The following is a 144,179-nucleotide window of genomic DNA, read 5'->3' as shown; positions in this document are numbered from 1 at the left end:
GGAACTGATAACATTTGAGATTATGCAGGATTTGCAAGCAAGCTAATCTCCTAGTCTAATTTCTCATTGTTAAGTAGTCTGGTTAAATCAATCACCCTGGATGACTGCTTTTTTACTTATTCTTACTGCCTTTTCTATTGCCACATCGATTGAATCTAATATTTTCAAACTTTAATTCTTCTTTTCTAGAATTTGAAAAAAGAAATATTTTCTTTATCTTTCTTCGTTGAAATTAACCCATATCTAGCCATTCATCATCAAACTTCTTTGCATTTTTCTCATCTCTTTATTTTAACAAACTATGAATATTTTATTACTTTTTTATACAAAGATATATTTACACTACTACGTTTGGATGAAAGCAGTGAACTTAGAATTTAGATACAAGTCATAATTTATAATTTAGCATGCATCATTCCCTTGTCTAGATTCATAAACATAGAAATTTACCATTTCCGCATGAAAAATCTTTGTATGCTTTAAACATGCGTGTAACTAATTGTGAGGAAGGAATAGAGAGAAATTGGCTATCATTGTACACTAATACATTCTTTTCTCTTCTTTTTTGGTACTTTCACGAACCACTAATAGTATTGCACTACTTCTGTTTCAATTTATGAGATGTGTTGTAAGTAGATGAAGCCATGCTCAGGGGACATGGATTCATCCAAGTTAAACATGAGGGTGATACTGTTGTTGCAAGGAAAGCAATTGGTGGTTAGAGTAGTGGTAGTAGTGGTGAGAATAAAGGTGTTAGTGGTGGTGGGATATACGTGGTGGCAATACTGGGGTAGTGAGCAATTGGGGTGCAACTTAGGTTGGGTTAACTTGAATCTACACATGCCCAACCAAATTTCAAACCCAATCGTGCAGGTTAGAATGAAGAAGAAAACCCGCACAAACCCCACTCAGCCTCAACTCGATCATGTATTATGGTGGGTTGATGCCTTACCCGCCTATGGCAACCCAAACTCAACCTGATGTTGAGCTCGAATTTGCTCATGCACATATTACCCTCCTCACTTCATTTTACATAAGTATAAGTTTTGGGATGACTATACTTAAAGTTTATTGTCGGTTTTCATATGGATAATGAATGATAGTGTTACTTTTACATTTCTTTTGGTTAAGGCTTTGGTATGCATCTTGTAATTTAATTTCAACTTTGCATGGTTGATACATTAGAAATAGTCTTGAAGTTGTGTGCTTTAACTTTTGTTTGCATGGTCATGTGTAAATGAAATAAAAAGAAGCAGAAATGAATGAAAAATATAAGTTCCTCTTATAAACCAATCCAGAATTCTTTACAAGGCCAAATTAATAAATTAATAAATGAATAAAAACTTCTAGCCTCACATCTAATTCGATCTTATCCTATTCACCCTCTTGATTGAGTCTAATTCGTACACCTACATAAACAATGGAGCTTCAACAGCTTAATAGGGACATAACCTTACCACAGTAAATTAATCAAACTAAATTAAGAGTCATATAGTCATAGATTTCAGTCATGAGAAATTAGGAGCAATGGTTCCATAATGATGCATGAATATTCTCTCATTCCCACCTCTATTCTCGTTAATCCGCACTCCAAAACACACAACCTCACACGTCCCATACCATGCTTTGACCTCAAGTGTCTTGTTATATGAATTACCACTCTTGACATATCCATTCACTTTCCATTGTTCCTTCAAACCACAATATCCATCTCTCGGTCATCAAGTCGTCTCTCACATAAAGATCGTCTTTACTGCCGATCAGTTATGCTTACCGGAAATCCTGGTCCTTGACATAGTCGATCCAATCTTTCCAATACATTAAACCATTCCAATTCATCACGAGACAAACCCACGTAACTCACCCAACTCATACGTTTCATTATTGCAAAGCATGATACGAATTCCATCTCGTATATACAAGTCATGATCAAACCAATAAAAATCCAACCAAAGCAATAATCCAATTAACATCCAACCATACTTACCAACCAATAAGATCAACAATTATAAAGTACTTCATGAAATTTAATAAAATCAATCTAAAGGTCTACCCTATTTCTCCTATATGGATTCCAAAGCATTGCAAAGACTTTCTATTACAAGATTCCATCACCTCCACCACCTCGATCAACTCCATAACTTGAATGCTACAGGTGAGTGAAATGAAGAATTGTTGTGGAGGAATACTTAAAGTTTTTTGACACGCATTTAAGTGCTTGGACTGGTCACCACTCGAGTACCAATTGACAAGAATCATCATATTTGAATAAAACTGATGTTGACGAAGTGTGCATGATGCTGATGAGGTTTGGGTTTCTTCTCTAGAGAATTTTGTTTTATTAAGATGCAGGTTTCTTTGTTCTCAAGAAATTGGGGTTACTTATTCAATTATGCTTGTATCTTGTTCTCTATAAATACCTCCATTCGAGTTGTGTGGAATTTTGAAATACTAACTATATGATACGCACCCGTAAACTCTGAACAACGAGCAAAAGTTTGATCTAAACAGCAGATCGATTGGTATGCATTCCATTGTTGCCATTGACACTCCAAAACAATATAGAGATTAAACAAAGAATGAGCTTATCAAAATCACACTACTACTCCAAAGAATGAAAGAATAGTTGGGATAAAATCATGAAATAAGTGGCCTTCTATATTAGGTTTTGGTTTCCCTGGTTTGGCATTGTACTAGGAGGGATGCTGAATGGATCTCCAAACGGGTTTGCAGAGCCTGCGGATTGCATTGGTTGGGAATATTGAGAATAATACGGGTGAGGTACCATCATCATGTTTTGCTGTTGTTGGTGTTGCTGTTGTTGTTGCTGCATGATTTGCTGGTGTTGTTGTTGTGCCATTAACGCCATCTGCACGTTTGTAGGGGGTGCTATGCTGTTGGACATTGCAAATGGGTCTTGTACGGGTTGCTGTGCTGCTTGTTCAAATGGATTTTGCAAGCTCGTCGTGCCATAACCATACCCTGCATTCTGGAGTTGTAACTGTCTCCTGGCACCTTCATCTTCATACAAACTATTAAGTAACAGATTATCAAAGCCACCAGCCTGATAAAACCCAAACGATGTCCATGAATATAAACTGAAAGAATACGAGTAGTAATCTATACATGTAAATCTAGTGAATCGGCAGTGGCTTGTAGCTCCAGTTGTATTGCCCCTTGGCCTCCTTTTTACGAAAGAAAAGTCCGGTGATTGAGGGCCGAAACTGAGATTTAGCTACGCAAACAACTGCAATCTAAATGCAAACTTAACTACTCTACTCTAGACCAAGTTAGATTTCAGATTCTTCAATTCCTTGATTCAGAAAAAAAGTGTGAAAGTGAGTATGTATGTGTACTGAATCTCGTAGTCAACTAACTTAACATTGAAAGAAATTCAATCCCAAACTGTCTAGGAAGGACCAGGTGGTTCAAGACCAGACCGATTCAGTGAGTGAGGACTAACCAGAGCCGATCCCAACAGTATCTGTTGGCGTGTGAGTCCCTATTTGATTAGGAAAGTAATTATTGGTTTATTGTATTTCCTAGCTAGTTAGGATTCATTCCTTTAATTGTACCGCAAGAGATGCGGTGTGTACTATAAATATACATCCTCCGACAAAGAGAAGAATAACAATCCACAAAGAATTAAACCCTAAATACAAATTTCATCTTGGTATCAGAGCAGGTTTCGGCCTATCTCTGCCTCAACCCTAATCCCAGCTACTGCCAGCGTGAAAATATAATTTTTTTTCTTGCTGGCTGTCCAGCCGACTGGAGAATGCCTCGAGCTCTTCGACTTGCTGCCAAAATCACAGACCAAAAAACAATCACCGACTGCCTTTGAAAGTCTCGAGACAAGAGACTTTCATAAGAACTTTGAATCAGAAGCACACAAAAGCCACCACCTATGGCTGACGACAAAGGAATAGCAACCAAGTCTGCCAACTCAAATCATACTGCCAGTGACTTGGGCCGAATCTGCCAACCTGCGAGAAAAAAACAGGAGGCCGACCCAGATGAACTGGGCCCACAGCTCTCTTTCTTGAGTATGATTACTTTAAACGAGGAATCTGAAGATCCAGGTAACACAAGCATTGCCCTAATTGCGGCTATTGATCATGATACAGGTTAGATTATTAACTCCGGAGCTACGGATCATATGACGTACGATCATACTCTCTTTAATTCCACAACATTGCCTCCACGAAATAGTACAGTTACTGCCAATGGAGGAGTTGCTCCAGTTACAGGAGCCGGATCAATTGCACTTACTCCAACTCTCTCCCTGCATAATTGTTTACTTGTTCCCACATTGTCTAGTCATCTATTATATGTGGGACAGGTTACTGAACAATTAGACTCTGTTGTGCTAATGTTTCCTTCATTCCGTTTACTTCAAGATATCCGAACTCAGGCGATCATTGCGCGTGGTATTAAGAGAAGGGGGTTGTACTATGTTGACAATGTTACACAAGGCTGTGCTCATCAAGTTCGAAGTCAAGATAGTAAAAGTTAAAGATTGTTCAATTGTGGCACCGTCATCTTGGTCATGCCTCATCAGATATTTGCGGAAATTACGTCCATCATTATTTAGTAACATTTCAGATTCATGCCTCAAGTGTAATGTCTGCACATTAGCTAAAAGTCATCGTGCTTCGTATTCTCCAAGTTTTATTAAAAGAACGGTTGCTTTTGAGTTAGTTCATTCTGATGTGTGGGGACCGTCTCCAGTTACTTCTCGGAATGGAATTCGTTGGTTTGTCACATTTGTTGACAATTGCACTAGAATGACTTGGTTGTATCTCATGAAAAATAAGAGTGATGTGGGTGAAATCTTCAAAACATTTTATCACATGGTCTACACACAATATTCACTTCCTGTTAAAGTTCTCCAATCTGACAATGGTGGTGAATATCTCAATCTGGACATGTCCTAGTTCTTCAAAGACAAAGGTATTCTTCATGAGACTACATGTCCTCAGACCCCTCAACAAAATGGAGTAGCTGAACGGAAAAGTAGACATTTGCTTGAGGTTACCCGTGCACTTCTAATTGGTGCGTGTGCACCCAAAACATATTGGGCTGATGCAGTGCCTTATGCCATTTATCTCATGAATCGAATGCCATCGCGGGTTCTCTCTTTCCGAACACCTTTGGCTGTGCTCGCTGATCATGACTCTCTCCCTTCCACTCTTCATCTGGAATCGCGAGTTTTTGGGATTGTAGCTTACATTCATCTTCACAAAAATCAACGGAGTAAGCTTGATCCATATGCGGTGCGATGTGTTTTCATTGGCTTTAGCCCTCAACAAAAGGGGTATAGATGTTATCATCCCCCTACTCAACATGTTTACGTCACCATGGACGTGACCTTCTCAGAAGATGAACTTTATTTTTCCCCCAGCCATACTCTTCAGGGGGGAGACGACTGGAGATGAAGATTATGGATGGGTGGATGTGGATGTCGGCCTAGCTGGCAACTCGGACCGTGAGAATGAAGCTGCAAGTAGCCCAAAAGGTGAAGCTGCTAGTAACCCAAATGGGCGTGACGACTATCAAGTTGCAGTTAGCCCAAATGGGCATGATGACATGGGAAGAGAAAGCCCAAATGGGCGTGTGGCAGCAGCTAACTGTGACAGCACCGATTGCAACAACACTGAGTGGAATGAAAGCCCAAGTGGGCTAGATGACCAGGCAAACGGCAGTAAGTGGACCAGCTGCTGTCAGGGTACAAAATAAATTTTTGTTTGGTGTGTGCCCACGTGGGCATGCTGCAAGGGATGAAGTTGGACCAAGTGTGACGTACAATGACAACAATAGCCCTTCTCAACTTCCTCTGGTACACGTCAATCCTATAGATATAATTACTGAGGTAAGTACTCACTCAAAACCTACCGAATCAGTTTATGTGTTGCCTCCTAGACATAATCGGGGAAAACCACCAGAAAGGTACTCACCAGAAGGGAAGGTGCGATATTCAATTGCTAACTATGTCTCCACTCATCGACTCTCGCCGAAATACTGTGCACTTGTTCAACAAATGAAAAATATTAAAATTCCTACCAGGGTAGAAGAAGCCTTGAGAGATCCAAAGTGGACAGAGTCAATGCAAATTCAGATGGAAGCATTATAGAAAAATAAGACTTGGAGAGTGGTTACACTTCCTAAGGGCAAGAAATTAGTAGGGTGCAAATGGGTGTTTACCATCAAACATAAGGCGGATGGAACGATCGACTGATACAAGGCAAGATTAGTAACCAAAGGATATACACAGATCTTTGGTGTTGACTATCAGGAAACTTTTGCTCCAGTTGCGAAAATGAATACCATTAGAGTTCTATTATCTCTTGCTGCTAATCTTGATTGGCCTCTAAGACAGTTTGATGTAAAAATGTTTTTTTGCATGGAGATTTAGACGAAGAGGTATACATGGATTTTCCACCAGGCTACGACATTGAATACTCCAATGGGAAAGTATGCAGACTTCAGAAGGCATTGTATGGTTTGAAACAATCACCTAGAGTATGGTTTGGACGATTTTCTTAGGCCATGAAAAATTATGGATACCGACAAGGAAATTCAAATCATACCTTATTCATGAAGCGTAAGGATGGTAAGGTGACTTTGCTCATTATACATGTGGATGATATGATTGTTACAGGTGATGACACAAAGGAGATTGAACAGTTATAGGGATACTTGTACTCTGAGTTCGAGATGAAAGATCTCGGAGGACTCAAATACTTCCTGGGAATCGAAGTTGCTAGGTCTCAAGAAGGCATATACTTTTCGCAACGAAAGTATGTGTTAGACTTGTTATCAGAAACTGGTATGCTGGCATGTAAACCCGTGGATACCCCGATCGTGCAAAATCATCACCTTGCAATTTATCAAGACCAAGTCCCGACAAATAAAAAAGGTATCAAAGGTTAGTTGGAAGATTGATTTACTTATCACTTACGAGACCCGATATTGCTTATGCCGTAAGTGTGGTAAGTCGATTTATGCATGCACCAAGTGAGGATCGCATGGCAGCAGTAATGTGGATTCTTAGTTACTTAAAAGGGGCTCATGGGAAAGGATTAATGAACAAAAAGCATGGACACATGAAGGTGAAGAGATATACTGATGCAGATTGGGCTGGGAATATTACTGACAGGCGGTCTACATCAGGTTATTTCATGTTTGTGGCTGGTAATCTTGTGACTTGGAGAAGTAAGAAGCAGAATGTCGTGGCAAGATCGTCAGTAGAGGCGAAATACAGGGGAATGGCACATGGTATTTGTGAGCTCTTATGGCTTTAGATCCTACTTACTGAAATAGGATTCACACCAAAGGGATCTATGGTGTTATACTGTGATAATCAAGTAGCGCGGGAGATAGCTAATAATCCAGTACAACATGATAGAACCAAACACATTGAGGTAAACAGGCACTTCATAAAAGAGAAGCTGGATGTTAAGCTCATTGACCTTCCGTTGGTCAGGACAGAAGAACAATTGGCTGACATCTTAACTCATGTAGTTTCTGCCGGAAGATTTCAGGACTCACTTGACAAGTTGGGGCTAGGAGATATCTACGCATCAACTTGAGGGGGAGTGTTGGCGTGTGAGTCCCTATTTGATTAGGAAAGTAATTATTGGTTTATTGTATTTCCTAGTTAGTTAGGATTCATTCCTTTAATTGTACCACAAGAGATGCTGTGTGTATAAATATATATCCTCCGACAAAGAGAAGAATAACAATCAACAAAGAATTAAACCCTAAATACAAATTTCATCTGTATCCATATGTAGCTTTCATACCATTGCACTGAAAACGAAAGGGCTGAAAAATAAAATCTTTTTGAAAAGCAAAGAAGACTAACCAACTTTCTGTCTTGGGGCGCTTGGCTGGTATGGTTGCTTGGTGTGGTCACCAGCGCTAGCTCCCAACCGGAAGTCCCAGCAAAATCATTGAAACTTGCTCCAGATTTTTGTTCATTCCCTGAAAATGTATAAATATGATTTTATAAAACAGAATTCATAAAGTATATCAGCGAACAAATCTTTAAATTCGACAATGCAGACATGTGTAAATTTTCCTCAATAATATACCATGCAACGAAACTTACCCTGTGGAACTATCGCAAGAGCCAGGGCATTGCATTCTTCTATTTCTGCAGCTTTTGGATTTATTTCCCTTAGACCCTAGACAATGAAAAGGAAAGACACAACATAAATGGAAAAAATCCACAGACTGACATCAGAGAAAACATGAATTACAACGCATATATAAAATATCGTACCAGCAGATCAATGTCCTCAGTTGATATCAAAGGAGGAGGTTCGACTTCTTCTTCCTTGGGTTGGGGTTCTTCCTCTGTTTTAGCCAGTGGCTCCTCAACTTTTTCTTCTTGTTTTTCAGGCTCTGGAGGGGGAGGAGGTTCTTCAGGTCTCTGAGGCTGCTCATCTGTCTCCTGGTATTCCTATGGCCGGAACAAAATTATCAGAAATTTGAATATTAGAACTAATAGTTCAAATATACAAATAAGCATGACCGTTGAATATACAGCATGTCAACAGAAATTGTGTGCGACAAATATTTCAAAGGGTCTTAATGTTAATGCACATACATATCCAGTACTCAAATGTTCATACTCATATGGATTCTATCTCACCAGTCTTCTGTTAACGGAACCTGACTCTGGCGCTTCCTTTATATACTCTTCCATTGTTGCAAGAAATGATGGTGGTGGCTGTTCAGTGTAGAGAAGAAGATTTGTGAGAGACCATGCAATGGAGTCAACTTAAATATTCCAGTAGAAGGCAAAGTGGAACCTGTCTCAATGTTGGAAACTGAAAAGTTCTAGCAAGATCCAAACCCTTGCAGCACTCGTAAAAATCAGCAAGCGCTTCAGCCTGTAGGTCAATAGAGAAAAAACTGCTTTTGAGGGTATCCTAATTAATTTAACTATGGGAAAAGATCTATTCCAGCAATACATGTTGCCCTACAACATATTGTTATAAAAAAGATTCAAAAATAACGTATCATTGTGTACCTGTTGACCAGCTCTTTTGTAAATATCGAGGGCTTTAACTGCGTCGTGTCTTGACATATCAAAGAACTGCAGGAAGACATAACTCGATTTGTTATAATTTTAAAATAAAAAATGGAGGTATCATATGATAACTGATTCAGCTCAGAGAAATATGAGTCTAGAAGAGCCTTACCATGTCAACGAGATTTATAATTCCGTCATTGATGGCACAATATATTTTAAAGCTCTCTTTTAATATCTACATGGAGAAGAACATTGTTGAAGCTCAGAAGGAACTAATAAAAAGGCATATATTGGTTTTCTCAAGGAATTTAGGTTTCATGCATACCAGAGCCAAGGCATATTGTATGAGGTAATTGTTATAAGCTGTTCCCTCGGGCTGCAAAATAAGAGCAAATTAGAAATTAACAATATAACCAACAAAATGGTTCTTTCATGACTGTTTCAGTAAGAGAGGATGTAGTGGACCGATTAAATAATTTGGCTCAAAGAACGAAGCCAGATCAGATTTTCTGTATCCATATTAACTTATTACCTGGCAACCCATGAGGCAGAAAAGAAGTTGCTGCAGTGCAGGTAGCTGCTCCAAGAGCGCATCAGCACTCAGCGTTCGTGTTCTACTATGGACCTGGTGGATTCAATGGTATCTTTGTTATACTAAAGTTGAACATGACATTCAATGAGAGACACAAAAAAGTAAAATTTTAAATCATGAAAATGACAAATATAAACCAAACCTTGGTTGATCCTGGCAATGTTTTGGTCAAACGCTCTGCCTCAATGTCATATTTCAAAACTTTGAAACACTCCAGCCGTTCTTCTAAAAAGAGCGCATATGTCCTAACCCAAGCGGAGCAATCCCAAGCTGCAAGGTAAAAGTTGGTGTAAGAAGGGACTGTTACAAACATCGGCCACATGTTACATAATATACCGTCATCAAAGGCGGAAGCGTTTTACCAAGGGGACTTGAGTCATCTTTAAAATAGGAAATTTGGAGAATGTGTCCTCTCTGTGAATAGTTCAGAAGCTCCTCTCTGAAGGTAGGATCACCATCTCTCAATGTTCTATGAATAACTATCAATGTCTTTATGGCAACCTGTAGATTGTAAACTTGTCACTTGTTAAGTGACCTGGTAGATTTTAACAACCATTTTGCTACTGCTACTGGACATACTTTTCCTATATGCATGTTATACCAGCTATGAATGACAACAAAAACAACGATAACAAGAAGCGAATAAAGGGCATTACAATCCAACTCCGTGTCTTGGACAATCTCTTGGCCAACGCGTGAATGCAGTATGCCACATCTGCGCGTGGACGATTCACTGATGTCGCAGAGAAAATCTCTAGGCAGCAGAACAAGAAATAAAAAACACACACAAATATTAATCAGGAACGAGAACATGACTGAATTGGGAAAGCTCATCAATGCAAGGAATTTTGACCATGGAATTCAAAACAGAATTGGAAAATAGAATTACAAACATTATGTTAGCAAATGCAAGGAAATTGAACGTAATTGCAAATCTGATGGCCACACTAAGTTTATAATGCAGATTCATATCCTCATCATTCAATCAGATAACACATCCATATCATACAATTCACAAATGTAGGAAATCAAACACAACTCACTTCGAATATGACGTTCCTTCGGAGGGCACTCAACGTGACTGGTTGCCTTCACAGTGGCGATATCCAAATCCTTCCAAAAAAACACAACCCATATTTCAGCAAAAATTGCATTTCATCAAAGAACCAAAATGCAAATGCATTCACAGAGCTCATCAAAACAAAACCCACAAGCCAGAATCGGTTCTTTTTCGCACCTTGAATTCGCTGTTGACCTTGATGAGGCCAACCTTGGTAGAGTCCTTCAGAGCTCCATAGGCCTTCCGAAAGCTCTGAAAAGTACCCATAAAAATAAAAGTTGGTTTTTATCTATTCATTGGGTTTTTCAAAGAATAACAACACTTATAATGTGTTGGGATTAGAGAGATCAAACCATTGATACGATGTCAGAGGAGGAGATGGTGGTGGAGACGAAGGTGGTGGTGGTGAAAGATGATGTTCTTGTTCTTCTTCCGAAACCGTGTCGTTCCAACAACGAAAACAATCAACGACTCTCTCCTCCCCTCCAAAAATGTCCCAACTGGTAGGACTATTATTATATGGGTATTTTCGTAGTTTTATCCCCTATTTATTATTCTCCCTCTTTTCAAAATAAGAAGAGAAAGAATTTAAGCTTTTTCGTGTTGATTGTTTGATTGGGAATCATTTTCATAGAACAAATATAATTTAGGTAATTTAGCCAAAAGTTAATAAAAACTTTACTATTAGGCCATATATCAATGCTATATTTTTGTTTTGGACTTAATCAATGATATATTTTTATTAATTAGGCATAAGTCAATGATGAATGCCATATAGGTTTTAGGTCATTATAAATAGTTAGAATTTGACTATTCTATCATTCTCTCTTTCGATCCAAAAAGAAAAAATACTTCTATCTTTTTCTCTCCTTATAAATGTTATATGGGTTTAAGCTATTATAAATACAGATTTAGATCTTCTCTGGATTAATTTTGTGGAGATCCTACAGACCAATGGATCTCATCCATTGATACAAATCCAACAACCAAGGCACGAGCCCATGATCATCTTGGCCTCGCTAAGGGCGTTAAGGGAGGAAAGCTTGAAGAGGTACTTCGAGTCATTGCCTTCTGATGCCAACTCAAACAGCAATTCGTATCCCGTAGCCATGCAAGTCATGACTACTGGTGCGACTTCCATCAAGGAGCAGCTGGCACAAATGAGCGAAGCAATCGCAAGGCTGATAAGGACCGTGGAGGAAAAGGATTTACAGATTGCTACACTCGTCAACCCAAAGGTTTACCTACAAAAGAAGGAAACTGACGAATATGAGGAGCCTCTAATAGAAGAAGTCGAGGAGAAGTTGGACCAAGCAATGACGCTCATAGGATCTCTCTCTATCTAGCAGCAGTAGGTAGACCTGTAAACGGGTCGGGTTTATTGGGTTTGGGTCGTGTTCAATCCGACCCATTAAGCTAATGGGTCACCTGAACCCGACTCGTTTCACCCGTTAACTTTTTTTTTATTGCATTTCAATACAATTACAAAACTGCAAGGATGTATAAAAGGGTGCTGATAGTGAAAAAGGTACTGACTTGGATATAAAGTTCTATGAGAGCTTAAGAATAAGAGAAGGGGCAAAAGAGAGAGAGAGAGAGAGAGAGAGAGAGAGAGAGAGAAAGAGAGAGATAGAGGGTGAGAGAGAGAAAGAGAGAAAGAGAGTGAGATAGAGGGTGAGAGAGATAAAGAGTAGAGGGGGAGGAAGAAAGAAGAAACATCAATGCAAGGAAGATAAAGAAGGCTCTCGGCCTGCTATAAACATCATGAATTTTTTTTAAAGGTACTGACTGCGGATGATGTCTTCGAAGATGATGGAGATGAGGGTTGACTTACAGATCACGGAGAGAAAGGTGCGGCACAGGAGGAACTGGAACGGCTCAAGAGAGAAGATTTCTTGGGAGAAATTGTGGAATGAGCGAATGAGGGTCTGGTCGGAAAGCTTGGGTGATATGAAGGCCCCTGCCGATAAGGTGTGGTTATAATTTATAACGGGTCCTAACGGGTCTAACAGATGACCTGTTATTTAACAGATTGTTAACGGGTTCACCCGTTAGCGACCCGACTCGTTAAGCATCCACCCAAATTCATGCAATTCGATGGAAAGGGCAATCTCAAACAACATATTGCCCATTTCATCGAAACTTGCAACAACGCTGAGACAGAGGGATACTACCTCGTTAAACAATTTGTGCGATCGCTGAAAGGTAACGCATTTGATTGGTACAACGACCTTGAGCCCGAGTCCATCAACAGTTGGGATCAGCTTGAAGAGGAATTCGTCAACCGCTTCTACAACATTCGCCGCACCATAAGCATGCTGGAGCTGACGAGTACAAAACAGTGAAAGCATGAACCTATCGTCGACTACATCAATAGGTGGCGTTCATTAAATTTGGATTGTAAAGATCAACTTTTTGAAACCTCTACCATTGAGATGTGTGTTCAAGGCATGCATTGAGGGCTACATTACATCCTCCAAGGCATAAAGCTGAGAACATTTGAGGAGCTAACAACTCGATCCCACGACATGGAGCTGAGTATCACCAATTATAGGAAGAAAGCTAATCATCGACTTCAAGAAAGATAAGGTGTTCGCCCTAAAGGTAGACAAGACTAGGAAGAAGCCCGCTAAGGAAGCTTTTGTCGTCCATACTACCCCCATCAAGACCTCATATGCGCCTGTCAAGATCTTATCCAAGAACAAAACGAAAGAGGTAAAGAGAGGTGAACCTTCTCACACCCAAGACAGATACAAAAACACTTTGAGGGAACTAAAGCAGAAGATGTACCATTTTCCTGACTCCGACATGGCTGCAATGTTAGATGACTTGCTGGAAAAGAAGGTGATCGAGCTACCCGAATGCAAGCGCCCTAAAGAGACGAATCACGTTAACGATCCTAGGTACTGCAAGTACCATCGTATTGTGAGCCATCTTGTTGGCAAATGCTTCATCCTCAAAGAGCTCATCATGAAGCTTGCACAACAAAGGCAAATTGAACTTAACCTTGAAGACATGGTTGCAACACATACTACTATGATTGCGTTTAGATCCTTCGATCCTGTGTCTCTCCAAGTAACGCCTGACCACTCCCGTCCATGCTCAAACAATACAACACCTTTTGCACAACCATCATTAAGGATAAGCGACTAAAATGTACCTACTGACGATGAAGAAGGGTGGACACTGGTAACCTACAAAAAGACAAGGAAGCCAAGACCATAAGCCACAAAGCCAAAGGCAAAACAAGGGAAAAAACACTGTTGTCGCAACAATAGGAAGCCCAGAAGAAGCGTAAGAGCTACCAAGCCAACATACGCTGGGGAACCTATGGAGCAAGAGCCACGCATTCCCGTCTCATTGCACGAGTACTTCCTGAAAGACTTCTTCCAACAATGCATTACCGTTGCCTGTCACTTGGTACTTGATAACATACTTTAGCATCGAATAAGCGCTACAGTTACCAAGGAGATGCGAAAATCACTAATAGCAGTATTAGAAGTGCAAGAAAGTAAGGACGAAGGCTTGAAGCTTCGGCCACATGAATATGCCACATGTTGTGCCGCCCATAACGCAATCAACTTCACTAACGAAGACTTACTGTTAGGGTTAAAGCCTCACAACCGTCATCTTTTCATCTTTGGGTACGTAAGGCAGCACAAAGTCAACCGTATACTTGTGGATGATGAATCAGCCATAAACATCATTTTAACAATGACCATAATCAATGTCAAGGTGGATGAACTATCCCAAAGTCGCCTTCTAATCCAAGGTTTTAACCAAGGAGGACAAAGGGCGATAGGCATGATTCGAGTGGAGATGACTATTGGTGAACTTAAATCAAGCACGCTATTCCACATGATTGATGCAAAACCTTTCTACAGCTTGCTCTTAGAAAGGCCTTGGATCCACGAGAATGGAGTAGTGTCGTCCACCCTTCATCAATACTTAAAATTCTACCGAGAATGAGTAAAGATGATACAAGGCAACACCAAGCCATTCACTGAAGCCCAATCACACTTCGCGGATGCCAAGTTTTACATGGATGAAGACATGGTGCCCGAAGCTCTTCCAAAAGAAATCAAATCCACAAACAAAACCATACTTAAGAAACAAGAGTGGCAAGCCGTGTCTAAGAAGCAAGAAGCGGAAGTCATGCCATTTTCAAGCAAAGACGATGATGAGCCTGCCAAACCCACAACAACCAAAGGGACGGTGACGCCCTCAAAAGGATCAAACATACTCGTCTTCCGATACATTCCATGTCGAGAAGAAAGAATAGGCAATCCACATTTGAAACTGGAACAAGCAAAGCCGACACACAGCTGCACAAAGACAATGTAAAGCTGCTAAAGACAAATGCAGTTTTACCTCTAACACAGCTAGGCAACGCTAAAGTTTCAAAACCACCATAAGGTTTCGTAAAAACCTGCCAAAGGGGGCAGAACCAAGCTCTCTTCCAACCAAGAAGATCGAAGAAAGTTTCGACCCAAACACCGAAACTCATGTCAAAGGTTGGGTATGATTTCGCCTCCTCTTCAAATCTTGGAAAGAAGAATGCAAACACCATCAACGAAAAAAAACATGACCTCACCAAGACTTAAAAGATGTTGAAGGAGCATGGTTACAGAGTTGACAACAACAAAGTTGGGCTTGGCTTCACACTAAATACATCCATGAAGATTTCAAGCAAAGCGAAAAATGCTAGAGCTCAACACATCAGCATGAGCATTGAACAAGATCAAGAGGAGCCTAAACCTGCCCCTTGAACGTCAGTCCTCGATAAGCTGAATTGTTCAAAACCCAGAATTTAAGTATTTGATCGCATTGATGGTCAAGTCCGAACTTCTGTCTTCAAATAGCTTAACATGCTAACACCTCAAAGCTCTGTGTTAGAAAGGTTGTCAAAACCCAAGAAACAAAGCAACATGGCTAGCTCTCATCCATGACGATCGACCTTAAAAAGTCTTGAAGAAACCAATAAGCTTTCAAGAAAGAAGAAGACAACGCCATAGGAAGAAAAACTTGACAGTCTAGCAGAAAAGGACGATGTTCGAAGCTCGATTCCTTCAAGAATGAAACGCCAAGCAACCTTGGAGGTTAACACAAAAGGACCACTGAAGGTAAGGAGGCCCATCCTCATCCACACTGGCCAATCTTCACGTCAACAAGCCCAAGAGGACAGCACTGAAGATGAGGTCCAAGACGTCTTCCACATCATGATCCAAGAAGATAAAGAGGACGAAATCTCCGAGGAGGACGTCACTGCTGCGCCAGCTCAACTTAGGCATAAGCAATGAACCGAAGCTTATCTTTGTAAGTGCACTACTAAGTGTGGACGAGATCAAGGAGTACTACCAACTACTTTTGGAGTACACAGACATCTTTTCTTGGACCTTCAAAGAAATGCCCGACATTGACCCTACCATCGCTATACATCGTCTTGCAGTCAAGCCTGGAATGCAGCCAATAAATCAAACTCAAAGACGATATCTATCCGAGCTTATCCCGTAAATTGAGACCTAGATTGACAAGCTAATCAAAGTAGGTTTCATTCGAGAGGTGCAATACCCTAAATGGATCTCCAACATCGTCATTGTCCTTAAGAAATCTGGACAAATACGTGTTTGCGTAGATTTCCAAGACCTCAACGATGCTTGCCTGAATGATGGCTTTCCCTTGCCAATCATCAAAATCATGGTGGACGCAACCATTGGCCATGAGGCATTGTCATTCATGGATGGCTATTCTAGATATAATCAAATTCGCATGGCTTCCGAAGACGAGGAATTAACAGCCTTTCATACTCCAAAAGGTATCTACTGTTACAAGGTAATGCCTTTTGACTTGAAGAACGCTAGGGCTACATATCAAGGTGTAATGTAGAAGATCTTCAATGACATGCTACACATAAACGTAGAATGTTACGTAGACGACGCAGTTGTCAAAACCAAGAAGAGATCTGATCACTTGAAGGATTTACGAATGGTGTTTGATAAACTATGACACTACAACTTCAAAATGAACCCATTGAAATGTGCATTTGGCGTCACTTCTAGGAAGTTCCTTAGCTTCATTGTCAAGCACAGTGGCATTGAAGTGGACTAGTCAAAGATCAAGGTCATTCAAAGCATGCCTGAGCCAATGAATCTACATGAGCTGAAAAGTCTACAAGGGCGGCTTGCCTTTATCTGACACTTCATCTCCAACCTCGCTGGACGTTATCAACCTTTCAGTCAACTTATGAAGAAGGATGCTTCATTTATATGGGATGACGCATGCCACAATTCCTTTAAGAGCATAAAACGGTACCTTGCAAACCCACCTGTCTTAGGAGCACTTGTGCCTGGAAAACCGCTTATCCTATACATTGTTCCACAAGAAGGTTCCATTGGGGCATTCTTGGCATAAGAAAATGAAGACCAAAAGGAAATAGCACTCTACTACCTCAGTAGAACCCTTACTGGTGCCGAGCTCAACTACTCACCAATTGAAAAGATGTGCCTTGCTTTAGTCTTTGTCGTCCAAAAGCTAAGACACTACATGCATGCTTACACCATCCACTTGTTTGCTAAAGTTAACCCGATCAAATACGTCATGTCCAAACCATTTTTTGACAGGGCGACTAGCTAAATGGGCATTGATTCTTAATCATTATGAGATCATTTATGTCCCAGCTAAAGTCGTCTAGGGACAAGCACTAGCAAACTTCCTTGCCGATAACCCAATCCTAGCCGATTGGAAAATCTCAGACAACTTGCCTAACAATAAGGTGTTCTACATCGACATCTTCTCGACATAGACAATGTTCTTTGACGGATCCGTATGAACAGACGGAGCAGGGGCAAGATTAGTATTCATGTCGCCACAAAGACAAGTATTACCTTATTCCTTCTAACTAAGCGAACTATGCTCCAACAATATCGCTGACTACCAAGCACTAATCATTAGACTCCAAATGGCGATCGACATGGAAATCACAACACTAGAAGTGTATGGCAACTCCAAGCTCATAATCAATCAACTCTTGACTGAATATGAAGTGAGGAAAGATGATCTCGTCCCATACTTCTGGCTAGCAACTCAACTGCACCAAAAGTTCGAGGCCATAATGTTAGGACATGTGCCAAGAAAAGAAAATCAAATTGCGGACGCTCTCGCTAACTTAGCCTCAAGTATGGCGTTAGGAGAAGACGAAGTTACAGACATGCCAGTTTGCCAAAGATGGGTGATCCCACTTGTCACTAAAATGCTACTAGATGACACAAATGTCATCTCAGTACTTCTAGTTGACACTGAAGAGTGAAGACTACTTGTCACTAATGTCATCTCAGTACTTCTAGTGGGTGATCCCACTTGTCACTAAAATACTACTTGGAGCATGGAAAACTTCTAGACGGTCATAAACACCGCTTTGAAATACGTTGACGAGCACCTCGCTTCCTCTACTACAAATAAACACTCTACCGATGCTGTTTTGAATGAGTACTTCTAAGATGCCTAGGTGAGGAAGAGGCTAATCAAGCCATGGAAGAAGCACACTCCGTCATATACGGAGCACATCAGTCTAGACTAAAGCTACATTTCCAGCTCAAAATAATAGGTTACTATTAGCCAAGCATGGTGAAGGATTGCCTGGAATATGCCAAAAGGTGCCAAGCCTGCCAATTCCACACCAACTTCATACATCAACCACCTAAGCCTTTACACCCTACAGTTGCCTCATGGCCGTTTAATGCATGGGGATCGGACATCGTATGACCAATCACACCAAAATCATCTGCCGGAAAAGCCTACATCCTAGCCGCAACAGACTATTTCTCCAAGTCGGCTGAAGCTGTACCCCTAAAGGAAGTTAAGAAGGAAACTATCGTCTATTTCATCAAAGAGCATATCATCTATCGATATGGTGTGCCTCGCTACATCACTGACAACGAAAAATAGTTCTCCAATTGACTCATGGACGAGCTCTAGGAGAGGAGAAATACAAGTTCAAGCAGCACAAGTCTTCCATGTATCATGCTCCGGCCAACGATCTTACGGAAGTATTCAACAAAATGTTGTGCAACCTCCTGAAGAAGGTGATCGGCTGAACAAAGAGAGATTGGGACGAAAGAATAAGCAAAACACTTTAGGTATATAAGACTACATATAGGACTCCTACCCAAGCTACGCCTTATTCTCTCGTATATGGCATGGAAGTTGTTCTGCCACTCGAAAGTCAAATCCTTTCACTAAGGATGGCTATACAAGAAGGTTTGACTGAAGAGGAAAATGCAAAGCTACGACTTAATAGTTGGAATCACTTGACGAAAGAAGGCTCGAAGCTCAACAACACTTGGAATGCTACCAAGCACGGCTATATAAGGCTTTTAACAAGAAGGTCCACCCAAGGTCTTTCCAAACTCGAGATCTTGTCTTGGCATTACGAAGGCCCATCATCACAACTAACAAAACAAAAGGCAAGTTCACATCAAAGTGGGATGGACCTTATGTAATACAAAAGGTCTACACCAATGGAGCCTACTTAATCATGATGGAAGATGGCTTGGAGATCGGCCCCATCAACGACAGATTCTTAAAGCGCTACTACCCCTAAAACAAACAAGCAATGCTCCTCACCTGCATGAGCCTAAACTGGACACGCCAACAATGTTCCTTGTCCAGACGAGCTTAAAAGGCAGCACATAATGCTCATTGTTCACACGAGCTTAAAATGCGACACCCAATGCTCCTCATTTGCATGAGCCTAAACTGCAGAAGGCACAAAGCTCCTCGCCTACACGAGCCTAAACTACACACGGCAACAATGCTCCTTGTCCACACGAGCTTAAAATGCAACACCCAATGCTCCTTGTTCGCACGAGCTTAAAATATGACACCTAACGCTTCTGGCCTGCAAGAGCATAAACTGTGTACGGCAAAATCAAAAATCAAAATCACCAAAATTGTTAAAACCATCAAAGAAATCCATCACTTCTATGAACTACGTCATGACTTGATACCTCCTCAACTAAGGGTACGTAGGCAACTTGAAACTTTAAAACTTCAGGTACAGTCACATCATCAACAAAAACATAAACACTTTGAAGAATAAAGAGAAAATTCAAGAATATGAATACTTTATTTCTTTAAAGGAAGAAAGCCTTGTTACAAAATGAGCAAAAAAAAAAAAAAAAAAAAACAAAACAAAAGAAGGCTTTAAGCACAACCAATGGAAGACATTACTTGAGAGCTATGGCCCTAAAACTTCGGCAACGATCTTAAAGGAAGCCTTCCAAAGTCTTCAAAGTCTGTACATCGGTGGAAGACAAGGTGAACATTTCCATGGCTGCGCCTTTCTCTTACTCTAGGCATGAAACCTCCTCCTAATGCTGAGAATGTGTAACTTCCTCCTCCGAGAGAACACCTTGAAGTCGTGATGCTTCAATTTCCAACTGCTCTCGCTCACGCGCCAACACTTCTAGACATGCTTGGACGGAAGCCAAAGAAGTTCCTATATCTTGATAACCCTCCAAAGCAGCTTACTGAGAAGATCGAACTTGGGCAATTGATAAGTTTATTGCCGCAAGCTATTGAGCTCTAACCTCTGGACTCAACTTTTTCGAGGAAATAGCATGCAAGGAAGAATACTCAGTCAAGGTGGCCATAAGTTTGGCAATCTTGACTCTCAAGAGTGAAGAATCAACGTTAAGGTTGTCAATTGTAGAAACAAGCCTCAACAAGTCATCCTTGAGCAACGCAAGGTCCTTCAACAGGCATTTTGCAATCCTCTTCTCAATGTAGCTCTTGATGCCCATAGTTGCGCGAAGGCTAATGCGATAGATAAGCTACTCAATGCCACTAAGGTTCGGCTCTCTAAGAGAAATCTCAAAGCCAGCTGGTAAAGGTGTTGGACGCATGGCGGGTTCTTGCATACCTTTACCCACACACAACAAACTTGGGCATCTTGGCAGATTTGGAACAAGCTCTGCACCGGGCAGGTCCCTAATCTCCTCGTCTGTAGGTAGATTACCTCCAAATAGTATCTCCGTAAAGGAATGAACACCTATGTTCTCCAAGTCAAAAGAACAACCCAAAGAAGACAAAGAAAGGTGTTAGAAACAAAAAGCTAAACTAATAAAAAATAGAAGAAATCACAAGAAATGAGGAAATACATATATCTTTCTCAAGTGACACACGGTCATCAAACTGAGGAGGCCTAAACACTTTCTTCTTCTTATGAAGGAAATTAATGTCACTATCATCCATATCACCTTTATGCGGTTGCTTGTTCAAAACTTGTTGATGCTGCCGCAAAACAAGGTTATCTCCGTGTGAATCAACTTCGTCAACCGCCTCTTCAGAAGCACCTGAATGTTAAGAAGGCAAGCATGGGCATTGAGGAGCTAAAGCTGTAAATCCATCTTGTAAAGGAGTTGCACTCGTGCAATCAAAAGGTTCCAACTGCATAGGAACCGCAGAACAACCCTCTCTCGACTTATCATTGCATGAATGAGAATAATTGGTGTCACTTGCCGTTCCCAAGTCTTTATGATGTACCTTTGACCACCAGCCTACATAGGCACAGGTCACTGAATTACTCTTGAACTCATCATTGGCTGGCAGGGTGATGGAAACTGTCATATCCGAACTTGAGCTTCACCTCATATCGGGTTCAACTCTGCCATAGCACGATATTATCCGCTTTGGGCTCCACCATATCACGATTTTGTTTATGGGAACTCACACGAGAACTTTCCAGTGGGTCATCCATCTTGGGATTGGTCTCGAACGAACTCGCTTAACTTCAAAGTTCCGATGGAACCCGAAGCCAGTGAGCTCCCAAAAAGGCCTCGTGCTATATAGAGGTGAGCATGTACATATAAGGCATAGAGGATCCACTCCCCTGGGCGATATGGGATCTCACAATCCAATTGTCACATCTCGACCCGGGCTCAACTTCGCCGTAACAAGATATTGTCCACTTTGGGCCCCGACCACGCCCTCACCGTTTTGTTTCTGGGAACTCACACGAGAACTTTCCAATGGGTCACCTATCCTGGGATTGCTCTCGTGCGAACTTGCTTAACTTCGGAGTTCTGATGAAACCCGAAACCAGTGAGCTCCCAAAAGGCCTCGTGCTATATGAAGGTGAGCATGTACATATAAGGCATAGAAGATCCACTTTCCTGGGCGATGTGGGATCTAACAGAAACATTTGTGCATGAATGGGTACAATACTCTCAATGCATATAAACGACTTGCAAGGATTCTGACTGTGTGTTTTCCTTCAGCTTACTTAGCATATGTTGGACAAAACCAAACTGCCTGCTGAAACGGTAAGGATTATATGGCTGAACAATACATCGATCTGATTGCCACAAAGAAACATACCCCGAATGATGACTTGTAAGATAAGACAAGTCTGAGAAATAAAGATGTGAATCATCTATAAGGCTTTGCCGTACCAAGCCAACCTTTGATAAATGGTCCATTCTCAAACCTTCATAGCTTTTAAACAAAGCTCGCGCCTGCAAATCATCAAAGCTCTTCGCAGAAAGCATGCAAAAGTACTTTGTCATCAAAGGCCCCAACTTGATTGAAGTTGGTGAAGAAGACCCCGACTTGTCTAAAGTTGATGAAGAAAAATGAATGCCAAAGTACTCACCCAACCAACCATACACATAATGGTATGGAAGTACAGCAACATGATTTTCACTGCTCGTTGAGTTCAAAACAATACTCAAGCCGTTGTAAATATTGGCTAAAACTGGAATAGCAAGATTGAAAGATTCACCTGCAGCCATCTTGCTAGCCACTTTGAAAACTCCGGGACCGATAAAGTCGACATCGTCGTTAGGGAAAACAAACTTACAAAGCCAACAAGCTAAGAAAACGGCTAGGTAAGATTCTTCCACATGCTCTGACGTTACACCAAGTTCGTCAAACGCTTTCAACTCGGTAGGGGCGTGGTGCCTAACTGAACCAATGACACCTGACGGTTTTGAGCCTTCTTTTGGCTTAGTGGTCTTGTTGCAGCCACTTTTCTTCGAAGGCTTCTTGTACTTTATGGCATCCCAATACCAAAATTGGATCCATAAAGAAATCTTCACGCCTGACTTACCCTGAGCTTCCTAGGAAAGCTTATGATATGCCCAAAACAAATAGCGGCAACTCACAGGCAATCATCAGCTATTACAATGAGAAAATTCCTCCACGCTAAGAATAACCTCGTCGTAAAACTTACCTTGGATTAGTAAGCCTCATCTCTTATGGAGATCCTAAAGTGAAATCGACATATCCCTTTGAGCTGTGTGAAGTGTGTTGGTCGCTGAACACCAATGCTCAAAGAACGCACGAATGATGGAATGATGACAATCATAACTAAACAAAGATGCGTACACATCATGATAAAATGCCACGTTGGTAAATACATCTTTGGATCATTTCAAGACATCTTCAAGCCATTCCTAATAAAACTCAACATAGACGGCTTCTCCAGTAGTCCACAAAGTACTATTCCAATTTGCATCCTCGTTATGGACACAATCGCCAAGAAGCTCAAACAAAGCTGGTGAATTGTCACAAGCATGGTGCGAAGGATTCAAGATGAGAATCCTCGATGTACATGCCTTTTTCTTTGTATTTGGTTGACCGAAATCTGTCACCTCCCAAGATACGTCAGAAGGCTACGACTTGATATGCATCGTGTTGTCTTTTGCAGGAAGAATAAGTGACTTAGAGCCAGTCAACGGTGCACAAAGCTTGAACGTCGTTCCCCTATCTTATGAATTGCCTTCATTCACAATAATGGTGATGTTATTACTTTTAAAGTATTTGAAAAACACCATGGTTGCAACAAAATAAACAAAGCAACATAAGCATAAGAGTGGGGCGGCAAAGAAACAAAATTACTTCACTAAAGCGAAAGACATGCGAGACAAACCTCATGAGCATTGGAGGATGATGATGATAAAATTGCAACGACGAGAAGAAATCAGTCACAAAGATTGAAGAGCACGGCAAAGAGGGCAGCTACAAAACAGTCCTTCAACGCACACTACAGTAGCAAAGAAAACCAAAATGCTACGCAATCGCACTACGCAACCCTGCAGTGATTATGCAAGCAGTTTCTTGCACTACACAGCAATGTCACCACCGAAGGAAAACTGTGACCAAAAAGGCACTACACAGCGCAAATCCACAGTAGTCTTTTGCATAGCACCACACGATAGAAAGTGACGCACTGTAACAAGCTCCAAGCAGTAAAACCCACAGCAAGCAAGCAGCAAAACCCATGGCAAGGCACAGCAGTAAGTACACTGCAAGGATGTGAATTGTGATAAAACACACACCCAATTGTCCTATAAATAAGGGTCAATTGCTTCCTAATTGTGAAATCTCGTTCCTGGATTTCACTGTTATAATCTACGTATTCATATTATTGAGATTTTATATTATTTTTCAAGAATTTATTTTAATTTGTTTGAATTTAGATTTTTTATTAAACTAGTTACAAAAAGTGAAGTTTGGAAATTATTTATTTAAAACTCGTAGGCATTTTGAGGTCACAATTTATATGTTTAGATAGATCTCGATCTCACGAACGCGTAGACACAAACCATTCGTGAAACAGAGCTATAACAAAGAAATTAGAGACGTTTTGGTATTAAAAAAAAAAAAACTGGATATTGCTAGGTGGTAGTGGGAGAGAGAAGAAGATGAGGTTGTGGGAGAGAAAATGAGGGGAGGAGTGACCAATGGGAGAGGGAGAAAGGAGGGGAGAGGAGAGACCCGAAATGGGTCATTTGTGACCCGCGAACCCCCATTTTTGACCGGTCATATCTCCTTCATCCGACTTCCGTTTTGGGTGATCTTGGTGTCTATAGAAAGCTCTTGACGAGTCCTACATCTATGTTGTTTTATATTTCCATTTTTCAAGGTCAAAGCCATAAAGTGCCGAGGGTTTTCCGGTGCGTTTTCTCATTTTACGGTGATTCCGACAATGATTACCGTCTATCACCACCACCAATATACTCCCCTCAACCCCTAGAGCAATGCCCAAGCATTGGATGTGGCATCAAAGTTCGTTTTGGCGATGAATTGAGGAACACCCATTTCTAAGGTTTCCAGTGGGTTTGGATGAAATTGGGACACTTCCCAGCCGAATTGGACTTGGCCACAGGTATGAAAATTGCTCCCTTCACTGAGATATACTTGCCTGTAAAATTTAGTAATTTTTGAAAATTGTTGAATTTTCCAGCTAGTCGGTGCGGCCGATCGCCACCAACGGCAACGCTTTGGCCAGTGGGCCAACAATGCCTTTCTAAGTTCAATTAGATGTCTTGAATTTGTATTTGATATTCGTATGATGTGGTTTGATTGTTTGAAACTAATTTCTTTATGATACAATACTTGATCAAAATATGAATCGATGATTCGACCGTCGGATCGCGATGAAATTTTAGTGTGTTGTTCTAGAGGCATAATGTGTATTTTAGAAGATTACAGATCCAAAATCCGATGTGCGGATCTTCTGGATCAAATTATGTAGGGATGTGGACCCCACCGTTGATTGGAAATTGACTTTTGGTCAATAGGTATTGAACCATTTAAATTACTAAAATTTGTATTACTAAAGACTCAGTGAGGCTTTGCGGAGTTATCTTGGTGAGTGACTTTAATATATGTGATATGGTTATTACTAGACCTGGCAGTTTTTGACACGACACGAAAATAACAGGTTTCGGGTCAACACGATAACTTTTCGGGTCACTATCGGGTGACCCGTTAATAACGGGTTCTTAACAGGTATACACGCAGGTAACACGTGGGTAACCCGTTTCGACCCGTTAAGAAAAAAATTATTTTAATAATTTTAAAGTTTAATTACTAAAAGATTTATTATAAAATACAATAGTCATATTAATATATACAATATATTCTATATTAAATATATAGTTTTGTATTATTGTTCTATATAAATTATAAAAAAAAATAAAAAAAAAGTTTTAGTCATTATTTATTTTTATTATGAGAGTTCCCTATTATCATTACTAGGATAAATTTTACATAACATATTCTTGTCCAAAATTAAAATATACTATTATAGTATTTGTATATGCAAGAACTAAGAAGACATACATACAAGTATGAAAAATGTGAAAGAATATATAAACACTCGTGATTTATCATTATTCCTCCACGAATAGATAATTCTTACACTTATATTATCGTTTAGATTTTTAAAATCAACCCTCATTAATAATGTTTTTTATTTGAGGGAAAAATTAATAAAATTAATAATAATTATTGTAGAAGTGTAAAAAATGTAAAAATATATATATATACAATCAGTCATATATAAAAAAATGTAAATGCTTTAAATTAAAGATCAAATTTATTCATTACATTCTTATAGGGTCGAGGAGTGTATATGTACAAAATCATCAAAATCGAAGCTAAAATAACCATTAAATTATGATTTTTTGTTTATAACCGTCGAAAACTTTTGTTCCGTTACGTAATCTCTGAATGTTTGTTTTTTATGATTTTTTACTTTTGCAATCTCGGACTGTGTACAAATAAGTTTGACGGTTGGATCGTTGAAAAAAGTTTCGTAGAATGCATATTACGTCAAAACGGTATATTAAACAAACACTTAGAGTTAATATTATACTTCTATTAAGTATAAAATAAGTTTTTGTGGTATCCACTGGTGTAAATACTTTAAATTAAAGATCAAATTTATTCATTACATTCTTATAGGGTCGAGGAGTGTATCTGTAAAAAATCATCAAAATCGGAGCTAAAATAACTGTTAAATTGTGATTTTTTGTTTATAATCGTCGAAAACTTTTGTTCCATTATGTAATCTTTGAATGTTTGTTTTTTACGGTTTTTACGTATGCGATCTTGAAATGTGTACAAATAAGTTTGACGGTTGGATCGTTGAAAAAAGTTTTGTAGAATGCATATTGCGTCAAAACGATAGATTAAACAAACACTTGGAGTTAATATTATAATTTTATTAAGTATAAAATAAGTTTTTGTGGTATCCACTAGTGTAAATACTTTAAATTAAAGATCAAATTTATTCATTACATTCTTATACGGTCGAGGAGTGTATCTGTAAAAAATTCATCAAAATCGGAGTTAAAATAACCGTTAAATTGTGACTTTTCGTTTATAACCGTCGAAAACTTTTGTTCCGTTACGTAATATCTGAATATTTATTTTTTACGATTTTTTACGTATGCAATCTCGAAATGTGTACAAATAAGTTTGATGGTTGGATCGTTAAAAAAAGTTTCGTAGAATGCATATTGCGTCAAAATAGTAGATTAAACAAACACTTAAAGTTAATATTATACCTCAATTAAGTATAAAAAAAGTTTTTGTGGTATCCACTGGTGTAAATACTTTAAATTAAAGATCAAATTTATTCATTACATTCTTATAGGGTCGAGAAGTGTATCTGTAAAAAATCATCAAAACCGGAGCTCAAATAACCGTTAAATTGTGATTTTTTGTTTATAACCGTCGAAAACTTTTGTTCCGTTACGTAATCTCTGAATGTTTGTTTTTTATGATTTTTTACGTATGCGATCTCGGAATGTGTACAAATAAGTTTGACGGTTGGATCGTTGAAAAAAGTTTTGTAGAATGCATATTGCGTCAAAACAGTAGATTAAACAAACACTTAGAGTTAATATTATACTTCTATTAAGTATAAAATAAGTTTTTGTGGTATCCACTAGTGTAATACTTTAAATTAAAGATCAAATTTATTCATTACATTCTTATAGGTCGAGGAGTCTATCTGTAAAAAATCATCAAAATCGGAGATAAAATAACCGTTAAATTGTGATTTTTCGTTTATAACCGTAAAAAACTTTTGTTCCATTACGTAATCTCTGAATGTTTGTTTTTTACGATTTTTTACGTATGCGATCTCGAAATGTGTACAAATAAGTTTGATGGTTGGATCGTTGAAAAAAGTTTCGTATAATGCATATTGCGTCAAAACGGTAGATTAAACAAACACTTAGAGTTAATATTATACTTCTATTAAGTATAAAATAAGTTTTTGTGGTATCCACTAGTGTAAATACTTTAAATTAAAGATCAAACTTATTCATTACATTATTATAGGGTCGAGGAGTGTATCTGTAAAAAAATCATCAAAATCGGAGCTAAAATAACCATTAAATTGTTATTTTTCGTTTATAACCGTCGATAACTTTTGTTCCATTACGTAATCTTTGAATGTTTGTTTTTTACGATTTTTTACGTATGCAATCTTGGAATGTGTACAAATAAGTTTGACGGTTGGATCGATGAAAAAAGTTTTTGGACCGCCAGCAATAGATAATTTTGTAGTAGTGAAACCTTAAATTTATTTAACCGTCGATTGTCATTTACGTTTTATTCTTCTTATAGAATTTCATTTTTAAAATTTTATTTTTTGAAAACATGATCATCTGGCGGATGTAAGAAGATAATATCACGTTTCGATATTTACGGTTAACTGAAATATGAGTCAATGTCATATAATTTGTAGAAACTTTATAAACATCAAGCAATATTTTTACTAACCGTAAAACTCTAAATATAATATCAATGATCCAAACCGTTCATCTACTTGCACCCTCTAATAGATCATGTTTTCAAAAAAGAAAATCTAAAAAAATGAAATTTGATGAGAACAATGAAGCATAAATGTAAACAACAATCAACGGTTAAATTTTGATATATGATTTATATGATTATAATGGCAAATTTCGAAGTTAAGCTCTTCATGAAAGTTATAAAGCTTGTCATTACGAGTGTTTATATATTTTTTTCTATATTGTTTTACACTTCTACATTAATTAAAAAACTATTAAAGACTTTAGGTAAGCGAAAATATACTTAAAACAAAATTGCGTTTTTATGTTTTGGATGTGATAATATGGAATGTATATACTTATTTAGTATTATGTTTTTCATTTGATTATTTATTGGTTTAAAATATATTTTCCTTAATGGGTAACGGGTCGGGTCATATTACTTGTTAATATTATCGGGTCGATTTCGGGTCGAATCATTTTACCCGTTTATTTTAACGGGTGTTACACGACACAACCCGTTAAGATATCGGGTATGACATGAAAATGACACGAACACGAAAAACACGACACGAATGCCAGGTCTAGTTATTACCCTATTTTCTTATATTAGTATCCTTTGTGGATATGACTTGGTTTTATAAATGTGTTTTCTGTTAAAATGTGATTTTATAATTGGCCATCGATCTATTTTTATTAAATGTGATTTGATTCATGGATTGGAAATATTTTTGAAAAAGTGATTCAAAGTGCATATTGAAATGTTTATGAATTGTGTTATAAATATACATTTGAAATGTTGAGAAATGCGAGGGCTAGTAGGGGACCGTTACCCTAGTGTCACGGGGTTAGGTGACACCAAGTCAGCACCATGTAGCAGTGGTACATGGATGATCATGCTTAGTTAATCTGCGATGCGGGACCATATTATTTATGGATCGCGCTTGGCTAATCCGCGATGGGCGATCCTTATAGCCATGTATACTTAGGAGTGATCATGCTTGGTTAATCCACGATGGGTGATCACTACCTAACAGTTTTGTAGGTGTGACTCTGCTTGGTTAATCCGCAATAAGGGGTCACTACCTACTTGGTTATCTTGACCCTGCTTGGTTAATTTGCGATGGGGGGTCACTAGTGGTCCTGCTTGGTTAATCCATAAGGGGGGACCATATTATTTATGTATGGGTGACTCCTTCAGAGTTTTCAGCGACATGATTATGATTTCATAAAGCATGATTCTATATTCGATGTTTATAGATTGTGATCGGTGGCTTGTTTTTATTGGATATCACATACTTGTATTATTGTCACTCACTCGAGCTTCGCAGCTTATCCGAGTGTCTGATTTGCCCAGTGTGCCATCTCCTTGATGTAGGCATGATTGTACATATGATAGGTCTGGGGTGATTATGAGAAGCAACTTGGTATTTTAGTTATGTTGAGTGGTCCGAAATCCTTGCTCTTGCTCAATTCCATAAGGTTAGTCTAGAACCATAGATTCAAATGAATGAGAATTATCCCTAATAGACTTTGTGAATATAAATTAGAATTACCATGTTTATTACTCATAATCCAAGTAGGGAATTATATAGAGTTACTTAGTTAAATTCGTGGAATGATAAGTTATCGCATTGATTGATTAACGTAAATAAATGCTACGATCATGCATTTTTTATTCATAAATTGATTAATTGACAGGATTGCGGAATGACTTTGGATATGGATGTTATTATTATGATTATTTTAGTTGATCAATGTGGCTTGAGAAGAATATTGTGCTTTGTCATTGGTTCTTTGACATATCGCATGGTATGCATTGTGATATATTGTTGAGACATAGCAATTTATGTGATGGATGTTTAAGTGTAGTAAAATGACGAACTACGAATGGCTTGATCTCTATTGAGGATACGTAGGCAGTCTAACAGGAGGTTAGACGCAACCATAAAGTGTTAAAAAAAATTACTACACAAGTCAAGGCATGGGATGTGCTTGGTACATATCTCGGAGGCGGGTATGTTAGATATATGGTTATTTGATGATGTCACATGTTGATCCTAGACGTATGTCAGGATCGGGGCGTGACACTAATGCTATAAGGGAAATACATGCCCAAATAGCAGAAGGAAAATCAAAACAAGGAAGTACATTCCAACCAAAAGAAGGAAGCAAATTCCAAACAAAGAAAAAATACATGATGTTTTTGCACAAAATTCAGCAAAGAAAAGAAAAGGAAACAAAAAATAAGGAAATGGCATCAAATTTCCAAAAAAACAAAGGAAAGAACCCCTCCTTGCCGTGGAAAACAAAAGGGCAAAGGAAAGAATCCCTCCTTACCGTAGAAAACAAAAGGGGAAAGGAAAAACACCCTCCTTTCCGTGGGAAAAAGAAAGGGAAAGGAAAAAAAATTGCATATCGTACTTAACCAAGGACAAGCATTAAATCTTTCCAAAACCTTGAAGGAAATCATTAAAGCTCCCCAAAATCTTGAAGGAAATCATCAAGGCTTTCTAAAACCTTGAAGGAAATCACCAAAGCTTTCCAACATTTTGAAGGAAATTGAAAGAGGTTCCTACCTAAGAAAGGAAAAACTTTTTTTTTCCTACAACCACAAGGAAAAAAAAAATTCAAAATACACCAAATGTATTTTGTCAAAATTATGGAAAAATCAATACGCACAATAAGTATGTGCCGATTTATTCATTTCGATAATTTCTTTCAAGGTTAAGCCTTAACAGCCCTTGAAGAAAATTTTAATTTCTTTCAAGATCAAGCCTCTACGGCCCTTGAAGAAAATTTTCATTTCATTCAAAACCAAGCCTCAATGACCCTTGAAGAAATGTTTCATCCAAGAATACGCCTCAACAACCCTTGACGAAATTCATCATTTCAATTCAAGAAATACACCTCAACAGCCCTTGACGTAATTCATCATTTCAATTCAAGAAATACACTTCTACGACCCTTGAAAAAAGAAATTTTCATTTCATTCAAGATCAAGCCTTTACGGCTCTTAAAGAAGCAAACTAATTCAAGATCAAGTCTCGACGACCCTTGAGTTAGCACATTCACATTGCAGGACTTCAAAACACATATCTTGCATGTGACAAGCACATGTGTACAACGAGCCTTGAAGTGGGGGCATTTGTAGACATGTAAATTTCGTTGCATACAAATGATGCATCATAAAGCTCCACGTGGCATATGACTCATCACAAATGGACAAGTCATTAATGACATGTGGCACAAATTAAGCAAAGGAAGTGTAAAATACTCCCAAAATTTGGCAAAAGGGAGAAAATTCCCCTTAAAATCCATAAGGGGCCCAAAATCTCTCAAAATTGGGAAGAAAGCCAAAGCATCTTCACAAAATAAGCAATAATTGAAGATTCCTCACAATTAGGCAACAAGGCCTATAAATTTCGGCCAATATGAGGAAGGTGGTAGAAATTAAGACCCAAAATATGCCTAAATTCTTCCATGGATGAATCAAGACACAAATCAAGGCCAGACCCATCCAAAAGCATGGCTTTGGAACTCTATAAATAAAAGGACCTAAGCAATGTTCTAAAATGCAGTTTGGGCGGCCGCCTAGGCGCAGGGCGTCGAGCCGCCGCCTCGATTATTTCAAAAATGTTCAGTAAATCAGCAAGGGTGCTAGGCGGGCTAGGCGCCGAGCTAAGCGGCCTCCGCGGTGGTTTTGTTAAAATATTATACTTTCACCGAAACGAGGGTGACGACATAAAATTTGAAAAGAGCAACCAAGAGAGCGTGAGAGAGATCTGTAGAAGGAATCAGAATAACAATGCAATTGCAGAAAAAAAACGAGAACTTTGACCTAGAAGCTTCAGATTTCTTCATCGGAGAGGATTTCTTCGCTGTGCTTGAGAAATTTGACAAGACTCATGATTAGATTTTGGAAAATTATATAGAGTAAGAAGATGGGGAATCTGGCAGAGCAAATCAAAGAAGAATGGAAGGGAGAGGAAACAAGAAACCCCAAAATAAAAGCCTTGTCGATTTCCAAGGCTTCAACCACTCTCAGGGAAGATAATAATGACTCCTCTATCTCAGATGGATTTCCATCATTATTAAACAAATATATTATATATTATTATCTTCTTCTTTTTTTCAAATTATGTCTTAAAATTCTTACATTACCTATATATATATATATATTTATAGTTTATGATGGAATCATATATATTTTAAGTATAAATAGATACTTATTTACATGAAATATAATAAATTTAATTAAATCTGCCTAGTCTACCTAGGCGCCCGCCTAGACCCCGCATAGCCGCCTAGGCGCTAGGCCTTAACCCGCCGCCCGACTAGCACCTAGCACCTAGCGTCTTTTAAAACCTTGGACCCAAGACACACAAAGGGGTCGAAAATTACACATTGAGAAGAACCTCTGGACAAATCTTTGAAGACTAATATGCTACCAAAGCTCTCTTCCAAGAACACGTAACCAAAGCCGAAGCTTTCTGTCGACCAAAGCTGAAGCACTCCCTTAAAGAATCAACAAGCACTCGTTCCGATTCCTTCAAGAATTTGTTGCAAGCTTAAAACTTGTAACGACGTTCGTTTCAAGATCAAGTCGCTAAAGCCCTTGAATCAACGAAATCCTGCATCAACATCACCCTTTGCTGCAGCTTTAAGGTGAAGACCATCCAAGCATCGTTTCAAGCTCAAAACTTGAAGCAATCGTTCAATCGTTCATCCAAGATCAAGTCATCGCGACCCTTGGATCAACAACATACGCATCTACATCCAATTTGAAGATTGAATGAGGGGAAAATTGAAAACAGAGATTGTAACCCTACAAAATCTACTTCGTACACGTGTTCTTGTTTCATTCGTTATGTTTGTACCATACTTAGGGCCTCCGTATTTAGACCTCGTATAAATACTCGGGGGACTTAAATGTAATTATGTAATAAATGAAGGGGCAAATATGTAATAAGTAAGGAGCCCTTATTCTATAAAAGGACCCCTCACTCTCCTCATTAGGGGAGGCCAATTCTTAGGCCATGGGAAAAGCTCTCTCACCCTCTCATCCTCAATCCTCTTAGAGAAATATAATATCAGTGTGGACGTAACCCAAACATTGGGGTGAACCACGATACATCTTGTGTTCTTTACTTTCTTGCAGATTCACAGTTGGATTTACGTTGTTCCAAGACCTCTGGTTTTGTGCATCAACATTTGGCGCCGTCTGTAGGAATCGACACGAAAAACTATGTCGGTTTTCTTTCATTTTTTCACCTCCACCGTGAATTTGCAAAACCCGTTTCAAATCTCCAAACACCACTCAACACAACTCAAGAAAACCTTAACTCATCATTGTTTATTTTGCAATAAGCTTCCCTGCTGCTTCAATCTCTGCCGTCCATCACGACATCATCACGGTAATAAACACCAAAACCCAACTTGTGGAGCTCAAAAAACCATCATTTACCATTTTCTAGCAAATGGGTTATTTTCTGAAGCAAGGTATTGTCTTCCAATGGGTTTCTCTACTCTCCATTTTTGCTCTCGTTTCCTTGTCTCAGACTCAGTCATTCGACTACGGCGAAGCTATCTCTCTCTTTTCTCAGCATACAAACACAGAGGGATGGATGGAGATCATGATCCAAACTTCCTGCAAGCTTGACTCAGCTCGTCAATAGAGATGAACCTGCTTCCATCCTTGTCGAAAAATGAAAAGGCCGACAACAGATTCTCCTCCCTCTCTAGCTTGTTTAAGTGCACGTCGCCGCCAGAAACTAGCCGTAGTCAATCGTCTCGCTGTTGTCAATGTCAGCCGCCTCCATGAGATCCTTGATCTCTGACTCCATTAACAAGTTCGGTCCTTATCGTCTATTCCACAAAACGCAGCCGAAAGCTCGAAAGAAGGACTCGAAGAGTTGAAGCCTAGTGCTATGGTGCGGGTTGTGGGAGATGATACTGGTGTAAAAGATGCACGTGGTGATGATGTGTCAGAGGCTGTTCACGTGGAAAACGAAGCGGTTCAGGCGCCGATCCAGGAGAGTCCCCATAAGTATGACTTCGGTGTGTGGGAGAAGACTATACATGGAAAACGCCATGGCTGCTATCTTCTATGGAACTCACTTCTGCGGCATTTTCGACAGCCATGGCTGCTCTCATGTGGCCTTAGAGTGAAGCGTTGCTTGCGGCATTGTTGATTGGTCAGCAGATGAACAGAGAAACAGACCATAAGCTGAAAGCTTACTGCCTTGCATTCGATGATGAACTCGGTAAGCTTCCCCGGTAACTTTTAACAGCAACCTTCCCCAGAGCTTGGGGAGGAACTCGAAGCTCGGATGGGTAGATGTCTCATACCATCCTAGTAAGACGATAGCGAGGAGGACGAAGTGAATAACCTTTGCATCCAAGCAACACCACCGTACTATGAAGAACGGTAGGATTCGTGGCTACAGTGATGGATGTTATTATTTGCTTTTTCCCTTTGATCTTTCGGCGTACAGGGACTGCAGTTGTGGATTTCTCATGTGTTTTTAGCACCTGGACCTGGACCTAATCTTAGATCTTGCCAAGAAGAAGACTTTTACAGAGGTTACCTACCATCCACCTATGGAAACACCAGAAGGCTGTCAGGTACTTGATTGGAAAAGCATTAAAGGGAAGAAGATAAAAAGAATAAAAAAAAAGCAAAAGATACCTGGCAAAGCACCATGTAAAGGGAGAGATTTTGCATTTACGAGGCTTTGCTCTGAGATAGCACATGGGAAACAAAAACAAAAGCAACAAAGGTGCAGAGGAAAGGCAAAAGCAATCAAGTGAGCTGCGGGAAACAAAAGCAAAAGCAAGGAATAAACACCCACACTGTAAAAGCAAGGAATAAACACTCAACCATAATGATGAGATTTACTTTTCTTGTTTTTGAATGATGTGATTTATTTTTCTTATCTTTCGTAGATATCTGTATAACTCCACCAGAAAGTAATAAAAAAAAATAAAAAAAAATAAAAACGGCAAGCCCAAAATAATGGGCTGGAATGTTATGTGGAGGGCGAAGGCCCATATGCCCAAAAGAACCAGGCCCTCTATTATCACCAACCAGGTGATCAAAAGTAAATCCAGTACTCCAAAATTATACATTAGCATCACTCATGTCAATCATACATAAACATTCATGAGCATCACTCATGTCAATCATACATAAACATTCATGACCATCATTCATGAGCATCACTCATGTCAACATTCATGAGCATTACTCATGTCAAACAACTTCGAAAGCTTTATTTACAGAGCTCCAGCTTCAAAAGCTTCGTTTACAAAGCTCCAGCTTCAAAAGCTTCACTTGCAAAGCTTCACCTACAAAGCTTCAGTGCAGGGTATACAAATACTGCCTCCAAACAACCGCCACTTCGGCCCATATATGGATTCAATTTGAAGTCTCCAGCCAACATACTCTATTGACCGAAGACTGGGGGGACTACATTATGTACCATATATTGGGTCTCAACTGGGCCTCATGAAAAATACTTGGGGGACTTAGCCCATTATTTGTGTATTGAGGAACGAGCCCTTATTTTATAAAAGGGACTCCCTCACTTTCATTAGAGAGCACCCATTATTCATGTACTGAGGAGCGAGCCTTTATTTTATAAAAATGACTCCCTCACCATCATTAGAGAGCATCACCGCCAGCTAAGCAACCGCCTCGCCGTGAGCATCACTCATGTATTGAGGAGCGAGCCCTTATTCTATAAGAGGGACTCCCTCACCATCATTAGAGAGCATCGCCGCCAGCTGAGCAACTGCCTCGCCACGAGCATCAACTCTGGCCCATCACCTATGTATTGAGGAGCGAGCCTTTATTCTATAAAAGGGACTCCTTCACCTTTAACGCCACAAGCCGAGCCAACCAAGGCAACATAAGCCACAAGCCGAGCAGCCTCACAACATGTGCTACTTCTAGTTGATCATCATTTCAGATTGAGTACCACCTCATATCAAGTATCAGTTCAAGATGACATCTAGTTACTTCGGCCGACACATGGATTGAATTTCAAGTCTCCAACCAAAAAACTCTCTTAACTGAAGACTTGAGGGACTACTGTTTGTACCATACTTAGGGCCTCCGTATTTAGACCTCGTATAAATACTCAGGAGACTCAAATGTAATTATGTAATAAATGAAGGGGCAAATATGTAATAAGTGAGAAACCCTTATTCTATCAAAGGGACTCAATCACCATCATGAGAGAGCATCACCGCCAGCTGAGCAACCGCCTCGCCGCGAGCATCAACTTTAGCCCATCACTTATGTATTGAGAAGCGAGCCCTTATTCTATAAAAGGGACTCCCTCACCTTCAACGCCACAAGCCGAGCCAACCAAGGTAACATAAGCTACAAGCCGAGCAGCCTCGCAACATGTGCTACTTTTAGTTGAGCATCATTTCAGATTGAGTATCACCTCATATCGAGTATCAGTTCAAGACGACATTTAGTTACTTCGGCCGACACATGGACTGAATTTCAAGTCTCCAGCCAAAAGACTCTCTTGACTGAAGACTTAGGGGACTACTATTTGTACCATACTGGGCCTCCATATTTAGACCTCGTATAAATACTCGGGGGACTCAAATGTAATTATGTAATAAATGAAGGGGCAAATATGTAATAAGTGAGGAGCCTTTATTCTATAAAAGGACCCCTCACTCTCCTTATTAGGGGAGGCCAATTCTTAGACCATGGGAAGAGCTCTCTCACCCCCTCATCATCATTAGAGAGCATCGCCACCAGCTGAGCAACCGCCTCGCCGCGAGCATTAACTCTAGCCCATCACTTATGTATTGAGGAGCGAGCCTTTATTCTATAAAAGGGACTCCTTCGCCTTCAACACCACAAGCCGAGCCAACCAAGGCAACATAAGCCATAAGCCGAGCAGCCTCGCAACATGTGCTACTTCTAGTTGAGCATCATTTCAGATTAAGTACCACCTCATATCGAGTATCAGTTCAAGACGACATCTAGTTACTTCGGCCTACACATGGACTGAATTTCAAGTCTCCAGCCAAAAGACTCTTTTGACTGAAGACTTTGGGGACTACTGTTTGTACCATACTTAGGGCCTCTGTATTTAGACCTCATATAAATACTCGGGGGACTCAAATGTAATTATGTAATAAATGAAGGGGCAAATATGTATTGAGGAACGAGCCCTTATTCTATAAAAATGACTCACTCACCATCATTAGAGAGCATCGCCGCCAGCTGAGCAACCGCCTCGCCGTGAGCATCAACTCTAGCCCATCACTTATGTATTGAGGAGCGAGCCCTTATTCTATAAAAGGGACTTCCTCACCTTCAACGACACAAGCCGAGCCAACCAAGGCAACATAAGCCACAAGCCGAGCAACCTTGCAACATGTGCTACTCCTAGTTAAGCATCATTTCAGATTGAGTACTGCCTCATATCGAGTATCAGTTTAAGACGACATCTAGTTATTTCGGCCCACACATGGACTGAATTTCAAGTCTCCATCCAAAAGACTCTCTTAACTGAAGACTTGGGGGACTACTGTTTGTACCATACTTAGTGCCTCCATATTTAGACCTCGTATAAATACTCGAGGGACTCAAATGTAATTATGTAACAAATGAAGGGGCAAATATGTAATAAGTGAAGAGCCCTTATTCTATAAAAGAACCCCTCACTCTCCTTATTCGGGGAGGCCAATTCTTAGGCCATGGGAAAAGCTTTCTCACCCTCAGAAGCTCTCACCCTCTCATCCTCAATCCTCAAAGAAATACAATATCAGTGTAGACGTAGCCCAAACATTGGGGTGAACCACGATACATCTTGTGTTCTTCACTTTCTTGCAAATTCACGGTCGGATTTACGTTGTTCCAAGACCTCAGGTTTTGTGCATCAACATTTGGCGTCGTTTGTGGGAATCGACACGAAAAACTATGTCGGTTCTCTTTCATTTTTTCACATCCACTGTGAATCTGCAAAACCCGTTTCAAATCTCCAAACACCACTCAACACAACTCAAGAAAACCTCAACTCATCGTTGTTTATTTCGCAATGAGCTTCTCTGCTACTTCAATCTCTGCCGTCTATTTTGCAAGTTGTGCCTTATAGATCATCCTTACAAAATATTAGCCAAATCGGAAATATATAAGACTTCTAATTGAGTTCAAATAAATGAACGAATGCTTTGTTATATAAGTAATAATGAAATTTGATCTTGATAATTAAAAAGGTAAATGGTTTCGGATTGAATTGAATTTTTGTAAGGATGATCTATGAATCAAGACTAACAAAATAGACAGTTCGGACTGTTGAAATTCGATGTAGAGTGAGCCCACACTTAATCCCTATTTTTTTCAAAACATGGAGACTCCTTTGCAGAAAACACCTGTATTATGTAAATTGTCTTCCTATAAATCGAGGGACTAGTCCATAAAGTTTTATTTTAAATAAAAGTAGCGGTTCTGATAAAAAAAAAAAAAAAATAGAAGTAGCAGATGGGTTAATTGCGAGAATAGAAAATGGCGGGTATCATTCTGCTTTGGAAAGTACTGAAGCACCCATAATTGTTTAAGGCTTGGTGAGGGAAGGGTGGTGTTTCTCGTCATTTGGATTAATTTAGTACACAGTATAGAGATTTTCCTCCACTTGGAATCAGGTTCTGATAAACTGGCAAATGCCAAGTACAGGCTGGTTTAGAGTGTGGAAGGGAGGACAGGCTGGAAACATATGTTGAATCACCACCTACACCTAACCACTTCAAAATCTTATAAGAGTATCTTGTTGGATAATTATCAACAATCAATGATAAATTTATATATGTTAATAAATAATAAATGCGAATAAATAATTTAACAGAGTATAAATAAAATGAAATAATATTAGTAGACAAACTAAAGATCGATGCTTGCGTACCGCAATGCTCTTGAAACAGATATTTCATCCCTACTTAGTGCTTGTAGTTCTACGAACATTTGCTTCACCAAGATTCAACAATCTAAGTCAAAATTCCAACACCAGAAAATTTGACTTCTAGCGAATTTTCTTTGTGATTCTCTCAGTAAGGATGTTTGGGATTGTAGAAGAATTTTATTTTTTTGTGTACTAGATGACATGCAGATGGATGTATATATAATAGGCTTTTACCTGTTCGCAATAGGTATAAGAATGGGATGCGTTTGTTGGGAGACATCTTCTCAGATGGGTGCTTTGCTCTCTAGCGTTCTTTCATCACTTCAAACTTCATCTGAAAAGATGAGTATGTTGATATTAAAAATAATTAATTAAATAAATACCAAATTAATTAAAAATAATTAATTAAATAAATACGAAATTAATTAAAAATAATTAATTAAAAAATTTAATTATTAAAGCATGAGCCCAAGAGTCCAAGGCTCATCTTTTGATAATTAATTAGTACACCCCAAAGTCCAACCCTAAGGTTGAGTCCAATTTTATTTTCCATTGTCCATCACACCAATCACTTTCTATAAAGGACAATGCCTTGTAATGTGAGATAACTTATAATTGCTCAATAGTGCATGTCTAATGTGCTTTGATTATATCCGTTACATGTTTTTCTCTAGTAATTTATCAAATTTGTGCTTTATCATGTATAACTGGTCAAATAGGTTTTATATCTAATTTGTTTTAATTTTTTACTAATGTTATATTAATGTTCATGTGCAAGACTAAGAGAATGTTTCAAGACAATTAAAGGGTGAGGCACAAGACAATAAATTGGTGATTAACTCTATGTCGGTTACCAAAAAGAAATGAAGAAAGGAGAAGGCAAAGAAAAAGAAAAAGAAATGGCCAACCATTACCATTTCAATATGACATTAAGGCTTATCAATTCAGAGGGTTATGAGTATTGGCATTAACATATTAATAATGGGTTGATGAATGACCATTATTCAAGAAGAATATGAATGGAGGTTGGTTGCGGCACCAGCTTATATAATCTCCATTTGATTGTTTTCAAAATGGGCTCTTTCATAATTTTATATTTTTCTTTTTCTATTTAGTTTATGGAGAACTAATCTCCTAGCTAAGGCTAGGGGGGGAGCCTATATTACGAGTATGTAGTTTTATTATTTCTATTCTATTTCGGAGTTTTAATGTCAATTTTACATTGTGAATTTTCAATGGAATTTCTTATTTATTCTATTTTTGGATTGATGAATGTCGGTTATGATTCATAGGTTTAATCATGTTTTTCCTATAGTTTTGTTTCACATTCATGCTTTTAGTGAATTGAATAAATTAGTAGATTGGTACAATTTCAACGGAGTAATTTTTTAATATTTTGTTGCCATAGGTACGAATTATATTTGGGATTATTTCTATAAGAAATTGAATGGGCGTTTTGTTTTGAATATCTACAACAAAAATCACTTTTCAAGAAGTTTTATATGAGGAAAACTTAATTGCTATATTTTCCGGTTGAGATTACTTGTTGTTGGTATCTCAGTTGAGTTATAAAAAGGAATTGAAATAGTGAAATTGCATAGTTGTATGCGGGTGGAACCCTGATGCTTTAGTATTTTTAATTGTTGAACTTTTTCTTCTATAAGTTACATCTCATTCGATATTGTTCTTTGTTTCAGTTTTGATAATTTTGCATTCTTTTTCAACGCGCTTTGAGGAATACGACACTCGGACTTCAAGTTTATACTGCTACGCGACACCTGCACTTGGGTTTAGCAAGCAAATTTTTGGCGCCGTTGCTAAGGGTGCGATTTGGCGAGGAGCGCATAATTTTTCCCCACCCGGTACACTCTTTCCATTTATTTCTATTTTTTTGGTTGTTGTTTGCGTTTTAGTTTTATTTGTATTTTTATTTTATTCTTTCTTCTTTCTTAAATTTTCATGCGATATCTTGATCATCGAGGCAAATTTGCTAAGTGTCCAGAAACTAAAATTGAAACTTTGTTTGGAGATCTTTTTGATAATGATAGTGAGTCTATCAACATGGTTGACCGTGCAGTTATTGAAGGCGAGGGAAACCCTCCCCCCAGAACATTGAAAGACTATTTGCATCCAACTCGTGTTGCATCTCCTTCATACATTGTTTTTCCTGCTAATATGCCAAATTATGAACTTAAATATGGAATGGTTCATCTTTTTCCTATTGTTCATGGTTTAGAAAATGAAGATCCTTATGTGCATGTTAGGGAATATGAGGATGCTGTTTGTACTTTTTATAATATTGCACATGATCAATTGGATGGAGTGATATTAAATTTTTTTCTGTTCTATTTAAAAGACAAAGCAAAAAGTTGGTTGTATTTATTAAAGGTTGGGTCTATTCGTTTGTGGTCAGAAATGACTGATGAATTTTTTCAAAAAATTTTTCCGAATCATAAGACTACAGCTTTAAAGCAACAAATTTCCACTTTTTCTAAAAAAGAGAGTGAATCATTGTATCAAACATGGCAAAGATTTAAGAATATTTTGAATTTGTGCCCACATCATGGTTTTGAAGACTAGCGTCTTGCTAGTTTCATCTACGAGGGTCTCATCTCTCGAGATCGTCAATTTCTTAAGTCTATGTGTAATGGGGAATTTATGTCAAAATAACCTGATGATGCTTTAAAGTTCCTAGATCAAATTGCTAAAAAAACTCACCAATGGAAAGGTCTTAACCCACTTGAGAGCATTGATCACTCTAAACCTTCCACATCTTCTAGTAGTAAAGGAATTTATCAATTGAGGGAAGAAGATGAATTGACAGTAAATTATGATAATCTTGCCAAAGAGGTAGCTGCATTAAAATTTGGAAAATCTAATATACCTCAACAAGTTGATCAGTCTGATGTTGATCAAATTTGTGATGTTTGTTGTGAGATTGGTCACTCCACTAAAAATTATCAAATGTTGCAGGAAATGAAAGGAATTTATGAAGAACAATGTGTTGCCATTGGAAGCTATCAGAGGTTGTATACTCATTTTTCCGAGACATACAATCCGGCCACCAGAAATCATCCTAATTTACATTGGAGGAATGACTCGTACCCTCAGGTCAATGCTCCTAACCACCAATTTTCTACTCTTAATTCGTTTCAACGTAAACAATCATATGCAGATCCTATTCAAGAATTAGGTCAAAAGTTGATTCATTGTTTGGTCAACTTGTTGAGGAAAACAAAGAAATAAAGAGTCAACTTTAGAAATTAACTAACTCTATGTCGATTAATGAAAACGGAAGATTTCCTGCAAACACTCAAGCTAATCCTAAAGTGGTTAATTCAATTGATACTAAATTTGAGCATGCTAAGTCTATGATTACTCTTAGGAACGGTAAAATAATTGATACGACACCTTTACTTGAGGAGGTTGAGAAAACTAAAAGTAATGATAAACTTGACAAGCTCAAAGAATTTGAAAATTACAAGGAATATCATGTGCCTATACCTTTTCCGAAAGCTTTACAACCCTTAAAGAAAGCTATTTATTACTCTAATATTCTTGAGCTTTTTAAGCAAGTAAAGATAAATATTCCTTTGTTATATGCTATTAAGCAGGTTCCTGCTTATGCTAAATTTTTGAAAGACTTGTGTGCTTATAAAAGAAAGCATAACGTGAAGAAAACTGCGTTTTTAGCTGCCCATGTGAGTGCGGTATTGCAAAATAAAATTCCACCAAAATATAAAGATCCTGGAAGTCCTACTTTGTCTTGTGTCATTGGAAATAATTTTATTGATCGTGCTTTGCTTGACTTAGGCGCTAGTGTGAACTTACTGCCTTATTCAGTGTATTTGCAGCTAGGTCTTGGTGAATTAAAGCAAACATAGGTAAAATTGCAGTTGGCTGATCATTCTATTAAAACTCCGAGAGGGGTTATTGAGGATGTGTTAGTCCAAGTAGACAAATTTTACTATCCTGTTGATTTTATTGTTTTGGATATTGCACCTATTCTGGACTCTAAAAATCACTTTCCTGTAATTTTAGGACGTCTTTTCTTAGCTACATGTGATGCTAACATAAGTTGCAGGAGTTTGATAATGAAACTTTGTTTTGGAAATATGACAATGGAGGTTAACATTTTTAATGTTTTCAAGCAACCACATGGAGATGATGAATGTGAGGTTGTAAATTTCATTTCGACTGCAATGCATGGACAGTTTGAGAGGAGTCGAATTGAGGATGATTTAGAACTTTTTCTTTTGAATCATGATGCACAAAATGATACTAAAATAACTGAAATTGTTGATGTCTTTGATTCTTGTCAGGTACAAGAAGTGAATAGATGGAGACCTAAGTTTGAGGAGCTTCCACTGCTATCAAAAGTCAAACCATCTAGTGTGGAGGTGCCCAAATTATAGCTCAAGACGTTATCAATAGGTCTTAAGCATGCATTTTTAGGGCTAGATGACACTTTCCCTGTGGTAATATCTTCCGAACTCAACTATTTGCATGAAGGTAAGTTAATTAAGGTTTTGATTGCCCATAAATTTGCCATTGGATGGACTCTTGCTGATATAAAAGGAATTAGTCCTCTTGTATTCACACACAAAATATTTTTGGAAGATGGTACTAAACCATCTCGGGACCCATAACGTAGGTTGAATCCTAACATGAAAGAAGTTGTCAAAACAGAGGTTTTAAAATTGTGGGTTGTGGGTATCATTTACCCAATTTACGATAGTCAGTGGGTGAGTCCCACTCAAGTTGTTCCGAAAAAGTCTGGTCTAACTGTAGTTAAAAATGATAAAAATTAATTGGTTCCTACTAGAGTCATTTCTAGTTGGTGTATGTGTATTGACTATAGAAAACTTAATCTTGTGACTCGAAAGGATCATTTTCCTTTGCCTTTTATAGACCAGATTTTAGAGCGGGTGGCTGGGCATGCATTTTATTGCTTTTTGGATTATTATTCAGGTTATTATGAAATTGAAATTGCCATTGACGATCAAGATAAAACTACATTTACATGTCTTTTTGGTACTTTTGCTTTTCGTAGAATGTCGTTTGGATTGTGTAATGCTCTCACTACATTTCAAAGATGCATGCTTAGTATTTTTAGTGACATGGTGGAGCAATTTCTTGAAGTTTTTATGGATGATATATCTGTGTTTGGTGATTCTTTTGATGATTGTTTGAATAACTTGGAAATTTTTTTAACTCATTGCCAAGAAAAGAACCTTGTTTTGAATTGGGAAAAATGTCATTTTATGGTTTCACCTGGAATTGTTCTTGGCCACACTATTTCGTTTCATGGAATTGAGGTTGATAGATCTAAAATTGAATTGATTGCTAAATTGCCTATTCCAAAGACCATCAAAGATATTAGATCCTTTTTAGGTCATGTTGGCTTTTATAGGAGATTTATCAAGAATTTTAGTTCGATATCTAGACCATTATGTAATCTCTTATTAAAAGATTCTGCTTTTGAATGGACCGATGCATGTCAAATTACTTTTGATAAATTAATTGGCATGTTAACTTCTGCACCTATCATGCAACCACCTGATTGGACTTTGCCTTTTGAATCATGTGTGATGCGAGTGATTATGCAATTGGGGATGTGTTGGGGCAACGAAGGGATAAGAAACTGTATGTCATTTACTATGCAAGTAGAACTTTGAATGGTGCTCAAATGAATTATTCAACAACTGAAAAAAGAACTTCTTGTTGTAGTATTTGCTTTGGACAAATTTCGGGCTTATCTTGTTGGTTCTCCTATTATTGTTTATACTGACCATGTAGCCCTCAAATACCTTCTTACTAAGAAGGATGCAAAAGCTCATTTGATCAGATGGATTCTCTTACTCCAAGAATTTGACATCACAATCAAAGACAAAAAGGGGGTAGAGAATGTGGTGGCGGATCATTTGTCCAGATTGGCTTTTGATGATTATTCTGAACCAACACCCATTAATGATATTTTCCTGATGAGCAATTATTTTCTCTTTCGGAATTACCTTGGTTTGCTAACATAGTTAATTTTCTTGCTATAAGTGAAATTCCGATTCATTGGAATGTGCAGGATAAAAAGAAGTTTCTAATGGATGTACGTAATTTCGTTTGGGATGATCCATATCTATTTAAATATTGCCCTGATCAAATAATTAGGAGATGTGTGCCTGATCATGAAATCAATGCCATAATTTCTTTTTGTCACAATGAGGCATGTGGTGGTCATTTTTCTGTTAAAAAGACTGCTACAAAAATTTTGCAATGAGGATTTTATTGGTCTACTCTTTTCAAAGATACTAATGCTTTCTGTTGAACTTGTGATTGTTGTCAAAAGTTGGGTGCCATAACTCGTAGAAATATGATGCCTAAGAATCCAATTTTAGTCATTGAGCCGTTTGATTGTTGGGGTATTGATTTTATGGGTCCGTTTCCTGTTTCTTTCGGATATCTATATATTTTAGTAGGTGTTGACTATGTTTCAAAATGGGTCGAGGCCGTTCCATGTCGAAAAAATGATCACACAACTGTTTTGCGTTTTTTAAAAGAAATTTTTTTTTCCTGATTTGGAACATCTCGAGCTATTATTAGTGATGGGGGTAAACATTTTTGTAATAAACCATTTGAAGCTTTGATGAAAAAATATGGTATTACTCACAAAGTGGCTGCCTCTTATCACCCCCAAACAAGTGGCCAAGTTGAGCTTGCCAATCGGGAGATAAAACAAATTTTAGAAAAAACAGTTAGCCCAAATCGCAAAGATTGGTCTATCCGACTAACCGATGCATTACAGGCTTATCGTACAGCTTTTAAAACCCCGCTTGGTATGTCTCCCTATAGACTAGTTTATGGGAACCCTTGTCACTTGCATGTGGAACTGGAACACAAAGCCTATTGGGCTATTAAGATGTTCAATTTTAACTTGGATGCTGTGGTTTGAATAGAAAACTTCAATTGAATGAATTGGCAGAAATTAGGAATGAGGCTTATGAAAGTTCTAAAATTTACAAGGAACGAATGAAAGTTTTCCATGATAGAAATATTTTGAGAAAAACTTTTAAGCCCTTGCAGAAAGTACTCTTGTACAATTCAAGATCGCATTTGTTTCCTGGTAAACTTCGTTCTAGATGGATAGGTCCTTATGTGCTGAAAAAAGTTTTTCCTTTTGGAGCTGTGGAGGTCGAGGATCCAACGAATGGTAATGTATTTAAAGTTAATGGTCAACATCTTAAGCCCTTTTTGGAAAGTATTGCCTTGCAGGATGAGACCATTTGTTTGGAGGATCCTATTTATCAGGAATGATTTCTTTACTCTAGCCCATATTCTCTTTAACGAAAAGCCCACGGTACTGTTCACTTGAATGAAAAACCACATTTTTACACTAAAAAGTCAAACCTGGTACTATTCACTTTACCCTTTATTTTGTCTTTATCATTAAAACTCAAAGTTTTCAAGCCCTTTTCATTAGTTTTCCTTTTATTTTTTTTTGTTTCATTTGTTTTGTTTCTTTTTCAGTTTATCAACATGTCGTCGACAAGTTGTTGGAAGAATTTCGAAGCCTTCTTAGACATTCAGGTGTATTCTTTCCTGAATCTTTTTCTCAATTTAAATTGCGTGTCTTTCTTGCTTATTATTCTTATGAATATTAACATTGAGGACAATGTCAGTTTTAAGTTGGGGGGAGTAGAAGTATATTTTACTTGCTTTTGACGACATGTCGAGTTGTTTTTCATTTCATTTTTATTTTATGTAATTTTCATCCCTTTTATTTAAAAAGAAAAAAGTCCAATAAAAAAATTGTATTTCATACATGGTAATTAAGGAAATAGTGAGCATGTTTTAATAGTGATGCTTAATTCTCTTATTAGTTCTCTACCTTTTCGATTATTCTTGGAAAAGCAATGCACATAGCGATTTTGATGTGAAACTAATGCATGATTTAAAGATTAATATGTGAATCTAGTGATCTTGTGTAGCCTTGTGAGTTTTTGAGCCTATATGATTGAAACATTATACATCAATCACTTTTTATTCTTGTGCGTATGATCTTGCAATCACATGTATCCCTACAACTTGCTTTAAACCTATCGAACATATTTCAATTCATGTGATAACTTGAAAATGAATAAGGCATTTAGGATATCCACCATGGCCAAACAAGCCAGTGTCCCTGATACATTATCCCTTGGATAACCATTTGAGCCTAAATAAGCATGTTTTTTTCATGACCCATGTTCTCCTTACCCATAAAGCTTAAAAACTATATCTTACCTCAATCTAGAGAAGTTTGTAGAGCGCAAAAGTCTTCAAATGAAAGAAGTATATGTGTTTGGTATCTAATCTGGCTCTTGTTTATACTATTTTTTTCACCAAAAAAAAAAATCTTGCTGAAATGAAGTCTGAGACCCAACACAATGCAATTTGGTCTCTAATAGTGAAAAGTGTTATTATGTTCAAGATATTGGTGGAGCCACCGAGGATTCAAGTGACTTTGCAGTCAATTATTTTCATCATGTGTTCTACTAATTTTCATAGGCTCTTTGTTTTCCCATTCCTTTTTCTTCTTTTTAACCTTAACCACAAGCCCCATTACAACCTTAATAAAGACCTTTGATTCAAGTAGTCACATGATATTGATAGCGAGTAGGTGGACAAGCAAGCATATGGTGGCATGTTTTTATGAGATCACTTGAGTGAGACACATTAACACAGAAATATTAAGTGCATGAGTGTAAATCCTACGAGAGACTCACTCGTTTTCATATTGAGATTTAAAGAAGCTTAGGATCACATTGTTATGGCTCTTTCACACACAACACTCCAAGGATATTTGAGAAATTATTGCTAATATTAGAATATTGTGGATTCGCTTGCTTTATGCTTATTAAGGTTCTCGATTATTATGTACACTTGAATAAAATGCTTTGAGGGTTATGTAGGGGAAACTGATTTTTTCCATGTGACTTTTTGTTTTTGGTTTGGTGATAGAGCATGTTTTCAGTAGCTTGAATTGCTAGAGACTAGCAATAAGCTAGTTGGGGGGTGTGATAATTGCTCAAAAGTGCATGTCTAATGCGCTTTGATTATATCCGCTACATGTTTTTCTCTAGTAATTTATCAAATTTGTGCTTTATCATGTATAACTGGTCAAATAGGTTTTATGTCTAATTTGTTTTAATTTTGTTACTGATGTTATATTAATGTTCACGTGCAAGACTAAGAGAATGTTGCAAGGCAATTAAAGGATGAGGCACAAGACAATAAATTGGTGATTAACTCTATGTCGGTTACCGAAAAGAAATGAAGAAATGAGAAGGCAAAGAAAAAGAAAAAGAAACGGCCAGCCATTACCATTTCAATGGCATTAAGGCTTATCAATGACCATTATTTAGAGGGTTATGAGGATTGGCATTAACATATTAATAATGGGTTGATGAATGACCATTATTCAAGAAGAATATGAATGGAGGTTGGCTGCGGCACCAGCTTATATAATCTCCATTTAATTGTTTTCAAAAGGGGCTCTTTCATAATTTTAGATTTTTATTTTTCTATTTAGTTTATGGAGAACTAATCTCCCTAGCTAAGGCTAAGGGGGGGGGGAACTTATATTACGAGTATGTAACTTTATTATTTCGATTCTATTTCGGAGTTTTAATGTCAATTTTACATTATGGATTTTCAACGGAATTTCTTATTTATTCTATTTTCGGATTGATGAATGTTGGTTATGATTCATAGGTTTAATCATGTTTTTCCTATAGTTTTGTTTCACATTCATGCTTTTAGTGAATTGAATAAATTAGTCGATTGGTACGATTTCGACAGAGTAATTTTTTAATATTTTGTTGCCGTAGGTACAAATTATATTTGGGATTATTTCTATAAGAAATTGAATGAGCATTTTGTTTTGAATATCTACAACGAAAATCACTTTTCAAGAAGTTTTATATGAGGAAAACTTAATTGCTATATTTTCCGGTTGAGATTACTTGTTGTTGGTATCTCAGTTGAGTTATAAAAAGGAATCAAAATAGTGAAATTGCATAGTTGTATGCAGGTGGAACCCTGATGATGCTTTAGTATTTTTAATTGTTGAACTTTTTCTTCTATAAGTTACATCTCATTCGATATTGTTCTTGGTTTCAGTTTTGATAATTCTGCATTCTTTTTCAACGCTCTTTGAGGAATATGACACTCGGACTTCGAGTTTATACTGCTATGCGACACCTGCACTTGGGTTTAGCAAGCAATAACCTTTTGGCAGTGACCAATGTGGGATAATGAAATTTCTACTCAAAATTTACAACATATCTTCAATAGAAGATCATAATATAAGATAATAATTTGTTTAAAATGAGTTCATTGTCACATGACACTTCAGTCTAATTCTACACTGTCATGGCACCTCACATGACCTTATACATACGTAGAATGAGTTCACCGTCATATGGAACCTCACATACCCAAAATATGCTACACTTACCATTTTTTTATATCACATTTGTACCACCTCTCTAATAGAGATAGGGTTCACCAACACATGTGGTCTCATTTCTATTAGAGAGATGATACAAATGGGGTATGAAAAATGTGGTAAGTATAGCATTTTTTCTATGTATAAGGTCATGTGGAGAAAAAAAAATGATATTGCATTATTGAATCAGAATGTCACGACGACAATAAATTTATTTTATGTAAGTCATTCTCCTAAAATGGGGTCTCAAAAGGAATCTTAGAGTTCCTAAAAAAAGATTTACCGGGATAGAAGTGTTTATTGTTTATATATAACTGTGTCATTAAAAGCTATGCACTTAAAAAAATATGTAATGGAGAGAATGTAATTTAAAGTTATATTTCTCATACTCATATTCTATATAATTATGACAAAGATTGCAAATCTGACATTGACAATCTGCAAGATCAGAACATATACCTCTCGTTCGGAAGAATGATTGGTTATTCGCTAAACACAATCAAATGATGGTTATTATATGAAAGTTTTACTTGGGTGTCAATTAATAAAATATATTGTTGTAATAATGCAATGAGTCCTCAAACTTGAGACATCACAATTATTTTATAGATACGTTTTTGATCATTTGATTATGCATCATGACCCTAGAGTTTGTTCTGTGCACTATTAGTGTCATTGATATATTCATAGATGAAAGTGAATGTACAATAAAGAATTTCTACCTTTAGTAATATAGGAAAATACTCTAAAATATGATTCGAGAATCTCAGCTCATAGTATAAAATAGGATGATAATTTTTACACACTTCTTGTTATCTTCCACACACCTTTTTCAAAATTTTAATATTTGTCTGCTCTTATTCAAGGCCCACCTCTAAGATAAAACAAAAAGGATAAAAGAGAAAACAAATATAAAAAAAAAATCATGATGTCTTACCAAGCGCCACTCATGGCTTGCGGAAAGCGCTAAGGAAGGAAGAATTGCATGAAGGTTTTAGTTTATAATCAATTAGTAAGAGTTCTAATTCTTCACTACCTTTCTAACTATCACCTTGGATCGCACATTGATAAGCTTAAGTTTTGGGAAAGCAAAAAAAGATTAAGTTAAATTAATTTAAAATAATTAAAGCCTAAACTCAATTAAGATTGATTAAGTTTGTTAAGTAATTACATAGTTCTTCATTTGTAAGTGAGAGGTCTTAGGTTCAATTGTCGCCAAAAGCGAATTTAAACCACATTATTGCTAGCCCATTGTGAGGATAAGTCACCCCATTCTCCTTAGTGTAGATAATATCGTTTGTTAAAAAAAAAAAGTAATTACAGGGTTAATTACACATACACCCCCCCTGAGGTTTTTCTGTATTCACAAAACCTACTCGCACATCACAACATCCTTTGACATTTTAAAATCATTTCACAAAACCCTCATTTTACGGTTCTGTTGGTTTTATGCTGACATCAATATAAAATAATCTTAAAATGGCAAAATTAATATTTTTGTAGCCAAATACCCCCACTTCACCAATCTCTTATATTGAATAGACTAGTCTGTTTCACTCTGTACTCTTTTCTTTGATCTGCCTCTAGAGTTAATCACCCAATATTGAATTTGAATGGTGAGCAAGCTTCAAGCATTAAAGTAATATAAAACCAAAATAAAACTTGGCATGTCTGATTTAAAAACAATCCAACATTTTCATAACATATTGCAACAATTCAAAATAAAACTTAACATGACAGATATAGGAAAATGTAAAACCAAACATAATATTTCCCATATTATACCCAAAATCCAAACCAAAAGCCAAAACCCAGCTATAGCAACTTGTTCAAAATGATTAATTGCCAACAACTTGATTTGTTGCAATGGCTTGACTTTTAATCTCTTGACATGGTTCTAGAGACCAACATTCCTTCAATTTGGAACCAACCTTCATTTTGGATTGTGAAACCGAACTTTAATCTGGAGAATCACCAGGAGCCACTTCACAAGGATATTCTTGATGGGGTTGCTAATTCTTTTTTTAATCTGGAGCAAAAATTGATAAAAGTTTACTTTTCAAAACAAACAAGCATAAAGGGAAAAATACGCTTGTGTTTTCAGGTCTTCGTTCCCCAATATGTGTTTTCACACCGCAGACTGTGTTCCCACAAATGAGTTGTTTTTTGCAGTGAAAAAAATATCATTAGGGCTTTTTTATATGATAGCAATCGTCTAACCAAAACTTGTAGCCAAACACTATTTTGACGCATTAAGATTTTTTTTGTATTTTCACTTCTTCTGGTAGGATTGTTAGGGTTTTTTTAAGTCATGAAGGGAGGTTTGTGAAATGATTTTAATACATCAGGATGTTTGTGATATGTTGAAAGCCTGAAGGGGTTTTATGAAACCACAAAAATCTCAGGGGGTGTATGTGATAACCCGTCCCGATTTAACGTGTCATATGTATACAGTGTGTTAAATACCCTGAATCTTTATACAATTGTTTAAGGTTTGGACGGCTATTTTATATGTTGAATGATTAAAGGCTAAGGAATGGATCACACGTCCGATTCCATTTCCATTTCCTTTCCGTGAAGTGCTCCACTCGTGAAGTGCTCCACTGCCTCCCTCAATAATACCTTCACTCATCGTCATTCCCTCACACGAACCTGAAACTCTCTCTCTCTATCCCTCGACAGTCTCTCTCACTCTCTCTAACTCTCCCTCTCGAACCGTAAGCAACACACACACAAAAACTCAATCAAACTTGCACGAACGTTGGATCTAAGACCACCATCGTGATCCTGAGAACTTCACGAACACGGGGATACCAAATTCAGGTGAGTTTCGTTTCGAAAAACTCTAGTTTCAAAGGTCCCGTGTTTATGTACTGTTCATAAACTTTATTATGGCTATGTTTTAGGCTAAACAAAGATCACAGTGAGTCTTAGAAGGTCCCAAGGATGCTCGGAGTGTAACGTTGGGAAGTTTTGGACGTAAGAACACGGAGATCGACAAGTTCAAAGTTTGACCGGAGCTTTCGAGGATTTTTCCAGTGAATACCCGGCGAGTTAAGGGTCGAGGTAGGTATTAATGTGTTCGTCTCGTCAATATCTTCATTTTGATATAAAGTACGTTGAAAATGGTGAAGAAATGAAGAAGTTATGACGTTTTGAAAAATACCCAGTTTCCGGCGACCTCCGAGGCTTTCGAGGAAGTTTCCGGCCAAACCACGGGGAGATAGGTGTTTTTTGAGGTACCATTCTCTTTGTCTCTTCAAGGGCTACAACTTTAGTTTTTGAATCACTTGATTTAGTTGAGAAATGACAAAGTTATGGCAATTTGAAAAACTGCCCAGAAACCGGCGAACCAGTCCGACGAGACGAGGAAGAAGACGCGCGTGGGGGCGCGTAGGTCCGACCTTCCTCTGGCGCGTGGCCCAAAAATTATTCTAAAAATTTCTACGTGTTCATGACGTCGTGTAGATCACCGTGGTATATTCACATACCCAAATTGAGCAACTTATGAGAAGTTATTGACGTATGTTTGTGTATGTGCATATTAAATAATGTTTTATAATTATTTTTGTATAGGTGAAAATTATACGGACGAAGAACGTAACCAAAATAGGCGAGGGGGTTACGAACCGGCTACTTATCAGTGAGTGGGCAGTTATTTTTCAGTATATATATAAGTATACTTGACGTGTTTCCTAGAAAACGTATTTTAAATATAAATACGAATTAAATAACTTGTCAAATATGCATTATATTTTGATATGTGCATTACCATAATTATACATATTGTTGCATGGTGCTGAGGAGGCCCAGGTACGTTACATGTGACATATTATGTTGAAAATGAATGAAATACTATGGAAATACGATTAAGATACGTTTGAATATTATTGAAATACAATTGACATACGTATAAAAATATGTATAATATACATTTGAAATACGTACGATATGCATTTGATATATGTATAATATACAATTGAAATACGCATGAAACGTGATTGAGATATGTATGAAATATGATTGAGATATGTATGAAATGTGATTGAGATATATTTGAGATATGTTTGAGATATAATTGTGACATGATTCGAGATATAATTGTGATACGTTTGAGATACTATCCTGATAACGATCATGAGATATAGTTGAGATATGTTGAGTTATATGATTGAGATGTGATAGAAAGCTCATTTACTTGCACACGTATATAAGTGCTCCCGCCAAGAGAGAGGCATAGCCTTCACGTGTATGTTCACCTCCCACACCGCATGCTCGCCTTGGATCCAAGTAGGTGTATAGCCTGTCGTATAGACCACTTATGTGGGTTCGACTTGTAGGTGACCTGCGATTTATCGCACAGCTTCACGTGATTGTAGCACTAGAGCATATTATGATATATACAGTGATGAGATGCAGACCACGTGAGGTGGTACTGAATGTGTACAAGATATACAGATTTATACATGATATGATGAGATGATTATGAGCTATATAGGCAGCCGAGGGCTGAGTTAATTATGATAAGTTGATTATGATGAAAGAATACGAATTATGTTGATAGCTGAGCGTTGAATTGGCTTTTATGTTATTCTATCATATTCACTTAGAAATGTTGAGCATTCTATTATGATACTTGGCATGGCATACGTTCATATTATTCAGCATGATTTGATATATATATATTATGTATATGAATATATGCTTTATTACTAGGAAACTTATACTTGTTTTACAGCGAGGGGTTAGTATATTCAAAAGAGAAAAGAAGGTTTCGAATAAGTTCGTTTTGCTGACCCACTCAACTTTGTTTTGCGCCCCTCCAGGTTTTAGATAACGTTCATCAGTGAATCTCGAGGTGTCCAGCTGAAAGTTCTGACAAATCACCACTCATGTAGGATCATCGTCGAGTGTTGTTAAATACGTACATTTTATGTTTGACTGCACTTAGACTTTATGCTCTGGTTATGTAATCACACTTAAACTCAAATTAGAACCTATCGTATTTGGTTTTAATTTATTCGTATTTTCCTTATAATATAACGCTTCCGCACAGCGCACATGGCTACGTCACGTTCACGTGACGGCCAGCATTCCTTGACTACGGTCGGGGCGTGTCAGTGTATGTGCAATTAATCCATTAATTACACAAGAATAAGATGCTAGAATGGGCCTTAAATTGTTTGTGACTAGGGATAGGTTTTTCACCAACACTGAAAATCAAACCGAAATTTCAGTTCAGTTTTCTTCAGTTATTTTTTTGTTTTAGTTCGGTTTTTTTTTTTTTATCTTTTTTATTTGTAAATCAAGTTCATAAAAAATTTTGCTGCAAACGTAGAATTTTGAGCATCATTACAATTGGTCAAATCCCAATACCACATAAGGCCATCTCTAACCGAAGGCTGGCCAGAGGGCTCGTTTTAGCCCTCTGGCCCTCCAAGATATTAATATTTTAATGAACAGTACATTACCATATTGCCTCCATCTCCAACCGAGGGTCAAAGGGCCATAGGGCTTGTTTTAGCTCTGTCACAAAAAACTATCTCCAACCGAGAGCCAAAAGGCCAAAGGGCCAAACATAATTTATTATTTAAATTTAAAAACTATAACAACTTAAATTTAAAAACTACAACAACTTAAATTTAAAAACGACAACATCTTTGGGCCAAAAGAAGCATGAAGTAGGCGTTTAAATTTTATGTTGTTAAATGTTTTTAAAAATGTTGTTTAAGTTTCATGTTGCTAAATGTTTTTTATATGTTGTATAATTTTTATGTTGGTTAATGTTGTTTCATATACTTTAATTTAATGTTGTATAATTGCTTAGGAAGTTATAGGAAAAAAATAGAATTTAAAAAAAAATATGAAACAAATTTTCTAAAGTAGAAGTTATAGGAAAAAAAATAGAATTTAAAAATAGAAGTTATAGGAAGTTACAGAAAAAAAAATTTGTAAAAAATAAAAATAAAATAAAAAATAAAAAAAATAAAAAATAACGGCTAGCTGACATCAACTAGCCGTTGTATGTGAAATTTTGGCCTACCATTCTTATCCAATATAACCAATAGGAATAAGTACAATGTTGTCGGATATAACCAACATGAATGGTGAAAAATCTGGCCCGACCAGGGGCTGGCTAGCTGTCTCATTTGGGCCAATCGGTTGGCCCTTTTTTGTCCAGTGGGGCCCACGAGCCCTTTGGCCTAGCCCTCGGTTAGAGACAATTTTCAAGCTATTTTCGACCCTCTGGCCCTCTGAACCCTTTGGTTGGAGATAGTCTATCATATCTAAAAAGAACTTACCATTTTGTAGAAATGATGGCCCACAAAACCAATTATTTTTAAAACAATTAGGGAAAATGAAAATTTGAAATTCACACAGAAGCGGAGTAGATATGGTGGCTGTGGAGAGAGTTGCAGAGGTGAATAGACGAGAAATTGGGTTTGGAAAAAAGGCTGAGATGATGGAGGAAAGGGATGTGCCAAGAGCTAAGAGATTGGGACAGAGAGGGAGATAGAGTCAAGGAGGAGGAAAATCAAGGATACTCATAAATAGTTTACTTATTCAATAATGGCAACACAAAATCTGTTGTCAAGATTGCTTGAAGTAAACACTCTTTCTTAACACATTGAAGAAACAGAAATCAATTCACAAATCTTGCGAAGAAGATGAAAAGTTTTAGAAGAAAAGCTATGAATCTCAAAGAATTTTTATTCCTCTCTCTACAATTCTGTTTTCACCATTACAAAATACATGGAGAGAAAAACCCTTTTAACCCCTTCTAATACAATGACTTAGAGAGGAAGCTACCAATCACATGTGCACAACACATGACATTTGCAATTCTATCTAATACCATGTGCACATCACATGTCATTTACAGTCATATCCAATACCCCCCCATCAATCTTAAGATTGAAACAATGCCTCAGGAAATCAGGTCTATGCGAGCCCTTTATGAGTACATCTACGATTTGATCTTTAGTACACGAATACTGAACTGACAAATATCTTTTTTGCACCCTTTCACGAACAAAATGAAAGTCAGTTTCTAAGTGTTTGATCCTAGAATGCTGGACAGAATTCATGCTAAGAGCAATCGCAGATTGATTGTCACAATAAAGGATTGGAGGTGAATACGTAAACACATGTAAATCTTTAAGAAGTAACCTGATCCAAGCAATATATGCGATTGTATGAGCCAATGCACGATATTCAGCCTCTGTTGAACTCCTAGAAACTGAAGACTGCTTATTTGATTGCCAAGAGATTGGATTGTCCCCTCCCCCAAAAAAAAAAACCACATAACCAGTGATAAAACGCCTAGTGTTTAAATCAGCAGCCCAATCAGAATCACTATAGGCATTCAAATGTAAAGATCCACCAAAAATGTATGTCAATCCATAGTAAACTGTACCTTGCAAATATCGCAAGATTCTTTTAACCATGGCAAGATGGACATCAGTTGGAGCACTCATGCTTTGGCACATTATATTAACTGCAAAAGTGATATCTGGATGAGTAAAAGTGAGATACTATAAACCTCTTGCCAAGCTTCGATACAGTATAGGGTTAGACAACAAGGAACCATCACTGGTTAGAACCTGGTTATGGGGTTTACAAGGTGTTGAACAGCTTTTACAATCATCCATACCAACCTTATGAATATGATCTTTAGCATATTTCCCTTGGTTGATAAACAAATATCCATTAATCTGAACACCAGAAAAATAAGCTAACTTTCCCATATCCTTCAAATCAAATGCCTCACTAAGATTAGTAATCACAGATTGCACCAACTCAGAATTTGATCCTGTGATTATGATGTCATCAACATATAGAAGTAAAATGATAACATGACTACCATTTGTCTTCACAAATAAACTGGAATCCAATAGAGAAGCTTGAAAACCAATAGCTTGGAGATAACCAGGAGCTTGTTTTAGACCATACAATGATTTCACAAGTTTACAAACATGTGTAGAGAACTTAGAATCAACAAACCCCTGAGGTTGTTTCATATAGACCTCTTCTTGTAATTCCCCATGTAAAAAATATTTTAACATCTAATTGTCTAAGATCCCATTTGTCTGTGACAACTAATGCTAAAATTAATCTCACTGTAGTGTGTCGAACCATAGGACTAAAAATCTTGGTATAATCAAGGCCTTGTTCTTGGTTAACCCCTATGCTACCAACCAGGCCTTAAATATAGAAATAGAGCCATCACTATTTCTCTTAAGTTTGTACTCCCATTTACTCCCTATAACATTCTTATCTCCATAATTAGGGACTAGAATCCAAGTACCTTGAGATTGAAAAGCATCAAACTCCTCTTGCATTGCCAACTGTCATTGGGGAATTTGTGAAGCTTGTTTAAAGCTTGATGGCTCCGAAGCATCTTTAATATCAGCAAGGAACGTAAAACCCCCCTTAAAAATGAGCATCATCTTCAAGATTTAATGAGTGAACTTCAGGAAATAAAGCAATGAGAGCAGAATAATCCTTTCGAGTAATAGTGCCTATTCTCAGTCGAGTTTGAATGCCTTGTGAAGAAACTAAACTTATAACTGAACTTAGTTGGAGGACATGCAACAGGGAATTGGGGTCGGAAAGAGTAGCATTTGTTCTGGAGTCAAAATCATGACTAGCAGGTGAAGATGTACTTGTACTAGGAATAGATGCAAACTGGTGTTGATTAGCTAAAGAACTTGAAGACAAACTGTGAGAAGCATTAGTATTAGTAAACACCTCATAGCTTTCTGTAGAATTTGGTAAGTGCACCACCACAGGTTTAATAAGAACAGAAGAAGATGATGGAACTAAATTGGGAGAACTAACCATATCCACATAAGGAAAAGAACTCTCATCATGCAAAACATGTCGAGAAATGAGAATCTTTCCTGTTAACAAATTGTAGCACAGAGAACCTTTATATCCATGTGAATACCCCCAAAAAATACATTGGACAGATCGAGATTGCAATTTGTTAACATTATAAGGTCGAAGATAAGGATATATGGATGAACCAAAGACCTTTAAAGTAGACAGTACAAGTTTCTTGCCATACAATTGTTCTAATGGATAAGTCATTTGCAAAACTCTACAAGGCATTCTATTAATAAAAAATGCAGCATAAGCAACTGCATAATACCAAAACTTGTGTGGCAATTTAGCTACTAACAGAAGAGTAATAGGTATTTCAAGCAAATGGCAATACTTTCTCTCAGCCATGCCATTTTGCTAAGGAGTGTACAAACAAGAAACATAATGCAATATTACATTCTTCTCCAAATAATCCTTAAATGAAGCATTCAAAAACTCCCCACCACCATCAGATTGAAACACCTTGATCTTAGCATTAAATTGGTTTTCAACATATGCACAAAATTTAACAAAAGCATCGAAAACATCTAATTTATTGATTAGAGGAAAAATCCATACAAACCTAGTGGCTTCATCTAGAAAAGAAACATAGTATCGATAACTTCTCATAGAAAGAACCAGAGAAGGTCCCCAAACATCACTATGTATCTTATAAAATGGGATATCTATCCTATTAATCCTTTTTGAAAAAAGGTAATATACTCATCTTTCCACAGATACAATGTGAACAAACTTGAACATGTTCATCTGGACTACAAACTATATCAAAATCTTAAAGCATAGCAACAAATATCTCATTTGATGGATGACCCAAACGTTAATGCCACAAAGACTTTTTCATAGTATGTCCCAAAAAAGTAGAAGAAATAGCACATGAACTGAACAATGTAGGAAACATATGTACGGGAATTCTGAATAACTCTTCTTTGCTACTCTTTCCGTGGTGGAGGATTGCCCTTGTTGCCTTGTCCTACACAAAGAATTGAACATCATCACAAATGAACCAGCTATGATTATCCTTGCAAAGCTGTTTAACTGATAAAAGATTGACAGTAAGCATTGGCACATGTAAAATATTTTTAAGATGTAAAACGTGAGACTGAGTATGCAAAGTAGTATTGCCAATGTGTTTGACTTCCAAACCTTCACCATTACCAACAATTATCTTCTCATTTCCTTCATATGGAGTAGCCTGAGTGAGAACATTAACATCAGGGTTTATGTGATGACGTGCACCTGTGTCAATGATCCATAAGTCACCATTTACAACTTTAGTAGAACTTTGTGCATTTATAGTGGACAAATTAAAAGGATGAACTTGAGGTGCACTCAGAAGGAATTGAGTAAATGACACTGGAGATTGAAATTGAGGTACAGAGGAATACACAGGTACTTCATTTTGAGGAGTAAACCCTGGATATGCATAATTAGCAGTCAAAGAAGAAGGTGGTTGATTTCCTTGATAAGCATAGTTTGCTCTATGTCTGCAATTGAGTGAAATATGGCCTTTTTTTTCCACAAATCTGACACTTCTAAACAACATGACCATTTCCAGTATCATTTCTATAGAGACAGGTAACAACAATATGACCATTTCGAGAACAAATCTGACACTGGAATCTGCTCATATCTATTAGAAGTATTATTAAACCAAGATTGCCAAAGACTACCAGACCTTGAATTATTGAACCGAGGTTTGTAGCCACCATTACCCCTTGGTCGAAAATTGTTAGTATGATAAAATCTCCCTCCATTATTACCATTAGCACTAGATGAAAAAGCATTAGTACCATTAGACTGATAACTAGGATAACCACCATTATTATGTGAAGAACTAGTGCCATTAGAACCATAACCAAAATTAGATGATCCTTGAGAAGAGGAACCAGAGTTGCTCGAAAATGGAGAGGATCCACTAGTGTCTGAAGTACGAGTGGAAGAATTTGTATTGGCATACATAACAGCCATGCTTTGGACCAAAGATTATACCTTGTACTCAATAGTCTTCTCAGCACCAATCAACTGTGCTCGAAACTCTTTCAAGGTAATTGGGGTATCTCTAGCTAAAATGACAGTACGAATCATATCATATTCATGAGGTAGACCATTGAGAGTAGCAATGAAAAGATCATTATTAGATACCTTTTCCCTTGCATCCTGCAACTGATCCTTAATTCCTTTCAACCGTAACAAATACTTATCAATAGTATTCCCTGGTTTTTGTAAAGTGTAAAGCTCAGCCTTCAAGTGATTTACAATTGCGCTATAAACAGATAGATAACAATCTTGCAAAGCTATCCAGGCTTCTCTTGAAGTTTTGCATCCAACAACATGTTCTATAACACCATCACTCAAAGTTGCAATTAAAAGACTCAACAATGCCATATCAGTTTTAATCCATGCCTTATAGGTATCACTAATCTCGGTTGTAACACCCATCTCAGGAGTAAGAACAAATTTGGGAGGACATACCGATTCACTAGTGAAATGACCAAACAAGTCATATCTACATAAATCAAACATAAACTAGAAATTCCACTTTATGAAATTCTCATCAGTGAGCTTAATAGTAAGCATACCCAACAAGCTTTCAATCTTCACTGAATTTGACATGATTATAAGCAACAACAATCTTGAATACCCAGCAAGAGAAACAAATGCACGATATTGACAATCTTATGTCGACAAGAAAAACCCAGATGACAAATTTCAAGAAACCCCAATTTCAATCGATATATTCTTCAGAAATTATCAAGAAAGAAAGAAACTCAAATATGGCATCGACCTTAGAAAATCAAGAACTTCAAGAATTAACTAATTCATCAACATAATCGGCATTGGCCTTCAGATTCACAACATAGTTACGAGAAAACATTTAACACATTTGGCATCGGCCTTGAGGCAATTCATCAACAAATTCTTCACATAATATTCTTGTATGGCATCAGCCTTCGAAATTCCCCAAAAAAATTCCAACTTCAGCAACTAATTAGATATTTAGAAGAGAGATATCATCTTAGCAACAATCGGACCAACAGAAAAAAAACCAGGAGCACTGCGTGAGCGAGACTGGCTATTGATACCATCTTAACACATTGAAGAAATAGAAATCAATTCACAAATCTTGCAAAGAAGATGAAAAGTTTTAGAAGAAAAGCTATTAATCTCAAAGAATTTCTATTCCTCTCTCTGCAATTCTATTTTCACCATTACAAAATACATGGAGAGAAAAGCCCTTTTAACCCCTTCTAATACAATGACTTAGAGAGGAAGCTACCAATCACATGTGCACAACACATGACATTTAGAGCAACTCCACCGTGCTCTTTAGCCCGATGGACTGGCCAATCCACCAACCCAATAGCCAGAGCTACAAGCTCCAGCCTATGCGGGCGTGTGGATGAAAGGGGGCCCGAGCAAGAGGCCCGACTCCAATCGGTGGCCCGAGAGCCTGAGGGCCAAGTGATGCAAAGCTGACGTCAGGGTGACGTCAGCTCATCCCCATCCGCTTTCTGCTTTTTCTTCCTCCTCACCTTCGATTTGCAGACGTCCCAGACCTCCACCTTACCATCCTCAACTTTCAAACCCATTTCTCACAAACCCTAAAACAATCAAATCCAGATACCATCAAACACCCAAACCCACCACCTTCCCACCCCAGCAGAACCATCCAGAACCACCTCTATCCGTCGTTGACACAACCCATACGAAAAACCCACCAAAATCCCTGAAATTTCCAAACTTTACAAAAACCCAACTGAATTTAGAGGAAAAAAGGACGACCAGCTAAGAAAACAGCTAGATCACGTGGAAAGCAGATCAAATTCGATGAACCCTTTTGCTATTTTATTTGTTGGGATTGTTGCCTTTCTGATTTTTTTTTTCTTTTTCTGAAAATTTAGACCAACAGGTTTTTCTTGTTGACTTGATGGATTAATGTTAAAGCTTGAAACTTTCACACTTCCCATTTGAATTAATGTAAAAATTGGTAAAAGATCGATTGTTTCCACATTTTTCTGCTAATTGTTGCCAGTTCTTGCTGAATTAACGTGTTAAGATTGAAAGTTTGAAGTTTTTTGGATCTTTGGATCGAAAGCTTGAAGCTTTTTGCATGTTCAGATGAAAAGCTTGAAGCTTTTTGCATGTTTAGAGGGAAAGTTTGAAAGATCAAAGCTTTTTGCTGACATATGTTGAATATCTCTGGTTGCTAATTTCAGTCCGTAAACAAAATTAGAGGACTTTCATAATTTGGTTGCTCCATTTTTTGTGCAGGTTCAAAATCCGTGGTTAATGTTGAAAATGTAAGCGAAGGGGACTCCTTGGATAGGCCATTCTTCCAACCCAAACAAGAAAACGAGGATGAGGATTATTACGGTAGCTACCTTCATCAACGATTAAAAATCTTATCCTAAATTACAAATAAAATTATTTTTTATTATTTTATTAAAAAATACTAATATTTTATTGCCTATTGTCATGGCTATTTAGTGTAGGGATGGAAATGCAAAAGGTAGTTACTGTTCATTAAGGACAGTTATTGTTCACTAAGTGGATTCAATAGTGAATAGCCCTAGGGGGCCTTTGCAACGCTGAAGTTGCTCTTACAATCCTATCTAATACCATGTGCACAACACATGTCATTTACAGTCATATCCAATACTCTCAACCTGGAGGGAAGGGGTTCCGTACAACTGAAACTGAAACCGAAACTGAACCAATCAATTTCGGTTCGCTTTTTTGGCTTCGGTTTAGTTTTTGGTTCCATTTTTTTGGTTTTTGATTTTTTAAAACCCACTTATTCGCAACTTGAAATGAAAAGCCCAAATAGACCAATGACAAGGCAAAGAAACACTCCCAGCAATTTTTGGGGAGAACCAGGAAAAGAGTTGGGCAACTTTCGGGTTTTAAAAGACCCGGTTGTGATATATGTTACGATTTTAACACCAATCGTTGAAATTGATCTGAACACTAAAAAAAAAAAAAAGTGCAAATAATGTGTGGACAATGGACATACATGTTCATGGAGAAGTTCTTTTGTTTGTTTACTAGTTTCTTTTTTAATTTTTTTAATACAACTATATTAGTTTTTGAGGCAAATTATATACAAGTCCATTTTATAAATCCGTCCTGAATAAAGTTCAATGCATACATAATTGATAATTGAAGTCGAATAACTAGGCAATTGATAATTGAAGTCGAATAACTAGGCACACAACCATGTCAGTTATTTTTGTGTCTCCAAAACTTATCACTTGAGCGTATGAGCCGCAAGACATTTTTTGTGCTTTGTAAAGTTCCATACTCCCTATTCAGGGTGGTTATTTTATTGAAATTTTGTTGATTGTTATGTGCTTGACACACAAGTTGTTGCTTTCAATTATGAGTGTGTTCAAGTGTGTTGGGTTCTAACAAGTAACACTACTAACACAGGCAGACCGAGGGAAGAAGGTGGTGCGAACACCCGAGTTGGTGTTAACACTGAAACCCACCTTACTAATGAACCACAACAAATTGTGGTCAAATGTTATTGCAGACTAAATTTGGAAAAAATCAATGAAGGATGGAGTGAAGTCAGAGAGAAAGAAGCGGAAAACAACACAAATTAATGATGGATGAAGGATGTGAAGATGGAGGAAGAACATGGTATAGAAAACATGTAATAGTTAATCTAAGGATATAGAGTGGGTTCAATGACATGTAAGTTGGAAAGATCAAGTAAATCGAAAAACGAGAATTGTGGGAAAACAATAACACGAAGAAAGGAAGGGGAAAACAAAAAGAAAGAAGCAGCTGCTACAGACCCTGATCAGAACTAAGGTTGACGGTTGAATGAAAATTTGAAAAGAAAAAAAAGGGACAACCTCACACAAACAATGAGAATCTCTCTTTCTCAATGGGAGAGAAGGACTCTCACCGACTGGGGAAAGAAAGTAAGGTTTTGACACAATATCTATTAAGGCTTTTGCTCACACACACATTTTTTCACATGTGAACGGTTGATGTTTAACGAATTTCAATTAGTTAAATTTGAATCGTTTACTCATGGGAAAAAAGCCCAGTGTTTTGGGCCCAAACCCAAATAAATGGTACGTTATCATACAAAACTCTTTCCTTTCCTGAGTCTCCATCACGGGCTACCTCTATCCTCCCCCCCCCCCCCCCCCCCCCTCTTTCTTCTAAATCCCATCATTTCTTCTCTCGAGTCTTCCTCGATTTCTAGGGTTAGGGTTTTCCAATTCTCTCTCTGTCGAGTGCATCACCACAAATGGCGATGAGGAGATTCTACAACGAGATCAAGGGGTTGAAGGTGAAGGAATTGCCCGACCATATTAAGCCGATGCTGTCCGTCGATTACGCCAAGAAGGCTGTGCAGAGAGGCTTGGACAACTACCACGCCAAGTACATCCAGACCAGCTCCGTCGATCCTCTCCTCCATGTCTGCTTCGGAGGCATGATCTTCTCCTACCTCGTCGCTCTTCCCGAGGAGCGCCGCCACCTCGAGCACGCCAAGCACGCCAAGGAGCATGGCCATTGACCTCGATCATACAAATGGTATATTCCTAATATTTTTTTAATTTTTATTCAATTTTTGGATTGTTTTTCTTCTTAATTGTATGGGTAAAGGATTCGTTTGTTAAAAAATCGATAAATGTGGTTTTTTTTTCTTTCAATTGGGTCATTATAAATTTTCTGATTACAGATGCAGTTTATGTTCCTTATTTATTTGTGGTTCAAAATGGGTTACCGGGTGATATTTATTTTATTTTGGGTTGTTGTGTGAGACCATTTCAATGTAGATATTTTCGGTCAGTGGATGCTTCAATTTTGTATCTTTTCGTAAGTATTTGTTGATTTGATGTTGGGTTCTACTTGCTTGTCTAATCTAAAGGTGTTGAAGATGGTGTAGTAATTTTGTAGATTTGATTAGATGGGAACCTGAAGAGGGTGTAGTAATCTAAATATTGTGTGAGGGATTTGATTTGAAAAGTGTAGAAATCTAACTATTTTAAACAATGTTTCACCTTTGTTTGCTTGAAGATGGGATCTTGATTTTCTGTAGACCGTTTGTTTTGTGTGTATTTTGCTGCATTTATTTGCATTGGTAAAAAGGAACAATCGTTGCGGAGAAATACTTTTCCGCCTGTATGTTATAGGCTATGTTTGTGTTTGGGTCAGGGATTTCCAAGTCCCAAGGAATTGAAGTTGAGTTATTAAGAAATTGATCACAAAATGTTAGATAGGAGGGATTATAAAAGCCCTCCAGGACCATTACAAAAGCATGTGAGAGGATTTGCAAATCCCTACTTGGAAGGTGTCATTGGCAAATCCCTTGAACCAACCTCCCCCCCACCTCCCCCCTCCCCCCTCTTCTCTCTCTTCCTCTCCTTTTGTGATCCATTCCATACTAACTTGGTCTCAATCCCTTGGAACTTGGCAGTCCTCACTCAAACATAGCCTATACTCCTTATATTCAACCTAGTGTCTTATTTTCCTGCATTAGAGCCTGATTTAGTTTTGAACTGATTGGTTTAATTTGGGTCAGAGCTGTTAGGCTATTCCACATATCCCTATAAGACTTCAATGTATTCCTTACCGATTGATCTTCTGTTCACTTTGCATATAGTTCTAGGCTGGATTGAGTTTCAACCCCTTTTTAATGTATTTCTGTTCAAATTGGTCATAAACCTTTTTCTGAATGTAAAATTTTGGTATATTGAAAGAGGACCAGAATTACAAGGCCCAAATGTCATCATTTGGTATGCAATAACGTTGGTTTAGTTAGTACATTGAATTGGCAACATTTTTATTCTTCAACAACACTTTTGCAATTTCTTTTAAGTTAATGCTATTATGTCTTTGCGAGCTTATCTTTTTTTTTTTTTTTTTTTTGAACTCTTAAAAGTTGTCAAATATGAATATGGGTACTTCTCTAATGTAGACAATCCGCTATTTAGGAAAAGAGTGGATAATAGTTTTGCCCCCCGGCACCTTCCCTTCACACTCTGTCCAATGATTTGAGCTAATCAGAAATATCATAGCCATTTGATAATTATCATGCTTTCAGTGTTTGTTAAAATAATTTGTTTTGTCTTATCATAATTAGATGGTTAACTAACCTTTCCTAAGGTCCACTGAGTTATAAGCATTTTCCCTCCATCTATGAATGCACTAGTTGTGTTGGCAAGAAACATGGTTTCACAAAAATGATTGAAGACCATAAGCTAATAGGATGGAATTAACCTACCTTTGTTGATAACCATATTTTTTACTAGGCTAGAAAATTTCTCTATGCTTTCTCTGATTGAAAGCTATCTACCATATGGCTTTCCATGAGTGCCAATATCTCATTGTTTGTTGTGCTACTGAATATTCTTCGCCTCTTGGTGTTTCCTTGCGCTTTGGTTATTAGGAAATAACATTTTGACTTTTTAATTTCTGCAGGTTAGTGAGGGCTTTGGGTGTTTCTCCGTCAACACATGGTATCATTGTGATACAATAAATTCTCTTGGCCATGGGTATCTTGTCTATTTTGAAATTTGACCATTAAACGAGTTATCAGAAATAAACAACGTTTGTCATTTATGCGGACGGTTACTGATTTTGTTATCCGAATGACTCTGTCTTGCTGCCTCTCACATTCTTATTTGATGTTTTGATTGTCCTACTTTAGTGTTGGTATTCAGAGGCCTGCATAGCTAAGTGAATGCTAGTTTGGTTAGGTTTCTGAAATGGCGTTTTCTTGTTGCCTCTTTTGCTACAAACACTTTTGTACTGAACGTAGTTGGCATGAATCTTTCATTTTTATGCTATCCTTGATAGGAAACTACTAAACCGTTGCATTTTTTTTTAGCGAATTTTATGATAGTTGCTGGGTGTTATTGCACGACACTTGCAAGCATACCAATGTTATCAAGAGTACGAAGGTAATGTTGGGTTTTTGGCTCAAAACTAGGATGATGCAATAAATTAGGTTTGTGTTACGTATTTGGTTTTGGTGTCCTATGGGTTTGGTTTTGACTTCTTAGTTAGTTTCCTTGGTGGAGAGATTTTGTTAATTACCTATTTGATTAGGATTTGGATTTATTTCCTACTAGGATTCTTATTGTAACCTAAGTAGGGATGGGCAAATACCCATTAGTTATGGGTAACTGCGGTTGCTCGCTCATTTAAATTAAACGGTTAAGGTTATAGGTAACCGTTTAGATAAATAAACGGTTATGGGTATAACTGTTTACACGCGAAATTTAAATGGACGGTTATGGGTATTAACCGTGGTTATAAACGGGTAATTGTTTATCCATTTATTTTATATATGTAAAACTAATACAAATCATGTTCTCGATCCAATAATACTTAGCACCCAATAAATTAGCAATGAATTCATTGGTCTTTCTCTCAATAACACTGTTATAGGAATGATGATTCTCATCATTAAGGAATTCGTCAAATTAACTTAAATTCATTGTGGGTAACCGTGAAATTGATAAAAATGCTGACAGAAATGTCTTTTAAACAATTTTTGTAATCCAATAATACTTGGCAAATATTATATTTACCTTCATTAGTAACAATTCAAAATATCGTTTGTAAATTATTATTTCAAATATTGGAATGGTATAAGAACTTAAAAAATTAAAATACGAAAATATATGATTAATGTACCTATAACGATGTTTAATTGTAATAAAAAAAATTACGACAAATTTTTAAAATTTTCAAGTTGTTAAAAAAACATGTAGACGGGTGAAAAATGGGAAATGGTAAAAAAAAAAATAAATAAATAAATAAACGAGTTAAAAAGGGTAAATGGGTATTAAACGGTTACAGTTAAACGAGTATGCGGTTATAAGTATGGTTAATCGTTTATAAACAATTATGGGTATGGGTATAACCGTTTAGGCAATTACCCAATGGGTAAACGGTTATGCAGGTATGAGCATAAACGATTATGGGTAAATAACTGCAGCTACCCGTCCGCCATAACCGTTGCCCATCCCTAAACCTAAGTCCTATGCACTATAAATAGGACCTTAGGGTTACTGTATTTAGTGTGGCTCATTTGTGTGGCAATTTGGTGAGAGTCAATTTGTGAGTTTGTAAGTTAGAGAGCAATTTGGGAGAATCTTCTCCGTTTGTTTGAGTTCTCTACTCGTTTTGTTTAGGGTTTGTAATTTGTGAGATTTGGGTTGTGAGAGTTTAAACACTCTTTTGTAATTTCCGTTTGTTTAGTGAAATTCTTTGTTGTGCTTCGCCTGTGGAGTAGGCTTTACGCCAAACCAAGTAAATCTCTTATGTTAGTTTTAGATTATTTGTTTTAGCTTTCACCTACGACGTTGATATTTAGTACTTTGTTATAATTCGCTTTCATTTGCGCATAAAAGTACAACAAGTGGTATCAGAGCCCAGGTTTCGGCTTGGGCTTTGCTTGGCAGTCACTATGAAGTCTTCTGTGTCATCGATGAAAGTTGATATTGAAAAGTTCAACGGCAATGACTTTGGTATTTGGCAATTGAAGATGTGTGCTTTGTTAGTTCAACAAGGGCTTTTGAAAACGCTAAAGGGTGTGAAGGCTTTGCCGAATTCGTGGACTGATGAAGAAAAAGAAAACGTTATGGAGCGGGCACGTGGAGCAATCATGCTGACTTTATCGAATGAAGTCTTGCATGAAGTTGGTAGAATCAAATCTGCACCAGAGTTGTGGATAAAATTGGAGAGCTTGCATATGACCAAATCTCTTGCTAAACAGTTGTATTTGAAGAAACGTTTGCATACTCTTCGTATGGATGAAGGTACGTCAATTCATAAGCATGTTGATGAATTCAATAAACTTATGATGGATTTGAAAAGTGTGGACAACCAAATTAGTGATGAGGATTATGCGATAACTTTGTTGTGTTCTTTATCTCCTTCGTACAAACACTTTGTCGATACCATACTATTTGGTAGAGAAAGTCTTAGTTTGGAAGATGTTAAAGCCGCTTTGAATTCTAAAGAACTAAAGAATAAAGTGTCTGACACACAAGATGGAGCTTTGGTAATTCAAGGAATGAATAAGGAAAGGAGTAAACTTGGAAAGAACATTTGTAGCTATTGTTATAAAGAAGGTCATTAGAAAGTAGATTGCCTTAAACTCAAGGGCAAAAAGAAGTTGTTTGATAAGTCTTTTGCTAGTGTTGATGCAAACATTGCAAAAGATCGTTGTTCTGAACTCCTCTAAAGGTTATGTGAAGAGGTGGAGCTTGGTACTCAAGCTCTTTGGGTGGAGTGCAATTCGCACTTTTTGTTCATATGTTCAAGCTTTTGCTTGGATTTTGTTTCGTATTTGTTAGTTTCCATAATGGAATTTGTTGGAGAAGGCATTGGAGGAAATTTCAAGTTTGAAGAATTTTGGATTTTTTCAGTTTCGAAAGAATTTGGTGCATGTTTGCGTTTGTATTTTGGTATCCCAAATTTGGAAGTTTGCTAATTTCTCGTTGAGGTGGAGATTGTTGGGTTTTTGGCTCAAAATTAGGATGATGCAATAGATTAGGTTTGTGTTACCTATTTGGTTTTGGTGTCCTATTTGGGTTTGGTTTTGACTTCTTAGTTAGTTTCATTGATGGAGAGATTTTGTTAATTACCTATTTGATAAGGATTTGGATTTATTTCCTATTAGGATTCTTATTGTAACCTAAGTCCTATGCACTATAAATAGGACTTTAGGGTTAGTTTATTTAGTGTGGTTCATTCGTGTGACAATTTGGTGAGAGTCAATTTGTGAGTTTGTGAGTTAGAGAGCAATTTGGGAAAATCTTCTCCGTTTGTTTGAGTTCTCTACTCGTTTGGTTTAGGGTTTGTAATTTGTGGGATTTGGGTTGTGAGAGTTTAAACACTCTTTTGTAATATCCGTTTGTTTAGTAAAATTCCTTGTCGTGTTTCGCCCGTAGAGTAGGCTTTATGCCAAACCAAGTAAATCTCTTGTATTAGTTTGAGATTGTTTGTTTTAGCTTTCACCTACGACGTTGATATTTGGTACTTTGTTATAATTCGCTTCCGTTTGCACATAAAAGTACAACAGGTAATAGTAGCACAAAATTGAAAGAGGGAAAGATGGATTGTTCTGGTGCACAAAATTGTTTCGGAATTAAGAGGGAAGCAAATTTCACGCTCTTTATTCTCCCGCATTCTTCCAACTTGTTTTAGTCCGTTGATTCTCCTTTGAATAACTTGATAATGGCTAGGAAAAAGCTAGTGCACGACGATAAAATTCAAGTGTGAAGTCACTCCATTCTCGTTAATGAAGTTGCTGCTGGGACACTCTCAATGCATTTATTCTCGGCTTATTATTTGCATATTTTTCAACAGAAATCCCACTCTCAAAACCTCCACTGGTTGTCTTGCGTCTCACTTTGCCCATTTGTTAACTCCGCTATCAACTGTTAGTTTGGTTCTGTGCCAGGTGGAAAATGGGTAGGCGGAGAAATTTTTTTATGTACTTGGAACAAGTGTCGTAATCGAAGTGAAGAGAGCTATTTTTCAGTATCATTCTATTTGTATAGTTGTATTATGATATGTTGTGTACCTTGTGTTTCAGGTATATTGAAAATTTTCTCGAATAGGCAATGCACGTGTTTCTCTCTTTTTGACTATTAATTTAGTTTTTTTAATAGAAAACAAATCTTGTGGTGGTTTTTTTATTTTTTCAACGTTAGCAAAATAACTGTTGCAAGTTCAGGGAGAAGTAAGAATTTTTATTTTTTTATTTTTTATTTTTTTTTGTCAAAGATCAAAAGCACAAGTGACATGCGGGGTCTTTATTTGATAGTTGATGTATTGTGAGCCCTACCATTAGGGATGGCAATGGGTCGGATTGGGTTCGGATGCGCCATCCCCATACCTGAACCCGTTTGTTTTTCCCCGCACCCGAAACCGTAAAAAATTCAAACGGGTATTCCTCGTAACCAAACCCGTCGGGTAACAGATTACCCATCAGGTAATGGTTTTCCCCATTTGTTTTCCCATGATGTTCCAGTTCCTCCCTCACTTTTTATTTCTGAATCTCCAACAACAATGCAACACCATGAAAATTTTGCAACTACAATTCAACTTTAATGTGAGGAATCAAATAGAAAACCAAGTAAAAAACTTTCAAAAATAAAAAAGTGAAGCAATAGAGGCAACAAGTAAAAACCCCAAATCAGTTCAGTTGGGGTGATGGTGCTAGAGGGACGAGGAGAGAGAGCGAGAGGTTGCAGAGATGGCGTGGGGTCTGGAGGGTGTGGTTTGAGGGCTCGCCAAAGACGGTGGGGTGGTGTGGGTGGTGGTGTCGTGTGTGCGTAGCTTGGGAGAGGTGAGGACTGAGGAGAGTGTAATGAGGAGAGGGAGAGAGAGAGTTGCAGAGAAGTGAGGTGAGGGAGAGAGCACAGGAAGAAGAGAAAGATGAGGGATGACTGGATGAGGGAGAGAAGATGGTGGTGTGGTCCTTGTTTTGCATGTGTGTAGTGTGTGGTGCTCGGGGAAGGGAGAGGCACAGAGCACAAAAATGGGAGGAACATGGAGAGAGAGAGTGAGGTGTGTTCTTTTATAAAAACATATATATAATAAATATTTATATTTTTTATTAAAGAATAAAAACGAGACGGGTTCGGATCGGATACCCCTATAACAATAACCGAACTTGAAATTGAACAATTTACTCAATAGTTACCCGAACCCTTAAAAAACCCGAAATTTTCTACTTGAAACCAAACTGTTCGGGTCGGTTAACTGCGGGTATTGGGTTTGACGGATTAAATTGCCATCCTTACCTACCATTGATGTATGTAGGGTTTATTAGCTTTATATATATCAGCTAATATGAGAGAACAACTAATCATAGTATATCTCAAGCTCAAGGTAGTAGAACTTTCATTGATTGGAAAAAAATTATCCAGGTAATAGAGCACTCCAATGTAAGTTCAGAATTGAAGCTTTAACGAAAAGAGTTTTACAAAACTTTTGTTCGATTTGAAAATATAAGTCAGAAAAGAAAAGAGCATTGCACTTATTCTTATACAAGCCCTTTATCCAAAGGGATCCTCCATTTTGGGTAAAAATAAGGATTTGTTGTAGGGCTCACTCCAAGTCGAATTTCAACAGTCTGAACTGTCTGTTTTGTAAGCCTCGATTTGTAGATCATCATTACAAAAATTCAATTTAATCCGAAACCATTTATCTATTTAATTATCATGATGAAATTTTATTGTTTCTTATAGAGCAAAGTGTTCGTCAATTTTTTTGAACTCAATTAGATGTCTCAAATATTTCTAATTGGCTAATATATTGCAAGGATGATCTATGAGGTCCAACTTGAAAAATAGACGGTTCGTATCGTTGAAGTTCGATGTGGTGTAGACCCCATAACTAGTCACCATTTTTTCAAAAAAAATGGGGAACCCTTCCTTTAAAGGTCCCAATGAATTCCAAAACATAATGAATGAAATATCAATCACCATTGTTTACATTGATGATATTCTCATTTATTCAAAGTCAATTGATGAACATTGGAAACATTTAAATATGTTATCCAAAATAATTAAGTCAAACGGATTAGTCGTTTCATCTACAAAAATAAAATTGTTTCAAACCAACATAAGATTCTTAGGATATAACATCCCTCAGTCAACAATCGAACCTATAGACAGAGTCATCCAGTTTGCAGATAAATTCCTAGATGAAATCACTAATGAAACCCAACTCCAAAGATTTCTAGGTTCATTAAATTATGTTGTAGAATTCTACCCAAAATTGAGAGAACTATGCAAACCATTATTTGATAAGCTCAAGACTAACCCCCATCTTTGTCTCCTTACCCTTTCATGGGCAACTTCAGTTTTTCTCGGCACACATAGTTAGCACCTCTGCCCACTTATGCTCAACCACCACAAATGGATGTTGATTTAGATGCGAAGAAAGGATACTGGACATATATGGGTGGTAAAGACGTCGATGAGGTTGTCAATTGTTCTTCCCTGTAGGCAGAGGCGGATCCACAGTGGGGTCAATGGGGTCGCACGACCCCTTGGAAGCCATGGAAACAACCTTAGACACCCCTTGGAGCTGCTGGTGCGACCCCTTGGAGCTGCTGGTGAGACCCCTTGGCTGCACACCAAGTGTTCGACGAAAGGTCTGAAAGAACTCCTCGGCTGGGGTGGTTGAAGACGAACTGCGCTGGGAGCATTGAAGTATGGACGCCAGCTCCACGCTCAAGATGTATGGTAGATGCGGAGTTGTTGAGGATGCAAACACTTTGTTCCTCACGATGTCTTATATTGATTTAGTGTCTTGGAATGCTATGATTGCAGCTCTCGCACAGCATGGATGTGGTGTCCAAGCAATAGGACTTTTTGAGCGAATGTTGAAGGAAGATATGCTACCAGATAGAGTAACTTTCCTCATCATTCTCTCAGCTTGTAGTCATGCTGGTTTAGTCAAAGAAGGGCGCCATTATTCTAGTTCAATGTGTGATTCTTATGATATTAGCCCCGATGAAGAACATTATGCTCGCATGATTGATCTGTTGTGTCGGTGCGGGGAGTTCACAGAAGCCAAGGACTTGATTGAACCTCAGACGCGAACCTCAGATGCCGTTTCTGTTAAAAAAAATTGCGCGCTGCGCGCTATCCTTATTGACCCCACAAACATTATTTCCTAGATCCGCCACTGCCTGTAGGTCATTTAAAAGTGGCCAAGTTTTGGACTCATGGAATGCACACCATGCCATATCTTGTCGAACTAGTTTGAATACAACATAGTGCACTTGGGTCGTTTAAATCTATCCTATGTATTTTTGTTATGTGATGTTCTATGGTTTCGGTCGTTAAAATCTATGTTTTGTTTTCCCGCTAAATACCTTTTCAAAAGAACAATACAACGATATTAATATTTAAACATGACATCATTGTCAAAAAAATAAATAAATAAAGAAGCTATTTTTTGTTATTCAGGTGACTTGAACCGGTCGTCCACCTTTCATAAATTAAAAAAAAAATTAAAATTAAATTAAAAAAAATACCCGGTTGTTCATTTAAGTAAATTGAAACTGCCAAGAAAAGACATCATTGAAAAAATGGAAACCCAGGTCGCCTTAGAGCAGTTCCACCGGAGGTGGATTTGCCCAGCACCCAGCCAAAAAATCAGGCTGGCACCTTGTCAATTCACTCCAGCCTGCCCAATTGCCTGGCACCCAACCTAAGCCAGGCAACAGACCAGCTCATTCTTGACAGACCCAGAGACCGGCCTATCTGACGCCCGCGTGACATCAGCCACCTTTTTTTTTTTTTTTCCGCGCCAGGTCGGGTCAAGGAGGTTTTGAAGAAGGCCAATTTGTAGGATTCAGAGCAAAGGGTGGTGGGGATGGCGTTTGGGGGCCTTCGACGCCCTCTCCGACGCCGAATGGTCGAGAGAATTGGGGCCGTCGATGGAGATTTCACCCAGAAAATTAAAAACCCATTTAATTTTCAACCTCCATTTGGGGTTTGTGGGATTCAATTCATGAAACAACCATTGATTGCAGAGATATTGTAGAGAGATCTAGGGGAGAAAGATCTGAGGAGAGCTCAAGCTCTCGGCTTCATTGATTGCAGAGATATTTTGTGTTTGATTTGTTGAAGATTTTGAAGAGGAAGAAGAAGGAGAGCTCACGGGAGTGAGCTGGAAAAGAGAGAGAGGGAGAGAAAATAGATAGAGAGAGAGGGAAAGAGAGGGAGAGAGAAAGAAAGGACTGGAGAGGGAAAGCAAGAAAGAAGAAAAAAGAAAAAATAAATTAAATGATAAAATATTAATTGATATGAATAAAATAATATAATATTAGATAGGCTGGGTGCCAGCATATTTTTAGGGGTGGAGATGCTTCAGCCTATTACTGTTCACTGGGGTCTATTACTGTTCACTTGAGTGGATAAATGCGTTGGGTGCTGGCACAAAGTTTTTAGGGGTGGACTTGCTCTTAGAGCAACTCCACCTTTGCTAAGACCCCCCAAAACTATTCATTATTTAATCCATCTAGTGAACAGTAATTGCATTTTTCATCTCGACCCCTACACTGAATAGCACTGGTAATAGGCAATAAAATAATAGTATTTTTTTATGTATAAAATAATACAAAATAATTTTATTTGTAATTTCGGATAAAAATTTCAATCATTCTCGTTGCGCCACGTGTCATTATCCGAAAAGACAATTATTGGTGATGGATTTGGATAAGTTTTTTATCCAATATCGTCGTGCCACGTGTCGTTACCTTTTCAGAATCGTTGATGATAGATTTCCGATAAGATTTTTAACCAATCACGTCGCACCACGTGTCACAATCTATTTACAATATTTGAGGATAGATTTCGATTAGATTTTTAACAAATGACAACATGCCACGTGACATTATCTACAACCTAATCCTTTCTTAATCCTCCATATAATCCACCATTCATCCTCAGAAATCTCACACCAATTTTCTCTAGAGCTCTATTATTATTCATAGTTTCTACTTCCTTCTTCACCAAAATCAAAATTTGTATCATTATTCATAGTTTCTGCTTCCTTCTTACAATGTCTTCTTCTTCAAGGATGATGTGGGAAATCGATCAACAAGAGGAATAATTGTTTAACCAATCAGAATGAATGTTCAATCTCCAGGTGGCCCAAAATGAGATGGAAGAGGATGAGGAGCGTAGAATGAGAGATGACGAAACAAGAATGGCCAGAGCCTCACATTCCCGTCGAGTCATCCAAGCTATGGCTCAGATCTACAGGCCCAACCATTTCGCAAACCTTGATAGAAGCAGGCAACAATGAGGTATGAATCTCTTGGACGATTATTTTGTTCGTAACAGTGCATTCCCTAATACTTACTTTAGACATCGTTTTAAAATAGAACGACATTTGTTGGACAAAATCATGATTGTTGTTTGCAACCATGATTCTTACTTTGTGCAAAAGAATGATGTTTTTGGTGTTATGGGTCTCCTTCCTAAGTAAAAAATTAATGTTGTCTTACGGATGCTTGCATATGGAGTATCTGCAGTCCAAGTGGATGAGATAGCGAGGATGGGGAAATCAACCATTCTTGAGTCCCTGATGAGGTTTTGTGGAGCAATCGAATCTATCTACACCGCAGAGTACCTCCGGATACCTACTAAGATGGACTTGCAAAGGCTTCTGAAGAAGGGTGAGATGCGAGATTTTCCTGGGATGATTGGAAGCATTGATTGTATGCACTGGACCTGGAAAAATTGTCTAAATGCATGGCAAGGCACTTATGGGGACAGAAAATGAGCAAAAAGTATCATTTTGGAGGTGGTGACATCTTTTGATACATGGATTTGGCACGTAATGCGAAAATTACTTGACACACAAATTAAACCCTCTTTTTGACAATTGTAGTATAGATGTAAGTAGGGTATCGTTCTAGGCCGGGGATTAGGAGGGATTGCTAATCTATTCTAAATTAATTTAAAAATATTAAACAAGACTCAAGGACACAAAACTAGGCTAAAAACTCTAATACCTCGAAACACACTTAGGATGACTCAAAATAATGAAAACAATCAAATTAGACACTAGGAACTGCAATGGACGGAAATTGAATTAAAAGACTAACAACAATGAAAACTAACTAAATAATATAATTTAATAATGGGGGGGTTTGGTTTTGACGAGAAGTAAATTAAACTTAAATAAATTACAGAATTGACAAAAATATGAAATTAAGGTGAAAGGATAGGTGACGGACTAGCTAGAGGATTCTTCTCCACACATGACACATATGCAACCTAAATTGATTTTCAGTTGTTCTTTCACTAAATTGTAAATCACAATGTTCCAAGTTAATTAGGTCCGCTTAAATTAACTCTTAGATTTCCCTAGATTCATTGGATTGAATGGAATACGCATTACAACCAAATTATTCCTCATCAAAGTCCCTAACTATGAAATACGCATGATAGAGACATTCAACAAAGATCATTAAGTTCAACGGAAATCATAAACATTGACTAAGCATTCATAACTATGGAATACGCATGATACTCTTGCCAAGAATTCACTTAACACGATTGTGGATAACAACCTTCACTACTTGTGAATATAAGTTCATAACGATTAGGTGAAACTCCCTTATATTCTAGCATCAAATTCATGCATGAAAATTAAGCGTGCACTCTCAACCAACATACACAAATTAGTTATCAATCAAGCAGTTAAGCAAATTAAATCACAACTCAGAAATCACAACTGAAGGTAATCAATTCATATTACAAATATATTCATGGCTTTGAATTAACCTCTAGCCAAAATAAATTTAGTTACACATTATTATCAAATTAAACCAAAAGTAAAACATAAGTTGGAAAGATTTAACCGAGAGAAATGGAGTGAAGCTTCTTCTATCCAGTCAATCTGTGCTCTGCGCTTATTCGCGCGCTGCTTCTCTGGTTCTGACCTGCCCTCCGTCTCCCCTGTCCTCACTGCTTCTTTTCTGCCTTCTGCCCTCTCCGTGCTGCTTCTTCTCGTCTCTCACATCTCCCCGTGTCTATCTCCTCCCCCTGCTCTTCTGTCAGTTTGCTTCTTTTATTCCTGCTTCTCCCTCTGACTTCTCACTCTCCCCCTCGGTCTTCCTGCCTTCTTTTCTATTATTTTCTGTTTGTTTTTTTGTTTCTGCCAATCCGAGTCCTCCCCACTCCTCTCTGTCCCCTGCGCACTGCCTCTTTTATTATTTCCACTCAGTCCCGCACTCCTTCTGCTTTCCTTTATTATTCTTCCTTTTATCAGTGTGCACTCCACTTCCTCTTTGACCGACTCTCCCTCATTCTTTTAACAAAACATAAATCATGATTATTTTTCTTTTTTTAATTTTATTTAAAAGCTGATTTACACAGACAGTTTTGACGAATTTATTACATAAAATTTCACTTGTTCTATTTTTATTTTCTTTGCATAACAAATCCTATAAACACAAAAATAAGTAAATAGCTCAAAAATATAAGGAACTAACTAAGAAAAGACGAGTGAATTCGAAGTAAAAATATATATAAATATGATCCGATCAGCACGCCTTTTTCGGGGTTCTAGGAGCTCAAAATAACCTCAATGTCCTTGCCCAATCCCTAGTGTTCAACGATGTCCTGCAAGGAAAGGCACCAAAAGTCACATACTGGGTCAACAAACATAAGTAAAAAGGCACCAAAAGTCACATACTAGGTCAACTGACATAAGTACGACCAACCATACTACCTAGCAGACGACATTTATCCAAGGTGGTCATCATTTGTCAAAACAGTGCCACGTTCGCGAAGTGCAAAGGAAAAACACTTTGCAAGTTGTCAAGAAAGGTGCAGGAAAGATATGGAGTGTTGTTTTGGTATCCTCCAAGCTCGCTAGGCGATTGTCAGGGATGCTTCTAGAATGTTTGATTTTGTTACACCCTACCCCCAATTAAAAATTGTTTTTTTTTATCTTAATTGATGAGCCATGTGGGGCCCACCCTATGAGCTTTGTCCCCCGGCCTCTCTCCTATCTTTCTCCCTTTTTCCCGTGTAAACTCTCTCTCTTTCTTTTCTCTCTAACCTCTTTTTTACCTCTCTCTGTTCCTCTCCGATGCACCCCCCACACACACACACACTCATCCTCACACCCAACTGGCCACGACGCACCACCCATCACCATCACTCGGACATCCATTCTCTCCCTCACATCTCTGATCTATCTTTGGCACTATGCACAATCACTGTGCAAGTGTTTTCAAACGAAGTTAAGTTGAACCACTCTTCCATCCTTCTCCCTGGTAGTCTAGAAGGTTTAGTGGTTGCTAAAAAGTGGTTTTTGGTGAAGGTTTAAACGTGAAAACTGCTCGGGGAGCATTCTCCATATTTTCCGACGAGCACCGTCCCCTTCGAGGCAATTTCCGGCCAAACCACTGCGATTTTTCTGGTTTGTAAGGTATCAATCTCTTCGTCTCGCTGAGTGCTACAACTTTCCTTTTTGTTTCACCCAATTTCGTTGAGTATTGAAGAAGTTATACTTATTTAAAGTTTACCCAGAAATTCCGGCGAGTTTACAGTTTTCCCTCGGACAGCCCTCTTTTGAGACGTGTTCCGGCCAACCCTGGATGAGTTAGACGTCGTGTGAGGTACCATTCTCCTCGTCTCTTTGAGAACTAAGATTTTCGTTTTTGAATCACTTTATTTCGTTGCGTTTTGACAAAATTATAGATGTTTAAAGTTAGCTCTGTTTTCAGACTAAAAACCTTAAATGTCGGCCTTCTTTTTCTTGAGGTCCGGCGACCCACCAAACCCAGGCCCTTCGGGCCGTTCCTGCCAAGCCCAAAACCCTGGGCAACCCAACCCAACCCTTTTATTTCTAATTATTTTGTTAATTTAAAGGCCTTTGGGCCGGATCACTAAGCCCAAGCCCATTTCTCTTTAGTTTAGTTTTGGTTTTATTTCTATTCAATTCTAAAGGACCTTGGGCCATGTCGGTTGGGGCCCTAAGCCCAAATTTGAAACCCTTAAAACCCTAAGCCCTTTTTCCCCTAAACCCAACCCAAATCCTTTTATTTTTATTTATATTATTTGTTTGAAACTAAACTCAAACTCTTAAAGCCCAACCATTTTTAAAAGCTTAACCCAAACCCCTTAGCCCTTAGCCTAAACCCATTAACCCATTATTCTAGAACCTAACCATAACCCAAGTCCTAAACCCTAAACCCTAACCGACTCAAACCGTTTATGTGGAATATTCTGTTAAGGAATATTCCATTAGAAAATTTTCCGTCAGGGAATATTCTCTAGAATATTCTATGGACGTTTACAAAATTTATCTGGGACCCTTCTTAGGGTAATTCGACGTCCAGAATTTATTTATGAACTCTGTCTTCCCAAATTCAATCATTTGAGTAGAGTTTTATTAATTGGACCCTTTATGTGCTTAGGGGCAATTATTGTGGCGTTTCCGTCTTTGTTAGTTTGCATGGCTCTTCCGCGACGAAGTATCTGTAAGTGGACCCCTTCTAAAATGCATGTTTTGAATATAAAAATGCATACATGAAAAGCATGATTTAATTATTACGTTTCATGAAACGCTTTGAGATAACATGCTTACTAAGGCTAGTTTGAATATTACTATTTTCCTATAACCCGTGTTCTTATAGAATATCCGATGGATGACGATATGATATTTAGAACATGTTTCAAACACCTCTTTATAGTATAGATGATGGATGACTATATACTATGAAGTTGTTTTTCAATATATATATGTTCAATGGTTTCGTACTTACCTAGTAGTCATTTCCGCTACGGGACGTAGGGATAGATTCTGGTCCGTCCCGGGCGACAGTTTGGTGTTGGCATAAGGCTTGGAGTGTGTTTCCTCTGACTAATTAGCACAGGGACGGGAAGCCGACATGGGGCCTGAAGTGTATTTTCTTCTGATTGTTTGCTCAGAGACGAGGAGCCGGCATGGAGCCTGGGGGTTATCAGACAATTCACTAGTGATTATTATATATACAAGTTATGATTTGAGACATTGCACGACATGCTAGGTTTCGGAAAACCTATGTTTATCATTATATATGTGTTTTCATAAAACCTTGGGGTTAGTATATTGATAACTGTTTTAGTATCTATATAGATATATATATATATATATATATATATATATATATATATATCAACTTGGTCCACTCATGTTTGTTTTGCGCCCCCTTCAGGACTTAGAATCGAGGCATACAATCCTAGTGTCCAGGCACTTTCGCATCGGCATCTTCGAGTCCTCTCGGTGTAGGACCCACTTCTTTGTTCATTCAATTTTTATATAAATTCTTTTAGAATTCTAGTTAGTTGTATGCTCTAAACACGTTCTTTAAATGCATATTCCTTATTCTTTTATATTTATAAGTCTTATATATCCCTTGTTTTCAGCATTTGCACTCAATAAATGGCTTTCGTCACCCTCGGGTGTTGGCTAGCACGTGCCTATCCTGGTATTCGGGGAATATCGAGATCGGGGCATGTTAGATTTAGAGTCGCTGAGATCCATCATGATGACGTGTATCATTCTTCACAACATGATTGTGGAAGATGAGTACAATTATGATGTCATTGATGAATATGAGCCAGATAGGATGAACAATTCCATAACACAAATATATTGTGCTCATGACACCACTGAAGAACCCGTGCAACACAAGCCATTAGAAAGGGATGGACGTTACAATGAAAGACTCATTCAACGATATACTGCACTTCAAATGCCATATATGCACAATGCCCGGCAAATTGACTTGATAGAGCACCAGTGGGAATTGAAACAAGCTCAAGATACTTAAGTTCATTTAGTGTGTTTGTTTTTATTTGGTTTGTTTATTTAATTTCATTTGGTGTGCTTTTTTTTAGTTCATTTAGTGAGTTTATTTAATTATTATTTGGTATGTTTATATAATTTTATTTGTCGTATTTATGTCATTTGAATAAAGATTGTCTTAGTATAAATAAATTACCAAATTAAATAAATTTACTCTTACTTTAAATAAAGTACTAAATTCCATAAATTGGAAACAGCATAAAGTACTCTATTCAATAAATAATAAATTACAACCCAAAGTGATTGGAAAATTATGGGCTCCGATTACAAACAAAGTGATTGGAAAATTATGGGCTCGTGAATGGTTCATCATCACCTAACCAATTTGTGGTGCTAGGATGATCTTCTCTTGTCGTGCTAGGACCATCTCCACTTGCTCTCACTTCTCTTGCATGCCTCATTCGCACCACGTCTGCTTTCTCCGACTTCCAAAAATATTTAGAATTTGAAGACTTCCCTTCTACAGGCGTGTTCATAATGTCACGATCTCATTGAGTTATTCTTCTTCTCTAACATGTTCCCTTTCTTGCCTAAGTAGCTCTCTTTCTCTCATTAGCTTGAAATTCTCTCTCAACATATGCAGCTTTTGCCTCATCTCTAGCCTTATCAGCCTCAAATTTAGTCATTTCCTGCACCAAAGTCAATTCACCTTGGCGAGCAAGTTCTTCCATATACTTTGCATAATCATTCTTGGAAGCACTCCCTTTTCTCTTTGAAGCCTTCTTACCTTGAGGCCTAATTGGATAACGGGTCAACCCCGATGCTTGTTCAGGGGGGCGTTTCGGGCACTTCTTCTGCGTCATCTTCATGAACATGCGAGAAATGATCGGGCGTAGAGTGTAGAGGGGTGTTGTTCATGAAAACTTCAGGACCAACAGGCACAACTCTAAATTTAGGACAATCTTTGACAATATTCCAACATTCCCATCGGGTGAATGATTGCTTTTGGTTTTGGATTTGGCATTATACCAAGATTGTGCTTGAAGTGTCTACATAATGAGGGAGAAGAAATAATTATAATCAAAGTAGCTAATATAAATTTGGGTATAGTACAAACAAATAAATAATATATTGTTACATGATCCACTAAATTTTCTCCACTTCGAAGATTACTACTAGCTTGTGCCAAGGCGTCTCTCCACATACTAAACGATTGGCTAAGTATTTTCCAAAGACTGGACATCGATTCTTTGGTTCTTTTCCCACCAATTTTCTCAAGATAATTGGTATGAATAAGACTCTACATTTCTCGCAACTACATCTCATTACCCCTAATCAAATCATGAGTAACTTCAATCCAGCTAGTACACAACGCAACATCTTCAATAAGCGTCCAATTAGTACCTACATCATTAGTCATTTTGTTGGAAAAAATTGGATTGAAACTTTGAGAGAAAGATAGGAATGTGGTTGAAAGTAGTTGAGAAAATATGAAATTGTGGTGTACGCTAGAAGATAATGAAAGGTATTTATAGAAAAATAAAATCTTTTTTTTATTATTTTTCAAAAAAAAATTTCGGATTTTTATTAATTTTTTACGTTTTTTTAATTTTTATTCACATAATTAATCTCTGTCGTTGGATTAAAAAAATTTGAATTCCAACACTCCAGATTGTGTCATGTGGCACAACGATAAGATTTTCAAAATTTTAAACTGTTTTTTTAATCTATAAAGGCGAATAACGTAGACCGTTGATCTCAGATCCAACGGCTGCAATTAAATAAGGTTTTAAATTTATTATTAATGTTGGAAATCCAACGGTATAGAAAAAATTACCGTTGAGATCCAATGGACGCGGAGGCGTCACATGGCCTCCCTAATGGTAACATTTTCAGATATGCATGCATTCTTGTCGGGCGATGCGCACCAACTCGTGCTTGAGCCGCATGCGCCTGACGCATTTCAAATACAAAACATGGCTGACGTCGCTTGACGTCAACCTTGCCATTGGGCTCTCGGGTCGTCACCTCTCACTAGGCCTCTCCCTTATGCTCAATTGCCCAGATGGGCTGGACGTGGTTGCTCGGGCAAATGCCCATTGTTTTAGGGCCTGTCGTTGGGTCTACTCCACACGGTGGAGTTGTTTTTAGTTCATGGACAGCCCTGTCAACGTTATCAAATGTTAATTTACCAACAGAGTTGAAAACAAAATCAAAAAGTGAGGCTTTAATAAGGGTGGGCACGAATCATTTTCTCCGAAAATATAATCGAACCAACGAGTATGCAGTGGTTCGGTTTGGTTTTGTTGATTTACGTTTAGAATGCTGATAAATTCACCCCACTGTCTTATTTCTCCACCCATCTTTTAATAAAAAAATTTAAGTCAATTTTAACCTCCTGTAAAATGACATATAAGGACAAAGCAAAAAACTAGTTGCTTCCAGTGATTTGCAAGCACACCCTAAATTCACACCCAAATTAACAATTCATGGACTCACAAAAAAGCTACATTCTTGTTCGGATTTTATCATTCTACGTTGCTTTTGGGTGTCTCAATCACTCCCTCAAATTTTTCAAAAATGTTGAAGACAAAGGTAGTACTGTGGGGAACCATATGATCAGAGGCCACACTCGGAGCGAAACTTCGCAGAAGTCGGTTGAATTGTATAAATGGCTGGTGGGTTTGGAGGCGAAGGCTAATGGGTTTTCCTATTCGTATGTTTTAGTGCTCGGGGTTGGTGATAGAAGGGGAATAGGTGCACATGAGGGTTTTGGTAAGTGGGTTTGGAGGTGGTGTCAAGTATGCACGCCGGGTGTAGATGAAGTCACAATCGTACCGAAATAGGGGACTTGAATTTGGGAAGGTGTATTCACTAGTACATTGAAGAGCGATTCTAGATGAAGTTCCATCAGTTGTTGGTGACTCTGTACAATGTATTCATACAAATTTATGACAAGTTGTTAATTAGAGGTTATTTTAGGAATAATAGTGAGTGTGGAAATAACGTTTTGACTTTTTAACTTTTTATGGTGGGTGAAATTATAGTGTGGGTGAAGATATAGAACAATGGGGTGGGTCTAGTAGCACTCTACATGTATTCAAAACATAATTAAAAAGTACATTCAATTAGGTGTTGGTTCGGTTTCATTCGATTCAGTTTTTTGCCAAAACCGAAACTGAATTGAAATTTCGATTCAATTCAATTTTCTCTTTTTTTTTTTCGGTTTGGTTTTTTTTTTATCAATGTCACACACCTAAAAAATTGATCTTAACATTCCTCTCGAGTCTTGATACTAATAAAAGCAAATCAACTTGTTTCTTATCCCTTCAATAATGGGGAATACCATAACAAGCATAAGAATCCTAGAGAAGATGATCGCTACCATTGATGATACCGTCAGGGTGAAAGGGCAATCTGTTGGTGGTGTTGTCACATGCATTGTTAGGAATTGCCCACCGATTCTGCCTCTGTCTCTGTCTCTCTCCATGTTTCTATTTGCAAGCATGTCTTCAATTGTTTATATTAAGGGCAGACTCTTCAATTGTAGTTTTTATCAATGTCACGCACCTAAAAAATTACCGTTGAGATCCAATGGACGCGGAGGCGCCACATGGCCTCCCTAACGATAACATTTTCAGATATGCGTCGCGTACCCTATTTCTGCATTCTTGTCGAGCGATGTGCGCCAACGCGTGCTTGAACAACACTCACCTGACTCATTTCAGATACATGACGTGGCTGACGTCGCTTGATGTCAGCCTCGCCATCGGGCTCTTGGGTCATCACCTCTCGCCAAGCCCCTCCCTCGAGGCCTCTCCCTTGGTCCCCCTCGGGTTCAATTGCCCGGATGGGCTGAACGTGGTTGCTCGGGCTACTGCCCATTGTTTTGGGGCCTGTCGCTAGGGCTACTCCACATGGTGGAGTTGCTCTTAGTTCATGGACAACCCTGCCAATGTTATCAAATGTTAATTTACCAACAGAGTTGAAAATAAAATCAAAAGGTGAGGCTCTAATAAGGGTGGGCGTGAATCATTTTGTCCGAAAATATAATTGAACCAACGAGTATGCAGTGGTTCGGTTTGGTTTTGTTGATTTATGTTTAAAATGCTGATAAATTCACTCCGCTGTCTTATTTCTCCACCCATCTTTTAATAAAAATTTTAAAGTCAATTTTAACCTCCTATAAAATGACATATAAGGACAAAGAAAAAAACTAGTTGCTTCCAGTGATTTGCAAGCACACCCTAAATTCACACCCAATTTAACAATTCATGGACTCACAAAAAAGCTACATTCTTGTTCGAATTTTATCATTCTACGTTGCTTTTGGGTGTCTCAATCAATCCCTCAAAATTTTCAAAAATGTTGAAGACACAGGTAGTACTGTGGGGAACCATATGATCAGAGGCCACGCTTGGTGCAAAACTTCGCAGAAGTCGGTTGAATTGTATAAATGGCTGGTGGGTTTGGAGGCGGAGGCTGATGGGTTTTCCTATTCGTATGTTTTAGTGATCGAGGTTGGTGATAGAAGGGGAACAGGTGCACATGAGGGTTCTGGTAAGTGGGTTTGGGGGTGGTGTTGAGTATGCACGCCGAGTGTAGATGAAGTCCCAGCCATGCCTAAATAGGGTACTTGAATTTGGGAAGGTGGATTCACTAGTACATTGAAGAGCGATTGTAGATGAAGTTTTTATCCACTATACTTTAAGAACAAGGGTGTGGATAGTCCTATTCTAGGCTAGGTGAGGATAATGTAGCTAACAAAGAAAATAGGCTAATTAAGGCTCAAATGGGTAAAACCTACAAAAACAATTGCATGGAACGAAGGCTTTTTGGCTCTGGTGGTAACTACTAACAACTTCATCTTGCTATATGTTATGCATTCAATTTTAAGTTTTGAATGAAACGGGTATGAGTTCTAGTATTTGGAACTAAAGTGATAAAACGTATTCTAAGTAGCAACCCAGCAAAGAATAATGAGATCATGCAACGACTTTAGAAAACAACAAATCACAGATTACTAACTCTCCAAATAAAGTTTAGGCTCAAGTCTCTCAGGGTTGTAGCGTTAGTTTGAGTTCCTTCCTTCAAGAATGTTACAAAAACTTATTTTTTTCCTTTGTGATTACATGTGAATTCGTAAACGTTAACTAAAACCAAGCATAAACCAAAGAGCATATCAAACTTCCACCCATGTTTGTAACTTTCTTTAACAGTCATGCAATTAAAAACCAAATCCTCATCATTATGTTGGAAGGTACCCTAAGACACGACACAAACAAGGGATTAGCAAGTTTGCTAATCCCCGGCAACGGCGCCAAAATTTGGTGTGAAAATTACTTGACACACAAATTAAACCCTATTGATGACAATTGTAGCAAAGATGTAAGTAGGGATCGTTCTAAACCGGGGATTAACTAGGGCTGCTAATCTACTCAAATTAAACTCTAAAACACTAAACTAGACTTAAAAACACAAGAATAGACTCTATAGACTCTAAACTGACCTAAGACACTCAAATCTGCAAAACTAAGTGAAATTGACTCAATTGTAAACCTAACAAGTGATTTGGACGAAATTAAAACTTACTTTGACTCAAAAGATTAAAAGAAAACAGATTGTAACTTAACTAACTCAGAAAACACTTAAAAGACTCAAAACAGATTCTAGAGATGAAATTGGACGAATTGAAGACTAAACTAAGACCCAAACAATGGTTATGGACTAAACCTAACCTATATTGACTCAAAACACTCTAAAGAACCTAATTAGGACAGATTCTGACCTAATAATATAAAACAGAAAAAGGTGTTTGATTTCTGACGAAATTGAATTAAAACTAAACAAATTGCAAATCAAAGTAAACTAAAACGAAATTGAGATGAATTCAAGGGTGAAAAGCTAGTTAGAGGATCATTCTCCACACATGAACATATGCAACATAAATCAATTTCCAGTATTGTTTCTTTAAACCATGAACGACAATGCCTCAAATTAATCGTGAATGCACAAATTAACTATCAGATTTCCCTAAATTCATTGAATTGGATGAATGCATGCAACAACCCAAATTATTCTTCTCAAGTTCCCTATATGAACAGCATGATAGAGATACATTCAAAGATCATTAAATTCCATGGAAATCATAAGCATTGACAAGGCAATTATAACTATGAACTGCATGATATTTTTGCCAAGAATCTACTTAACACGATTGTGACTAACAATCTCCACTACTTGTAATTATAAGTTCCTAACGATTAGGTGAAAGTCCCTTATAATTTAGCACCAGATTCAAGCATGCAAACTAAGTAGGCCTCCTTAATCAACACACAAGAATAAGTTATCAATCAAATAGATAAGTAAATCGCATTCATATTTTACGAAACAATAACTAAAAGGAATCAATTCATATTAACATATGTCCATGGCTTCAAATTCACCACTAACTAATAAGGGTTTAGTTCCACATGTTCATAGCAATTGAAAAGCAAATTAAAATAAACATCGAAACTGAAACGAGGGAAGAAAGAACTCTTAAAACTCCCAAGGATGCAGATGGCTTGCGCACAAGGCCCTCCTTCATCAATGGAATGCACGACAAAGCTCTCCTTCTTCTCCAAAAGGTGCGGCATAGATGTATATGGATGTAGGATGGTGTTTTGTGATGTAGAATGGTGATTAGGGTTGCGGCAAGGTGTTTCTGAATGGTGTGAAGGGTGGTGACGAATTTAGGCTTTAAAAACACATATATATAGGCACGGCAAAGCTAGGGTTTTCACAAAATCTGATGGGAAAAGGTTAGGGTTTTGGAGATAAAAGGCTTGGCCCATCCAAGGGAGAAAAGAATTAGGATTTTATGCAGATTTTTAGGCTTCTAGAACACTAGGTGCGGCACAACCCTAGGGTGGATGGATTAGGGTTTAAACTTAGCAGAAAATAAAGGATTAGGGCCCTAGGGTGCGGCATGGGCTTAGAACAAAGCTGAAAAAAAGATTAGGAAACTTCCAATTCAAGAGTAGAAACTTTCAAGAATGGAAACCTCCAAGAATAGCAACTTCCAACTTTAGAAACTTTGGTTTCCAATTCTGAACTCTTTGTTCTTCATGTTCATTTCTTCATTTCTTGCCTCCTTTGATCTTCAATTTCGTCCATCCATTTGACTCCAAGCATGTGATATCCATTTTATGCTCAAAACTGCTTCAAAAGGCTCCAAATTGCACTTTCTCGCCAACTTTGTCATTTGGACCTACAAACACACGAAAATAGCTTAAAACACTATAATAACCACAAACTAACTATAAAAGTGCAAGAAAACAAGCTAACTAAGTTGCATAAATATGCTCCTATCAGCATTCATACAAATTTATGACAAGTTATTAATTAGAGGTTATTTTAGGAATAATAGTGAGTGTGGAAATAATGTTTTAACTTTTTAACTTTTTATGGTGGGTGAAATTATAATGTGGGTGAAGAAATAGGACAACGGGGTGGGTCTAGTAGCACTCTACATTTATTCAAACCATAATTAAAAAGTACATTCAATTAGGGGTTGGTTCGGTTTCATTCGATTTAGTTTTTTGCTGAAACTGAAACTGAATTGAAATTTCAGTTCAATTCAAATTTCTCTCTTTTTTTCGATTCAATTTTTTTCTTTTTTTTTTGTTTTGTTCGGTTTGGTTTCGATTTTTTTTATCAATGTCACACACCTAAAAAACTGATCTTAACATTCCTCTCGAGTCCTGATACTAATAAAAGCAAATCAACTTGTTTCTTATCTCCTCAGTAATAAGGAATACCAGAACAAGCATAGGAATCCTAGAGAAGATGATCGCTACCATTAATGATATCGTCAGGGTGAAAGGGCAATCTATTGGTGGTGTTGTCACATGCATTGTTAGGAATTGCCCATCGATTCTCTCTCTCTCTCTCTCTCTCTCTCTCTCTCTCTCTCTCTCTCTCTCTCTCTCTCTCTCTCTCTCTCTCTCTCTCTCTCTCTCTCTCTCTCTCTCTCTCTCTCTCTCTCTCTCTCTCTCTCTCTCTCTCTCTCTCTCTCTCTCTCTCTCCATGTTTCTATTTGCAAGCATGTCTTCAATTGTTTATATTAAGGGCAAACTCTTTACCTTAACCATTGCAAAGTTATATTGCTCTTTCATTAATTTGTTTAATCTTCATCAAGTCATATATGAAAAGTTATATTGCTCTTTCAATAATTTTTTTAATCTTCATCAAGTCAAATATGGAGGATGGACTATCACTAAAATGGCATCATTTTAAGTGTAAAGGGATTTGGTTCGGTTCGGTTTGGTTTGGTTTGGTTTTCAAACCTCTAAAACTGAAACCAAACTAATAAAGTTCGGTTGGGTTCGGTTTTCCTTTTTTTGGTTCAGTTTTTTCGATTTTCTGTTTTTCTGTGTTTGGTCTGGTGTTTCCAGTTTTCAGTTTTTTGAACCCACCCCTACGTTCAATATTTCAAAAGTTTTAGTCTTTCAAACATCCACAGATCTCAAGCATTTCAATTCAATTGAAATATTAAGCTTTTCGGAACACAAAAAGTTTATCAAGTCAAAAGAATTGAGTTTCAATTAAATAAAATCTCATGCTAAAAAACGATTTATTAATTAGAACATCACATAAATATCATGTAAACCTCCTAATTCTTAGTCATTACAACTTATAATATGTTTATAGTAAGGTCGCTAAATAACTGACAATAAGCTTAGAGGTGCAAATTAAAGTAATTAATAATTTAAAGATACATGATTCGTTCGGTTTGCTTTTTGTCAGTTTCAAAAGTATCAAAACTGAAGCAACCCAAAAGTAAATAGGTTTGATTCGGTTTTTAAAATGTTTGACTTTTTTTCTTGGTCAAAATCAAACTAAACCGACTTTTCGTAGGTTTGATGCCCACTCCTAGGCTCTAACATGTAGTATAGCATCGTCTCAAACCCAAGTACAAGTAGCGTACCCAAACTATATTGTACTTGTTGCATTAGTGTACCCAAACTATATTGTAATTGTATACAACAAACTCAAGTGATTAAATTTATTTTGTACATTCGTTAAGTACGGTACTTTTTATTTAATCTCTCTCAAGGTATAAAATATCGATGATATCGAAAATATCGGTAGTCCAAAAATACGGAAATTTTGATGGAAATATCGGGATATTATCGATATCGATAAAAATTGAATAAAAACCACGGAAATTGTAAGAAAAACTTGGAAATTTTTATTGAAACTTTGCATGATGTTTATTTAGTCAATTATCTATTAGTTTATCACAAAAAAATGGAAGGAAATGCATTGCATGATAGATATAACTGATTTAAGTTGATTATATAGCGAGCTGGCAAACATTGTGAGTGTAGAAAATATGTAGTAATTAATGAAAGAAGTTTAAACACACCATAATCATTTATATATAATGAAATAATACAATATTTTACACTTTATACATTGCATGGTAAGATACATGCGTGACTTAGTAAGGTCTAAAATATCGATGATATCGAAAATATCGGTAGTCCAAAAAAATATCGGTAGTCCAAAAACACGGAAATTTCGATGGAAATATCGGGATATTATGGATATTTTAAACTATGATCTCTCCTTCCCAGATATCTCTTGGATAAAAAAGAAGAGCAAATAAATATTAGGAAAACTAACCAAAAAGGTTTAAAAACATTAAGTTTTAACCAAAAACCATGTTACAAGTTTATTTAATGGTTAGTACAAAATTTTAATTTAAATCAGCCCAATAAGAATGGCCCAAGCAATAACATTCCGCTTTTGCCCCTGACGGCAAGCTTTATCTCTCCGTCCCTATTTCGATCTCTCCGTCTAATATCTGCAAGCTTGATTTCGTCCTTGAGGTCCTGCCATGGCGTCTTCTGAACCTCTTCGATGCTCAGCTTCTGCAAGCCTAGCCTCGACATGCTCTCTTCCAGGAACTCTCTCTGGCATCTTCTGTACACGTGCGAGCACTCCTTTCTGAACCTCGCCGCCACCATCTGCTTAGCAATCTCATGGAGGTTGTTGATGGTTCCAGAAGGAAGCGCATCGATCACGATGTCGTAGTCACCGATCGGCTGAGCACTAAGGATCTGGTGTTCCTCACCATCCCCGATTACCTCATCCTCATCTTCTTCTTCATCATCTCCCGAGTCAAACGACAACACGCCATTCGACTCACCACGAAACACACGATTGAGTTTTCGTGACTCGCCGCCGCGTTCGACCAAGGATCTAAACTCGTCCTCGAGCCGGAACATGGCCTGCTGCATAAGATAAAAGTTGTTTTCTAGGAATGATGACTTATGGTTTTTAGTTTGGTATTAGCATTTGTTGTTTGGACACAGGTACTGTTTTTGTGTGTTAGGTAGTGTATAATAACTTCAAGAAGGATAAAAATGGCTATTGGAAGTGGTTCGCTAGGAACTTGGCATCAGGCGGTGCTGCTAGTGCTTCATCTCTTCTTTTTGTATATTCTCGGGACTATGCAAGAACACGTTTGGCAAGTAATGCCAAGGCTGCCAAGAAGGGTGGTTGAAAGGCAGTTTAATGGTTTAGTTGTGTTGGAATTTTCGTGTATTGTGGACTTTACTTTGGAATGTACGATTCTCTAAAACCTGTGGTTTTAACTGGTGGCCTGCATGATAGCTTCTTTGCTAGCTTCTTGTTTTCTTGTTGGGATGGGGAGTTACGATTGGTGCTAGATTAGCTTCTTACCCCATTGACACAGTGCGCCACGGATGATGATGACCTAAGGAGCAGCAGTTAAATATAGTAGCTCTCTGGATGCATTTAAGCAAATTATAAAAAACGAGGGTGCTAAGTCACTTTTTAAATGGAACACTGGTACTATCACTGTTTCGTAAACTAAGCACTGACTATTTCTTAAACGGAACACTAGTACTATCACTGTTTCGTAAACTAAACACTGACTATTTCTGAAACGGAACACTAGTACTATTACTGTTTCATAAACTAAACACTGACTATTTCTTAAACGGAACACTGACTATTTAGCTTGCTGTTTTCCGTATGTAATAAATAAAGCAAATGGAGCATTGAATGGAAACAAAAAAAGTGCATAAGTTAAACTATAGTATCTACCCAACTTAATAATAATGTAGTGTTGCATACTATCTCCTCTATTATTTTTAGAAAATAAAAGTTAGAAGATTTGAACACATTTTATGAATTAACAATTGCACTATGAGCAGATGGAACAAAACTGAAATCCCAGTAAATAAAATGTTGGTATTGATTCTTTGATTACACTAAACCAACATTCAAATTGCAAATAAAACTATACATTTCATTGCATATGTGTTGTTCTAAATACAATTCATAAAACGTTTTTTCGAACAAAACACTCATAAATTGTTACATTGCAACATAACATCTCAAACGTATGTACATAAATAATACCTAATCATTTAGCTGAGGGTGCATTATGAGTGACAAATATGTTAATTCCCGAAGCATCTTCCATGCTCTTTATACGTGTAAGCAAAAATTGCTCCTTTGATTGAAGTGGCGAACTACATTGCTTACAGGCAAACTAAAGACACCCTTTCGTTGTACTTTAGAATTTATTGTTTGTATCACGAACCTAAATCGTTATAGAAATAGTATGTGTTTAGTTTATGAAATAGTGGTAGTACCATTGTTTAGTTTAAGAAATAGTCAATGTTCAGTTTAATAAATAGTTAGTGTTCAATTTAAGAAATAGTGGTAGTACCGATGTTCAGTTCAAAAAATAGTCAGTGTTAAGTTTAAGAAATAGTTAGTGTTCCGTTTAAGAAATAGTGGCAGTTTCATGTTCAGTTTAAGAAATAGTCGGTGTTTAATTCAAGAAATTGTCGGTGTTCAGTTTAAGAAATAATGACAGTATCGTCTTCAGTTTAAGAAATAATTGGTGTTTAGTTTAAGAAATAGTGATAGTACCGGTGTTCATTTAAGAAATAGTCAGTGTTCTGTTTAAGAAATAGCATGTGTTTATTTAAGAAATAGTTAGTGTTCAGTTTAAGAAATAGTTAATATTCTGTTTAAGAAATAGTGATAGTACCAATGTTCATTTAAGAAATAGTCAGTATTTATTAAGAAATAGTTTGTGTTTATTTAAGAAATAGTCAGTGTTCAATTTATGAAATAGTCAGCGTTTAGTTTAATAAATAGTCAGCTTTCAGTTTACGAAATAATGATAGTACTCATATTCAATTCGAGAAATAGGTAGTGTTTAGTTTAATAAATAATGCTATTACCAATGTTCATTTGAATACATATTCAGTATTCAATTGTATAAATAATTCACATTTGTAAGTTTACAACTCCTCCCTTTAAAAACCTGCCAACTTTCTCTGCATGCCCAATCTCTCTCCCGCTCAACCCTAAAGAAACCCAAAAGTTGGATTTTTATACTCTCTACATGTTTGCTTAAAGAGAAGCTGAAGGGAGACAAAAAAAAAACAGCAATTTTGGATCTACAAAAGCCATGTTCATCAAGTCATTGGCCTTCTTTTGATCTTCTTGGGCATCTCCGACTTACACGACAATGTCCCATCTGCATATCCTCGAAGTTCCTGCTTGGTCAATGATCCATTGGAATCTTTACAAAGAGCAATGAACATGTCTACACAAAGCACGGGGTTGCAATCAGCAATAGAATTACAGTAGTCTTAAAGTTTTCAATTATAATCACCACATTTATTTTGAGATAGAGAGTACAGATTACATATTGAGCCTAGGACTTTAACAATGGCAAATTCTTGTATTGGGAATATATATCTAGAACACAATAATGAATCCGAAACTCAAGAATGTGAAGCGAAATCAAGACAAGGTAATGGCAATCAAGCCAAAGCCAAGACCAGATAATCATCTCAATCTAGAATGGAATCCTCATACTACACTTTAACAGCAGCATAAATAAGCCGCATGTAGAAGAAAATCCATTTAAACAACAGAAAAAGAGGAATGGCAATGGAATGAAAGTTTAGATGTGAAAACTACCCACCACAAATGCGCTGGGTGGATGTCAAAAGAGAACCAGTTTTCAGCTTGCTCATTGTCCGTGACTTCTTCCTCACTTTTCCTAATATCGAATAAAGTTCAGGACATATAGTCAGCAGAAGATCAGAGTTCACTGGGTGTTTCAATTACTTTGCAGAAAATATACCTAATGAAGATGATGCAATTAAACACAAAAAAAATAAATACAAAAAATCAATCACCCCTCTCCTTTCACTGAAAATCTGGTCGTCTCCTCCGCGAACCCCAATTCCACCATAGCCACTGCACATTGGCATCTGAAAGAGACACACTCACCAAAGCGGTCTGCCTTTCTTTCAAGTGGAAGCAGGAAACGTCGGTGAGAACGGAGTGAACAAATAGCTTGACTGCGAGAGATCCACAACATACTGCAAATTCAAATCCTTCTCTCCTGCCATCGATCCTCCAGAGGGTCCCAATTTCTTCTTTTGCTGCTTTCCTGAGGGAGAAGTGAGCAAGAAGCGGAAGGCCTCCTCTTCCTCCACGGCTTCTGCCGTCGTTGCTTCTCCAGTGGTGAACATTAATGGCGTTGGAGGGATGATGAATTTTAGTAACTGCAACTTTGGCTAACGGGCTTGGGTTAGGCTCCGTTAGGGGCAATTTTGGAATATTAATTGTTATGCAGTTTGGGCTTTTTGTTGAGCCCGTGTGTTTTAGTTTTCGTAAAAGTTTTGTGTCCTTATGATTAAAATTTAAATCATTTTTATTAAATAATAGTTTATAATGGTTTTTCATTAAAAAAAAGTTAGCCCAAGCCCTTTTGATTAAAGCTCCCATAAATATATTACTACACTTCACCGATTAGTTACAAGTTGTGTAGAGGAATTCATCAATTAGTTGTGAGTAAATTTTAAAGAAATTAAAATTTAAAAAAAAATCAGAAAAATATTCTATGATGGAATCATATTGGTCGTTCGTATGTTATATGCATATCAACAGCAAAAAGATAATCCAACGTCGAGCATTCGAGAACTGAACCATTATATTTAGGACTTTTTTGGTAATAGTCCTTTTAGAGAGGGAGAGGGACCTTCGGGTGGCGCTTCGGGAAGAACAAAACCGGCCGGCGACTGCGAGTACTAACCGAAAAGCACAATTGAAAAGCCCCAAAGAACCGAAAAAAGTTTCAAAATTTGAAATTGTTGGAGCAATTAATCCAAAACCCATCAATGCCTCGACAATTCCAAAGCTCTTGCTCTTATATATGAATGTATATGTGTGTGTATGTTGCAGCAGCTTCAAAGGCCAACAGTTGATAGAGATCTCCATTCTTTTTCAGGTGAGGTTTGGTGCTCTGTTCCAATCTTTGAATTTTGTGATCTGAGTTTTTTTGTTTTTTCCAAATAAAATCTTCCGATTGGGAGGCAGAAGGTCACATGCTTGCTTCTGAGTCTGCATTGACATATCACCTGATTAATTCATTGATATTCCACTTTGTAGGAAAGATGATTGCATGTAACTCAGTCTTGTTTCATTGATTACTTTGCTATGTTGAAATTGTTCTTTTTGGTTCAGTAGTTAAGTAATTATCTACTTCGTAAAGAGGAGCTGTTTTGTCAATGCTAACCTGATTTCTGTTTTGATTTTCAGTACCGATACATTGGTTAAAAATATGCGTGTTCCTGGAAAGAAATCATCCTTTAAGGAGTACGGGAAACCCGGTTATTCCGGCTCTCTGGCAAACCTAACTTCGTCGCCAAAAGTTAAAAAACCAAAATCAAAGTCGTCCAAGACCATTATTGCTTCAGCCTTGTCAAAGAAGAGAGGTGCCAACTCTTCAAGCAAGGCGTCAAGGAATTATGATGCTGACAATAAATTGCTGAGTAGAAAAGGATTTCGTAAAGAGCATGATACAGATTCTTCCAAAAATCCGTCTGCTGTGAAACTTCAACACAACAAGTTATCAGACAACGGCTCTGATGAGAGAGGAGAAAAAAGGAGGAGAAAGAAGAAACCGAAAAAGGATAAGGAGGAGTTGGATGAAACTTCTCGCTTGCAGAGGAGGACAAGGTACCTTTTGATTAAAATAAAACTGGAGCACAACCTTATTGACGCTTATGCCGGTGAAGGTTGGAAGGGTCAGAGGTATGTACGATCATTTAATACATATCTTCATTTCCTGATTTCTCCTTTATATGTCTCATAAGTTCTATCAATGATTTAGTATTTAAGCTAGACATAGGAAAAGAGTCATGAAATTTCCAAGTCTTGGTTTGAAAAGAATAATATTTTATGTTAAAACAGAATTTTAATAAAGAGGTGACTGGATAGTTTTAGAAGCTAATGTTTTGATTATTCGATGAATGTACATTTTCAATCATTTTAATAGCAGGAGCACAATCTTGTAAATTTTATGTGCTCAAAGTCTCAAATTAACTGAAAACATTGCAGTGTCATGTTTGAATTAAATTGCAATCATTTTTATTATACGCAAGTGGTGATGATCAGTTAAGCATGTAGAATGTGCGGTGTTTTCTTGGGCTCCTTTCTATAGTACATAGTTATGCGGTTTAATTCGTTTAATTATTACTTTTATCACAGTCGAGAAAAGATTAGGCCTGAAATGGAACTACAGAGAGCCAATAAGCAGATTTTAAATTGCAAGCTTGGAATCCGTGATGCAATTCATCAACTGGATTCTCTGAGCTCAGTAGGAAGCATTGCAGATTCTTTTATTTCTCCAGATGGATCTGTTTCTCATGAACATGTAAGTACATGGCATTACTATCCTTTTTGTATGTGCCGACAAGGGATGTTTGGATCCCCTAATTGTGGTCTCTGCTAAGGTCTGGCCTTTCCGATAGCTCCCAAGCGTAGGCTACTGATAGTTTTGGAGCAAGAATGATTTTATTGTTTTTCGTTAGAACTGATTCTCCTTGGAAATAATACCTCATATGAGGTGATACCTCCTTATCTTGGTTTCATGCTTATTCACGTTCTGGTTTTTCTTTCTATTAGATATTCTGTGCAAAGTGCAAGTTGAACGAAGCTTTCCCTGATAATGATATTATACTATGTGATGGGACATGCAATTGTGCATTCCACCAAAAATGTCTTGATCCTCCCTTGGATACTGAAAATAGTAAGTTTCTCACCTCTTCTGAATTTGCTTTGGACCTTTTGGCGGCATACTAATTATGTTTTCTTAGCAAAAGCTACTTCTAAGTTCAATTGTTAATCTACAGTTCCTCGAGGAGAGCAAGGTTGGTTTTGCAAATTTTGTGAGTGTAAAATGGAAATACTAGAATTAGTAAATGCTCATCTGGGGACCTGCTTTCCCATGAACAGTGGTTGGCAGGTTAGTCATTGCCTAAATCATTGAGAAATGTCAAAATTTCACCCCCAATTACTTTTGGTTTTGCTGCTTTAATAATTCCTATAACTAATGGCTCTCTACGGAATATAGGATGTCTTCAAGGAAGAAGCCACTTTCCCCCATGGCAAGAATTCCTTATTAAATCCAGATGAAGAATGGCCTTCGGATGATTCTGAAGATGATGATTATAATCCAGAGAGGAACGAGAACAGCTGCAGCATCAGCAGGGGAGGCAGCGATGACATTGCATCAGAAGAGGAATTGTCAACTGATGTCAGTGTAGGTTCTGATGTATCTACTGACGGGGAAATTGTTTCCAGCCGCAGACAGAAAAGAAGTGTTGATTATAAGAAGTTATATGATGTGAGTATGGAAGCCCAAATTTTTTAAGTTCTTTTTTTCCACTTGTTCTTGATAAATAAAATTGAGATAGAACTCTAGACTGGTAACAGAATTGTAAATTTTTTTTTTTAAACAAGGCTCAACCGTAAGCCAACAAGGCTCCCCTCTTAGCAAGGGTCGGGCAAAACGTCTATCGTACGCAGCCTTACCCTTGCTTTGCAAAGAGGTTGTTTCCACGACTCAACCTTTCGAGAATTGTAATTTTTAAATTTCTAATTATAGTATGACCTTTAATTCCTTGTACCTTATCTTTACATTCAACTGGACTCCACTTTTGAGTCTGACATAGGAGAGTTAAAAATTTCGAGATAATGAATTACTTAGAAATTGCTTGCTGGTGTTCTTTATATATTTGATTGTGGATGGTTTGGTAATAAAACATGCCTATTAGGATATAGTCAACTTTTGAAATGCTCGTATCATATTTTAATCAATATATATTAAACCCTTTGAGGTTTAATTAAAGTTTATATTGTGTGGATAATAATGGGGCACTGTATCTGTTGTATAACAATCATTCTTTGAGGTGACGGTCCAATATTCACTGTGTTGCATATTTGTTTTCTCCTAAGGAAATGTTTGGAAAAGATGGTCCTTTGCTTGAACAAATTAGTGATGATGAAGACTGGGGTCCCGGTAAAAGAAAGCGGAGAGGGAATGAATCTGATGCAGCCAGCACTCTTATGACTCTCTATGAAAGTGAAAGAAATCCAGATGTTGACCGTTCAGAAAAGAAATCCAGCCAACACTCTTCAGATACGCAAGTTAGAAGGTCATGTTTCCGAATTCCTCGAAATGCAGTAGAGGTATTAGAACCTGTCCCTTTCCCCTGTCTCTCTCTCTCTCTCTCTCTCTCTCTTCACTTGCACCCATAATGATTCTGGCGTAGCTATTTTAAAATCTGATGGTAGTATATGTAATTTCCTAGACTAAAATTTCTGCTGTAATTTCTTATTCCAGAAGCTCCGCCAAGTGTTTTCTGAGAATGAACTTCCTTCTAGAGCTGTCAAGGATAATCTTTCAAAAGAATTGGGCCTTAATCCTGAGAAGGTAATGGCGATGGATGAACTACAGATTGTTTGTGCCTTCTTGAACAATCAACTAATTCGTTGCTCGGTATGAGTTTTATTGCTTGCCAAATTGTTTTTCATCCAGTCAAATACATTGTCTTTCTGGATTCTGCTTTATTGAAAATTTGGAATTATGGTGTGAATCTGAAGGAATGTCAAAATGTGTAGGTATGGTTTTGTAGCTTCTGATAATTTTAACGTTGCAATTTCCAGGTTAGTAAATGGTTCAAGAACGCACGTTACTTAGCTCTGAAAACCAGAAAGGTGAGCTAGTTGTCCATGTTATTTCTCATACGCCCATCTTCTTCGATTCTACTATTGTTGTTTTTTTTGTATTTTTTTTCATTTATCTGTTTTAGCCTCTTTGTTATCGCTACTAAATCAAAGGTTTGTATGGAGTTGGAAATCTTTTAAACGAAGATTATATTGGTGAATGAGCCATGGAGAGTTAGGATCTTAAATCTTAACTCCTGAGGATTTTTTGTCTCTCAATAAACTATGTTAATGGATCTTTTGCACAACAGGGAGCGAGTGGTAAAGACCTTGACACTTTTACTCCTGGAATCTCCAAGGCACCGGGATATGAAAATGTGACTGGAAAAGCTGCTGATCTCATGGCATCAGATTCAGATGATGATACCTTAGCTGAAACTGTCGTCCATTCGCCAAAGAATGCTAAGGCCTTCCGGAGAAAGCATCCAAAATCACTAAGCAGCCCTTTGAAGAAGAGTCAACAGAAGGGTCCTTCGTGTGGGTCACGTGCAAAGAGCAGCAAGGTCTTTGTCCTTCAGAATAAGGTTTGTGAGTTTCTGGAAACCAACTGCACTTCACCTGACTTTGCGATCTCAGAATCCCCATATCATACCTTTTTACATACGTGCAAGAAAACTTCTCATACAATTATCTCCCAGAACTATTTTTTTGTAGGAAGAAGAATTCTGGTATATCAGAGAATTCTTCAGGAACCCTCGCCTTTGCCTTCCTCAACTAGTTCACTTGGTTAAATCTTCTCTTAGACTTGTGCTTGTCTCTACTTATTTTTCGTAAAATATAAAGTGGCAGATTAGGGACTTTTTTGGTTTTTAGATACTATATTTACTGCCAATTATCTGTGTTGAAAATATAAAGTGAAAACAAAGATTACTCATGTGTTGGTTTGCTTTCATATAGGATGGAAAAGAGTTGAGTGATGATGTGAGCTTGAAGAAGCTTAGGAATACACGAACAAAGGAGAAGAGAGCCAACCTTATCGCTGGAGGAGGTGAAGATGGATGTCGAGTTCCAGAGCTCGAAATGGAGAGACTATGTAAAGCCAAAGGTAGGCTAGAATACATGAGACAGAAATTATTGAAATTTCAAATCGTGAAGGCAAAGCAGAAATCAAATATATCTCGATTGCATGAACAGTCTGTGATTTATGTTCCAATAGCAGAAGTAAAGGAAAATGTTTGATGATTTGACAGTTTTCTGAATGAAATATAGCATTTTTTTGTATCAGTCATTAGAGAAAATTTTCAATGTGCCGGAAATAATTGGTTAATTTTTTATTTTTTTTTCAAGTTTTCAACCAATTATATTATGACATTGGACCTAGCGGCTTCATTTGTTCTAAAGTTAGGTTGAAGAAGAAATGCAGTGCTGTTCTAACTTGAATGCAGGAGATGAATTATTCGTTAAATGGAAGGATTAGAAGGGAAGCATTTCATTCATGACTAATCCCTTAAAATGAAAAATAATTCTTTCTATAAATTAGATCGTAACAGAAATACTTTTCAGGTGGTAGCTACATTTTACACTTGCAGCTTGTGGTGATTTTCAAATAAGACCACGAAGTCCTACTTTTCTCAAATTGCACACTAAAGTTTTAGAATTGTATCAATTTATATATTTTATCTCTTTAAACATCTAATTCTCTATTAAAATAACAGGTTAGCCCATATAAAGGTCCCAAGCTCAACGTGTCATCAATTTAATGGGATGATCAAACATTCAATAGGACCAAGGCATATTGATAGACCCAATTTCAATTCCTTGCAACCTCAAAAAAAGAAGCATTTTAATTTATATCTTGATGCAGCAAAAAGACTTGTCACATTGTGTAGTCCAGCATATTCCAGTTAACCCCATTGAAAGATGAAACAGTAAACACTGGTGACTTAACAAGGAGGTTAAGCTTAACAACAACAAAAGAAGAGAAAAAGGGAGAGAGAGTGAGAGAGAGAGAGAGAGAGTGGCACAGAAGCCAGTGGCTCGTGCACTTTGCCTACAAAAACCATAATCCAGTTAACTGTGGTCAAAATTTCTAACTCGATTTGATATCTATGATGTACAACGACTCAACGAGCCAGGTTCTATACACGCTTGTCACAAGTTTTCATCATATCATAGAGTTTGTACACTTTTTGTACCTACTATGGGGGTTTTCAGATCACCAGCACTCTTGGTTCCGTCCAAAGTATGCCGTTTAGCACATAACCGGGGCCTCAGCTACACATCATAAGAAATTAATAAGAACCCATAGAAAAACCAGTACGATAATATTATGCTCCTACGAGGAGCAATTAGGCATATATAAGAATTCAGAAAAGGATTTTCAAGCAAAAGCACATGAATTTGAAACCATGCAACATCGTATGAATTTGAATACTAAACTTTAGCGTCTCATTTCAACTCTCTTACTAAATCTACCCATGCCTACCCTGGCTAAAATAAATAAGATTGAATTCAAACGGTAGTCTTGGTTCCGGATAGTCAGCACTCATCATTTTATACAACTTGAATGAACACAGCATATCCAAAAACTTATTTATTGGAGCAAGTGCCTGTAACATACCGTCTCAATATACTTCAGTTGCTTTAGAACTTGATCCGTTTCCAGTTCCTGAGCCAAACACAAAAGAAGAGGGATGACGTTAGATTTAAAGATGGCCACCACACAGACCAGCTTATAATGAAGGTGAAGAAAGCATAGAACAAAGATAAAATCAAAGTGAAGGAAGCAAAATACATTGACATAATACAATAGTGAGGTGGTCTACCCCAATGACTACATCTCAGTCAAGTCATATCAAAATCCGAGTGAATGAAATCCCAATAACCCTCAGTAGGTTCGATATGGATAGTTGAGGTGCACAATTGTTGAGATGCAATCCCAACCATTTATATCTAATCTAGCAGTTTAAAATGTGATCCATTCTTTTGGGTCACAGAAAAAATGTGATCACGTTTTAAGGATCCTATAAGAGAATTTGAGCGGATGAATACCTACTAGTGTTACTCCTCTAATTCTGAGAGTTTTATACGAAAGATCTAAAAATTCAAAACTAGTCTATAAATAGAGATGTAAATAGTGTCAGTGATATGTCCACCTGAGGCACGTTACAATCAGCATGGCTTGGATCCCAAAGGATAGAGCAGAAGCACTCCCAGTCATCAGTTTGGACTTCAAAAAGAGGAGCCCTGCTATACGAGAATCTTCCATATTTGTTAAAATGTCAAGCATAATCAACAACAAAAGTAGAAGACTAAGAGAACAAAAGCGATATAACACAACTTTAGATCAATAGTATTAAGTGACATATCAAGATACCAAAAAACTCATTGTGAACTATTTTGTGCACTTTATATTTCGAGATAATTTCCATAAAAAATAATCCAGCCGTAAGATTTGTGGTATAATTTCAAGTGGGAAGGACAAGGTTCCGGGTGGGAACAAGGCTAAAGTTTTTTAGATTGCAGTGTCTTAGCTGCGATTTGGGTTATAAGGATGGAGAGAAACATGAGTTCAGCCAACCTTCAATCACTCTCCATCCAAATAAAGGGGTAGGTCGAGAAATTGTTGCTAAATTTTTTAAATGCCTCAAGTCTTTGAGGTTGCAGTGTGTTACTCTCATCAAATAAATAAGTCCCATTGTTGATTTTTTGGCATCCAAATTGGTTTTCCAGTTCCAGTGTCAAATCTTAATCTTCAATCACTAAGACCAAGGAATGAGAGAGATGGAAAACGAATAAAAACACCCATCGAGAGTAAGGAAAGGAAAGAAGGGAAGCTTTGATGCTTTCTTCCAGTATCTAAAGTACCATCAGTCTTAGATTGGGGTTATCTCTCAAATATTTTACAACGATCAGGTTGACAAGTCAAAAACAACATGCATACATTCGTATCGGTGTTTCATGTTCTCCGTTAAAGTAATGTCACTCAAATATATTACCATACGTATCAGAAAACTTCCAACTAAATAATCAGATCACAACCTTCACAGGTTCCAGCCAAGTGTTAACACAACCATAAATAAATTACCTGCGCCACTTTCCACAAATAGTTCTGTTTAAGCGATCTACAACTTCTCGACATTGAAGCCAATTACCTATAGAGCTATGTCTAGAAGGTTTATTGCAGTTCAGCCCCTACAACAGAAAGATGTGCCATTACTCCATAAAATTTCCAAATCTCTCATGCCAAATGAAAAGCTGATTACAAATAAAGACACGTCAAGTACTTACATTGAATCTAGCATATTCCGACGAGTCTATTTCCAATGGTTCACCAATGCCATTGATATCACTATATCAAATCAAAATAACAAAAGCTGTACATTGTAAGTAACATGCAAAATGAAAGAAAATAATGATTCGAAACAGAGTTAGGAAAGGCAGATGATGACAATTTTCTTTCCTAGAACACATGAGAAAAAAAGATCCCACACAGGTAACTATGCAGGGCAGCAAGCCAATGGTTTAGGAATACAAGCAGCAGAAACAAGAAGATCTGTCCTACCTGGCATGCTAAGTCCTCTGAAAACAAGGATTCAAAGCACAAAACCAAATGAAACTACTTACCCTCCTATATAAACCACGTAGTGGCTACCTTCTTAGTACATATCATTTGAAACATGACCAATCGAAAGGAAGAGAGACAAGTAAAGCAGGCAGTTTTCACAAGGATAATCCAACTAGTGAAGGCAGTCTATAAACTTCAACTGCATCAAAAGTAAATAACGGAATAAACATACCCATTTGTTGGGCCAGACCAGTTAGGAACTTCCGCTTGAAACCCTTTGCCAACCCGAACACTAGTTCTATACAGTTCAATGTCTCTCAACATTAACATTATGGGATTCATTTGGCCCTTGGGTGATGCTTCCCTACTCATGACACTCGTGATATTTGGCGATTTTTGGGTCACTTGCTCCTGTAAAATCTTATGTTTCTTTTTCAAACAAGAATGACAGAACCATTCATCAATAGGAGGTTTCTTCATACGGGGGTGGCAGCACGACATGTGAAATGCCTCTTCACAATGATCACAAATTAGCATTTTCAAAGTGGTTCCAGAACGACTACAAATTGTGCATGACCGGCGATGGATGTCACTGCCAATGGTGCCAGTGTCTTCAGCAGAACCACTGTTCATGGTAGCCTGGGAATCCCCAAGCAGTCCATGGCTTCTAAGAATAGAGATGCATAGATCCTTTTCAGACAGGTCTCCCACAACCTCCATAACTACTGCACTAGAAGAGGAGCACTCACCTGTTTCATGTACTAAAGTCTTCATGGAAGTTGAAGCATGCTCCATATTTGACTTTGATGATGAACAACTATCATTTACGCTGCTTACCTCTAAAAGTTTTTGCACGTTCTTTTTAGGTGCTTCATCAGAAACTAATTCCTCACCAGCAGAACATCCATTACAAGATTCTGAATTTAAAACATGAGAGACTCTCTTGCATAAACGAGGAGCTACAAAATGAGCTCGAGTGGCTTCAGTTTCATGCTCTAATTGAGAAGCAAGTCGTTCCTTACCAGCAACTGCAGAAGCTTCAGAATTTAGAAAAGAAAAATAATCACCACTTATAGTGTTTTCTTGACCTCCTGGAAACCCGATGACAGGGTTTCCTCGTAACTTCCTCCTTTTATAAACGAGATTAGGTGCAGAACTTTCAGACATGGTGACTGCTGAAAGCTTGGAAGAGCTACTTTTAAAAATCAAGGAGCGGGAATCATCAAAATTCTTGTTTTCCTCAGAGATTGGTTGAGCTCTTCTGCAACTGCAATGATCATCGCATTTTGTACACATCTGCCAAGTTTCAGCACCAGGCACCGAATCACATAAGTCATCGTGTAACCCACGATTAGATACACAAAATATAGCAGCTTCAATTGAACTAGGAAGGAAACTCAGACTCAGCATTTCACCTGAAACCACCTCACTAATATCTGGTCTGTTGCTTCAAAGTACCACAGTAACACGCTGAATCACTCTATAATATGTTTGAAATATGAGTTTCATATGACAGAAGAGGCATCCCCCAAAGTTTTCCTCATTCTACAGCATCTAACTCTCTGTTTCCAACAAGCAAAACAAGTTTTAAAAATGGGGATCATATTGTACAATTTCATGCACTTCTTCAGTTGGGAAAAAAAAAATGAAAAAAAAAAGAAAAAGAAAGTCAGACTCTTCATCGTCCAAGCAAAAACAGGTAACAAAAACTTGCTTGAGACACACACACACCATGACGAAACCCTACATGGTACCTCCACAAACACATCACCAACAATAGTTACATCACCCAAGGAATTCTAACAAGGAAGGGGGCAACCAAACAAAGAAAAAGTAATTTACAGATTCCACTGTTTGCTTACAATATCTACAGTCAAACCTACTTAAGAAGCTGCCTTAGGTGGGCCAGTATTATAAAATTTCACTACAAGGAAAGCAAAAGGACTAAACCCTAATTGATTTCTTTGTAGTAAGCAATATCCTCAAACACCCGTTTTTGGATAAACACCACTTTCATCCCACATCGCCAAGAGAAGTTTCAACAAAATAAAATAAATACAACCACCTCATAAATAAGTAAACAAAATTTTTTAAAGGTTCCAAAATAACAAATGAAGAGAATAATCCTTTTAATATCTTTAACTCCGGGACAGAGTACGAAGCACGACATGCTCAGTTTCTAATAGAAAAGGATGCCAACCCGTTTAGATTTCTTGATGGTCGCATTACTTGTTTATAAAAAACACAGGAAAAGATTAAATTATAAAAAATTAATAAAAAAAAAAAAAAAAAGGGTTAGAGAAAACTGTTAGAGAACAATATGAGAAAAAGATAGAAACTGCTGGGGTTACACCAATAGGGATTCTAGGAATCACACAAACCTACAGAGAAGCAAAGTTCCATCAATTTTATTCAATCACTAAATCTGTCTAAAGGGAATCATAAGGGTGTAATTAATCAAAGAACAAACCTAATAAACAGGAAATAACCGAATCCTAGAGAAAAAAGAAATTAAAGACTAAGGACCTGCTGGAATCATACACCAGCGGAATTTATATAAAGCCATAGACATGAAACACTAAACACCCTTGACCCATATACCTCGCGTCCCTCAGAGTGCTATGACTCTTCTAATGCAATGTGGACCACAAACACAAGAAAAAACGCATTGACACTGCTTACAGAATCTCTCTCCTGATATATCCCAACATCAATACGAGACCCAAAGAAATAACATATGCAATTTCTTAGTATTGTCGACCAATAACTAGCATCTTCCCTTTTTGATGAACTAATCATCACAATCCTCTAGTGAACAAATCCAAAAAAGTCCTAATGAAGGTCCTCAATTCCACCATCTTCACCACGATTGAAGTATTTAAAGAAATCCACAATAAATATAGGGATTGAAGAAATGCCACCTCCATCACACACATACAAACATTTTTTACAGCTTTTAAATCAAACAAATTATGGTCAGCACTCTTCAATGGGCACACCGCACATCTTGATAACATGCACTCCTACCAAGTGTTATCTGAAATACAAAATTCTTTTATGTGCTATATAACTATCTTTGTGATACAACCACCGAAATCCTCATCAGAAATTTTTCCCCAAAAATATCTCCACAAGCTCTTCAAGTCCACATCGTAAAACCAATTAAGCTTCCAGGATGTGAAGCCCCCATTCGCAAGAGGCAATCAGTTTCTTCAACCCATCAAATTGCTCCAAATTTCAAAACTCCTATAAGAACAAGTGATGCACTGCAATAATTTCAGTTAATAACCTAAATGAGCCTTGTGCACGCCCAAAAGACCTAAAACATTCATATTTAAGCAATAGTCACTTAAGCATTAGATACCACCCTGCCAATATGAAAATTGTCACTTTGGCATGCATCAAATTTGTTGAAATATGACATCTGGTATATTCTTAATGACTATTTTTATATCGATCAATAACCAGTATCAGCACAAGCTTAGCACCATGTAAAATCATCAACAAATCATGACACCTGAGATTGCTAAGTTTCTGGTTGAGACTAAAATCAAGATGCAACAATGGAGCTGGCAGAGAATAACCAAAAACAATCAAGTCATGGCATGAGACACCAACTCACAAAACATAACTAAGAGAAAAGCCATTGGGCTTTTTCCATCAAACATATCGTCAACGTCTTGGAGAAATCAACGCACTCTATTGTCCGAAACAAATTTCACTTGGACCCCAAAGCAGATTTTCCTAGAACTTCTACATGGAGTCAATACCTCATCATCTCCCGCACTCAGTGCAACATTTTCCTTGTAATTTTTTTGAGATGCATATCAAAACTAAAACAGAAACATCTTAACTAAAACTACACATTTACTGATTGAGAAATGCCATATGTATCAAAAATTTGTAGCATGTTTGTTATACACATCAGCATGGCAGCCTGCCACAAACACCAAATTCAAGGGAGGTGGGTTATTGGGTAATGCAATACGTAAGTAAAATTTCAACTGGCATGCCCATAAAAAAGAAATTAGTAAAATTTCATGGAGCACCACACACTTTCCTCAGTTATTCCCCTGCATACCCATTGATGCGTATGTTTTCTTATTGCAATACTTGGAAACCTAATTAAAATGAAAATTTAAGTCCTTATACTTAAGAAATGCTACTTTCGAGGAAACTATTTTCACAATACCAATAAACAAAATGTTCTTCCAGATATAGCATCTATTAATTAGTACCCGACCGTTTAGATCAAATTTTCAATCATCAAAAATCCTCTAATGAATAATGTCCCCTGCCCAAAAGAGCAGCAGCAGCAACAACAACAACAACAACAACAAAGCCTTATCCCACTAAGTGGGGTCAACTATATGAATCCTAGAACGCCACTGCGCTCGGTTTTGTACCATGTCTTCCGTTAGATCCAAGTAGTCCAAGTTTTTTCTTAGAGTCTCTTTCCAAGTCTTCCTAGGTCTTCCGCTACCCCTTTAGCCCTGAGCCTCTGCCTCGTAATCACATCTTCTAACTGGAGCGTCTATAGATCTTCGTTTCACATGTCCAAACCACCTTAACCGATTTTCCCTCATCTTATCTTCAATTTCGGCTACTCCTAATTTACCTCGGATATCCTCGTTCCTAATCTTGTCCTTTCTCGTGTGCCCACACATCCAACGAAGCATAGATGCATTCTCATTTCTGCTACACTCATTTTGTGTACATGTTGATGCTTCATTGCCCAACATTCCGTGTCATAAAGCATTGCTTGCCTTGTTGTCCTATAAATTTTTCCCTTGAGCTTTAGTGGCATACGATGGTCGCACAATACACCTGATGCACTCTTCCACTTCATCCATCCAGCTTGTATTCTTTGATTGAGGGTCTCCATCCAATTCTCCGTTCTTTTGCAAGACAGATAAAGCGTTCGCTCTTTGGTACTTCTTGATCTCCAATCCTCACCCCTAACTCATTTGAACCTCTGTTCCCACTGAACTTGCACTCCATATACTTAATCTTTAACCTACTTAGGCGAAGATCTTTAGATTCCAACACTTACCGTTAAAGGTTAAGCTTCGCATTTACTCCTCTTGAGTTTCATCTATCAATACTATATTGTCAGCGAAAAGCATACACCAAAGGTTAAGCTTCCTTATGATAATGAATCCCCAAAAGAGCGCTAACAAAAATCTTAGACCCAAGCTCTTCTCCATATTAAAACTCCACCTCACCCAACTGTCCCCAAGACCACAAGTCCACAAACCTTCACTCCAATTAAAGTCTTAGAAGAAATCCTCCACCAAAACCAGTTCCTAGTGATTCAAGTTTATAAAAGTTAAAACATAGGGCTCAAGAGGCACACCTCCATAATAGACAAAATCATGTGTTACCTTCCAAATCAAACATTGGGCATTTCCACACCACACATCATGCACAAAATATACATGCTTACAATCTGCTACCAAGTGGTATACCAATCTTTGTGCTCCAACCAACGAACTCCTCATCAGAATTCTATTCCCAATCAAATCTCCACAAGAGCTACATGGCTGCAGACAAAGGAATTGAACTTCCAGTTTTCAATGCCCCTGTTCTGCCTCAAGGCAATACCTCAAACCCCTAGAAAAGGAGAAGCGATGCAGAGCAATAACTTCCCAATACATTATGCAAGCACAAAGGCACTCGGTGAACAAATATAATTGCTTTGTAGCATGACATATCCAAGAAGATACATCACTTTGCTGAAACTCACACCAGTTATATTTATCAGCGTTATCCCAGTTCATTCTTTTTTCCAGTCAAATCATAGTTCATCTAGAATCAACATAATTTGTACGCCTAATTTTGCAGGACTTAAAAGCATTAATAAACTCAACCATCCAAATGTAACTGGACAAGAATACTAAAACGTCATGAGGTTGTGGGCATAAGCCACCAAATCATAAAGCATAACTATCAGCGAAACTTTTGGTTCTTTTTGTCTGCTTAACATATTCTCTAATGCCCTGAAGAAATCTATGCATTCTATTTAAGGTGCGAAATTAAGAAACATATCAATTAGATGATTGCATTTTATTTATTCAGCAATGTTATACGGACTAAAGTATTATCTATTTTTCAAATTAGCACTGAGGCATGCTACAAAGACCAAATTCAAGGTGGGTAGGGTAGTGTGTAACGCCACGCATAAATTAAAAGTTTAACACGTCCCCTATGCATGTCATAGAAAAGCACACACTTTCCACATTTGTTTCCTGCACATCTTTCTTTTATCGCAATACTAAGTATTTAATAACATGGAAAGAACAGATTCTTTGCATTTACGGTTATTACTTAAAAGGAAACTATTCATTTGATGCCAATATGGAACCTAGATGGACACACAGTTAAACTTCTACGACATTTTTCAAGTTTCATTAACTACAATAAAATAATCACCGAAAAAATTTGCTGAATTCTCTACTTTTGCAGTCTTTCTTCATACATTACGATGGATGGGAAATAAATACAGAAACCAAATAAGATCAATCACTCAAAACTGTTCCACAAAGACCAACTAAAATCTGGTTCCAACAAAAGGTGGTGACATTCAACCCCAATTCCAGGCACAGAGTCTAAAACAACCCGAATTTTGATTTCGTTTTTTCTTATATCAAAACTAAACCAAATCAGTGTAAAGTAAATCTAACAAACGCCGCGGCGCGGGGGGAAGGCATGGATATGGACCCAATTTGGTAAACCCCAACTGGGAAAAGCAACCTAGATCCGTACCCAATTGGGGTTTATACAAATTTCAACAATAAATGGCATCAATGTTAGTAAATAATCGCATAAAATTATAGGGGAAAACTATGATATGCAGAAAAGAGTAAAGCATTTAAAACTAAACTAAGAAAACCAAAAACAAGAACATATATATATATATATATATATATATGTATGTATAATTGCATATATAGGAAATTGGGACACCATTACCATAGATGTGCAAAGGATCAAAGGCCCAACACATGCAAGAGGAAGAACTTGGCGCTTTCAACTACAGACAAGAATGCTGCAGAGGTGCCATTGTCTGTTGTTTGTCTGCAGGCAAGGACGAGGAACAGGGGTTTACGGAAAACAAACGAAGAGCCCAAGACAGAGTGGGAGATGGGTTTTATGCCTTTTTTAACACTTTATTTCTTTGGGTTTTCCTTTCACAAGTTTCAAGATCAAAAGGTCCATTAACCAATTTAATCCAATATATATAGATTGATTATTTTTGTTGTTGCTCAACAAGTATATTGAATAACAAACACGCACCGTTTTTCTCCTCTTCTTGTTCATTAGAGTCGACTTCATAAACAAAAACTGATATGTTTATTTTGCGCCTCTACATATTTTGTTCAAGATTAAAAACCAAAAACGACGTAAATATACATTTGCACATGTTCGATAGCCCAATAAATCATCCAATGACTAGAAAATTACTTTAGGACTTTAGAACCGTAGCGCACGTGTCTCAAATTGTAACTTTCTTACTTTCTCGTCCCTATATCTTAAGGTACTCCTTGGACTCACCCTAATAGCGCTAATCTTCTATTAGGTCATCTGTTTGACCCGCAAATCTTCTCCCTTGCCCTTGTAGTTGTAACTTGAAATTGGATTTCCAAGAATAACCACCCATGTGTTGGTACGCCAATTGCTTTTCGGACGTGCTTCAACAATCTCGCACTTGCACAAAAGGTAACTAACACTCATGACATACACTTATGAATCTCATTCCAGCCATATGCATCAGGCAATCGTTACAAATTGGGTTCTACTACACTTATGCATGTGTCAATACCATATGAACTATGTACTTAAGAATTTCTCCATGAAATGCATAACTTCTGTTGCTTAAGTTATCAGCCCATTAAGTCTGCGATTAAAGGAGTTCGATACTCTCATTAGTTTAGGACTTCAAATTTAACTATGAATTATGGACTCTCCAAACAGCCTTTCTTGGAACATCGGCCTCATTTGATGTTTAGGATTGGCATGGCTTAGACAGGTCACCAAATTCCAAAGAATGTTGAATGAAAATATGGCTGCTAACTTGCATATTTTATCCAGGTAAAGGTAAAAGATAGAGAAATCATGAAGAAAACTTGTCCCTCTTAATCCCCAAAAAAATTAGTAGGATTGAGTGGGACAGGTCTGTTTTGTGACTTCCCCATCTTCTACCTCCATTTCGACAGAATATGCAAGTTAACATCAGTGTATTAAAAGTGTGAGGCGTGGGCGAGGCATCCGAGGGGAAGCCCGGCCTAGGCGTGAGGCGAAGCCTCACGGGACCTAAATTTTTTAATATATACACTGAGCGTACACATATAGTATATTAAAAATAAAAAGATTATTAATCAATAATCACCCTGAACACACATATATTATAAATATATATATACACACATATATATACATATATTATATTATATATGCATAAAATAGAGGATGAAAAACATAATGAACACACATATAACAATGCACGCAAACAACACACACATCCATTATATAAAAAATAAAAAATCAGAAAAAATGCATAGAGACAAAAGTGTAAGGAAGAGGTATGAGGCAGTTAAAATCCTACCCAAAATTTGGGTTTGGGAGTAAAGAAAAAAAAAAAAAAAAAAACTCACTGAGGTGCGCCTAGGCGGCTCCTGCGAAGCCTTTCGCCCACTCCAGCAAAACTGAGGCATTAGCCATGGCGCCCAGCCTCAAGGGCACCCTAGGCGCGCCTCGAGGCGAGTTTTTTAAAACATTGGTTAACATACATATCTTGTGTTCGACATTCATTAAATCTAGTGAACCGTCAAGTCAAACCTATCCTAAACATCAAACGAGCTTCTTATAAATTCAACCAACTTTGGATTACATAATTGTAGTGATAGTAGAAAATATCGAAGAGATCCATATTTCGTGTAGTTTTCCCAAAGTTTTCATCCGTTTCCCTTTCCGAAGTCCGCAAAATCCAATTTTGGGCTGTTGCAAACCTTAGGAAGGTCTTGCTTTGGTCTTGCACTTGATTTTTGACCTCTGAAATCAAATTAACGATTGTTACATTAAACAGTAAAAAAAAGAGGACAACAAAGGGTACAAACAGAACGTTAACATAACAGAAACTGCAAAGCGAGCAAGAAAACAATCAAATTAAAAGAGAAAATGAACTCGAAAAGACTCAATGGTACCATTTGATAAATGAGGTGAGAAAGTACTGAATCTCTACGTACTCATTGCGTTGCTTGTTGAGCAAGAGGCCTATGAGGCTTTGGAGCTGAAAGAAACCAAACAATACAGTAAATTAAAGACACGAAGAAAAATCTCAAATACTTTTAACCAAATGATGAAATATTCTAAGTAACGAACATGAACAAGGGCAGTGAATCTGACAAAAATTTGTGCTACATATTGAAATCCTCCAATGAGCAGGAGTTGACAAACTATAAAATGTAAAAGTAACGATTAGATTCCAGAAAAAATATAAATTAAACATGAACTAGATACCATTAGGGTTTCCCTGCTCATAAAAACTGCGAAAAAGTGAGACTGCTTCTGTTGCCATTATCCCTCCAGTGCATTTGAATCCTTTCCCCTTTGGAGCTCCACCACTATACAACAAACAGAAAGTGAGACTGAGAGACAATCAGAAAGTGAGACTGAGAGACAATAATGTTGGCTAGAAAATCGGAGAATTCCAGAGAGTCTTCAGCATTAGCTACAGCTAAGGAATCACCAAAAAACACTTCCAGCTTACCTCTTACAGCCAAGTCAATAAATAGGCAACATGGTTTCTGTATGGTAGGATTGTTTGTACTGTCTAACTAGTTTTCTTTTTGGCTGAATGTATTGATTAACTTATTAAGAACCCACTAAACCCATGGGAAACAATCAACGTTAAGACCAATTTTGTGGTGCGATAAGAATCGGCACAATCTCAATGACGAAAAGATTTCATCAGATGTCCTCAACACCCCATCTTTAGTGAGAGATTTCATGTTTTGTGATATTAAATTGTTGATGGCAAATATGTGCATATATCTATGAATTTTGTGGTGCGTGTCTGTCAGTCACAGCGGGTTACTATATATAGATACTTATGTGGTTCCCTGCATTATGTTATTCAGAAACTCTCCCGGAATGGTACACCAAAACAAGCGAACAATTTGTTAAAGATAACCCAGAGAAAAAGCAATGATTAGGGAAGACACTACAAAAACTCAATCAAATCTTGATTGTGATGTGGGTTCAGAAATGAACCTCGTTTGTGGCTCAAAGCTACTTGAGTGCAATGACAATATTGATCCACACCCACCAAATTTGTCATTGGCACAACCATAAAATACTTCCCTTATTCCTAAACATGGGAGGAAGAGTCACCTCTACATTAATCCAAGTGACAAAAGGAAGATAAAGAAATCTCAACATTTATTTGCAGATTATAAGAAAGGGAAGTGTTATTGGCACTCCACAAATATCATTCTACACTCCTCACAAGTCTATTTTTCTTTCTAAATATAGAAAGTTTGGAGTGTAGAATGAGAATTTTGGAGTGCTAATAACAATTCCCATAAGAAAAGGGGCATACCAATAAATGATAAAGCCGCTGCACACATTATGCATGGCTCACATGTAACATAGAGTCTACATTTTGAAAACTTTTCGGCAACTTGTGACTTTGAAAGCCTCTGTTCTCTCCACTGCTCAAGAAGAGTATCAATGGCTTCCATCTCTGCATGCCTTGTAGCCTGCATTTTTATGGCAAGCACGTTAGATTAGAAACTCATAAGTTCCCAGTTCAAAAGGCTTACATTTTTTTTTTTTTTTTTTTTTTTTTTTTTTTTTTTTTTTGAGAACATTAAACAGAGTTCTCGTGAACATTAAAGAAAGCAAGCAAGTGCCAAACAGATATATTATGAATTATTATAATGCTATAATTGTAAGAAAGACTCCAAAGAATGCAATAAACAGTCAGTATATTTTGAAACATTTGATCCAAGAATTTCATCTATTATTTTGAAACATTTGATCCAAGAATTTAACCATAGAACTGTACTTTTGAGTCAAAGTAGAAGGCAGGAAAAATAAAAGAACAGTAAAGTACCAAGATCAAACTGAACACCCACCCACCCTCATTGAAATCGGTAAGGCATTAAAGATGCAAGCTATGTACACAAACAATGAACATATATACACAAACAATGAACAATCCTCAAGATATTCGAGTTAATGCATTAACTGGGTCCCACTATTTCCTTGTGGTTCCAAGGAAAACTGTCTTTAAGGGTACAGTTGGGTGAGGAACTTTTAAATTCAACGGATTTAGACATAGTGATGAAGAAATGAATCACAAAAAGTTTAATGGGAGGATTACAAAGCACCACATGAGCATTACAAAAGGAAAAGGCATGCGAGAGGGATTTGCAAATGACTACTTTAAAGGAGTCATTTTACAAATTCCTCTTATGTGCCTTTGTTATGCACATGTGGTGCATTTTCTAGTTCCTCCTATCTAACTTTTTGTGATTCATTTCTTCTTTATTTTGCCTATATGCCTTGGAATTTTGAAGTCCCTCCCCCAAACAAAACTTAAGAGAATAAGAAATTGAGATGTTAAAATTATTTTTATGGATAAACCAGAGACATGACAAGGTATTGGGATTTTCGCCAAATGAAAAGAAGGCTCAGAAACAAATATCCAGATAAACAGGAACAATTATTTCTTCAACATCAGAACCAATGGTAAACTTACATTTCGTGTCTCATTAGTTCGATTTCTTCCCGAGGCTATGACCTTCCCATCTTCAACAATCACACAGCTATTCAATCAAATTTATAGATTAGAAAAGTGCATTAATATAAAGTAAACCCTTGATTTTTAACACAAGAAGCAATTGAGCTCATGTCACATCAAACTTCAAGAAGGTGATCAGAAGAATAAAAAGATAAGATGGGTATATGATACTTTAAATTTTTTAATTCGGCTTGGGAAGCTTAATAAAGTGAAAAGTTGTGTTACCCCTACAGTCTTGCCCTAAATGAGCAACAGGGCTACTTTCAAAATTCAGAAGAGAATAATTTTCAAGCTACACATATATAACAAGGTATATTAACCTATTTCCAGCAGTTATGTGATCAAATGGCCAAAACGGGTGAGTATAAAGCTCAGGAGTATAAAGACTCGTAAAAGTGTGGCAAACACAGTTTATGCAATTAACAGAAAACTTACCCAACAGGAACTTCAAGGCTGTCCAAAGCTTCATTTGCCTGCAAACCGAAAGCAGGACCAAATATGGAAGTTATACACCGAAAAGCATAGCAAATTTAATCGCCCAAAAATAACTATTAAAAAAATAATAAAGTGGCATGCACAGCATTGAATTCACATGAGGCATAAAGTTTCCATCATCTAATATAGCCTGAAACACAAATTTCTGTTGGATGATTGGAACCAGAACAGCCCTAGAATGCCACTGTGCTCGGTTTTGCCCTAATCTTCCATTCGCTCCGAATACTCCATGTCTTTCTTAAAGTCTCAGTCCAACTCCCTAGGTCTTTCTCTACCCTCTTTCCTATGTCTCATAATCACATTTTCTAACCGGAGCATCTGTAGGTCTTCGTTTCAAATGTCCCTAGTCTAATTGTACATTCTTTCATAATCCTTGTAGGACAATAATCTATGCACCTTTAGCTTTCCTAATACAAGCCTAAACAAAATAAGACTTTAACAAAAGACAAACCAAATCCTAACAATCTCCACCTTGGTGAGTCAAACCAAGTCATGACAGTTGCAACCCAAAGTATATTCAAACCTTCTTGAAGCAGCTCCATAAAACTTACAGTATCTTTACCTTGGCAAACTTCTTCTCGCCTCATTGCACCTCAAGTGAGGAGGGCAAACTTCTTCTTGCCTCATTGCACCTCAAGTGAGGAGGTTGAACGTTAATCAATCAATGAGATTGATCAATTTCAAGCAATGCTAGGTAATCTGCATGACTGTCATCCTTGTGAACCTTTTCAACCCAAATCTCCTTGGACTCCACCCAATCCCGGATTTTGTGATACCTTAGTCCAAAGTGCTTTGATCTTCCATGGAAAAGCTATTCTTTGTCAAGTGAATGACACATTGACTGTCACATTTCAGCTTCACATAATCCTAAGTGATTCACATTTGACTTACCAAGCCACTACACCAAATTGCTTCGTTTTGGCCAGAGCTATGTACTTTGCTTTTGTGGTCGACAAAGTTGTAACTAGTTGTAGTAGTGCCCTCCAACTGATTGGTCGCATGTAATGACATAATCAGAAGTTGACCTTCTCTTGTCAAAGTCCCCTGCATAGTCAACATCAACATATTCCAACACCTATGCATAGTCAACATCAACATATCCTAACACCCCTGCATTTTCTTTTTACTTCTCAAACATAATCCCTTGTCGCCAGGAACCTTTCAAGTAACATAATCCACTTGACTGCATCCCAAGTTGCTTTCCTGGATTTGTCATGTACTTGGAAGCGACGTTGATTGATTGAGCTATGCTAGGCCGTCAGCCGTGTGCATACGATTGCATACAATAGGCGGGCTTTAGGGCTAGGGCACCTTCTCCATCACTTGTTTCTCTTTCTTGAACTTAGGACTAGGACAAAAATATGTGCACCTTTAGCTTTCTTAATACAATCCTAAATAAAATAGGACTTTAACAAAAAATGAACCAAATCCTAACACGATCTCCGTAAGAGATAGATTGCCTCCATAGTTGAGCACCCTGGCATGTACCCAAATTGGTTGTCTAAGGCCCATGTCTGTTGCCTCAGTCTATACTTAATAACTCTCTTCCAAAGCTATATTATATGACTCATTAACTTAATACTCCTATAATTCATGCAATTTTGTATGTCACCTATTTTCGTAGATAGGTAACAAAGCTTTTTCGCCACTCATTTAGCATCTTCGTTTTCAAAATCTTATTGAAAAGGTTTGTGAACCATGCTATACCCGTGTCTCCCCAGACCTTCCACACTTTGATCAGTCGAGACCTACTGCTTTTCTATGTTTCATCTTTTTTAAAGCTACAACCACTTACTCGTTCCTAATTCGGCGGCATGAGTAATCTCTACACTCTTCCGAGTTACGCAACTCGCCTAAAGAAGTACTCCTTTTGTGTTCTTCATTGAGAAGAATCTCTCCATCTGTCTTTAACCGCTCTCTCCGTAGCTAAAATATTTCCTTTTTCATCCTTGATGCATCTTAGTTCAAGTCTCTTTGTCCTCCTTTTCCTTGCTTTCGTCAATTTATAGATATTCAACTCTCCTTCGTTGGTACCCAAACACTTATCCATATTGTCAAAAGCCATTAGTTTCGCTTCTCTCATGGCTTTCTTTGCCTTCTTCACTACTATATACCTCTCACAGTTTTCATCAGTTATATCCTTGTATAAGGTTTTACAACAAACCTTCTTAACCTTAACTTTTTCTTGTACCTCATCTTTCCACCACCAAGATTCCTTTTAATGTGGAGCAAAACCTTGGACTCTCCTAATACCTCGAATACAGCTAGCCATGGAATTCCACATTGGCTAGCATTCCCCTCTGTATTCTGAACACCTTGGGCAAGTACTTTCTCTTTGAAAGTGACTTGTTTTTCTCCTTTTAGATTCCACCATCTAGTTGTTGGACACTTCAAGATCTTGTTCTTTCTTCTATCTCACAATCCCCCTTCCTCATTAAAAAGAAATCTATTTGTGTATTTGATGACCTGTTCTTATAGGTGATCACGTGCTCCTCTTTTTTTAAAGAAGTATTGGCTAGAAATAGATCATTTGTCATTACAAAAAATGACTTCCCCACCTCATTACTCTCCCCAAAACCATGGCCACCATGGAAACCCTTGTAGTTGATTGTCTCATTGTCCTCATGTCCATTTAAATCTCCTCCTATGAGTACCTTCTCTGTCTGGGAGATTCCTTAGACCAATTTTCCAAGATCTTCCCAAATTCTTCATACTCCTATCCAACCCAACTTGAAGTGCATGTGTTGTGAATATCGCATTTAAAATGCAAAAAACAGAACAAACTCAGAAGTTGAAAATAAAACAACCAAGATAAATAACATCAAGAATTAACGTGGTTCGACTATATGTGCCTACATCCACAAGGCAACAGCAACAACAATATATCAATATATCAATGAGTAAGACGAATAATCTTATCAAGCCTCTAGGATAAAGACTTAACGAAAAAACTAAATGAACAAGAACAAGAAATACACTTTTTATCTCTTTTCTTTTCTCTCGCACACTCTTTTTCCTTACAATATTCTCTAACTCTTTACTCATTAAGTAGTATACAATTTATTGTTTTGCTCCAATTCAAAACTAGTGCAATAGCCCATTTATATAGACATAATAAAAGTCTTCTTCAATAAGAATTATAATCCTAATTGGAATTTAATTATGAATCATTCTCCAATTGAGAAACCAACTCCAATTGGGAAAACAACTTCAATTGGGTAAACAATTTAAATTAAATTAACAACTTCATTTGGGAAAACAGCTTCAATTTGGTAAACGATGTAATCTTCTACAACTATAAATCCTAATAGACTCGAGACAACTCATCATGGGTTGGAAAAATCAAATAGCATGCGCACTAATCACATTGATAAGTTCTTGTCCTATCACAATCTTGATTGCTATAATTCTATCCCAAACCCTATTAACATCTCCAACATCTCTTGTTAGAGTTTTATACCGTTTCTGGATTTGTTTGTGCCCGAATACTAAAACTTAAAACTCGAGTCTTCAAGTTCTTTTGCCTTAAGACCGACCCACTTAGTTCCTAGAGGCACATAATACTTATCTTTCTCCTCACCATAACTTCCATTATTTCCATAGATTTGCTCATTAAGGTTCCTATATTCCACGTTCCTAAATGCATTTTGCTCTCTTGAACCCTACCCTCATGTCCTAGATTCTTTGACTCACTCGTCCAGTAAGGTCAAAATACTTCTTTTACCTGTCTGGGGCAAAATTGATGAAAACAGATGTTTTCAAACAACTTTGAGTGGAATCGTTCAAAAAGAAAGTTTCTATAACATTCTTACTCATTTGACACTGCATTCGGGCACCGATAGAGATTCTGCAACCCTTGCTCACTCATCATTGTGCTCAGGCCACACAACTCGTCACGTCCGAGTGACGACCTAACTTCAGCAATTTCGTTTAGGATCTGTTCTCATTGGGATTCGACGTGAAAACGAAGTACCGGCTGTCGACTACTTGACGCCCTCCCCCTCCTCATTTATCCGGGATTGAGACCGGCAGCATAAGATAAACAAAACATCATAGAATAAAAAAGGAAATACAGAGTTTGAAGTGATGCTGTCTCAGAAATGTAGAAACACAAGTTCCTTGAAAATTGAAACCAAATCGCATCCCACAGTTTATAAACCTCCCCTAGTTTAAGATGTTAATAGTAGCTATTGTAATTTACCGATTACTATCCAACAACTTAAGGTTACAGCCAGCTAATGTGAAGCCGCAGCATTACCTGTTCTATAGCAAGACGCATAAATTTAAGGGTGTCGTCAGGGTACTCTTCTCCAAGAGATGCCATCTGTTGAAAGCAATTAAAAGATTACAGAAATACTGTAATTACAAAAATCGAACACAAAAATGTTAAGTCTGTCGATTTTTTTCCCCATAACGGGGTTGGGTGCATGCTCAAACACGCCAACACCCAGAAAAATCCCCAATTACGCTAGCCCTAATTTCAACAAACAAACAAAAATTGAATCCCAAATTATGGCAATCGTAATTTCAACAAGCAATCACAAATTCAAGGGGAAATCGTAAGACATTAAATAAAAAATAAAATAAAATTGAGAGAGCAATTTAGGAAAGAAGAGTACCAGGTGGAAAAACTAATAACAGACGGAAATATTGGCTTAATTACATACCCCCGGTATCGCGCCAAGTAATCTGAGGGCAACAGGCTGCGGCGTTTCCTTCTTTCCTATTAAAACGGATCTGTCTCTCCGCATCCGTCCGGGTCATTTAATCTGGGACGTTCCCTCAGATCACAAACTTGATTTTTTATTTTATTCTTTACTTGTTTTACCGGGACAGATCTTTCCATGGTGATTTAGTCCATTAAAATTAAATCTGGAATTTTCAATTGAAAAAGGCTTATTATATTAGCATCCCATAAATGATTGAATAAACATCACGTACTTAATACACCTCATATTTACTTTTTCAATTAAAAATTATCTTAATACACCTCACTTTCTTCCCCAAAATACCCTCACAGCCCACGTTCTTAATATACATCTTACATTTTCTACACACACCCCACATTTTTTATACATCCCACATTTCTCAAATCTTATAACACTCATTTTTAATTTTGCCGAATGATTTCAAACTATATGAACTTTAGTTTGCCCAATGATTTCAAATTGAATGATTTAAAAAAAAAATGTTTAGACTCATTTGAACATTTTTCAATAACAATAATAATGATTTCAAAGCTTTCGAAACACCGATTTCGTGTTCCATTCGTCAAAAATAATTTTTCTCAAACAACATGTTTATAGTTTCATTGCTTAGGGTTTTATTCAACAATAGAGAATGAGAGGGATTTTGATAGTTGAAATAAAGCAAAGAAAAAACAAGGGCCTACCTCAAATTAAAGCAAAGAAAAAAGTAGTCCTCTTACTGCAATTGGAAGCCTTTTTCACTAAAAAAAATTTTTAAAAGAAATTATCAAGAAAATGGAATTGACATTTTAAACATAACCAAAAAGTCACATAAGCCAAAAGAAATATCACAATTGCAATTATAAACTGATCATGAATAGACTAGTTCCTCAACTTTGGAAAGCCCACATCTAACCAACAAGAAGAATAGCACTCACGATCACTAAACCTTGCAAGTCGTAAAACTAGTGTAAAGACAGCACAAGGAAAAAATTGCACAACCCTCTGATAGTTTAAGATATTGAAAGACCTGAATGGACAGGTAAGGGGCAGACTAATTACCTATCTACGTCTTTCTCATTTAATTAATTATGCTTATTTGTAATTCTGCTTTGATTTCTATTTGAAGTTAAATACGGAATTTTATTTTCAAGGGTAAATATCAGTTTATCCTCAAGTTTTGTGATTTTTAATATTTTGTACATGAATGTTTTTTCGTCCAAAGTCATACTTAAAATGTTATTTTTGGGACAGTTTCATATATCTGTTAGCCTAACTGTTACATATCCCTTTAATTGATGACGTGGTGCCAACGTGGACAATAACTGAGCGTGACGTGTCAATAAAATCCCATGTGGATATTAAAAAAATAAATAAATAAAACAGTCTTCTTCCTCACACCCCCGGCCCTCCCTCCCTTCTCTCCGAGAGCACCCACCCAACCTCTGCACCTTTGACGACTCTCCTTCGTCCCTTCTTCCCCTCCCTTTGACTTGGCCATCGATTCCCTCAACTCGCCCGAGTTCCCCTTCTCCGACTCTCCTTCATCGCTTCTTCCCCTCTCTTGGTAAAGGCACACAACATCAAACCCTAATAAGTTCGGGAGCTATTACCTGAGCTATTTTGGCGAGCTTTAGAGAAACAAATCGACCACAGCCTCTTCTATTCGGGCTTCCAACGGCCGCTCAGAATAGCAAGAAACAGGCAGAAGAGAACCAAGGAGAAAGACAAGATGGAAACAGAAAGAGGAACATATCCCTAATGAAATTCAACTAGCCAAATGGAGTTTCTGAATTCAGATAAACAAACAGAAAGTGAAATTCAAATAACAAATCAAAGCTCTGATAACAAAACTCAGTAACCAAATTAAAACACACAGAGAAAGTTCAACAAAATTTAGCAATTGAACTAGGGATTTCCACTGAGATTAATTTAAAAGAAAAATTCAAATTCGAAACAGTGAATTACTCACCTGAGAGTCGGGAAAAATCGCTCACGGAGAGAAAGCCCGAAATGAAAACCCTAACCCTATAAAATTAAGAATTGGAAAGAGACTTGTTGGAAGAATCAGAGTAAAGAACTGGAAACCCTAACCCTTAGCACGATTGTTGTTGTGGGCGACGCTATAAGCGCTTAGAAGAAGAGAAGGAGAAGGGGAACTCGAGCGAGTTGAGGGAGTCGATGGCCGAGTCAAAGGGATGGCGGGTCGGGGGTGTGAGGAAGAAGACAACTTTTTTTTTTTTTTTGTAATTTTGTAATTTTTAATTTTTTTAATTTTTAATATCCAGTTAGGATCCTTATTGACATGTGGCGCCCGATCATTGTTCACGTGAATGCCACATCATCAGTTAACGGGAAACTTAACAGCAAGACTAACGGATGTATGAGACTGTCTCAAAATTAACACTTTAGGTATGTTGGGACGAAAAAAACGTCATGTACTAAATGTTGAAAATCACAAAACAGGGTAGTAAATTGAGATTTACCCTATTTTCAAAGAACAAACTTACTAAGCACAGAATTACAAGGCGTAAAACATAAAAATATATATTTGTGAATAATAGTTGCGCTTGCCCTTGCCCATCCTCTTCTCTAACAGGTGGACTTGCACAAAGCCAATTACTATTTAGAGTGAATAGAAGGGCAATATCACTGCTCTTTCCCCCTAAAACTGGTGGAGATGCTTTAAGAGCAATTCCACCCCAGTGGAATTTGCCCAGGACCCAGCCGAAAAAATAGGCCAGGACCCCGTGAATTTGCTCCAGCCGACCCAATTGACTGGCACCCAGCCCATGCCAGTCTCTAGCCCAGCTCATTTTTGACTGACCAAGGGACTGGCCTGTTTGTTTTTTTGCATTGGCGCGTGGCCTTCACGCTCGCGTGGGCGCGAGTAGGAGACAAGAAATCAGGCGGTGGGGCCCGCGGGCAAGCGCACTCAGACCACAACCCGAGGCTAGGCGACGTGGCCCACTTGCAGCCGTTGGATTTCCAACGGCTAGTTATTCTAGACCGTTGGATTTTCAACGGTAAAAAAAATTGAATTTCACTTTTAAACTGGACCGTCCGATCACAGATCAACGGTCCACGTTTTTCCCCCAAAAAATTAAGAATTCACTTTTAAAAAATACAGAAACTTTTTAATAAATTTTAGATATTATTATTATTATTTTATTTTTTATAAATTCAGAAATTAAAAATAAAACTATTATTTTATAATAAAAATAATAATATTTTAATAAAATGGACTAGGCTATTTTTTGTTAGGGGTGGAGATGCTTTGGCCTATTACTGTTCAATGGAGTCTATTACTGTTCACTTGAGTGGATAAATGCGCTGGGTGCTGGCACAAAGTCCTTAAGGGTGAATTTGCTCTAAGAAGCAAGCCAAAAAAGATGCAATTGTCAACATAGTCTTGAAGCCTTGTGTGGTGTATATAGATAATTGGATTAAAATGAATAATCATTATTTTCAATGTACATTGCATGAAGATAAGAAAAAATTGTTATCCAACTTGAAGGTAGAAGATAAATTAAATTTTTTTTAAAGAAACAAAATGTTATTCTTATCACATATTTGTATCATCACATGTGACATCTCTTTAATAGAGTTGAGACCCATACGTGTTGATAGGTCTTACCTCTATTAGAGAGATGACACAAATGATGGTACAAATATGTGGTAAGTGTAGTATTAATTTTTTTAAAAATCTTATCAATTATGATCCTCAAATGGTAGAATTAGAAGACACAAGTTTCATTTATGTCTAATCCCCCCAACATGAAACTCATCTATTTTGAGAATTATTCATTCCAATCTAATTCTTAAAGACTAGACCGCATATAAGTTACCACTTAACAAAGACCACCAATGACCAATCTTAGAAACTAATAAAATTATTTTAGGAAAAACAAATGAACTAAAGTATAAAAGAAAATTAAGATGCATGCATATTTGGGGTTATAACAAGATGATAGAATAATTGAATATTTGGGAAATTTATAAATAAGAATTTAGGGTTATAACAAGAGAGCCATAATCTAATTTCAAGAGTGACAAAGAAAAGCTTCAGTCACCATTGAGTAATATTGTCTAGTAGTATTTATGATCTTCACTTATAAATGACAAGTCTTATAAATGATAAAAGGAAAAAAACACTGTTATATTAAACCCCTGCCCCGAGGAAATAACCGTCATGCGCAAATTATTCTGCTGACTAAAACAAACTCACAAAAACTTAAGTAGCTACGACATCAAGTGCGACATTTCGAGCAAACAAGAAATAAATGAAACACACGAATAAGCAGTAACCAGAACAAAGAATAACCTTGGATTCGTTAATATATATACGGTGAAATTTGCAGCCAAGACCATGCTGAAGAACCCAACAGAATCTACAAAAGGTGACCTTGCCATACAGACTAACACCAAACTCTAATACATGGTATGCATGGATAGACCTTTGCCTTTAAAATCAGAATCGGAAAATTTTATGCTAAAAACCAAAACAAATAAATGAAACAATGCCCAGCAGCTCAAGTTAGCGATGAATTAGATCTTCTCACGTATCTACGCTGATAAGTTAGACAGATTCCAAACCATAATTTCCATCGTGGGTGTTGCCGTTTTCTTTGCTCAGTTTAGATTTTGGTAAAGAGGCGGCTTGCCGAGGGGAAGTTTTGCTTGATTGCAGCTTCAAATTAAGGTAAGTGTAAATGGACATTCCGGCAATGGCTGTGAAAGCCCCAGAAATACTTGTCTTGCCTGGATTGGAACTAAAGAGGTAGTAGTTTCCTAGAAGAATGACGCATGTTTTAAATTGACCAAGGACGACATGTGTGACAGCAGATGTAGCCCTGCCAAACAAGTAAAAAAATCATGTCAAAACCAACAGAACCAAGCAAAATAAGATTTTCATGCTAAATAGTTACTCACCAAGTAAAACCAAAATTATGATGAACAAACATATAGCAGTCCCATGATACATTACAACTACTTCGAACAGTTACAAACACCCAGTGCCACAAGACAATGTTTAATATAGTTATGATTAGAATTGAAGTTTTCAGTCATTTGACATAACAGTCGCATGCCAAAGTGCGTTATGATACTTGTCCATGCCCATTGCCGCATGAAACCTAGCCTAGTGTGTTTGTGTCAATCTTGTTCCGGCGGGTAACATCCTCTTAAGTATTTATAAATTATGTTGGTATGTGTTTAATCCCCACACCTATTCTCAGTAGTTGCTTACAGTGGATAAATACAGCCTCCAATTGTTGCCCATTTTCAGCTACAGTTTGCACTCTTTAAAAATTCGGTTAATTATTGCTAGGTTCACAAGTGCAATGTTGCTGATATATTTTAATAGAATACCAAAAGAGGATTAGAAATTTAGAAAAAATAAATAAACAACTGAACAGCGACTTGTGGCTGCTGTGGTTGGGGAGGTGGGAGTTTGGAGTGGTTGTTATCAATTTTTTTCTTTTATTATTTATAATTCTATGTTTTATTAATTTTGAATTAGATTTAAGAAAAGTATACAAAAATTGGATGGAGTGCCTTCAAATTCGACGGCAAGCGGTGAATTGGCCAATTTTGAAAAGTTAAGTCCTTAATTTACATAAAAATAGTTGAGGAGGTCAATTTCAACTAACATTATAGTTCAGTGGTCAAACGGCACTTTAACCCAGATTTAAAATTTGAACCGCTTTTGAGTTGTAGTATTGGAAGTAATTTTCTATAATCATATCAAAATATGTTAGGTTCTATGAAAATGATACCAGGGTTGACAGGATATTCTTACAGGGAAAATGGTACCGGCAATTTGTACTTATGTTCATCAATTTGAGAGGTGACCGATTCTCGTTTTTAGTATCTTTGTATATACAAGTCATTTCTGATAGCCTACTCGGTTTTCTAATGTCAAATGTAAACCGACAACATCAGAGGTCAAAACTCTTGTATCCTAAACAACGGAACCAAACAGGCCATGACATAGGATAATCAAAACGTAAAAACAGATATCACATACCCAAGCGCTAGAGCACCTGACCACTGAAGCAAGAAGCCAAGTATAGCGGACATGAGAATTGCCAAGGTGTTGTTGAAGTTCCAATTGAACGAGAGGGCACCAGGTGGATCTAACCAGGGTATTAGTGCGACAAGGAAAAATAGAGTGATTGGTGTTGTCTTCCACATTAACCTGCTCAACGATTCGCATTTTAGTTACAATTCAATATCAAGGAGCTTCCAGAAGAAACTTAAGGGTTTTGAAAGGAGCTCATCACTTACGCTAAGGCTGTCCAATTTTCCTGCTGTTGCAAGCTAGACCAAAGAATTTTGTTGACTGCACTTGGTATTATCCATGCTAATGCTATACAAGCACCAAAGAGATGAAATTGAAGATCAGTGACTGTAGCCACGGCAACACCAATAGATACTACCGTAAGTGCTAGAACCTGAAATTTTCATAGCAAGGAGTTAGAACAAAAAGGAGATGATGTTATAGATGACTTAGGTCAGAAATTTTGTATAAGAACAATGAATAAAAAATGAAAAAAGAAAAGAATTAATCAAATTCCATGTGCATGGAACCTATACAAGACAAGCACCCTACATATTACTGTATCAAGGCCGAAAGAATTAAGTAATGCATGCAAGATTTCCTTGATATCTCAAGAGATCTGAAATTCTGAGGTAAAACTTTTGATAAACGCAGAAATGACGCCAAGAAACAATACACTCATGGTGGACACATCAACTCCAAACCTTTCTACTGATATAGTAAATTACTTCCATCAGTGGCTAATTCCCGGGTTTACAATCTAATAAAGTTTCCAAATAGCATTTCTTTCATAATCGGTCGGACAAGTTTGATGTGAGGTCTACATCCTCCTCATTTCAGAGTCTTAAGAGAAGAAAAAAAAATATTGGGGATAGTGAAGACATTATCCCAATTTTCAAAAACATGTAACCAGATATGAATAACCTTTACAGTGACAAGTGGAACCGGACATGAATTGTATGGAAACATTCTGTTCTACAGTCTGCTAAAGCAATAACTCGGCCCGAATAGCAGGAATATAAAACTGTGTTTTATTTGCATATTGACATGGCACTTATAGGCAAAAAAGAAAGGAGCTACCTTCGAGAAAGAAACTCTCTTGTTGTACAACAAAAATTCTGCGAGAACAATTGATGGCGTAACCGCAATCTTAGACATCTGATAGAACCCCACACTGAAGAAATAGATATTAAACTCAATGTTGAAAACATATATATAATTATGAAACAGATTCTGATGACCTTTGTAAAGGTAAGAATACTGATGAAACATCTCACCTATTATACTTCAAGCTAACATTAGCAAGGCCAGTAGAGAAAGCCATAACAAAGCCAAGAGTAAATAATGTAGATAAGCGGGTTGATTTTGAGGGACATGCAGGGAGGATAGATAAAGCATTTAGAATGGCCATCAACAACCAGCTTACTACATAGTGGATAAAGGTGAGAAATATAGGAAACTGGAACCCAACAACTTTGAGCACCTGAAGAAACACAGGCACGTAAGTTACCAGCCGGAAAGCTGCTGTGTTAATATCCAGTCAGGCAAAATGTTGATAGATTAGAATATAGAGTTCAAAATACAAACCAATTTGTTCACAAAAATTATGCCAACAGCAATTACAAAATTGAAGGTAAGAGCACTGGCAGGGCCACATCGCTGTTGTTGTTGACGCTTTGCACCATCGGCTGAGCGGAATTCATTAAAAAGGGTAGATCTTAAGTCTTCTAGAGCTCTTCCTGAGTTGATGTACAGAAAGATTGAGAAGAAAATAAACGATGTCATTAAGCAACACATTACAAATGTATAACTAATTCACATTTCCTAAAGAATCTAAGTCCAGTTATAATACGATATGGTTGTCCTAGTGACAGAACTTAACAAACTGTAAAACCTACTTACGAAAAATAACAAATGTCCATCCATACATTTTACTCATCATAAAAATAATGAATATGGTAGTCATTTATAATAAGGAAAACTAATGAAAAGAGCTAGAAAACTTTGAGTTTTAACGATAAGGACAAAATAAAGGGTAAAGTGAATAATAACAGAATTGACTTTTTGATGTAAAAAATGTGGTTTTTCATTAAAGTGAACAGTACCTGAGCTTTTCGTTAAAGTTAAGACTGGAACAAGGATAATATAATTTTCTTTAAAAAAATTAAAATGGATGAAATATGCTTACTGAAAATTTCACTCAGGAAATCCAAATCAAAACAAAATCAGTAAGCATAAAATATATAAAGAAATTTATTGACTCGTTTCAAACCAAACTGCAATATAAGTATAAACTGCATCAACAAATAAGAGATATTTGGGTCTAATTATTTCTTCCTAAGAAAAACAGTGGTGAAGATTTTCAATAAATAGCTCATGCAAATCAATCTATGTAATCAATAAGTAAACAGATATTAGAATCTGCAAACAAAAATGGCAAAACTCACATGCAACTTGTTGAACCCTTAAAACTGGATTCAATAAATTATGACTCACAAAAATGAGAAAACCAGATCAACCAAACAAAGTGACCCTTCACTCATAGCTGTGCCTAATCAAGTAAAGTTGTGAAATCAAGCACATTGGATGACAAATACAATCACTTTAATGGGCAAAAATGTGAGGTAAAACCCCCAAAAGGGTCCACATTTCAAAAACAATAAAATCAAATAATTTGTTTTAAACTAGCTGCTAGCAGTGAGATTGGATTGGAATTTGGAATTAGAAGTGGCAAAAGTTACCTCTTTCACCAGCATCACTGTCCTTGCGCTTGAGAATCTTCCTAACGCCTTTCCTCACAAAGAAGTTTAACATTTTTATGGATACGAAGCATTAACCTTTCGATTTCTTTCACTCCCTCTCTCTCAGCAACAATGGTAACGGCTCTGTTTATGGGTTTGTAGAGAGAGAGAGAGAGAGACAGAGAGGGCCAGGGCCAGCAGCACAGCAGGAGTACGAAGTTTGAGTTTGGAAGAGAAAAGACAAGGGAATTAGGTAAAATGGCGAAAAGGGGCATCCATTTGTGAGACAGAAGAGAGACACGTGGGTGAAGTGGAGAGCGGTGATGGCGGAAATTTGAGTTTGTCTGATCGAGGTCGAGGTCGAGAGAGAGAGAGAGAGCCAAAAGAGATTGAGGAAATTACGCGTAGATCCTATCGCACCACTCCAGACCAGGGTACCGACAGTTTAGCGGTGTTTATTATGTTTTTTCTTTTGTCAGGAAGGAAAAATATTTTGGTCAATTGTCAGGAAGGAAATTTGTCAATCAACGAATGTCACTTTATCTCAACAAAATTTAAAAAAACTAGGGTAAGTTATAAAAAAAGGGATCAAGATTCTCTCCTGAGCTAAGAATGAGGATCATCCTGATCAAGAAGTATGGGCCATTGGATGAAATCCAACGGTTACAAACAGGATTATCCCTTTAAAGCTATAATAATTGTAGCCGTTGGATGAATCTAACGGTTCATACTCCTTGATCAGGAGGGTCCTCATCCTTAGCTTAGGAGAGGATCTTGGTCCACCAAAGTACCCCAACTAGTGATCTAACTACAATGTCATATTTTATCTTTAAAACATTGTAATGCCATACCTTACTATATAAATTTATTGCAATGTCAGAACTCTATCAGTTTGTTTGTTCATTTCTCTGCTAAATACTGATGTGGAGTTCCATGGTGTACCGCCACGTAATTTTCTAGCAAAAAATTGTCCTTTTCATTTATGAGGAGGACCTTTAGATTAGTTGGTGGGTTTGTGAGAGTTTGTTGAACATCTTTCTCCAATTAAGCAGCTTCTTTGTTTCTCTTCTTCCTCGATTTTCCAAGTTACCTTGTATACAATGGAGTCAAGATTGGTGAGTTTTCAGTTTCCTCCCACAAGGACATGTCTTTCATTGCATTATCAAATGAGAATAAAACTCCAAGTATCGTACCCTTGAATAGTAAGCACCCACATAAACCTTAGGTTTTTCCCTTTTGAAATTGATGACAGCTATTGCATGGATGTAAGGTGTTCTTGTTAAGCCATATTTTCTACAAGAGCAAGTCTTCTCAACCAAGTCAACCACATATTGATCCACCACTCTAGTATCCACTTGAAATTTGGTCCCTTATAACCATTGTGTAATGTACTTGCCCCTTAAGAGTTTGGCTTCCTCCAACTTCTTCTTAATCTTGGGACAGAGATCTCCTACTTGCTCATCATTATATCTCGCCTAATTTGAATTCTTTTCATCAACATAATGTGAATCATTTGTAGCATTATCACAATGGGCTTTTGCCTTGGCACCAGTATGACTGCATTGAAGGATTCACAAAGATTATTTAGAAAACATGTCACACTTTGGATGGGGTTCTCACACAAAATCGACTATTTTGGTTTACAATATCCACATCATCAACCGACAGCTCTAAGAACCAACACCAAGAAGCCTTATTCTCCATTTCCACCACTGCATTAAACAATAACCTATGTCTCATCATTTGGATCAATCCCCACAACACATAGCAATTGCCCTCCATGTAAAACCTTTAAATGGCACCCCTCTAAACTTCTCAAAGGTCTACACCTATTCTTAAAACCTTTTTTGCATACCCCAAGCAAACATTTATTTTTTGGAACCTTAGCCCATCCAACTTCAACTTCACAGTGCTTCCAGGGTTAGGTTAGTCCTTCTTAGTTCCTCAGTAAAATCCCATAGTTTTGAGTATTGGTTTGCATGTTTGCCTTCAATAATCTTCAACGCCTTATCCAGTGCCTTATAAGCCTTCATCCTTGTCCACTCATGATTCCACAATGGCTAAAAAGGAATCCACATGCTATGTGGAATTAATCTTTATCCGATCCAAGTACAATCTGTCAACAAATGAGACTTAAATTCTCATTCACCCAAGTCCTTCTACAAGTGTGGTGATCAAGTATTGTCTTTATGTATGTTGTTTCATCCATGCATTTTTCCAGTAGCACACATCCAAGGATAGCCTTGAATTACACAATATCTCTGAAAATAAGGCCTAGTGTAAGTTGTGGATTCTTTATGTTTGTTTTCTCATCAAAACTCTGGATAATGCTTTTTTTTTTTTTTTTGCCTCATTCCTTATAGTCAAAGTGTAGACTCTCTAGATCATCATAATTATAATTTGGGTTCATGAACACTAGCTAGTCCATGAAAGAGATTCACTTCCCCATCTCCATCTTCTTCAACCTCTTCTTGCATTTGACGAGACTTGAACCTAAGACTTCTCGCTTACAAGTGAAAAAGAATCCCACTATACTGTTGTACTAAGTGGCTACTACAATTAATTCAAAAGAAAAAAAACCCTCACTAATGTTGGTCTTTGCATACTATTAAAAACAAAAAATGCCCATCCCCAACTCACACTCACGAGTCATAATAGCCATTTCCCCACCCTGATTCTCGACTCTCCACATCGAACCATCATTCTAAAACCCCAAACCCAAAAATCTGACTTGTACAAAATGCCTCCAAAATTCAAGACCCAGCCTTCATCCACCGCCACCACCACGCCCTCCAACCCATCCACCAACTTCATTGACCCAATTATCCTCATCCTTTGGATTCTCCCCTACAGCTTCCTCCACGTGCCCTGACTCCACCTCTAGCTCCCAACCATAACCCTCCTCTCACCCATGATCGTCTATGCCTTTGTCCTCCTCCCTTACTTCATGGTTGTCTTGGCATCGTCTACGATGTCATCATTGAGCCCCCGGGCATCGGATCAACCGAGGACCACCTTTTTCCCCGACCTGGTCAACGAGCAGTACATAAATCGAATGTCTATCTTTCGGGTTCATGTTCATTATGGGTGGGATCGGCATTGTGCACATGGACTTGCCCGGGATCGAAATCGTGTAAAAAGTGTGATAGTGTCGTATGCTATTGCTGGGATTTCCTCTGTCGTTCTCGCCTATGTTATGAGTATGCTGCTTATTCGTATCAAGATCCCAGGTTATCTTTATTAACTAGTTAATTAGCAGCTAAATTTTAGTTTCACATTCCATATGGTTTATTTAAACTATGATCATACTTTGATATATCTATATGGTTCATGATTTGCCTGTTTCCGATCTGCTTTCGTTTCTTGCTTGTTTGTTAATTGAAGAAGCATGCTTTATGTTTATGTGCTTTCATAACAATAATGTTTGCCTTGCAACTTAAAGAATGGTAATTTTAATGCAATTGAAGAAACGCTAAAACTTAGGCAAGTAAGGGGCGGGAGGGGTCAGTTAACCTTCCTAATTTTAGCAAACCTCCATGGAAGATCTAAGTGCTGCCCCTTTGAAGCTGAGTTAACCTTGAGATATGCCCTCCAATTGCTCGATTTAATGCCTCAATGAACATTGGACAGGGCAGGGCATTGTGTGCAGCGTGGGTGAAGGTTGCAGCGCTCAGCTCCTTTGCTTCTGATACAAAGTCTCTTTTGCTGCTGATGCGCAACTTTGCAAGCATCTAACCCAAGTCATTTTATAAGATTTCTTAATAATAAAACTTGGCCACTTAAAAATTAAAAAAGAACTTAAGCCTTTAGTCTAGACATATATGAACCCAACTCTTTATAATCCTAATTTCTATCAAATCCTAACCCAAATTCTAGATCTTTAAAATTCCAATTTTCCTTGTATTAATAATGAAGCTATGATACAACATTTCAAAATATGGAATCGCATCATGAACAATTGTTGTTTGTAATGAACAATTGTAGTTTGTAATGTTATTTATTTCATGAATTATGAATGATGGAGTTATGATTTAATTTTTAAGTCTATTTATTTGTCTAAGAAATGTTTGCCAGTTTTTACATGTGACCTCCAAACAATTTTTCTAGATTCGCCATTGACCGAAGTACCCCTCATTTTCTAGATTAATCGCTCTTGATCATATCATATCTATACTTCACTATCATATCCATGTTAACACTTGATGCAGAGTATGGGTTTCCTAGTTTACATGATGCTTATAGGATTGTTAAGGAAATGAATTAGCAAAATAAAGTGTGTAAGAAGAAAGTGTATACGCCTCATGCTTATTTGAGGGAGGCCAAATCCTTAAGTGCTAGGGTTCCTTGCATCTTTTATAGGAAACAACAATTAGTGGTAAATGAAAACGGAGGAAGGGTTCTCTAACACTCTTAGCCTTGTTGTACCTGAATCATAAATGCTTATGTGATCAGATTTCGATGAATAAAAATACATGAATACTTTATGTCATTAAATAACTTGTCAAGATTTAGGTTTCCAACTATGTAACAATTTTAATGAAGAATTTTTTTTTGTTTTGTTTACTATTGTTCCAGATAGTATTATAACCTTTTGTTTTTCTTTTAACTTGGTGGAGTCTATTCCATATCATATATGTACCTTGTATCCATATCCATGTTTCCTAGTGTCTAAGCAAGCTGCTGTTGTTGCTTATTTAAAAGTTCAGACATTCTCCATAGCTATTACATTTGATTTCCATTGTCCTCAAAACTTATACCTCTATGGCCTACAGTGTCACCTTGCTTAGTGATGAATTGTACCTATTTCATGAATAGTATTTAAATTTCTTGAAATCAAAGAAATATATATGGCACGGTTCATTGCCAGTGCAGGGTGATTGCTTTCTTAGTTCCTGATCAGAGAAATGTGCAGCCATTGCACGCCTCTCATGTCTATCCTTAGATCAAGCTGAGAGCTATGGTCTGAAGAAACTTTACTTGTTTTCACATTTTAACGGTTTTTTTACTTTCTTTTTTATTTTTTATTTTTTACAAATGATAGAATAATCTACACTAAATTCATGTAAACTACAGAGAAGGGGAATCGTTCAAGGAACCGCAAGTGCACGGGCGAATGTTCTTAACCAACTGAGCTACAACCACTAGTAAGTAAAATTTAACACACAAAAAGTACAAGAAGAAGCATCATAACCTATATGAACTCTCCTCGACTACCCTAACTTTCATCTAGCAGATAGACAATCAACTAGAAATTTCCATGTTGAGATTTCAAAAGAGAATCTATGACAACCCGTCCCTACTTTTACGATTTTATTAATTTTAAAAGAGTGAATTAATGAAAATGCCCTTTGAAGAGAGATTGTTGACTTTCGTAGACCGTTATTTTATGATGTGTACAAGTTACTATTTTACTGTATTCTCAAAGTACTCGATGATACAAACATGTAAGCGCAAGCGAATTCGGAGTTGCAGTGGAAATTTTATGAAACTAGAAATGTAAAGGGCATTTTAGTAATTTTACGTTTTCAAAAAATATTTTTTGTTTAGTCTTTTATGGCTTTGTTTTGTGAGCTAGTGGGGCCCACACCAGTCCTTCCCTTATTCCCGTGTCTTCCTTCTTTCTGGAGCACCATCCCTCTCTCATTTTAACCTCACTTTATTCTTTCTCATCTAACTCACTCTCTCTGTAAACCGAAAGGCCATCCGCCATCACCTTACCACCTGCCACTCCGGTGACCCCCAAGCCACGAAACCACCATTACTCCATCAGACCACTTATATATGTCCCTTTCTATCTCTCCTCCCGCATCTCTCATCTCCGTCTCTCTCTTGGTAAATCACCACCGAGACACCGGACCACCATTTTTCGATGTCGTCTCCAATTAGCTCCACAAAGCTACCACCTGGGTACTTTCTCTTTTCTTCCTCTTGTTAATTCCCTCACATTATATCTCTCGACACTCTATTTAGGAGTCGAGCTCTATTTGAATCCGAGAGATTCCGACGACGACATGACGAATCTGACCAAGGTAAGGGTCGGGACCACCAGATTTGTCTTCTCTGTCTCATTTTGATGATTTATGAGTCATTATACATGTGTTTTAGGTGGCGTTTTGGTGCATATCAAGTTGGGGGGAATCTCCCCAGTTTCTCGGTGAAGTACCCGAGCATGTTGCAGGTTTCTCCGACCATTTTCTGGCCACGGCAGTACCTAGTGACGGTAGATTTCCTTCCCTCTCTTCTTAGGCTTTAATTTGGTTGGTAAAATGTGAAAAATAGTTGAGAAACCAAGCAAATTGGACCTCATTTTGTCCTCCGTTGAGATTTCTAGAAACTGACGGTTGCAGAGGTGCAACCCGTGACTAAAACCTGGTCGACGTAACCCGAAAAGAATAAAAAAAAGGGCCTTAGGCCCAAAACCCAGTCCAAAATCTTCGGCCTAAATCTTTAGCCCAACTGGCCCAATCCTTTGGGCCATTATTCCACCCAACCAGTTCTGAAATGGGCTCAGAATATTTTGTGTTAACCTTTACAAAGTTTTCTCGAAAATCTTTCTAGGCTAATTTCGACATCCTGATTCCATTTTTGACATCCATTTAGTGAAAAAAGTTTTAACGTAGTTAACCACCAGAGCGTCTTGGTTGACTTTTAGGGTTGATCGTTGACTTTTTATAAATTTTACATGGGACCCTTCTTAGCGTATTTCGACACTCTAGTTTCGAATCTGCTGTTCGTTTCTCCAAATTCAAGCTTTTTAATTGAGTTTTACTAATGAGTCCTAATATTATGCTTATGTGCGATTATTATCGGAGACTCCAACTATCCTAGCTCGAACAGCTGCGGCCTCGCAAGCATCTGTGAGTGGGTCTTTGCTTTTAAATATTATATATTTATTTAGTTTCCATTTATACATTTGAAAAAAGAATTTCCTACGTTCGCCTAGATTAGACTAATGTTTATAAGAATTAGCAAAATAACGGAAATTACGAAATTATCCTAAATCTTACGGGATGCATAGGTATGTGTACTTTTGTGGGGCTTTAATTTCTACCATGATTAATGTTTTACTTACTACTATTATATCGATGGGAATTATTGTGGCACGACTTTATTTATGTTATCTGCTTATCGTTTGCTGCACAGGTGTTAATACTCGCCCAGGCCAGGGTTAGTATTTCACGTGTATGTGTACATTGCACTGTACGCTTACTTTGGATCCATTGTAGGTGCTAGTTCTGTCCTAGATTGCTATAGGCAATTAGGACTCATATGTGCTGCACATAGTGCCAGTCTTCACATGATTGTAGTACCATAGTGTATATTATTGTTACACCCAGTCATTTTCATGTAAGAATATCTCTGCATGAACTCTTGTGTCAACATGTGTCGATAAGCACTCAATATGATATGTTTGCTGATGCGAGATTATGTGATTACGGACATCATGTGCTTACTTACGAAATATTACGCCGTATTGAATTCTTGTGATATTGTAGGCTACGGTAAGTATTTTCTTACTATACGTAGGAGGTATATTTTGGAAACTATACTTGTTTTACGATGAGGGGTTATTATGTTTTCGAAAAGGTTTTTACAAAACTTTATTTTTAGGCCCACTCGCCTTTGTTTTTCGCCCCTTCAGGTTTAGTAGTCGTGCCTTCGTGTTGACGAGGATTCTTGGCAAATCTCGGTATATATGGCTACCTTTGATGGTATAATTTTTATCCTACCTTATTGTACTTTACTTATGCTCTAACATCACGCATGAAATGGGTTCATTCTCACTCACAAGCGCACTCTTATATTTAGGCACTTTTAGGTTTAAATTTATTCACATTTTCCACATCACTACACTTTATGACTTTGTCACCTACCTGGTGTCGGCCAACACAACTCGATTTGGAGTCTAGGTGGACATTCTGGGTCGGGTGTGTCAGTTTGGTATCAGAGCATCAATTTAGGCAGTATTGCGTTCATCACACATGTGATGTAAGCATTCTCGATTGTCGAATGTTGCCATCTCGTTGAGCACGAAAAATGTGTTAACTTTTCCTAAGTTTTAAGGGGTTTAGGCAACTTATCGACATTTTAGAAGATTATTTTGGCGAACACCTTTAGACTTTAAACGGAGAACATCCATGCAAGGAAAACCCTGAATTGAGACAAGTTGATGGCCCCGAAGTTGGGATTTACCAATAAATTCCACTACCTTTATCTCTTTATCATCACCAACCCTTTCGAGTTAGGAAACCAAGAATAGTTTTGATTCCTTGGCAGTATCCGTTAGTTTACCATCTATTAAAATCCCTAGGAAGTTTTACTTATCGTAAAAAATTTTAAAATGTTTCGAGTGGCAATGTGGTGCTATAATGGTAGCACTCGGTGGAAGAACATCTGAGGGGACAATCACTTTTGGTCCCCGATAGCACTAATCTTCTTAAACATGCTAGTTATCATTCTAGATCTTCAAGAGGAAGATCAATTTCCGTTTAAGTCCATTCTAAGGTAGGTTATTAGCAAATCCCTTTTCCCAGCCTTAGGACATTCCAACCAACACTATTCGCATATTTCCTTTCGATGTTGTACTCGTTATTTCGATGAGTATATGCATGGGAGTACAAGTTATTATACCTACAGTTTGTAGAAATCCCTGTGTAGCAAGTATTCTCCCTAAAATTAATGAAACCACCTCTCATGACCAATTCCTTACCAATAACTATCCACCCGAGCGAGCTCTAATCTGTGATCAATCTATTGTGGCACTACTAATTGACGATATTGTCCGATATCCAGAAGCTGTCAACCAGTATTCAGGTGGTATAATTTCTGATTAGTACATTCCAACCAACACTTTTCCTAGATTTCCTTTTGATGTTGTACTCGTGATTTTGATGAGTATAGGCATGGGAGTACGAGTTATTCTACGCATAGTTAGTAGAAATCCATGTGTAGCAAGTATTCTCCTTAAAATTAATTAAACAACCTCTCAGGACCAATTCCTTACCAATCGTCCGAAACCATCCACCCGAGCGGGCTCTAATATGTGATCAGTCTATTGTAGCGCTACTAATTGACGATATTGTCCGATATCCAGAAAATGTCAACCAATATTCAGGTGGTATGATTTCTGATATCAGACACATGTTAGTATTTGGGAGTGATACCTTTACGCTAGAATGCCAGTTCACAGTTTCAGGGTAACGAACAATATCAAAAATATCAAAAGTATCATAACTGCATTAATTAGCGACGCCATTGATAAATTAATTAACAGCAAATACTTGAGCCGAATAAACTAAATCATGGAATTTTAAGAGTGAGCTTTGTATTAGGACAATAAACTCATAGATGTTTTTACCTTATTACATATCTAGGTAAACAAAACCTCTTCGACTAGCCACTTTTTCAATTACTTCGACAGGTAGACAGTAAAATCGAAGTACGAGTTAATTTCTCACTGTTAGACCGAATTGATTATCGAGAATGTTGTGAAGACCTATTAGCACTTGTCGTAGAGAAGGAAGTAGAATGGTACGTTTCGAGGACGTATATTTCTAGCGTCAGTTCTCAAAATTCAACTCGTCCCTAATTTTACAATTTTATTAATTTTAAAGGAGTGGATTGACGAAAATGCCCCTAATGATGAGATTGTTGACTTTCATTGACTGTCATTTCGTGACACATACAAGCTATTATGTTACTGTATTCTCAAAGTTCTTGATGGTACAAACACGTAGGGACAAGTGGAATTTTATTTGGAACTACTATTGAAATTTTTCGAACTTATGAACCTAAAGGGCAATTTGGTAATTTTATGTCTTGAGAGATATTTTTATGTTTCGTCCTTTTTATGGCGTTGGGTTGTGTGCCACGTGTCTCCCACTCTTTTTCGATCTCTCTCTCATCTAGGTCTATCTCTTTTAACTTTCAATATCCCTCACTCTCTTTCTATCATTCAAACTCTCTCAGACTCTTCTTTCTTTGTGCAACACAGAGAGGCTGAGCACCAAACAACACACTCGTCACCTCTCCGGTAAACCCCACCAGAACCACCACCCTTACCTTTTTTTTTTTTGAAAACACAGAGAGATTCAACCATCACTTAAACCTCTGTCTTCCTCACCCAGTGCGTACGGACTGCATAGAAGCACAAGACCACCATTACCTTTGGATTTTAGTGAAGGTAAGTTTAGAAATCGACCTAAATCACCCTAGTTTGAGCTTTTGGGTAAAATTCTGAGTTTATGCATGTGTTTTGGTGATGATTTGACGCAAAAACACCTCGGGGGAGTTTTTCCCACATTCTTGAAAAATGGAATTGCGGCCGTTAGGACACTTTTAGGTCGTTTTTCCGGCCGTCTTCGACTATGTTTTGATCCTGTGATGGTATTATCCTACTCTCCTCATTACAAGCTTCAAATGCATAGGTAGAACTTTGAAAATGGGTAGGTATCTATAGACACGTAAATTTCATTGCATACAAATGATGCATCATAAAGCTCTATGTGGCATATGACTCATCACAAATGGATAAGTCATCAATGACATGTGGTACAAATCAAGCAAAGAAAGCTCAAAAGCATTCCTAAAATGCAGCAAAAGGGAAGAAATCTCCTTAAAATCATCAAGAGGCTGAAATTGCTCCAAAACCTAAAAGAAAGCTAAAGCATTTTCACAAAACAAGTAAGAATTGAAGATTGCTCGCAAAATAGGCAAGAAAGCCCTAAAGATTTCGGCCAAGCAAGAGAAAGTGGTTGAAATTAAGACACAAAATGTGCCTAAATTCTCCCATAGATAAATCAAGACACAAATCAAAGCCAAATCCATCCAAAGGCAAGCTGTGCGAAGTCTATAAATACAAGGTCCTCAGACAAGCATAAAGTTCGACAATTTCTACATTGAAGGGCCAAACTTCTCACAAAAGGAGAACCTTTGCCAAATCTTTGAAGACTAATACGCTGCCAAAGCTTTCTTCAAAGAACGTACAACTAAAGCTGAAGTTTTCTTTCGACCAAAGCTGAAACATTCCCTTGAAGAATCAACAAGCACTTGTGCTGATTCCTTCAAGACTTTGTTACAAGCTTAAAACTTGTAATGACGTTCAATTCAAGATCAAGTCACCACGACCTTTGAATCAATAAAATCCCACATCAACATCACATTTGCCGCATGTTATACACAAACTAGAGGTGGAGACTATCCATGCATTGTTTCAAGCTCAAAACTTGAAGCAATCGTTTAATCGTTTGTCCGAGAGCAAGTCATAACAACCCTTGGATCAACAACCTACGCATCTACATCAAATTTGAAGACTGAATTAGAGGAAAGCTGTAAACAGAGATTGTAACCCTACAATTCATCAATACAAATCTACTTTGTACACGTGTTCTCGTTTCATTCGTTACAGAATTTTTATGTTTACAAATTTGGCATGCTTAGTGGGACTTATCTGCCTTTCATCTATGTCTTCAAATCCACAAGAAACACACATGGCATCAAGAAAGGATCAAGCTGTTCCTGCAACTAACATGAAGAATAAGTACATCCTTACTGCAAGTTGTGGCACTTTGGGCATCACAACCTGAAGCAAGGTAATAGTTTTCTCTGCCATGCCTTCCACCCCTACATCAACTCTACCGAAGGAGCAAGAGCACTCGAGGCGCGAGCCCGTGATCACCCTGGCCTTGCTAAGGGTGCCAAGGGAAGAAAGCACGATGAGGTACTCTGAATCGTTGACTTTCGATGCCAACTCATGTAGCAGCTCGTATCCCGTAGCTATGCAGGTTATGACTACTGGTGCGACTTCAATCGAAGAGCAGCTGGCACAAATGAGCGAAGCAATCTCAAGGATGAAAATAATTTGTAGATTGCTACATTCGTCAACCATCTAGAGACGCAGCATAACGAAAAAGCTGACCCGAAGGTTGACCCACCAAAGAAAGAAACTGACGAAAATGAGGAGCCTCTAATGGACAAAGCTGAGGAGAAGCTAGGGATGGGTCGAGCTATGACGCTCATGAGGTCTCTCTCTATCCAACAACTGCAAGAGATGATCACAAACATGATGAAGGTGGAATAAGAAGGAAGCTCGCATGATTCCGTGCTATACTCAAAGCCATACTCTAAAAGAATTGACGTTTTTAGGATGTCGATGGGTTATCAGCCACCCAAATTCATACAAAGGGCAATCCTAGACAACATATTGCCCATTCATTAAAACCTGCAACAATGCTGGGAAGTAGGGAGACTAATTCATCAAGCAGTTCATGTGCTCGCTAAAAGGTAATGCCTTTAATTGGTACACCAACCTTTAGCCCAAGTCTATCAACAGCTGGGACCAGCTTGAAAGGGAATTCCTGAACTGTTTTTATAGCACTCGCCACACCATAAGCATACTAGAGCTGACGAGTACGAAATAGTGGAAGGATGAACCTGTTGTTGACTATGTCAATACATGGCGTTCATTAAGTCTGGATTGCAAAGATCGGCTTTCTGAAACCTCCGCCATTGAGATGTGTGTTCAAGGCATGCACTGGGGTTACATTACATCTTCCAAGGTATAAAATTGAGAACATTTTGAAGAATTGGCAACTCGATCCCATGATATGGAGCTGAGTATTGCCAATTATGGGAAGAAAGGGTCGATAACTGACTTAAAAAAGGATAAGGTGTGTGCCCCAAATAGGTGTTCACCGTAAAGGCAGACAAGACTGGGAAAAAACTCACCAAGAAAGCTTTTGCCATCCATACTACCCCCATCAAGACCTTTTCTGCGCCCGTCAAGATCTCCTCTAAAAACAAAACAAAGGAGATGAAGAGAGGTGAGCCTTCTCGCACCTAAGACAGGTACAAAATCACCTTGAGGGAACTAGAGCAGAAGATATACCCTTTTCCTGACTTTAACGTGGCTGCAATGCTAGACGACTTGCTGGAAAAGAAGGTGATTAAGTTACCTGAATGCAAGCAACCCGAAGAGATAAATCGTGTTAACGATCCTAGGTACTGCAAATACCATCGTATCATAAGTCATCCTGTCGGTAAGTGCTTCATCCTCAAGAAACTCATCATGAAGCTAGCATAACAAGGGTAGATCGAGCTTGACATTGAAAAGACGGCCACAACACATACTACTACGATGCATTTGGATCCTTCGATCTTGTGCCTCTCCAAGTGACGCTTGACCACTCCCATCTATGCTTAAGCTACACGGCACTTTTTACACAACCATCATTGGGGGCAAGCAACCAAAATGCACTTACAGAAGATGAAGAAGGGTGGGCACTAGTGACCTACAAAAAGACAAGGAAGCCAAGACCACAAGCCACACGACCAAAGGTGGAACAAGGGAGAAAACACCGTCGTCGCAACAATAGCAAGCCTAAAAGGAGCGTAAGAGTTGCTAAGCCAACATACGTCGGGGAACCTATGGAGCAAGAGCCGTACATTCCCATCTTCTTGCACAAGTACTTCCTAAATGGCTTCTTCCAACAGTGCACTACCGCTACCTGTCACATGGTTAAAGTAGAGATAAAAGACCCCTGAAAAGGCAAAGCTATCACTATCGAGAAAGAGAATACCCTCACACCTAAAGAAAACCTGCCGGTATACTTTAGCATCGAGGAATCACTACGATTGCCCAAAGAGATGCAAAAAGCACTAATAGCGGTCTTGGTGAGTCCCAACGACAACGAGGTGCAAGTAAGCAAGGATGAAGGTTTGAAGCTTCGGCCACATGATGTGTTGCCCATGACACAATCAACTTCATTGACGAAGACTTATTGCTAGGGTCAACCGTCCTCTCTTCGTCTCTAGGTACGTGAGAGAGAGCAAAATCAACCGCATGCTTGTGGATGGTG

General features: G+C 37.5%; 6 protein-coding genes, 4 long non-coding RNA genes and 2 pseudogenes across 22 annotated transcripts; 6 read left to right on the top strand and 6 right to left on the bottom strand.

The window, feature by feature from the left end:
- Positions 1 to 2,497: 2,497 nt before the first annotated feature.
- Positions 2,498 to 11,208, bottom strand: LOC126596238 (putative clathrin assembly protein At5g57200). Of its 2 annotated transcripts, XM_050262753.1 has the most exons (16): positions 11,049 to 11,208; positions 10,873 to 10,947; positions 10,679 to 10,748; positions 10,292 to 10,389; positions 9,998 to 10,136; positions 9,778 to 9,905; positions 9,576 to 9,668; positions 9,369 to 9,419; positions 9,213 to 9,278; positions 9,041 to 9,106; positions 8,820 to 8,900; positions 8,660 to 8,737; positions 8,288 to 8,467; positions 8,114 to 8,189; positions 7,868 to 7,986; positions 2,498 to 3,064 (listed from the first exon to the last, which is right to left on the bottom strand). In XM_050262753.1, exons 1-16 carry the CDS (start codon positions 11,049 to 11,051, stop codon positions 2,657 to 2,659), a joined length of 1,731 nt encoding a protein of 576 aa, XP_050118710.1. In that variant the 5' UTR covers positions 11,052 to 11,208; the 3' UTR covers positions 2,498 to 2,656. The 2 variants fall into 2 exon arrangements, with proteins under 2 accessions (XP_050118710.1, XP_050118708.1); XM_050262751.1 differs by lacking the exon at positions 11,049 to 11,208 and having other exon boundaries at positions 10,873 to 10,977.
- LOC126596240 (uncharacterized) lies at positions 3,561 to 7,861 on the bottom strand. Its single transcript, XR_007613928.1, has 2 exons — positions 5,958 to 7,861; positions 3,561 to 5,852 (listed from the first exon to the last, which is right to left on the bottom strand). It is a non-coding gene; the product is annotated as an uncharacterized LOC126596240 (long non-coding RNA).
- A 31,284-nt stretch (positions 11,209 to 42,492) lies between the features above and the next one.
- Positions 42,493 to 46,525, top strand: LOC126595387 (uncharacterized; annotated as a pseudogene).
- A 5,618-nt stretch (positions 46,526 to 52,143) lies between these two features.
- LOC126595810 (uncharacterized) lies at positions 52,144 to 54,743 on the top strand. The gene is made up of 4 exons (XR_007613699.1): positions 52,144 to 52,523; positions 52,607 to 52,770; positions 53,277 to 53,343; positions 54,527 to 54,743. It is a non-coding gene; the product is annotated as an uncharacterized LOC126595810 (long non-coding RNA).
- Positions 54,744 to 64,736: 9,993 nt separating this feature from the next.
- LOC126597297 (uncharacterized) lies at positions 64,737 to 67,251 on the top strand. Its single transcript, XM_050264078.1, has 2 exons — positions 64,737 to 65,138; positions 67,029 to 67,251. Exon 1 carries the CDS (start codon positions 64,852 to 64,854, stop codon positions 65,119 to 65,121), a length of 270 nt encoding a protein of 89 aa, XP_050120035.1. The 5' UTR covers positions 64,737 to 64,851; the 3' UTR covers positions 65,122 to 65,138; positions 67,029 to 67,251.
- An 11,944-nt stretch (positions 67,252 to 79,195) lies between these two features.
- On the top strand, positions 79,196 to 82,001 carry LOC126597314 (uncharacterized). Its single transcript, XR_007614209.1, has 4 exons — positions 79,196 to 79,538; positions 79,640 to 79,728; positions 80,530 to 80,592; positions 81,310 to 82,001. It is a non-coding gene; the product is annotated as an uncharacterized LOC126597314 (long non-coding RNA).
- A 12,132-nt stretch (positions 82,002 to 94,133) lies between these two features.
- LOC126597516 (uncharacterized) lies at positions 94,134 to 95,366 on the bottom strand. Its single transcript, XR_007614276.1, has 2 exons — positions 94,930 to 95,366; positions 94,134 to 94,545 (listed from the first exon to the last, which is right to left on the bottom strand). It is a non-coding gene; the product is annotated as an uncharacterized LOC126597516 (long non-coding RNA).
- Positions 95,367 to 95,918: 552 nt separating this feature from the next.
- On the top strand, positions 95,919 to 101,249 carry LOC126596034 (pathogenesis-related homeodomain protein-like). 4 transcript variants are annotated; one of them, XM_050262473.1, is made up of 12 exons: positions 95,919 to 96,243; positions 96,555 to 97,049; positions 97,506 to 97,671; positions 97,923 to 98,046; positions 98,150 to 98,262; positions 98,371 to 98,643; positions 99,255 to 99,488; positions 99,643 to 99,798; positions 99,966 to 100,016; positions 100,277 to 100,549; positions 100,680 to 100,751; positions 100,923 to 101,249. In XM_050262473.1, the coding sequence occupies exons 2-12, from the start codon at positions 96,577 to 96,579 to the stop codon at positions 101,202 to 101,204; spliced, it is 2,217 nt and encodes a 738-aa protein (XP_050118430.1). In that variant the 5' UTR covers positions 95,919 to 96,243; positions 96,555 to 96,576; the 3' UTR covers positions 101,205 to 101,249. The 4 variants fall into 4 exon arrangements, with proteins under 4 accessions (XP_050118430.1, XP_050118433.1, XP_050118431.1 ...); XM_050262476.1 differs by having other exon boundaries at positions 100,664 to 100,751; positions 100,923 to 101,156; XM_050262474.1 differs by having other exon boundaries at positions 95,920 to 96,243; positions 99,643 to 99,732.
- Positions 101,250 to 102,035: 786 nt separating this feature from the next.
- Positions 102,036 to 111,749, bottom strand: LOC126596035 (uncharacterized). 5 transcript variants are annotated; one of them, XM_050262482.1, is made up of 9 exons: positions 111,505 to 111,749; positions 105,948 to 106,094; positions 105,370 to 105,828; positions 104,765 to 105,300; positions 104,256 to 104,316; positions 104,053 to 104,159; positions 103,121 to 103,214; positions 102,586 to 102,633; positions 102,036 to 102,239 (listed from the first exon to the last, which is right to left on the bottom strand). In XM_050262482.1, exons 3-9 carry the CDS (start codon positions 105,826 to 105,828, stop codon positions 102,135 to 102,137), a joined length of 1,410 nt encoding a protein of 469 aa, XP_050118439.1. In that variant the 5' UTR covers positions 105,948 to 106,094; positions 111,505 to 111,749; the 3' UTR covers positions 102,036 to 102,134. The 5 variants fall into 5 exon arrangements, with proteins under 5 accessions (XP_050118439.1, XP_050118435.1, XP_050118436.1 ...); XM_050262478.1 differs by having other exon boundaries at positions 104,765 to 105,828; positions 105,948 to 107,798; positions 111,505 to 111,748; XM_050262479.1 differs by having other exon boundaries at positions 104,765 to 105,828; positions 105,948 to 107,778; positions 111,505 to 111,748.
- Positions 111,750 to 113,032: 1,283 nt separating this feature from the next.
- Positions 113,033 to 123,681, bottom strand: LOC126596037 (tRNA-specific adenosine deaminase TAD2-like). 5 transcript variants are annotated; one of them, XM_050262488.1, is made up of 9 exons: positions 123,494 to 123,681; positions 121,092 to 121,157; positions 116,774 to 116,811; positions 116,297 to 116,363; positions 115,133 to 115,292; positions 114,805 to 114,901; positions 114,052 to 114,155; positions 113,736 to 113,821; positions 113,033 to 113,583 (listed from the first exon to the last, which is right to left on the bottom strand). In XM_050262488.1, exons 2-8 carry the CDS (start codon positions 121,155 to 121,157, stop codon positions 113,778 to 113,780), a joined length of 576 nt encoding a protein of 191 aa, XP_050118445.1. In that variant the 5' UTR covers positions 123,494 to 123,681; the 3' UTR covers positions 113,033 to 113,583; positions 113,736 to 113,777. The 5 variants fall into 5 exon arrangements, with proteins under 5 accessions (XP_050118445.1, XP_050118441.1, XP_050118440.1 ...); XM_050262484.1 differs by lacking the exon at positions 123,494 to 123,681 and adding an exon at positions 121,501 to 122,836 and having other exon boundaries at positions 113,778 to 113,821; XM_050262483.1 differs by lacking the exon at positions 123,494 to 123,681 and adding an exon at positions 121,501 to 122,818.
- A 2,137-nt stretch (positions 123,682 to 125,818) lies between these two features.
- Positions 125,819 to 130,763, bottom strand: LOC126597443 (nucleotide-sugar uncharacterized transporter 1-like). Its single transcript, XM_050264240.1, has 7 exons — positions 130,324 to 130,763; positions 129,170 to 129,321; positions 128,860 to 129,065; positions 128,663 to 128,756; positions 127,810 to 127,976; positions 127,550 to 127,720; positions 125,819 to 126,374 (listed from the first exon to the last, which is right to left on the bottom strand). The coding sequence occupies exons 1-7, from the start codon at positions 130,394 to 130,396 to the stop codon at positions 126,101 to 126,103; spliced, it is 1,137 nt and encodes a 378-aa protein (XP_050120197.1). The 5' UTR covers positions 130,397 to 130,763; the 3' UTR covers positions 125,819 to 126,100.
- Positions 130,764 to 133,063: 2,300 nt separating this feature from the next.
- On the top strand, positions 133,064 to 133,567 carry LOC126594759 (uncharacterized; annotated as a pseudogene).
- Positions 133,568 to 144,179: the final 10,612 nt, after the last annotated feature.

This window comes from Malus sylvestris, chromosome 13 (assembly GCF_916048215.2).
Source record: "Malus sylvestris chromosome 13, drMalSylv7.2, whole genome shotgun sequence".
Classification (NCBI taxonomy): domain Eukaryota; kingdom Viridiplantae; phylum Streptophyta; class Magnoliopsida; order Rosales; family Rosaceae; genus Malus; species Malus sylvestris.
Note: the sequence above shows the minus strand (reverse complement) of the source record. Positions and strands in the feature narration are given on the sequence as shown.

What these genes read in the sequence shown, in the direction of transcription:
- LOC126596238 (XM_050262751.1), bottom strand. Translation starts at nt 10,962, where the DNA reads ATGGGTACTTTTCAGAGCTTTCGGAAGGCCTATGGAGCTCTGAAGGAC. An exon ending in GAAGGAACGTCATATTCGAA is followed by an intron (nt 10,390 to 10,678) that starts GTGAGTTGTGTT and finishes TCTGCTGCCTAG; the next exon opens with AGATTTTCTCTGCGACATCA. An exon ending in TACAATATGCCTTGGCTCTG is followed by an intron (nt 9,279 to 9,368) that starts GTATGCATGAAA and finishes TTCTCCATGTAG; the next exon opens with ATATTAAAAGAGAGCTTTAA.
- LOC126597297 (XM_050264078.1), top strand. Translation starts at nt 64,852, where the DNA reads ATGGCGATGAGGAGATTCTACAACGAGATCAAGGGGTTGAAGGTGAAG.
- LOC126596034 (XM_050262473.1), top strand. Translation starts at nt 96,577, where the DNA reads ATGCGTGTTCCTGGAAAGAAATCATCCTTTAAGGAGTACGGGAAACCC. An exon ending in TCCCTTGGATACTGAAAATA is followed by an intron (nt 98,047 to 98,149) that starts GTAAGTTTCTCA and finishes GTTAATCTACAG; the next exon opens with TTCCTCGAGGAGAGCAAGGT. An exon ending in CCATGAACAGTGGTTGGCAG is followed by an intron (nt 98,263 to 98,370) that starts GTTAGTCATTGC and finishes TACGGAATATAG; the next exon opens with GATGTCTTCAAGGAAGAAGC.
- LOC126596035 (XM_050262478.1), bottom strand. Translation starts at nt 105,828, where the DNA reads ATGTGTACAAAATGCGATGATCATTGCAGTTGCAGAAGAGCTCAACCA. An exon ending in CGGAATATGCTAGATTCAAT is followed by an intron (nt 104,160 to 104,255) that starts GTAAGTACTTGA and finishes TTTCTGTTGTAG; the next exon opens with GGGCTGAACTGCAATAAACC. An exon ending in ATTTGTGGAAAGTGGCGCAG is followed by an intron (nt 103,215 to 104,052) that starts GTAATTTATTTA and finishes ATTCTCGTATAG; the next exon opens with CAGGGCTCCTCTTTTTGAAG.
- LOC126596037 (XM_050262484.1), bottom strand. Translation starts at nt 121,584, where the DNA reads ATGCGGAGAGACAGATCCGTTTTAATAGGAAAGAAGGAAACGCCGCAG. An exon ending in AGCCTTGAAGTTCCTGTTGG is followed by an intron (nt 116,364 to 116,773) that starts GTAAGTTTTCTG and finishes TTGATTGAATAG; the next exon opens with CTGTGTGATTGTTGAAGATG. An exon ending in GAACTAATGAGACACGAAAT is followed by an intron (nt 115,293 to 116,296) that starts GTAAGTTTACCA and finishes ATAAAAATGCAG; the next exon opens with GCTACAAGGCATGCAGAGAT.
- LOC126597443 (XM_050264240.1), bottom strand. Translation starts at nt 130,396, where the DNA reads ATGTTAAACTTCTTTGTGAGGAAAGGCGTTAGGAAGATTCTCAAGCGC. An exon ending in TAATTTTTGTGAACAAATTG is followed by an intron (nt 129,066 to 129,169) that starts GTTTGTATTTTG and finishes GTGTTTCTTCAG; the next exon opens with GTGCTCAAAGTTGTTGGGTT. An exon ending in TCAGGTGCTCTAGCGCTTGG is followed by an intron (nt 126,375 to 127,549) that starts GTATGTGATATC and finishes CTTGTTTGGCAG; the next exon opens with GGCTACATCTGCTGTCACAC.